This window comes from Leguminivora glycinivorella, chromosome Z (assembly GCF_023078275.1).
Source record: "Leguminivora glycinivorella isolate SPB_JAAS2020 chromosome Z, LegGlyc_1.1, whole genome shotgun sequence".
Taxonomy (NCBI): Eukaryota; Metazoa; Arthropoda; class Insecta; order Lepidoptera; family Tortricidae; genus Leguminivora; species Leguminivora glycinivorella.
The window spans coordinates 20,843,762-20,945,441 of NC_062998.1; the positions used below are offsets into that span (position 1 = coordinate 20,843,762).

Below are 101,680 nucleotides of genomic sequence, written 5' to 3' on the forward strand. Positions count from 1 at the left end.
TAAATTAGCACTAAATAGAACCTGGCTCCTGTAAGCTAAATTGCTAACATTCAGGTAATAAGAATGTGTTATATGGGTTTAATCAGTAAATTAAATCTGGATGCACTATTTTGCCATATTTAGGTTTGTACATGACCATTTTGCCATGATGATGATAAAAATAAATATCAGAACAAACATTTATTTAATTATACTGACAGCATGATACCCATATTTAATAAATATTACAAAAATAGTTTACTATTTACACTACTAAAGTGGAATGAAAATATTCCTTTTCATACTGCATGTAATATTTAATACATAATTTTGATGTATACATACATGTACTGAAATCTGTTTCATCTTTGTTCAATTAATTTAAATACCTAGGTATTTTATTTTCAATTTAATAATATACAGGATGTCCCAGAAGTACCGCGCCACAGTGACATTTCACATCAGAGGTAAGGCTAAGGCAGCTCAAGAGGACCCTAACCAACCTAAATGAGCTCAGTAAAATGTTTAGCGTTTTCGAGTAATTTCCAAAATTATTATTTTTTAGAATTGGCTTCCGACTAACATCTTTAGTTCTAGCATCCAATTTAAATTCTATAAACTTCTCTTATTGGTGTGTATCAAATCATGAATAGTTACTTTAGAAGCCAGATGTCTTATTTTGTCAGTATGTCACTAAATGGTCTCACTGTGGCGTGGTACTTCTGGGACACCTGTACATACTTTCTCATAAATGGTATCATCAATACACAACAAATTATCTTAGACATGAAAGTACCAAAAACGCCTGAGCGGCATTTCCAAGCACAGTTCGGAAAATTTTGTATGTGGGCAAATCAACTTTTTGACTGACTCAAATCTGTCCGTTGGTTTTAAATTTCATTGTAAAATTTCACCCTTAAATAATGGATTTCATACTTTTCACTTCGTGGTGTATGTTTCAAGGGCCTAACTGTTAAACCCAATAACGGTCGAGTTCTTGGTAACTCCAGAGACATTTTGAGTAACGCCAAAGGCACTCAAACTGTTGGTCAAAGTTGTCAAAAAGTTGATTTATCCATTTTCAATTGTACATACATATTTCTATGAAATACCATTCGCCGCCGTCGTCTATACCATGGTCCTGAGTCCTGACTGACATATTAGCTCGTCTTGCATTGCATGCATTTATATTAGATGGCAAGCGATTACCGTCGCACATGGACTCCTGCGAACCCGTACCTAAGTTAGTCATAAACATTGTTTGGCATAATAATCAAATTGCATTTTGTATTATGGACATAATGTTGAAAGCACACAAGGTAACTAGCGAACCTAGCTGAGAAATGAGGATTAAAATACTCAATGAGCTCACTGATTTTCCCGCCATTTCTTCCTTTGCATGCTGATTTTTATAGTATTCGGCTTCGTCAACGAGTAGAAGGGGGGCAGGGGTCCTATTTCAGCAATTCCCGTTAAGTTTGTACATTTGGATCACGTCTCCGATTTTGATAAAAATTGGTAGGCTGATAGAGTCCATGATGCTGAGCAAGATCCACTAGGTTTCCCAAAATGTCCTATGTAGTTTGTATGAAACCTTCCTTTTTTGTTACCAGATTTCTATACATTTTCGGTAACAAAAAAGGAAAGTTTCATACAATCAACTTAGGACATTTTGGGAAACCTAGTGGATCTTGCTCAGCATCATGGACTCTATCAGCCTACCAATTTTTATCCAAATCGGAGACGTGATCCAAATGTACAAACTTAACGGGAATTGCTGATTTCCGTTCTAATGGACGCGAGGTAAATGCGGACTACCAATAAAGTCATAAGGTATAATGTATCGAGTGTATTTTCGTTAGTCATAATTTGGTTTTTCTCAAAAACGCGTAACTTTTCAGGATTGCCATAAAACAAACCTAACCTAACCTATCTATAGGTGACCCTAATGAAACCGTTTCAGAATTATGACTAATGATAATCTGGCTAACAAAGGGATCCGTTTTAAATGTTATATTCATCAACTTTCTTGATTCTAAGATTATAGTATTCTATAATATGGGTTGTTAACGTTAGAACTATTAAACGTTATTCGTAACAAAGATTATGACTTATGAGGTTTATGCCTTAAAACTGTATGCAGAACAATCAGTAGGGCTTCAAAAAATATGCCTAGTAATATTTCTGGATAATTATTGTTATGCCTTTCAATTTTATACTCATCAACTTTATGACTTTTAAGGTTATGGCATCCAATATTATGGGTTGTTAATGTTAGTACCATTAAGCATTATTCGTAACAAAAATTATGACGACCCGACCCGTAGTCGATGGCAAACACTAATTGTAAGTGCGATAGGGACGAACTGAAGCGACAAGGTTTAGCGCACTAGTGTGCTACGCCCGCAGAGGTGTTTTAATGCCGACCGAATTTGGTTAGCAGGTCTTGACATTGACAACATCTTTTAAGAAATGCCACCTGCTGCCTATAAATCTGATTGATTATTTTTTTTATACCAACAATTATTACAAAGAGAGTTAACATTTTATATGTATATTTAAAAAAAAAAATTGAAAACAAAAAAAAAAAGTTTTTCTCAAAGAATATTATATGTATAGTAGCAAATATTTAGCACTGCTGTTTATGGCTCTTTAAGTAGAATTCATATGACCTTTGTATTTAAAAATGCAAAATTTGATAGGGGTCTATCAATAGGTGTTTTGGATACAACTACTTATACAGATTTTAGACTGCATAAATGCATTCCTTTGGATAAATGGTTTTTAGAACAACTTCATTTTGGTACCTACATAAATGCCATGCACAGGAACAGAGCTCATATAGAGAATAAATAAATAGTCTGGTCAGAGTGCATGTTACATAACTAGACAATGACCAGCAATGTCATTAGATACTCTCATGCTTATATTTCGACTTAGTCTTACGGAGTCTAGCTAGAACAATAAGATGATGGTCTAATTGGCCACCTAACACTTAACTCTAAGCAACACACCAGTAAGCCAAGTCTGATTAGTTTAAAAAAAGTGAGATCATTTGACAACAAAACTCTTCAAGAACTTTACCGCTGTTCTTTCTGCAGTTGTTCGCGTCGTTGTTTAGCAAATCGAGCTCTAAGTTTCGCTATAGTAGAGTTTGACAAAGTACCAGGTACTTTGAATATAGCCTGCAACAAAAATATGTAAGTTAGTATATTTGTATAGGTTAATTCACAAGAGCTGGAGTGAATGGAACAAATGATTGAATGAAAATACATAAATTTTGTATGTGTGGCAGATTAACCAATAAAATGGTGGCTCTTGACAGTTACGACTGTATACCAAAACAGGTGTCACTCAAACAAATAGAGGTGAATAGTGAAACATCGATGTTCGCAAAGGAATATCGTTTACGACACGCCGCCACGTATTCCTAAACCAACCTGGTGGCTTAGACATCTTCAGCAGAAGCTGCTATTTTGGCCGAAAATAAACAAATGTAATTATGAAAATTAATAAATAAAAGATTATTTATTAGAGAAAGAGCATGACTACTTGCACCAACCTGCATGAATTCGTGGCAGTGCAAAGCACTAGCGTTTTTTACAATTGCTTTAAAACATTCAGCTAGAGATGTGAAGTCATTACATGACATTATTGCTGCCCGGTTGGATTTTATTAGTGTGAGGCAAACTCGGAACAAAATCTTAGAGCCTTCATAAAATAGACAATCCCATATCCTAAGTACTGTCTCTATGGGAAGAACTTCAGCAAACAGACAAACAAACCACTTGGTGGTTATGACAGCCCACGGAAGTCCTGAAATGGAAAAAAAAATTAAGATTCAAATCAAAAGGTAATTGTTAAAATCAGTAGTTATAGAATAGAATAGAATAACATTTATTCGTGAACACAGGCAAGACAAAATACACATAATAACAATAAGACAGAAAATAATGAAGTGCTACGAAATGGCCTCATCTCAGCGTGTTGCTGGGGACTTCCAGCGCTGATCTTCCGATGAGACCATCAAGTGAGAAAGATTCACGGAGGGTAACAGACAGAAGAAATGCAAAACACATACAAGAAAAGTGGTCAAACAGTTAAAAAGAATAAAAGTGAAAATGTTACAAGAAAAATAACAACAGACTGTACAATAGAATTCATGTTTTTTCATTTTGTTATTTACGGTGCCTAAAATAGGGGTGTGTAATGATTGGTATAACTTTTTTTGGTATAATAACACTTGATATAACATTTCGTATATATTTATAGGATATAATCACTCATTTGACATAATTAACTTTTGGTATAACCACAAAATATCTACTTTTATTTTGTATAATCATTATTTCGTATAACACTTATTTACAATAACCGTTATATGGTATAACTATCTATTGATATACGACTAGTATAATATAACTAGCAAACAGTATAAAACATTTCATGAATTAATTTTATTATTTTTTGAAGGGATCACAGTTCTAACCTAACCTACTTTTCTGATAGCAGTACATATGTTTAAGGGTCACAGTTCTAACCTAACCTATTTTTGTGGTAGCAGCGCGTTGTGTGTAGGGGTCACAGTTTTAACCTAATCTACTTTTCTGGTAAATGATGGATCTAATTTATTGTACAATTGTTTTTTATTCTAACTGTGCTTTAGAAAGAATTTGTGTTATACAATGTATTTATTATCGAAAATAAGCATTATACTCAGGAAAATACCGTCCCATCAGCCTAGTTTCCCATCTTTACAAAATACTCCTTAAAATAATAGAAAACCGTATATCAGGAACCCTCGATCGTCACCAACCCCCCGAACAAGCTGGATTCCGCCCAGGCCTCTCTACCACCGACCACTTACAGGCGCTTAACCAGATAATTGAGAAATGCCAAGAGTACAATATTCCAGTCTACATTGCATTCGTCGATTATTCCAAGGCGTTTGACAGTCTTCACCATGATTCCATTTTCACAGCTTTGCGTAGTCAAGAGATAGACCCTAGTTATATCCAGCTTTTAACCGCCATATATCAAAATAGTACAGCCGCCATCAAACTACAATCCACCGGTCCGTCCTTCAACATTCAAAAGGGAGTCAAACAAGGAGATCCGTTGTCGCCGAAACTATTTACCAGCACACTGGAACAAGTCTTCCGGAAGCTTGTGCCAAGTTGGGGAGGGAGGGGCCTTGTCGTCGGAGATAGAAGACTAACCAATCTTCGATTCGCTGACGACATCGTTTTATTCTCCTCAACTGCTTCCGAGCTACAATCAATGCTACAAGATCTATGCGACGCGAGCCTCGAGGTTGGACTTGAGATGAATATGTCGAAGACCAAGCTAATGACCAATTGTAGCACCCCGTGTAGGATTCAGAATCAGATAAACGGAGAATCTGTTGTACATGTCCAGGAGTACATTTACTTGGGCCAACTAGTTTCCTTCCAGGCGCGACAAGAGAAGGAAGTCGAACGACGGACTGGAAACGCCTGGAGGAGCTATTGGTCCATGAAACATCTGATGAAAGGTGATCTCCCATTGTCACTCAAGCGGAGACTCATGGACATGTGCATACTTCCAATTCTCACCTACGGTGCACAAACTTGGTCTTTAACAGCGTCTCAGAGGTCCAAACTCGGGGTTTGTCAGCGAGCTATGGAGCGCAGCATATTAGGCGTAAAATTAATGGATCGTATCCGGAACACTGCGCTGCGCTCCAAGACAAAAATTGTCGATGTGGCTCGGAAAGCGGCCAAGCTAAAGTGGGACTGGGCTGGACACGTCCACCGCATGCCGAGTGAGCTGTGGGCTAAGATTGCCACAGAATGGCAACCCGGCCTAACGCGAGGATCCGGCAGACCCCGCCGGCGATGGCGGGACGACTTGGATTGCTTCCTTAATGTTATGTATGGACAATGAGGGTAGGGTTTGACATTTGTGTACAAAGTGAGGTAGTTGTGAAAACCAGTCTGTCAACGCGAACCTGGACCAGTACATGTGCTTGGACCCCGAAACTGTGAGTTATAATAGTGGCGACGAGAAAAAGTAGGAAAATAGTGTGCATTTACAGTGTAAAGTGTGTGATTTGAGTGAAAAACGCATAACTTTAGGTATCAGTGCGCAAAATGGGCATTAAGTTTGGGGAGTTTGATGTGGCACATGGTTGCTGGCAAAATTACATAGAGAGGTTTAGTTTCTGTCTGCAGGCAGGTGATATTGAAGATGATAGTAAAAAGAAGGCTAATTTACTCGCTGTGTGTGGATCTGACTTGTATGATCTGATTATATCACTGATAGCACCAACTAAAGTAAGTGAGGTTACTTTTACAACAATTGTTACCAAGTTGAACAATCGTTTCCACCCAACACCAAATGAAATTGTGCAATCATATAAATTTCATTTCAACTGGCCCGAAACTGCCCGAGATCGGGAAGATTGGAAAAAGAGGGGGGAGGCCTTTGCCCAGCAGTGGGACATAACAGGCTCCTAATAATAATAATAATAAGGCGGCACCCTAGGTTAGGTTTTTTATAATGTGTTTATATGTTTTTTATATTGTTTTGTATGTGTTTTTGTATTTTACTTTTATCCATATTATAAACAGCCTAGCCTAAGATAGAAAATAAATACTGGGAATAATAATAATAAAAAAAGCATTATACTCAAACTATGTTATAATAAATGTTATTCGAAAAAATGATCATTATATTAAATAAGAATTATACAATTTGTTAGTATATTATTTGTTGTTATATGATTCAATAATTATATCAAATGATCATTATAACGACTAAAAATATATCAAAAAAGTTATATCGATCGATACGCACCCCTAAAATAGGCCTACAGTTTTATGAAAGTATCACAATTTGATCAACTAATATTAAGGTGTTGGAAGTTGTAAGTTCTATTCAGAGTTAAATCTGAAATATTCTTGATATCCTTATCTTTTAGCTGTACAATATTAAAGTATTGACAAATGAAGATTATCATGTATATGTTATCAGTTAGCTGATAAGTGCAAAATCTGATGAAGCATACCTAAGTTTATCACATGTTGATGAACATCTGGTACTTTAGCCTTCACAAGCTCTGATAAAACTTCTATATCCACAATCAATCCATCCATAGTCTTGGTGTAATAGTCAGGAAGAATCTTTTCTACAAGTACTTTCAGCAACCAAAATGATACTTCTTCACTTTTTGTTGCAAGCAGCAATAAACCTGAAAGTAGTTTATATACAATACACATTATTTTTAGTTAGGATCACATTAATACTGACAGCCGAATTGGCAACTAGATGGCTACACCTTATTATCTCTTGGCTCTATCTATTTGATGCACACAGGGAAACTCTTGCCTTCTGCCACTTCATGTTGAAAATTTCACCAGACATTAGCTCTACATTATTTAAAATGAAAAAAAAAAACAATACTTTGTCAACACTATTAATTCCAACATTAAAGTTACCTGCAATATAGTTGAGTCCCTGGCAGTAGCCAACCACACGATTGTTGTGTGCATATGCTATAAGTATGTGGAACAGATGTGTCTGATGGTTTGCTTCTTTTGTGAAATAAATATTATCTGGGAATGTACGAGGTAAATCTGTTTTCACTAAATCTACCAATTCTTTTTCAAAAGGTCTGTCTAAGATTTTATGATAAAGATCAGGACTTTGATCTTTCAGTTTTTCTGCTTCCGATACTGCCATCCATACCGCAGGCCTGTGTTCACCTATAAATAATAACAAAGATTTTGAACTACAAGCATGACTGGTTTTTGGTTCTTGTTATGTCAGATGGAGAGTAAATAAAATACATTATTTAATTTAACAGTCACAGCTTTGTTGCTTTAAAAGAGACAGAACATTATTCCTCAGGAAATACAAATGATGTTATCACTTTTCATTCTTTAGCCTCTCATGTCAAAACGACTTTTTAATAAGAATGCTCTAGAGCCATTAATAATTGTTATTTAGTTATTTTGTACAGGAGACATACAGATAGCAGTTTTTAAGTATTAAAATTAAAAATTACTTGGAATTCCCTTCCTAACGTATCTTTTGACGGTATTAGTGCGCTTGACCGACTTTCCTTCGCCGAGGAGTGAGGCCCATTTCTGAGCTCTAGTCGCGAGGACTCGTAGGTATACTGACATGAATTGTTCATAGCTCTCGAAATCGAAATCTTCGTGCCTCTCAAATCCATATTCATCGACTTTACTGAAATCAAGCAGAGATGTGAGTCAGTAGGTCGACGCGGGTTGTAAATATAAACATTTAAAACAAACTATTAAATTACCTGAAGTTTGACTCTGCCATTTCCGTGTATTGCTATGTCAATATATCATTTTTAAACAGTACTGAATAATATATGTTCACTGAAATTTCTTATAACGCCCCCAAAATAACTAAAATTCTACACAGAGTCTTTTTAATTGGCACATAACCCACAATGACATTCGCACACTGTATCTGTCAATAATGTCAAATGTGTCTTAAAGGCTTCTACAGACTTGGCAGAACATAACATAGGGATAATTACATCGTTACGGTCACATATAATAAAGATCGTACCGATCGTAAATATCGTACCTAAGTACTATGGCCAAGTCAGGAAAGCAGATTTGAAATGAAAACGCGAGCGCTGCGAGTGCGGAATTTTTCATAAGTTAACGTTCTAAAAGAGGACGGAAATTATATAGTAAGCGCGAGCGAAGCGAGCGCGATTTTTTTCCTTTTGCCGCAATTTATTAAGACTCAACCCGCTGGCGGGGAAGCAGCGAGCTTCCAAGCTTTGATCAACTGCAGAGCTGCGATCTTTGGCATATTTTGGGGTATTTTGACTTCACAGGGCGCCTAAGTTCCAGACTTTTAGGCTTTATATTTCGCCATCACTATTATTTTTATATGTAATACTAAGAGTTATAATTAAGATATTAACTGCAAACTCGATCGTCACCGTCGGGATGCATATTTCGGTATTTTGCCACAAGGTGCCCTTCGGGATCTTAGTCCTTTGAAGTTCGCTCATCATCTTCTGTGACTTACAAAATTGCGAATCCGGCCCTGGTTACGGTCAATGTGCGTCCCAAAGAGCATCACCCTAAGTATTTATGTTTGTAAAAAAAAAATGTTCTGACGTTTGTTTGACATGTCATATCATGTCATTCAATAAAAATTTACTAAATTAGTTACTGTAGTTGCTTTGAAAATTGTTTCATGATTTCCTTTAAAATAGATGTACACTAAAAGTATTTTCCATTGAAATTTTGGATTAAGAGTTATTCTTTTGTACAAAAATTAGAGTCGACTGCGGTTACATGTTTATACACACTCACTAAAATTGTTGGGGTCGAAGGAAAAACAGCAATGGGTCCTCCGCCCGTCGTCACAGGAATCTCCCCTAAAGAAGGACCCCCTGGCACCAGAGTAACTATTCGGGGTGAATTTCTAGGAACTAGCGCAACAGACTTAATAGGCAAGTAAAGGCTATTTATACCTTATTAACATACTATGTGTAATTCAGGGGCGTTTTTGATATTTGACTGTCTAGATCTCTAAGAGTCTAATAGACTCATTTTGGTTTTTGTGGTGATTGTATGGTCACGCAATCAAGTGTTGGTGTCTGCTAAAATCAATACAATAGGGTATTTTACTGATTAGATGTTACATACAATAGGCTATTCAGAAATTTTAATAAACATTATGTTTGTAATAAAGTCATTTGTGTTAAGTATGTGTGAATTTGAATAATTTGATTTAATCTTTAATTTTATTGTGATTATTATAGAGGTTTAAACTCTCTTTGATTTAGTAGAACAGTTTGAAAGGCATTCTGCCCATAGTATATTATAGGCCCTAATTTATATTATTATATGTATATAATAATCATCAGGATGCAAAAACAGCTGTGCTTTGACTCTAGGAAAAACTGCTGCCGCGAAGGAGTTGCTTATTTAATGCTTAGCTTGCTATGCAATGCAATGTTTAGATAGAAAACGAGAACTGAAGAAACTTTGATGAAAGTTTTCTGACGAATTCAGACAACATGTTAACTAGGACACCTATATGGACATATTAACTTTATTTTATTATTATTTATAAATGTGTGTTGACGGTTGTTAATTTCACTTTCTTATATATTCTGCAACCTTCATGTTTTTTATGCTGCTGCTATATTGCTGTTTTTAATCGGTATATATTTTTTACCCTTTATAAAGCGAAATATTTCTGATTTTGATTCAACCATTGAAGAGAGAATACAAGTTTGAATTGTGTGAGAAATGTAGCCCCCATAGCTAGGCGAAGTAATTTTTTTTGAGTTTCTGACCAAATTTCAGATCTATCTGAAATGAGATATTCAGTCACTCATGCAAAACATATTTTGTTGTACAGTCAATTGTGAAAAGTTGGTGTATGAAATGACTCAAAAATATGTCCCATTGCTATAAAAGTTAACATTGTCAGCATAAGAGGTATGGGACATATTTATAGTGACTTATTTTTGAGTAACTTTTGTTCTTACACCTATGATTTTACACTCGATAGTTCCTGGAGCTGATAGTAGTTCGAGATAGGTACAAACAGACTGCATCAAAACTGCAATTTATATGGGAACTGCAGGGCAATGTAGTAGTCAGGGGTACAGTTGCAGTTACTTAACTGAAATTAATAAATATTGACCTAAAGAATCTTTCCTTAAAGTCAACGGAATTCAATAAAAATAGGTTGTATACATAATATATGTATTTACCTATATTTAAGTTATTCATAGTTATAAATTTATTTTTCAGGTCTTCTAATATGTGGCTGCGATTGCCTCCTTTCCGCGGAGTGGAAGAGTAAAAACAAAATTGTAGCGCGTTCAGGACCATGCAAAGGGCGCGGAGACATTATTGTCACTACCAAATCTGGAGGCGAAGGGACGTCTACCGTCCAATTTAGAGGTTTTGTATGCTTTTCAAATCATGGTTGTAATAAAGATGTTTAAATATATAAATAAATATTACAGGATATTCTTACACAGATTGACTGAGCCCCACGGTAAGCTCAAGAAGGCTTGTATTGTGGGTACTCGGACAACGACATACATAATATATAAATACATTAAATACTTATATACATAGAATACATACATAACTCAGGAAGAAATATCTGTGCTCATCACACAAATAAATGCCCTCACTGGGATGTGAACCCAGGACCGCGGCTTCGCAAGCAGGGTGGCCAGACTGGTTGTTCCATGTATGAAAATTTGGTAGTAGCAAGGATTATTTATATAGGATTTACATACTTCATACTAAGAATCGTACCTCGATTTTTTAGCGCCACCTATTAAATACTATAATAACTACGCCGATGATGCCTACAATTATTTTTTTATGTGTCGTGACGTCATATCATGATTTTGAAATAAAGAAATATGTAACTTGTTCTTATAAAAAATAAACACCCGCAAAAATATTTAAAGATAGATAGATAAAGATAAAAATCATTTATTGTATAAACCATTCTACATATGGCGTCTTAACCTAGGTTACAAGAAAAACTTATTTTCTAAACACTTAAGGCAACAAACACTAGATACTGATTACACATAAAAACCAGTTACACAAAGAAAAACGCAAAAATAGATGGTGCATCAGTAGAACAAAAAAACAGGGATTGTGAAATAAACATTGGCGCCTGTGTAGTGGCAACAAAAGGACGCCACTCAGCATATGCTATGATATGAATACCACAGCGCTGGTCTTCCGTAGCGCCCCGGGTTGAGGGGTAGCTTTAGAACTATTACCTAGGTATAAAATCTATAATATTGCAGTGCACAAGAACTCAGATATCGACGGGGACAGTTGTAGTTGGAAATATGCATACCTACACAAAGATACTATTTATCGAAACAGTTAAGGGCAGGTTTAGATACATTTGTTTTTTAATCTATCTATTATGTATAAAAGACATATTAAAAGTATATTTAATAATAATTGAAACTGTATATTTTGGTGCAATAGAAAATACGTATAATATATTAATAAGAATCCACGGAACGCTGCGAGCACGGCATCTGCAGACTGAAAAGATATTTTTTAAATTTGAATTTAAAAGTGAATATAGACGTGGCATTACTTATAGGAGGAGGTATGTTGTTCCAGCATTTCGTAGCAGAGTAACGAAAACTGCCACGAAATGCTGCTGCATTGCCGTGTCTCGGACAGATTATTAGACAGATAGTCGAGTGGCTTCTCTGGTCGGGTGGGTGGAAAACTTTAATTTATTGTAAAGATACGGAGGTTGTTGATAATGGATCACACCGAAAAGCAGACAAGCAAAGTGCAAAGAACGTCGTGCACCCATTTTCAACATTCTACCACTATTGAGATAGGGAGTGACATGTGTTTGGGGAGGGATGGGGAAGCAGAAACGGGCGCAGGCGTTTTGAATGCGTTGAAGAAGAGTTTTTGGGGAAAATATGATTTTGGCCACTTCCAGGCTGCGAACAGCGCCATCTAGTTTTAAGCCTAAAAGGGCCATACATTTCAGGGGTACGCTTTTTTGTATGGGCTTTGTCAGTCCAGTATTAAATCGTTCTTGGTAGTAGATTACAAAAGGAGCTGGTACTTGGTCCCAACATTACTTATATCGTAATTACTTCTGTTGTGAAATAATTTCTTAACAATAATATTTCATTTTGTAGGCTACCACGAATCAATCGGGCCAGTGAAGGAGAGTGCGGTGTGGGTGGAGGAGGCGGCGCCACCGTCGCTGCCGTGGGGCCGGCGGCCCATGTCGCCGGCCGCCTACACGCCGCCCGACCCCCTGGGGCTCTCCACTGAGGGAGATGACTGCAAGTTTCCCGAGGAGGAACTGCTCGAACTCTTCCCTGATGGGTAACTGCTCTATTGTTTGTCTTCTTTACAAATCTTATATACGGTGCTCGTGAGCATTGCGAGAGATTTTAACCAGCTATTTCTTTGGCCAAAAGAAAGAAAAAAAAATACAAATGAGGAAATTTGCAAAAAAAAATTCTTTATATTTGATATTTTTTCTAAACACCTCAGTTTTGAAAGGTTTTGACATATATCAATGAGGAGTGAGACTATTTTCCATAATGGCATCAACGTCGTTAAAAAAGCCTTTTGTACCGAGTAACAATAAAAGAAAAGAAAAAAAAATGGTAATAACTCTGAATCTGTAACTAGGCGAAATCCAGAAAAGTATATTATGACATTTTAGTCTAAAAATGGTATCAGGAATATGCTGTTAAAATTTCTCGCAATGCTCACGAGCACCGTGTATACTAACCCTCTTATTCATAAACGTTCACTAAATCAAGTCGATAAAGTTTGTTTGTCCCTTTCTATCACACCAATACGTCGGAAAGGGACAAACGAACTTTACCGCCTTGATAACTTTTATGTACGTTTAAAAAAAGGGTGTATATGTAGATCGTACTATACAGCAGAGCCAAATATACATAGTTTGCGCTTTTCGGTATAATGATTCAAGTTTTTGTTATTGGCATTATAAGTATTTTACCACAAATGTAATCAAGAGCCTTTTTGTATCAACCACCAAAGTAAAATACTTATCTTTTTATTTTTATGTTACATACAGTTCTGGAAAACTGTCGGATGAGAACTTCCAGCCAGGTTGGTATCTACTAGAACACCACAGCAACACATCCTTTGAAGATTTGAGAGCTGGAATGGTGTTTCTACAAAGGAAGGTAATTAATGTAATACCTACTATTATATGTTATTTACTATTGTTTAAAATAATCCCTTCTTTATTTCCTGATTTTAATGTTGTTTTTTGTGAAAAGGTTGAGAGCCAAAAAGAGGGGCAACTAAGCTTTCTAAAAGCAAACACAGGGGCAGTTATGGACCAACTGGATCGCTTGGTGCTCCTAAAGAACATGTACGAAGAGGACCAAAGGAAGAGTGGGAAAGAACCCTTGCCTAGTCTGCAGGCAGCTATTGAAGGTACTTTATATTAAATATGAGCATTGCTCATCTCAGTTGCATTGCGTATTTCTTAATTCGTGTCTTTCTGTACTTCTGTATTCGTCATTCGTTCTTTACATGATAGAAGTCGGATTACATCATGACTATCGATAACTTCAAAGGGCCAGTTGCATCAACCACATTTGACAGACCCATCATCGTCACGCAGCAGAGGTCTATGGAACTTCCCATACAATAAAATTTAACAAATGCTTTAACGGTGACAGACGGTTTGGTGCAACCGGCCCTAAATCAAGCAAGAGTCTACCACGAAAGATAAACTTTGAGGAAGAAGGATAACCACCAGACGGCGGGCATTTTTATCTGTCACTCCAATCGGAATAGAGTAAAAAGACGCCATCGCGGTTACAGAAAAGTGTGTGTGTCTGTGTGTTTGTCCATCTTTCACGGCAAAACGGAGCGACTAAATGACGTGAGTTTTTAAGTGGAGATAGTTGAAGAGATGGAGAGTGACATAGGCTACTTTTTGCCTCTTTCTAACCCCCTCTGCAATTTTCGAATTTTCTGCGAGCGAAGCCGCGGGCAAAAGCTAGTCTTTCATAACATAGGAAAGTATCCTGTAAGGTGATTTGACTCGTTAGCACTTACTCCTATTCCTTGGCTAAATTGGCTAATTTTTTTTAATGCTACGTCGGTGGCAAACAAGCTACGGCCCGCCTAATGGAAAGCGGAGTATTTAATTTAGATGTGTATATTTAACAATTTTTCTGTTTGTAAATACTTATTAATCGTTTATCAAGAGCAAAGCCATGCGGCATACCAATAAGCTTGGACCTTACCCCACCTCGGACAGTGGCGATGAAATATATGAAAGAGGCGCGTTCCTACGCACACAGTCTAAGCTCGTGTAGGTGAACGCGTACCATGCTTGTATGTGTGAGATATGACAGGTCGACAGGTCGCGTCTTTGACAGGCTGTAACTGTGAAGCTGTGTACAGATTATGCGCGGCAAACACTCGAACATCTTGTACGCAGACTGAAATAGATACCATACACTAAAGAAAAAGCGATCAAGCCTACTGGTGCGAAGCCGGAAATCGAACCCGGGTCTCCAGCTATCGTGGCTGACGTGCTAAACCGCTACACCACCCCGACCGCAAATAATAATAATAATTTGATTTGTTCCCTACATAGATCTTGTACACAGGGTTTTGTACGTCTACATTGGCCGCGGCGATCCAATGTTGGAGTGATTGCCGCGCATAATCTGTACACAGCTTGAGGTGGGAGTGGTAATCTTTAGTCTACTGTGAGCTCAGGTTGTAACTGTTGTGTCACATCTCGGACACTGGCGGTCAAATACATGAAAGAGGCGCGTTCCTAGCACACATTCTAAGCTCGTGTAGGTGAACACGTACCATGCTTGTATGAGTGAGATATGACAGGTTGACTGTTCGCGTTTTTGACAGGCGGTAACTGTGAGGTGACCGAGAGGGGGTGGGCGGCGCTTTCTGCGGGGAGCGGGAGTGGCCATACTGTACGATAGTACTCTTACGGCTCAGCCACGACACTGGGCTTAGCGCGGCAGCGTTGAGCGGCGGCCATACATTGGAGCTGCCGCTCACCGCTGTCGCGGTTAGACCAATGTCGTGGCCGGGCCGTTTTATTTATAGTGTGGTTGTGTGCAGAGTCGATAGTGCTGGCAGACTCCCTGTTCTCTGAGATCCTGGCGCGCAAGGAGAACGCGGACCGCACGCGCGAGGCGCTGCTGCTGCTCACGCGGCACAAGTTCCTGTTCCAGCTGCCCGCCTCCATCGACAAGAACATACGCAAGAAGGAGTACGACCTCGTCGTCAACGACTACACGAGGGTCAACAACTTGTTCGGCAACACTGATGTTAAGGTAACTGTTCGAGTTGTGTATGCTCACCGGCATAAGTAAGTGATCATTTCTATACCTTGTCATATTAACGTCTTGTTTGAAATGTCATACGAAATTGACAAACGATTAAAAGCGACATGGTACAGAAATCATCACTTCTTTATGACGGTGACTGTATCGAATTTCAAAATCGACAAATTTCCATAAGTTTGCTCCTTTAATGTACACCTGGGCAATAATTTCGTTCTTCTGTTTAAACTAGTCTTGACACCTAGTTCCATGTCTTCATAAGTATTTCGGTGTTATTTCTTGTGATGATGGTTGATTATCATATGTACATATATTTCAACTTGTTTCTTGTTGTATTTAGTTGTTTCAGAAAATTCTCGCTGAAATAGACAAGAAAATAGAAGACCTAAAGGAAAATTTGTATAACAGAATGAAAACGATGCCTGTCAATGTCCAAGATCAAATAAAGTATATCAAGTAAGTATTTATTTATGTCGGTTAACACTATCAAAATACAATCCCAATAAGTGCAATGATTTTGTTCGAAGTTCAGACCAACTTTGACGTGTGAAGAAGGCAACAGTACTTATCTAGAGTACCCACTCTCATGCATCGAAACAATGTACGATGCAACTTATACAACGCTGTCAGCGGCTGATAGCTTCAAAAGCAAATGTTTGCATGTGAATTGTAAAATTCACATATGTAGTTAAAGTTATAGAAATACGTTAATTATTTAAGTATTTCTATTTTATATAGTTGTAAACCTATAATCCTCCGAAACAAGTTAAGATGTTTGTATAAGTTTCAACTGAAGCACAACACCGTCAAAGCGTTATTTGTATTGTATTCTTGTTTCTACAGATTGTTGATCAGTCTCAACTGGGAAGGCGACGCGGCGTGGGTGGCGATCACGAGCCGCAAGGAGTACCTGCTCAGTCTTCTGAACAAAGTGAAGGATCACTTTAAACAGATCGAGGATCAAGAAAACGCAGGTTAGTTATACACATTTAATACCAACGCCTTTGTAGTCCTTAATAACTCTTCGACAAGCTTGCTCCTATTCGGCGCACATCTTTAGTACGAATAAATACGGGTACACCTTAAAAATGGATATTTGAATTATTTGATTGGATATTGTTGTATAGTTTACAACTTACAATCGAATATTAAGCGAAGTATAGGTACAATACGGGCATGGGCAAAATTCCTATTTTATTCTCTTATATTGGCCCTCGCTTACTATTACGAATGTTTAATGTCCTACTTGTTAGTTGTTCTGTTTTAACATGGGTTTTAATTTTTATTTAACTTAGGGTAGGGGACATAATATTTACCGCCATGATTTTAGACTGTATTTGTGAAATTCGCGGAATTCAATTTTGAATAATTTTTGGCAATCTTCTGTCTTATTAAGGGCCAGTTGCATCAACCACATTTGACAGACCCGTCAGCGTCACGCAGCAGACGTCTATGGAACTTTCCATACAAAATAGCATTTAACGAACGCTTTAACGGTGACAGACGGTTTGACATCGGAAGTAGGAAAGATTACAAAGGAAAAAATCCACGATGGCGACATGTATAAATGGGATATCGACCGGATAATGTGAAAACGCACTAAGGGTTAGAATCCGTACTTCAGTAGTATCGATTGTGGTTCACAATGACATACGTTGCACACGCACAGGCAAGCGCAAGTCGCGCGAGGCGGAGGGCGAGGGCGCGTGGAGCGCGACGCGCGCGGCGTGGTGCGGCGCGGCGTGCGGCGCGCTGGCGGCCGAGCTGCACGCGCTGTGGCCGCTCGCGCGCCGCTACTTCGCGGGCGAGCTGGCCGGCGCGCCCGCCGACCCGCAGCGCCACGCCGACCTCAAGGTGAACACTCGCTCACTCGTAAGCTCGTTAGCACATGATTGGCGCGAGAGGCGTTGCGAGATAGATCACTCGTCTCCTTCTAATTGTAATAAGGACGGGTAGTCTATCTCGCGGCGACATACTCTCGAGGCAATCATGTGCTAGCCGTGCTGCACGTGCTAGTAAAACGCAGCAGTAGCCGTATGTCAAAAGATGCCATTGCTACCGATCTGCACACTATCGCGTTTGGTGCGTATACTAGGAAGAACTTACAGCCCTCTATCGAATTGCTAAATAGTGCAAATTCTTATGACATATAGGTAACGCCTGGAATCCGTTATAATGATACATTTCAACGATTTTTCCATCCAAAATGAAAACGTCAAAAATACCTCAATAATGCTATTTGTTTACTGCTGATGAAAATTAGAACACAATTTTCCATCTATTTATTATTTCTTGTTTAGTAATTTAATGTTAGCTCTTACTTCCTTATTCATAAACGTTCCCTAAAGTTATCAAGCCGATAAAGTTCGTTTGTTCCTTTCTATCACATCAATACGTCGGAAAGGGACAAACGAACTTCATCGGCTTGGTAAATTTAGTGAACGTTTATGAATAAGGGGGTATATCTTCATGGTTCCGTGACCACGTCTTCTCATGACGTATCGAATTCCTACTGCGAGTCCTCACTCCCTCGAATTGTGCCTTGTTTGTACATTGTATTGTTTTGACAGGAAATGATAATAGCGGGCGTGGAGGTGTTCGCGGTGCACATGCGCGCGTGCCTGCTGGCGGGCGGCGGCGGCGCCGTGCCCGTGGACGCGCTGCGCGCCCGCCTCGTGGCCAACCTGCGCAGCCTGCGCGACGCCTACGACTCGCTGCTCAAGCTGGACCTGCCGTCGCAGGTAACACTGCACACTTGTACTGCACACAGCGCCGCCTCGTGGCCAACCTGCGCAGCCTGCGCGACGCCTACGACTCGCTGCTCAAGCTGGACCTGCCGTCGCAGGTAACACTGCACACTTGTACTGCACACAGCGCCGCCTCGTGGCCAACCTGCGCAGCCTGCGCGACGCCTACGACTCGCTGCTCAAGCTGGACCTGCCGTCGCAGGTAACACTGCACACTTGTACTGCACACAGCGCCGCCTCGTGGCCAACCTGCGCAGCCTGCGCGACGCCTACGACTCGCTGCTCAAGCTGGACCTGCCGTCGCAGGTAACACTGCACACTTGTACTGCACACAGCGCCGCCTCGTGGCCAACCTGCGCAGCCTGCGCGACGCCTACGACTCGCTGCTCAAGCTGGACCTGCCGTCGCAGGTAACACTGCACACTTGTACTGCACACAGCGCCGCCTCGTGGCCAACCTGCGCAGCCTGCGCGACGCCTACGACTCGCTGCTCAAGCTGGACCTGCCGTCGCAGGTAACACTGCACACTTGTACTGCACACAGCGCCGCCTCGTGGCCAACCTGCGCAGCCTGCGCGACGCCTACGACTCGCTGCTCAAGCTGGACCTGCCGTCGCAGGTAACACTGCACACTTGTACTGCACACAGCGCCGCCTCGTGGCCAACCTGCGCAGCCTGCGCGACGCCTACGACTCGCTGCTCAAGCTGGACCTGCCGTCGCAGGTAACACTGCACACTTGTACTGCACACAGCGCCGCCTCGTGGCCAACCTGCGCAGCCTGCGCGACGCCTACGACTCGCTGCTCAAGCTGGACCTGCCGTCGCAGGTACGAGTAACATGCTATTATCTTCCCTTATACCTACACCTAGTTGACCTGTCACTCTGCTCAAGCTAAGTCTGCCGTATCAGGAGTGCAAATAGTAGTACGCGACACAGCAGCTTAGGTATAACACTTATAACCAAAGAGGATCGAGTATTATACAGAGTTACTGTCAAAGTAAAATATGTAATCACAGTGCATAGACTGCCATCTCTCGACACAGGCTTAAAACTTTTGAACCTCAGTTTTGACAATTTGGTCCATATTGTTAACTTGATATGTGTTAAAATGTCAAATATTAATATTAGCGCCATCTAGCCGAGCGTTCCCAAAGGTGTAACGCCATCTAGGTCACCGTACCTTTTTCTCTATGGCTTTGAGGTACGTTTTTTTCTTAGACTTTATCCGTCTATATGGAGTTACATATGTCTTTGGTTAGAACAAAACAGTCATGCCCATCGTTGAACACCATTTTGAATTCTTCGCTCGCTTATATATCCGCCGATATCGGATGTAGGAAGGATTTCAAAGGCAAAAATCAAAGATGGCGGCTTAAATATCGGATCGGATAATGTGAAAACGCACTTACTTGGGCGGGATCTTTGCTCAGGTTAACTGAATGTGTTTTAACACAACATATTTCTCCCTCGCTATGTTCATTAGTGTCGTTAAAACGATTGTTTCCCGACAGCCACTCAGCATAGTGGAGAAGGTGATCTTCGAGTACCGCGCGCACGGCATGGGCGTGTTCCTGCAGCGCGCGCTGCGCCGCGTCAAGGCGCTCGGCGACCACGAGGCGTGGCGCGTCGACCACTTCTCCGACTACGGCGCTGTTACCAACCTAGTAACTATACTTGACCTACTTCAGCTACAAGTACACGAGCTTATACTGTGTGCGTAGGAACGCGACTCTTTCATATGTATGCATGTTAATTATAAGATGTAATGTTTTGAAAAGAAGTGGCCCGCCGAGTTTCTTGCCGGTCCCGTAGTGGATACCCCCCTCCAACTGAGGGGGGACTGAAATCTTCTCGAGGCTGAGGCGTAGGGTTAGAGCCGGCGTAGCTTTATTTGACGTTCATAAGCGCATTGTAATATGCCTACTTGGAAAATAAATATTTCATTTCATATATTTGATCGCGATTGGCCGAGGTGTGACGGAGCTTTCTTATCGCGAATTAGCGAAGTAATATTTTACTTTTACAGTGAAACCTGGATAAGTGAGACTTCAAGGGACGACAAAATTTATCTCACTTAAAGAGGTATTCCACTTATTCAGGGTCTCAGTTAGACAGGCATAATAAAATGTTTGTCTCATTTACAGAGGGTATCACTAATAGAGGCCAGAATAAAGGGTATGCCAGTTATAGAGGTGATAAATAAGGTGTTTTGCATATAGTTATTATTAATTGCATACTACTTAAAAGAAAAGGTAAATAAGCCTTGTATATAAATAAAATATAAGACTAACGTCATTGTGTCTTAAAACTTTTATAGAGGTATATTATGAAATTATTTTTTTTAATATTTTTATGTAAATTATCAGATTTTAGTTTTAATTACTTAAAATAACCAAGAAAACCCTTAAACTCGTCTGAACACAAAAAGGATCAATCGCGTAATTTAAAGATAGGCTAAGAATTATAAAAAATATGGAAGTAGATTTTCAATGAAGTCCAAGTTACAGAGGTCATAGATTGACTGTGTCTCAGATACAGACGTAATAATTTATATAATTCTTAAGGTGGCTCGCTTTCCATACAAAAAACATCTACCATTTATTTAGTCACCGCACACTACAACTAAATAAAAATATGCGCATACATCTAATATATGCGAATGTTGGAGATGAATGTTGATGGATGGAGAGGGAGGGGTAAACCCAAACAACGATGGATGGATTGTGTGAAAGAGGACATGAGAAAGAAAGATGTGAGTGTTGAGATGACGAAAGATAGGGGAGAATGGAAGAGAAAGACATGTTGTACCGACCCCACATAACGTGGGATAAGGGTAGGAGGAAGAAGAGAAGACATCTACTATACATTATCCGTCGTCGCGGTAGTGAATGAAATACATTGTTTCATACAGAAATCATGGACAAATCCTTGTGAATTTTTTATTAATTTTACGTAAATGTGCGTGCCAAATTTTGTGTACAGACACAGAGCCGTCATATTTCGCGCATTTTTAGTTGACATTGTCATCAGTGACATTTGGCTCTTGACAAGTAATTATTTAAAGATATTGGTTTAGTTAACTCAAGCAGACTCAGAAATAATGACGCATTTTGTCAACAAAGATACATATCGTGCAAGAATATTATATACCATGGATTTTGCGTGCCGACCAATGAGTTGAAGCCAGGTTCATTCACCTTTACTCCTATGTTCTATCTCTTTCCGACACTGTGATGTATTGCAAGATTAGTTACTAAAAAAAACGTATAAAACATTCTTCAATCAAATTGACTTACTTTTCTTTGTATTATACGAAAAAAAACTCAATCAAAAACCTTATTTCTCCGGTATTTACCTCCTGCGTACTATGGGAACACTAATAATAAAAAAATATGCCCGATATGTCAGAATTGTCAAAAGTCATTCACCGATTCAGATATTTATTTTGCGAAATAAACGTTTTTCGACGATTTACTTAAGTTCTGCGCTATGTATTGCATAGTGAACCATTGTGGAAGTAAATGGAAACCGAAATCCGACGTAAAATTTCACAAGTAAGTACTTATTTTACCAAAATGTTCATAAACCTCGCTGGCAATAAATTATCTGCTATTTTGCTTGTAATCTTGGTTAGTTCTTATCATTATATTGTTTTCATTGTCTCAAATTATATCAAAATTCCCACGAATAGGTTTAGAACGATAAATATGACCTTTAAAGAAAAATAATGCTATGTGTGGTTTTACGACTAGGGTGACCAATCTTTTTTCTTGCATGGTATTTACTCTTATTGAATGGAGCTAAATCTATCAACTTGGTACGGTTTCTATGTTCATAGTTCATATCACAGTATAATAATACCAACTTTATTGTTTATGTCTTTACAATTAACATGAATAATATTAAACTTTCAGTGTTCCAAAAGATGAAGGAAGGAGGCAGCGTTGGCTGTCGATTGTACCGATAAAAGGAAATGTTTCAGAGCGTTCGACAATTTGCAGATTTGCACTTTAAGCCTGAAGATTATGACACAGAAAGAAATTTTAAAAATCGGTCCAGTAACGACGGAGATATCGTGGCATAAACATTAAATTGAGATACATATATATATATATACATGCGAAGAGAATTGAAATACGTACGAATTGAGAACCACCTTCCTTGAGATTTGGGGCGGCGCTTAAAAATAAAGATACTGTTTTAAAACGTCCTAGTATTTCATTATTTCCCCATTGACAAATACTTCCCTTATATTTTTGTGGCTATTCCCACTAGTTACCACCAAGTTTTTACCTGTCCTAACTACTGGGATTTTCCCCACATTGTTAATTACCACACCGGGGGTTGATAGCTACTGGGATTAGTTTTCCCAGTAGTTACTACCAAAATATTATTGTGATAGTTTAAAGTGACTGAAACATTTTTTAATAAATACAGGTGTCAGTAAAAGAAAAGTTATATTTTAAGCCTCGTGTTGCAACACTCACCACGCTCTTATTCTGGAACGGTTCTGAAAAAAAATCCCAATAGTTTACCACTGGTAAAAACTGTACCGTATTTTGTGGCGTAAGGCAAAGTAACTGCAGAGTGGTATAGAAATGGACCTTATTGGCGGTTGACAAATTAGTAAGGTGCATTAGAGTAATTCCGAATGACAGAAATGTTCAGATAATTCCGAAAGGGGAATCTTGATATGACGGAAATAATGGTGATTTCTATGCGACTTTCCTAATTAGACGACTTTCGGAATTGCCCTAATGTACCTTACTTTTTGAGTTTGTGAGGATGGATGTTCACTTTCGTGATAAAACGATTGATCGGATTTGAATTTAATAAGTTACAAAATTAATCAGTCGTATAAACGTAATACGTCAAATTCCGCGGGATATCCCTAATGTATGCTTAATCATGAACACCCTAAAGAAAGAGATGGAAGACCGGCGTGACGTAATTCAAGGTCAAATTTTCTGGCTTCAACGTAATGTTCGGCACGCAATATCCATGGTATATAATATTCTTGATATCGTGTATTTCGACACTGCTAATGTAAATCGAAATGGCGTCTCGGTCAAACGACTGACTATGATGCAGAAGATCGTGGGTTCGAATCCGAAGTTTTTTTTAATCATTTGAACTTTTATGGATTTATTAAGTATTTTTTATTTTTTTAATGGAATATTTGACTATTACTATATTGCTTTCCTATTTTTTATTTTCATACAAAAATACAATACAATCCTTTATTATGCCTTTGTTGATAAAATAAAATATTACACGTCTGGTATAATACATTATACATAGGTCATAGTGTGGGCATAGTATTAGTAAAGTATTGCATTTACTGAGCTGGTTGACCTATGTTATTGTTGTGTGAATGTTTTTCTTCAACAACTAAATGGTTATATACAAGAATATGGGTACGAGTAGCTTTTGCACATTGTAATTTTTCCTCAGTCACCCGTTGACCACGAACGCTGTAAAGTGTTTGAAACATCGGGATGAATTTTAAACTCATTACGAGTATACGCGATTTAATCCGTTTTCATAGTTTTTATTTCATGAGTAACTATCGCGGTAACTGAAGACAATATTAACTAAATGGTTACAAATAATAATTATCATCAATATAATCTGGTCCAGGCAGGCAATTATGGTCGCGCGATAAATGATAAAACATCTGGCCGTCCCTATAATCGCACTTACTAATAGTGCGACAGGGACGGCCTGATATTTTATCGTCTATCGCGCGACCATGCTACCCGTGCTGTACTAGCTTTTGCCCGCGGCTTCGCTTGCGTTAGAAAGAGACAAAAGTAGCATATGTCACTCTCCATCCCTTCAACTATCTCCACTTAAACAACATGTCAATCCGTCGCTCCGTTTGGCCGTGAAAGACGGACAAACAAACAAACACACATTATCTTTGGTGAAACAACGAATTCTTCCACTTCAGATTATAGAGTAACCAGCTTTTCCCATTTATAATAAACTAGCTTTTGACCGCGGCTTCGCTCACGTAAGAAAGAGACAAAAAGTAGCCTATGTCACTCTCCATCCCTTCAACTAAATCCCCTTAAATAATCACGTCAATTCGTCGCTCCGGTTTTGCCGTGAAAGACGGACAAACAAACAGACACACACCCTTTCCCATTTGTAATATTAGTATGGATTTGACATTATTATTTATATTTAATTAATTATATATGTATAGCCCAATTTCGTCGTGAACAGCGTGTTATGTAATGGCGTCGTTGGTGTACAGTCGTCTGTCACGCCGTGAAGGTGCGTTCGATTCCCAGGATTCTATTAACTTTTTGTATTTTTTTGGATATAAATTTTGTATTTTTAACCGACTTCAAAAAAGGAGGAGGTTCTCAATTCGACTGAATGTTTTTTTTTTTTTTTTTTTTTTTTTTTGTATGTATGTTCCTCGATATCTCCGAGAATTGTGGACCGATTTTCAAAATTTTTTTTTTGATCGAACGGGTATAACCCCGAGATGGTCCCATTGGCACCAAGTCAAGGTCTGATGATGGGATCCTGGAGAAATCGAGGGAACTCTTCAAATGTTATAGGCACATGTAATGTTTTTAGTGTATTTTTCAAAGGTAAACCAGTATTTACGCCTGATGGTAATAATTTTATGTGGCTGAGCTGATGATGGAAGGTCAACTCCTCAATGGTTAGGAGTTAAAGGATAATTCTTTCACTAGTGTACATGTATTCGGACTGATACGTATAATATCAATAGGAACCACTAAAAATCAACAAATAAATAAACTTTTTAACAAAAAATAAAACCGCCTTCAAAAATAAGCGCGTTACAAAACACGGAGAAACTAAAAAGCAAAAAATAATAAACCTTTGAATTCAGATTTCTTATCGTATTGCAATAATCTAAACATCCAAATTATAAACAAATCAATTATTTTTGGAGTCGGTGCCAGCCTGCGTATGGTTGGGTGGGGCAAACAGGCAATAGCAAGGCGACGAACAGGTCTGGTACCGACTGCAAAAATAATTGATTTGTTTATAATTTGGATGTTTAGATTATTGCAATACGATAAGAAATCTGAATTCAAAGGTTTATTATTTTTTGCTTTTTAGTTTTTTATTAACCGAGCAAGAATGGAGAGCCGAAGGTATCAATTTTATCTTAGAGAACCTATTGATATTTTTATTGTCATTTTGATTTTCTATTTATTAAGTTGAGATATAAAACACAACTTTTAATACCCTCGCTAAATATAATATTTTATCGAAATTACTCCTTAGATAAAAAAAGTCCACTTGAGTTTTTAAAGCATTACGTTACTCAGTTAACTATTGCATTTTCATTTACTAATTTAAGATTTCAAAAGCGATTTGAATACCCTTGCTCCATCGAAAATAAACAATTAGAAAAAAAAATCATTCTAAGAAATTAAAATTTATCTATACTTTTTTGGAATTTTTAAAAATATCAGATTAGGATAATTATGTTAGAAATTCTGAGTTCGACGAACCCAAAAATTATTACCATGTAAGAGAATAGGTTTTTAATCTTTTTTGTGGAAAACGCTCAGTAACTACTGTACGAGTACATATACATTTATGTATAATAATAAAACAAAAAATAGTGTCTCATAGTGTTGTGTTCCTGCCGGTGAGTAAGGCTGCCAGAGCTCAACGAGGGTGTGGGGTGCTGACGACGGGAGGACTTACGGAACTAATCTGTTCCGTCTATTGTCCTTTGAGTCGTCGGCAACCCAAACCCTCCTTTGAACTTGTACACTCCTTTTGCTGTGCACACGCAGCAAAGGGGAGTGTACAAGTTTCTAATGGGGCGGCAACGCGCATGCGACACTCTTTGAGTTGCAGGCGTCCATAGGTTACGGTGACCGCTTTCCATTAGGCGGACCGTATGCTTATTTGCCACCGACGTATTATTAAAAAAAAAAAGAGAAAAAGTCCTGGATTCGAACCCAGTACTTCCATGCAAATCATGCGATGGCACGTATTTACCGCAAGGCTATTTAAACAAGCTGTCGCCGCGTGAAATTATCGACTAGAAGGAATACAAAAACACTGTTTGTATGTGTGAGTGGTACTTAGAAATAGTGTAAAATAGTAAATTTATCTACATTAAGGGGATTAACGTTACAATGAGAAGTTGAATGTTTGTTGTAATACGTCAATTTTAATATTAAATGTTCGCGAAGCATAATTGAAAGTATATAAATGCCTGTACGACTCCACAAAAAAAATAAGACTGGTAATTTGAAGATTAACGCCATCTAACGCAGCCTGAGCTTCGGGTAACCTAAGCGAGCCACCTTAACAAACAATTAAGTTCATATACATTTCAAATATAGTCTCAGTAACAGAGGTAAAATACACACTCTGTCTCACTAATAGAGGGAAATGTGACTATAAAATCGAAAAGGCTAATCTCACTTATAGTCTGTTTTGTCTCACTAATAGAGGTAAATCGGTGCGAAAGTGTCGGGACCACACCTTGGGTCCCAAATAAAGAGGTTTCTCACTTATCCAGGTCCCACTTAACCAGGTTTGTATTAGTATGAATCTCTGCAAAGTAACACTTAATTTCATCCATCATAACATAACCAATTTGTCAGTAAGGCGAAGTACAATGGGGGCTATCGCTTATGAATTTGCCACTAGAGGCGCTGTTGCCGCGTGAGGTCCAAAAACTACTACTACTGCCGGCGTATCATGCTGCCAATTTTATCACTTATCCACGTGGATAAGACATCTGTCACTCTCACACTGACATACTTGCTAAAGCGTGACGGATGCTTTATCTACGTGGATAAGTGATAAAATTGGCAGCATGATACGCCGGCTGGTTTTGGCGGGTTTCATGACATAAATTATATTTTCTTTTATTTACCTTTTGAAAAGCGATCTCATTCGTGAAATTATCGCAAATATGGATTATTTGGCGATGAATGTGAACGGTTTGAAAGCGGAATTAAGAAAAAGAGGCGTAAAAATATGATGCTAAGTTATTTATTATGAATAATCTAGATATTATTTATAATTAATTAATGACATTCAAAACTTTGATCTTATAAGTCGCCTTTGAATTTGACAGCTATATCTCTGGACCTTAGTCAACAGTGGCGCCAACTGGTGAGCAAAAAAACGATAGTCCCCATTATTCACGCCTACTTTCTAACCCCCTTATTCATAAACGTTCACTAATGTTATCAAGCCGATAAAGTTTGTTTGTCCCTTTCTATCACACCAACGCGCCGGAAAGGGATAAACGAACTTTATCGGCTTGATAAGTTTAGTGAACGTTTATAAATAAGGGGTAAGTAAGTGTTTCTAAAATGATTTCTCATGTTCATCTGTCGACTTGAGACTAGTCTAATAATTAAGTTGTGTGCCTCAGCCGTCACTGCTGGAGAGTTACGTAAAGGAGGCGCTGCACTCGATCTCGACGTGCGTGGCGGCGGCGGGGCGGCGCGAGAGCGAGCTGCTCGCGGGCGAGCCGGCGGCGGCGCTGCAGCGGCAGGCGCGCCAGATCCTGCTCGCCTTCGTGCAGGTGCTGCACGACCTCACCAAGGAGCACGCTGACCAGGTTCGCCCGCTAGCCCTCGATACGTGACGGAGCTACACTCGATCTGACGTGTTGTACTGCACGACCTTTCGAAGAAGTATGCTGACCGACGCACTCTTAGATACACTCGCTTACTCAAGTAAACATCGCTGCCTGAAGGACTGTCTCTGAATGGCGGTCGCGAAGCAGCTACAACAGCACAACCAAAATCTACACTTCGATCTACAACGCTACTGCGCGCGAAAAGCGACGTTTACAGACCTTAGTTCTAGTCTTTCTGTATCAAGTATTAGTATAGACTAATGACATGATTGATTGATGTGTACAGGACTTGAACAACACGTGCTTGTCGGTGGCGCTAGAGGCGCGGCTAGAAGCTGAGCCTCGCGGCGGCGCGCCGAGCTGGCAACAACGCCTGCTCATGGCGGGCGCCAACGCGCAGTACACGCGCCGCGTCACGCTCGACAACATCGCGCAAGCCTTCCAGAGGTACGTGCACTGTTCACCGAGCTGGCAACAGCGCCTGCTCATGGCTGGCGCCAACGCGCAGTACACGCGCCGCGTCACGCTCAACAACATCGCGCAAGCCTTCCAGAGACGCTTTGACAGAATGTTTGCCAACTCGTTTCCATGCCACGCTAGATACACATACACCTACTTTCTTAAGTGCAGTACCTAATTAGTAAGAAGAAGTTAGTAATATTCGTTTCCTGGCTCGAATCAATAAATTAATTTCCACCCAATGTTACGCTTTATCGATCTTATCGGGTACTTGTTCTGAAAATATTGTCAGAAATACCTATTATGCAAATGTTTTTCCACTGCTATCCTACGGAATTATTTTCTGGGGAAATTCTGTAAATGTAGAAAGTACTTTTCTTTTACAAAAAAGATGCGTGCGCACTATATACCGTATGAGTACTGAACAATCAGTTCGGAATGTATTTAAAGATAAAAGACTACTCACTCTTACGGGTATTTGTGTTTTAGAACTTTATACTTTTGTTAAAAATAAGTTCGAATATTTCGCTAAAAAATCGTCATTAAGAGACAATCTAAGAGAAAAGTACAAGTATAATTTAGTGTGTCCAAAGGCTAAAAATACTTTGTTCTACAAAAGCGCCTACTTTACTTCTATTAGAGTATTTAATGCCTTGCCTAATTAGTAATTATATTTAATGTTAGATGGTAAGAAATTTAAATTTAAGTTGAAAAAGTTTCTTACGGATAATGTTTTTTATAGCCTCAAAGAATTTTTCGAAGTGCTGGAGGCAGATAGTGAAATGTATTAGATTCTAAGACGTTACAATGTATATAGTTGTTATTTATTTTTTAAGATTCTACATTGTACGCTCGTCGAGCAACTGTTGATACTTTGTTTTTGAAATATTGAACACCTTTATATACACAGCTTACAATAAATAAATTACTTACTTACTTACTAATGCTGAAATAATATTTTTTTACAGTTTAAATGATAATCGACCTAGATTGCCACATTCATTTGTCTTCCCGAAAATAGTCCTGGTTCCGATAATGGGTCACACGCATTAACTGGAAACTTACATTACAGTTACGGCATGCCAGAGCCGACGGACGCCATCCAAGACACGAAGGACGCGCTGAGTACCCTCGAGAGCAACATCGCCGAGACGTACCTGGAGCACAAGGGCGACCCGCTGGTGGGCACCATCGAGCCCAGCATGTTCCTGGGCCGGCACCGCACGGCCGGCGCGCTGCCCGACGACGCCAGGCCCTACGTCTACGAGATCATTAACAACCTCATTGCTGTGCACGCTGAGGTTAGTCCTATCCTTTTCTTCTAATGACTTGGGGTAGGCTCTCCTAGTTATGTTTCGCCACTCGCCAGGCTTCTCGGTCTCAGGTGGGATTTTCCATATCTCTCTTCACTGTAGTCATGCCAGTTAGTGTCTACGAGGTCAACAACCTCATTGCTGAGCTCCCTCGAGAGCAACATCGCGGAGACCCTGGAGCATAAGAGGGCACCATCGAGCCCAGCATGTTCCTGGGCCGGCACCGCACGGCCGGCGCGCTGCCCGACGACGCAAGACCCTACGTCTATGAGATCATTAACAACCTCATTGCTGTGCACGCTGAGGTTAGTCCTATCCTCTTCTTCTAATGAGTTGGGTTCGGCTCTCCTAGTTGTGTTTCGCCACTGTATCACAGTATAATAAAGGGTACTATCGTACATTATGGCCACTCCCGCTCCCCGCTGATAGTGCCGCCCACCCCCTCTCGGGTACCTCACGCGGTTACCGTCTGTCAAAAACAGTCGACCAGTCATATTTCACTCATACAAGCATAGTACGCGTTCACCTACACGAGCTTAGACTGTGTGCTAGAAACGCGCCTCTTTATATATTTGATCGTCAGTGTCCGAGGTGTGCTGTAGTCATATCAGTTAGTGTCTACCTACGACAACGAGATCATCAACCTCATTGCTCAGCAGTCAGCACCCTCGAGAGCAACATCGCGGAGACTATGATTATTAATAACAGCGAGTTGAAACGGGCACCGAATAAAACCGTTATTATTACTTGGCAAATAAAGTTTCTCGGCGACCCTTTAGTTTTCTTCAAGTTCAATCAGAGAGAGCAAACAGTTTGTGGCCCGGAATGTGAAGGGTGCATGACTCACGTGGGGTTAAAAATCAATAAGTCGGCCGGCTCGACTGGGCTGCGAATTATCCAATTGACACCCTGATTGCTATGTACGCTGAGGCACAACTCACGTAAGCCTATAATGGGTTGTATCACTGCCGATTTTATTTAGTTAGTAGAATAATATTAATGTAGACTGCGATTTTTCCAAATCTGTAAACGTCAGTCTTGTCTGAACATGATGTATGCCGTGCCGTCCTCAAAGTGAAAAGCCGCGATACAAAGTTGTGTCATTCGCAGGTAGACAGCGTGTGCGGCGCGGCGTCCGCGCGCTACGTGCGGGACATCTGCGAGACGGTGTGCGAGGAGCTGGCCCGACTGGCGGCGTGCGGCGCGCTCTCCCCCGCCCCCGCTGCCGCCTCCGCGCCCGCTGCTCGCGCCGCGGCCTTCCAGGCGCGCCTCGAGTACACGCTGCTGCGCATCGCCTGCCAGCACTACCTCACGAGGAAAGCGGAGTAAGTTCTGATCAAGGACGATATATACAGGGACTGACAAAGCCCATACAAAAATGTGTACCCCTGAAATGTATGGGCCTTTGAGGGATAAAACTAGATGGCGCTGTTTAAGTGGCAACAATCATATTTTCCCCAAATATTTTTGCGTGTTTTTATTTTTTCTAAGAACAAATGTCATATTTCTTTATTTTAGTATCATGATATATCACGTCAATACACATTTTGAAAAAAAAAAAATTTGTAGGCATCATCACTTGATCAGTGTAGTTGTGATAGTATTTAATAGGTGGCGCTAAAAAAATGAGGTTCGATTCTTAGTATGTATCATCCGTGGTCTAATGTTATGACGCCCAAGCAGCTGGCCTGATTGGCGACGAGCGGCGCCCTCGCTTGACAAACAGCGGCAAACAGCGAACACTACAAATACTAACGAGCGGCGTTTTGGCCTGTTATTTTTTGTTGTTTGACAGTTATCGGCAACGGTGTCGGTTTCATACACAAATCAAAGGAGTGGGTGCCCTCTATTTCGCCTATCATTAATTCGCATATTTTGAATTCGCATAACAGATTTGGCATAACATAATTGTTCATAACATTGAATAAGCATAATATTAAAAATGCATAATTCTTATTTCGCATAACAATGAATCTGCATAATTGAAATTTGCATACTATCATTTCGTATAACTTTAATTATCCTAAAATGAATTGCCATACTTACTAACTGTATGGAGCAAGCGATTCGATCAATCAGGGGCTGATTTTCCAATTTCGAGCGCTCGATTTTGAGTGTTTAATTTTGTACTGTCTCACTTATTAAGCATGAAAAAAATAGGGGTAAGTAAGGTACAGCAGGGCAAATCTCGAGTGGGGGGCAAATGTAACTGTGGTCAATTTATTCCATGTTTTACAATGTTTGCATTATTAAAAAAAACTGTTTATTTTTAAGAAACAAACATGCATTAATGAACTTATCTGCTAATCTTAAATTAATTAAAATACGGTTGTACTCACGTTATTATATCGCTATTGCTGCGACATGTTTCGGGCCAATTCGGAGGCCCCTCTTCAGGCATATAGGAGTTCACGCGACGGTTAAACTCCGCAGACATAATAACGTGAGTACAACCGTATTTTAATTAATTATTTGAATATGTCTCACGAAAGTTTAACGTGTATAATCTTAAATTAAAAAGATTATTTGAGTTAAGGAGTCTTTATTTTATTTATACATTACTTATTAAGTTTTTTCGTTTTTCATAAGTGTTTTTCAGAAAATAGAGTGTCTACCAGTTATGTAGTAGGCGTGTTCAGTGGATACATGGAATAATGGAAATAGTGTAATAATGGAAAAAATGGATTAATTACAATTGCCTTTTAGCCTAGATTTGCCCCGCTGTACCTTACTAAAGAAATTGAAAATGGATAGTATCTAAATAATATTATTTCATCGTTCAGATTTTCGCAGATCGCACGTGCATTGATACCCGAGCAAGCGGAAGATTCCAATATTGAACCGCGAACGTAGCGAGTGGTTCAAAAGTGGAATCTTGAGCGTTGCGAGGGTTTCAAGGCACATTAACCTTCGTACGTCACGTTAAACATTGCCACCGAGTTTGAAACACAAAATTTTTCACCACCCCAACACGAACAAAATACTGACTATAAAACATCAAACTAAATTAAATCCATCGATTTCTTCAATATTTATGATTCAAAATCATCATTTATAGGTAAAATTCTATCACCTAGCTTAAGACATCAAGTTAAAATTTGTATGAAATTACTTTGCACTCTTGTGGATAAAATGCAATTTTGCTATGTGTTTTCGAACAGAAAAGTAAGCCGTTACCCGTTAGTGTGGTGAAAATATAATTTTCTTGTATGCCATTTAAACATTCTACGAAACAAAGTTATGCTTATTATACTTATACCAATTCATCGTTATAACAATTTACATTATGCGCATTAGCATTATACGAAATCTGTTATGCGAAATAATGATATGCGTATTAAACGTTATGCGTAATAAACGGTATGCCAATTCATATTAGGAGTATTCAGTTATGCGAATTAATATAGACCCCAAAGGAGTATTCGACAAACTGTTACGTTAGTGAGGTTCGCTTAACGTGGGGATGCCGTATGTCTGTTCGCTGTGTCGTTTTGTGAATATTAAGGATCGTGATATCTAAAAGAGATAGTGCGAGTATTAATATGTAATTAGACGGTGCCGTAAAAATGAAAATTTGTATATTTCAGGAATTATTTGATGGAGGTTTTAGCTGGAATCCCACCTTTAGAGTCAGACGAAGATAAACAGTGAGTATCTTAACTCTGTTTTTAGCGGATATTTTGCAATAACTTATACAACAGGTTGACGAATCACGTTTGCTATGGGTAGTTTTCCTTGGAAGTCTTTACTAAGCTTGACTTACACGATTTTTATGTATTATTAGGCATATGATTCAAAAGTTAAGGGACATGAACTGGTTCCATATTGTTATCCATACTAATATTATAAATGGGAAAGTGTGTGTGTCTGTTTGTTTGTCCGTCTTTCACGGCAAAACGGAGCAACGAATTGACGTGATTTTTTAAGTGGAGATAGTTGAAGGGATGGAGAGTGACATAGGCTACTTTTTGTCTCTTTCTAACGCGAGCGAAGCCGCGGGCAAAAGCTAGTACGTTATAAACATGATTATGGAAAACCCATACCTACTTATTAAAAAACGCAAAACAGCATCCAAAGCTTAAAATTTGTCCAATATTCCATAATTCTTCCCGTAATTTCCATAATTTGCTTTTTCCCGTCGTCATCTTCTTCCACACACATCAAGTTTTTAGGTGGGGACATTTCGAAAACATTTTACATTCCTTTATGAGATACCTACGTATTTTTTTGTTGTTGGCTTAAAATATAGATAAAAAACCAACCAAAGAACTGAAATCGGGTTACCAAACGGGCTATGTAACTAACCACGCAATAAATTTCTAAATAACAGTCTCGGTTTCGCCGAGAATCTCGGCCCATTTAGGCCGAGAACCGAGACCGAGATCTCGGCCCGAATTTCGGCCGAGAATGCCTAGACCGAGACCGAGATCTCGGTCGGACCTTAGTAATTAACAAAGATAAATGTGTTTCAGGCGATTAGACACACTAGTGGCAGAGTTCAAGAAGAGGATGGAACTGCAACTGACGTGCCTGAGCTGCAACGTGGAGACTGTGTAGCCCCGCCCGGTAAGCCCGCGCCACACCACACACCACGCCACTCCTGTACATACATTACAAGCTTTAAACCAACACTACGCTATTTATAAGCATAATCAATTATTTCCCCTATAAAATAATAATTTTAATCAAACAATATTTGAAATGTAACTAAGTTGATATAATAGTATATTATTATATTTATTATAAATAATGTTTTAAATATATATTTTAAAGGAAGATGAGGTTTCATTCATTCTTGCGTCTTCTTGTAAGCCTGAAATTAAATTATAGATATAAAAGTTTATATACCATTAAGTATCTACTGCTAAGAACAAGAAACAGCGATGAACATTTGTGCATTCGTTTTGCAATTTTAACACCTAACAATATTGATGTAGACAGATTGAGAGCCTCCGTATACAAATGTGTTAATTAATAACACCCAATTTAAATAGTATTTCGGCGCCCTAACCTATCCAGGTTATTCGAATTAAAGGGGTGACATGGTGGGGAGGATTGCTTTACGGCGCCCCGGCGCGGCGCACACGTCGGGAACCCCTGAGTTTTAAGGGCCCATTTAGACGGTACGAGGCGGTATGCGAGTGCATACGAGTTTTATTACATTGCGGTATTTGATGGCTGTACAAAATTGTATGTAACCTTAACAGCCCGCAATGTAACTAAAATCGCATGCGAGTTCGCACGCCGTCTAAATCCGGCCTAAAGCATACAAATGTGTTATATGTGAGTAGTACCTCCCGTGCCGCCTTGCGCAGCGCCGCGGCCATGGCGCCGCCGGTCTGCTCCACCATGCGGCTGAAGGCGCCCTTCGCGTTCTGCAGCAGCAGGTGCGGCGCCGCGAACTCCACCAGCCGCCCGGCGTCCAACACCAATATCTGACAATCAAATATACTAAATACCTATGGACTTCAAAAAGGTCTGCATAATGTTGCGGGAAAGTGAAGAAGTCCACAACAAAAGATGCGCGAATGCTGCTGCAAATCTGTATCGGAACAAAACACGAAGACACACGTACACCTGCTTGACACGGACGTAAATCCATACTGTTAAGAGGGAAAACACCAGACAATCAAATACAGGTTTTAATATATAAAACTTAGAAAACAGAGCGTAGCTTGGGACAATTCACAACACGACGCGGTAATGGCGGACGATCTTCTCTGACAGCTCCACTCGAGCCAACTAGTGACGCGACACCGACCGTAGGGCTTGACACAGCAAGCACCACAACCGGTTATCAATACTAATATTATAAATGGGAAAGTGTGCATGTCTGTTTGTTTATCCGTCTTTCACGCCACAACGGAGCGATGAATTGACGTGATTTTTTAAGTGGTGATATTGGAAGGGATGCAGAGTGACAAAGGCTACTTTTTGTCTCTTACTAACCACCCATTTTCTTAAAATAGGGAGTGGAAGTTTATATGGAGCATTCCGCAATGAATAACGCGAGCGAAGCCGCAGGGAGAAGCTAGTTCTATAATTTCAAAAATGCATAATTTTACGGGAAAGTGGAGAAGTGTACAACATTCAAATGATTCGGTACCTGCGCAAACGTGCAAGAAAGATTTGTGTCGAAATAAAATACGAAGACACTGTTTTCTATGGCCGTAAATAATATAAAAAAATACAGATGTAGTGCGAAAAGATTTACCTTCGTATTGTTACGGAAACGTACGAACGTGTCATGCTATTTCAGTCAGTGTCAGTACAAGATGTACTTATAGGAAAAATATGAAAGAAACCGTTTTCGCACTACATCTGTAATCTGTAACAGTGTTCCCATCCCACGAATACCTTGTCGGAGTCGATGACAGTGTTGAGCCGGTGCGCGATGGTGAGCACGGTGCAGCGGCGGAAGTGCGTGCGGATGGCGGCCTGCACGAGCGCGTCGGTGGCCGGGTCCACGTTGGCCGTGGCCTCGTCCAGCATCAGCACGCGGTTGGCGCGCACGATGGCGCGCGCGAGGCACACCAGCTGCCGCGACCCCACGCTCATGTTGCAACCGCCTTCCGCTACTATCTTGTCCAGCGCATCTGGTGCATGCACTGATCATATGTAGCGCTTATAGCATCCTTTGCCTTAGGCCGAAACTACACTATCATATGTTTATCATTTATCATAGATCTGTATGCCGTCCTTTTTCTCCAAAGTGAAAAAATAGGACGGCATGTTGCCTATGATCATATTTCTATGATAAACATATGATAGTGGACTTTCGGCATTAATACACAGTTCGGACTAACCACAATAATAATAATAATGTTTATCGACGACGGGTTATCACCCGGGCTTTGAGTCATACTATCTCATTTGTTTTAAAGCACTACAAATTGCTAGTCCGGGCTGTCTTATTATTGTATGTCATTTATTAGACAACTAGAGGTTTGAGAACTACCACACTAAAAACAATCTAAATTATAATCTTCCTAATGTTTAGTATCCCTTAGCTTAGTAGAGTTTATAAATATATAGGTATACATATACTCCTAGTACGTAACATGACTAATATGTAGAATCGTAGATACCAAACGGAGTAGCAATATCCTACCTGGGTCCTCGCCTTCAGAAATAAGCTCCACTTTGCTCAACGCGCTCATCAAGGTATCGTCAGTGTATTCGCCAAACGGATCCAAGTTTTTTCGCATGGTACCACTGAACAATACTGGCTCCTAATGATTAAATTAAAAGAAAATGTTCTTTTCAAAACTATAAATTATGTTCAAAATTAATAAGAAAGCTTGAATCAATGCATGAAGCACATATTATTATGTTATGATTCTAGTTTTCTGAAAATCACTATTTCACCAAGTGCCTAACTGAATTCCTAAACGTAAATTACTTGCGGAATGATGGATATTTTTTCCCTCAAATCGTGGAGGCCGATAGAAGATATGTTGACACCATCGATGCTGATCACTCCTTCTAAATACGCGAGCCGGAACAGGGCCTGGATGATGGATGACTTCCCGGCGCCAGTTCTGCCCACGATCCCGATCTAATACGTACAACAGGATTTGATTAAATAGTATATACATCAACGGCGAAACGGCCGATACCTATAGGTATGACTAGAGGTCAATTATGAGTATTATGACGTACGAGCAGATTTCGAGAAGTTACAGATGACTTCATAAGAGCTGGCACGAATGGAAGTAATACACAAATGAATGAGAACTTCTTAACCGTTACACGGTTTCGCTCATTTAAATTACTCACTTAAATTTGGTACTCGCACAAACGTACTATGAGAGTGACACAAGAATTAACCTTTTCGTGCGGTTCTACGTTGAAGTCCAGTTTATGCAGCACGTAATGGCCCTCCGGCGTGTACCTCAGGCTCAGCTGGTCGAAGTGAATGGCGCCCTCGGGTGGCCAGTCGGGAAGAGGTTTAGCGTTTTCTTCCTGTGAGTAACAAGTTCCTGTGAGTGGGAGAGTTAGGTAAAAACTATGCAAAGATTTTTTTCCATTGTTGAGGCATATAGGTCATAATTTAAAGACGTCGCCTTACTTATGTAGGCACCACAGTTGTACTTAAATATTTACGCTCTTGAGTAAGCTCAGTGCACTAGCTCACCGCTGATCTTTTGCTGCAGATTGGAATTTTGGAATACATCTATACCTACTTACATGGTGTAGAGAGTGTAGAGACATAGACTTACGGCTCTCAAAGCGGATTCCTGTGTGAGGTTAGTGTACTCCAGCACTCGCTCACGCTGGTCATCTGGTTCTCCATCTCGGCGGACTGGCGCATGCCCCACTGGAAGATGCCAGTCAGAGATATCGACTGCGTGATCGCCAGTCCCACCGCACTTGCATCTATGTCTAAATAAACCACAAGTACAATATCTTCATTATTATGATGATATGGCGGACAGAGTTTAGAAAAGTTTTAAATCTACACAGCGTTTTACAACAACAACAGTTAGAAACAGCAATTTGCTTCGGATTATAAGATATAACAACACTGCAGTTACGTCCTGCTCGCACAGCTAAACCTTGAAATGAACTGTTGCCCGCGGTGTTTCCAAACCAATACAATCTTCAAACTTCAAGAAAAGAACGTACTCCCATTTTAAAGGCCGGCACCACGCTTCTGACACCAGGAGTTGCAGTCGTTTACCAGGCGACTTATCTGATCTTTCGCCTTCTTTATTATAAATACCAAAAATCACAATTAGCCAGGTGCTTACCAGTTTTCATGATACAACCGAAAGTGACACAAACGATGAAGAGCAGACAGATGATATCGAGGAAGTATCCGAAAGCGCGGCTGCAGGTGATGAAGAGGTACCAGGCGGCGCTGTGCAGGTCCTGGTGGCGGTCGAACTCGGCCGCCAGCAGCGCCTCCGCGCCAAACGCGCGCACCGTGCTCAGCCCCTGCACCGTGGCCGTCAGGTGCCCGAACACGGGGCTGCGCGCTGCGCACACAACACAACCCACGCTTCAGGGACTGCCGAACCCTTGGAGACTGTGGCCTAGTCGAAATCAACTGCTATTGGAGGGCTATTGGTATCACTGACAAAGAACAGAGTTTCGGAAGAGCTATGCTTTCAATTTCCTACATATTTATGGAGTACCATTTTAAAGATTAATTCCATATTGAGTTTGTATGGCTGGCAAACATTATTTGAATGACAAATTGACAATACATACTGATGCCTTCGAGGCGCTTTACTGCGCCGCTCGTTCGGATGTAAATTACTCTTAATATATAAAATATCATGATGGCAGCTGTTATTGGAATCAGTAGAGTGATGTCAGTCACGAGGATGACGACGATGACACCGATCAAATTTAAGATTATCTGTAACAAATCGATATGAATAGTACATTGCTTAATATGCAGCAGATTCAGCTACACGCAACTTTTTTGCTTACTTGAAAGCAATCAATCATAGCTTGTGGTAGTAATTCGTCCACCGCCCCCAAATCTTTGCTGAATCTGTTTAGAATTCTTCCTGATGGATTCGCGTGGAAAAAACTCATAGGTGACCGGGAAATACATTCGAACATTTTATCATGCAGTCTGAAAACAAAGTTTTATATCTTATATGCAATTAAATGTAAGTTGCGATCACAACGACAAAAAGCAAAACAGATGAAAATCAAGAAAAACAAATATCATTTGCGCCAATACTCAAGTATAAATAGATTTCAGTTTATCACCTTATAGACGACATCATGCACAGCGAAAAAAACATGCACGCTCTTAGCAAAGCGACAATCACAGTAGCCAAAGTGAGGATTCCAAATATCAACACAAAGAACTGACGGCTCAAGCCGATCTCTGACCAAATAATGTTGTCAACGGTGGTATCACCAGTCAAGCGGTCTTCAGCGTTGCTCCTGCGACAAGGCAATGTTTATTACTTTAGACGAATACTATACCTTGTCGATTTTAATACTAGAAAGGCTGTTTTTTTGTGTCACGATACTCACGATAACCACCGGAGCTGACATGCTAATATGGATGTTGAGGGAGCGTTTTAGAATAACACTGAGAGGTGAGCGCTTATGATTGGTGCTGATTGCCGATGGTCAGCGTGACATGACACTAAAATCTGCATCAGTTGTCGTACCATTGGCTGAGCCAGAAGTCGCTAGCGCTGGCACAGAGTTGCGCAAACAGGAACATGAACGCGACAGCTGACGCGTACGGGCACGCCGCGCCGGCCAAGAAGTACTCTTTGTATACGGAACCTTTCACTCTCCCTTGTGTTTGAGCTTCTACTTCTGGCTTTTGATCCTGTGTGAGAGATGAAATCAGATAGCAGATAGGGGGTGAGTACGTTGTTAATAGATGGAGACTTCCAAGTTGGTATGTTTCATGTAAAGTTGTGGTGCATACCGCTTGCTTGTCGTCCAGCAGCAGGGACCAGTGCTTGCGGAAGGCGCTGAAGGCGCTGGGCTGCGCGACCGAGGGCACCGCGCCGGCGCCCGGCTCCTCCTCGTGCACCTCCCGCACCTTGTCCGTCATCACGCGGATCAGGCTCAATTCCTGCTTCTGTAACATTTCTCTTTTATACGGAAACTGCCTTTCAGATATTTGTTGTTATTAATTAAATAGATTATCAGTCATAGTAGTTATTCAGATACCCGGGCGAGAATTCAGCAAAATACGGACGACTCGGTCTATGTCTTTCTGTCTTGCGCATGATGATAGATACCACGTCCACATGCACGGTAATATAAAAGATCACTGACCTTAAAACGTGGCGTCTTTTACGTTACGTCTACATACGCCGGACTAGTGTTGGGTAATTATAGGTCGAGCAATTTTTTGGAAAAATAATACAGTTGGGATGTATGGAATACGTTACGTTCAAATTTTTGAGAGCCCCTTCTACGAGTATCTTGCTTTTGTCCATTATTACTATTTTGTCCACAGACTTGATAAATTGAATTTGATGAGTTACTAAAACGACGGTTTTATTTGCCAAGTACCTGTGAAATTAACTAAATTAGCGTTCCCCGTCTGGTTGAGAAGCTGAAATGGCAGGCACTCCTTTTTATACTTAGTAGACCGGGAAAGTTCTAGGATGAGGAGGATTTTGTGAAATCAAATATGTCAAGTTAGTGCTAATCTAAGTAGTAAGTTGTAAGCCTAACAATTCTAATGTACCTTTTTATACATTTCTCAAATATGTGTTTAGCAACTTGAGTATCCACCGCTGAAAGTGGGTCATCCAATAAGTATATATCCGCCTGAAAGATGATAAATGTCATTACATTGACTATAAATACAAACAAATGAAGGTTCTTGGAAACAATTAATTGAAGCTCACGTCTTTATAAATGGCTCTGGCCAAGTTGATCCTCGCGCGCTGCCCGCCGCTCAGGGACACGCCGCGCTCGCCAACAATAGTCTTGTCTCCGTGGGGGAACAGCGAGATGTCCCTCTCGAGCGCGCACACTTTGCACACCTCCATGTAGCGGGTCTTTACAAACGGCTGGCCAAATAAAATATTCTGGCGCACCGATCCTACGAACATGTATCTTTTGTTTACGAAGAAGGAAACGTGACTAGCAGAAAAACTGAATATAAAACGTTTACATTGGTTTCTCTATTTTTTTCAACTTTCAAAACGCTGCAGTACAAACTGACCAAGCCATCCAGGGCTTGAGGTGAGAATAGATCCAGTGGTGTTGAGCTTACGCGGATATGTCTTAACCATAGACCTGCAGCTACACACATGGAAGAACCCTTTCCAACTTCTCGTAAAGGTTTACCTCGTGTAGATAGCAGGCAGGCATGGCTACTCGCAGAGTATCGTGCAGCTGCATAGACGTGCCCGACCCCACTGCGCCGGTTATCGTCGTCAGCGAGCGAGAAGGGTGATCCAGGATGAAGCGGCATACTGAACTACTGACCGACGAACATCCAGGGCTCCTGGCTGGCGTAGCTGACGGAGCCGGCAATAGTCAGCGAGCCGGCGCGGCATGGCAGCTCCCCCAGGATCATGTGTAGCAGCGTCGACTTGCCCGACCCCACTGCGCCGATTATCGTCGTCAACGAACAAGGAAAGATCTGTACGTAATATTTCATTTGAACACTGAAGTCCATAGACTGTATTTCTCGCTAGAGCTCTTACGAATCGTATAGAGTCAGAGACCAATTAACCTAAGTTGGCAGCGATTTTGATGGGGCAGACTTTGCACGTGTTGGACGTTTGAAAATGGCTATAATAACTAAGTAGTAAGTAAGTAGGCAGGTATATGCAACAGGAAAGTACGTATACCTGAAGATTAATGTCTTCTGCATCATACTGGTCGCTCGACTTTATCCAGCTGCTTGAGGCGCCCTCGAAGTTTACCATCACCTTGTCTTTATCCAATGCTACAACATTTATTAATATTACTGAAATCATAGTACTAGTAGCATTTGATAATTATATTCATTAAGTAATTGGATAAACGAAATCAGTCCTTAATGACGAAATAAAACTTAATAAAATCTCCATCAACAAAATCTTGGTAACAAAATAGGGCTAAACTAACTATATATTCATTAAGTAATTGGATAAACGAAATCAGTCGGGCTAAACTAACTATCTATCCTTAAATTTATAGTAGGTAATGTATTGGCTTCACTGCATTGAGACTTGGGACCAGCAGCGGCTGATCCATACAAGCCGATTCCCACAGGCTTGCCTAAAATTGATTACCTACTAGTAAAGTACGTAATGTAAAGGTAGATTGATTATGATAGATTTTCTCAGTGTTGCCTAGCAGAAATTTTCACCAGCCGCCACTGCTTGGGACAGACGCTCGATGCAATTTTAGTGTGTTTATTCAACTTCTTATTTTCAACATCTTCAAGTCTTGATTTGATTCGTGTCAGTCTATATTATAACTAAACATCATATTAAGTACGTTAACATACATTGATGTTTATCGTTAGCTTCAATGTTTGAGGTGCTAGCCTGGTTGACGGGTGGCGCTGGCGTGCGAGCAGGTACTTTCGGATCGACTGCATACAACAATTCGTAAGTTTTTATTGGATAAATATACCGGGTCACTAATTCACTATCAAGTTTACCTTATCGCTAAACGACTATTTCGGCTAGATGTCAGAAAATTTAAATATACAGTCAGTATAAAGTCAATTCAGCTGGGATGACATGAAAGTAGAATACTCAATCAGCAAAAAGTAAATTTAACTGGATGGCTAAGACTTAGAATGAATGAGTAGCCAAACGTCTGGAAATATACATAGTCCGTATGATTACTTGATTAGCATATCTAAAAAGCCAAAAGTGTAGTTAGTTAATTGACGTCAACACAGAACTATTCAGTAGCAAAACGTCCGGAAATATAATGTCATCGCCATGGTTTATATAGTATTTTATGCAACAGGCGTTTAAAGGAGGTCAAAAAAGACGAGTGGCGTGGGTAACAATTTGAGGCGAAGCCGAAAATTGTTATTAAGACGCCACGAGTATTTTTTGACTCGGTTAAACACCGTTGCATACAATACTTTTTCTACGACCATGCACTTACTTTTGAATAGTTTTTAACCGTCGCCTCATATCTCAAGAAGGACGGTTATCAAGTCGTCTGTATGTTTTTTTTTTTTTTTTTATGTTTGTTCCTCGATATCTCCGTCGTTACTGGACCGATTTTGAAAAATTTTTTTTTGATTGAATGTATATGCATACAGATTGGTCCCATTTTTCTCAGAACCCAGTTCTGATGATGGGATCCTGGAGAAATCGAGGGAACTCCTCAAATCTGAAAGGCATAAATATGGTGATTTTTGTGTTTTTAAAAGAACAGCATGCATTTAGGTACGGAACAGTGACATTTGGTGCAGTGGAACTGCTGATGATGGCCAGAACGGAACTCTTCAAATCTGAACGGCACGCTTATAGTGACTTTGGTATTTTTATACGAACAGCATGCACTTTCGTCCAGAACAGTGACATTTGGTGCAGTGGAATTTCTGATGATGGTCAGAACCGAACTCCTCAAATCTGAACGGCACGCTTATAGTGACTTTGGTATTTTTATAAGAACAGCATGCACTTTCGTCCAGAACAGTGACATTTGGTGCAGTGGAACTGCTGATGATGGCCAGAACCAAACTCCTCAAATCTGAACGGCACGCTTATAGTGACTTTGCCATTTTTATAAGAACAGCATGCACTTTCGTCCAGAACAGTGACATTTGGTGCAGTGGAATTTCTGATGATGGTCAGAACCGAACTCCTCAAATCTGAACGGCACGCTTATAGTGACTTTGGTATTTTTATAAGAACAGCATGCACTTTCGTCCAGAACAGTGACATTTGGTGCAGTGGAACTGCTGATGATGGCCAGAACCAAACTCCTCAAATCTGAACGGCACGCTTATAGTGACTTTGCCATTTTTATAAGAACAGCATGCACTTTCGTCCAGAACAGTGACATTTGGTGCAGTGGAATTTCTGATGATGGTCAGAACCGAACTCTTCAAATCTGAACGGCACGTTTATAGTGACTTTGGTATTTTTATAAGAACAGCATGCACTTTCGTCCAGAACAGTCACATTTGGTGCAGTGGAACTGCTGATGATGGCCAGAACCAAACTCCTCAAACCTGAACGGCACACTCATAGTGACTTTGGTATTTTTGTAAGAAAAGCATGCATTTAAGTTCAGAACAGTGACATTTATTTAGTTATGTTTGTTAAGCATAAGTTTGAAGTCAAAGTTTGTCAAGCTTCGATTTCTTATAATATAATCGGATTCATGAGGAATTGAGGAAACTCCTCAAACCTTAACGTTATACGTATATTCATTTGTGTTGCCATCTAATAATTAAAGCATTAAAAGCAGTTTTAAAAAATACTTACACATTTCTACATAATCCAACATTCGCAAGTAGCTTTCACCAGAACCCGAAAGACGACGGTTTTTTTTTCTTAAAAATTATCTAGAATAACTTTCGTGAAAATCGCACTGTTTCCTATAAGTATTTTGACTTGTCCTCTGCAATGTTTCTGCACTCACCCTGTCGCTCGCACTCCCCCGCGCCGCCGCCGCCGCCCGCTATATCCCTTAACGGCTACCTAACAAACAACGCTTTAAGAGCTAAGTATGTATATCGTATGCGTGAGTGCGCGGGGCGCCGGCCGGTACTGGGGACGCTATTGCTATGTCTTGTATGGGAACCCTGCATTTTATGATTAAGCACTGAGACTTGGCACAGTTGTTCATTGGGTGGCCCTGAGTAGATAAAGATCGGGAGGCATCGAGAGCCCCCCTTAATTTAGGAGGGAGGAGGGGGGGAAGGCTGGCGCCTCCGCGCTTCCTTTGAAACCATATTTCTCTAAAACTATACAAAATAGGGCATGCGATATATCATTTTCGGATAAATGAAGGACGAGGAATTTATTTTTGGAACAAAAAAAATGTATTTTAGAACAAAAATACAAAATAAAATGGGAAAATCTACAAACGAGATTTTTTTTTATACATATTATTGCACATTTTATGAAAACTGTAATGGTTTTTTTTTAAATAAAAAATATTATTTAATAGCTACATTAATGTAGTTTTAGAAAATGTATAATTTGTTATATAAATATATTATAGGACGAGTGATAAAAAATATTTTACATCGCCCGATAGGGTGATTTGAATGCTCATTTTAATAAGTTTTGTCAATGATTTCAGGTATCACTATTTTTAACACACGAAAGCCATAATCATTGTAGTTTATGGCTATTTTAGTGATTAATGTACTTAAAATAAAAAAAATACAAAAATTAAAAAAAAAATTAAAATGTGATAACTATTTTATAACATTATCCTATTTTGTTCTTTCTATACAATATATATCTAAAAGCAATAAATATGAATGAAAAGCCACATTTATGTAGTTTATAAAAATATATAGTTTGTTATATAAATATATTACGAAACGCGAGATAAAAAATAATGAAAGTGACGTGGCAGGTTGATCTTGATGTACGGTACGGGTCAGCATTTATGATTCGATGAGGTGAGGTAAAGGTACTCAAAGCTCTCAAAAAGTGTAGTTATTTAGAGTACTTCAAATTAAACAACATACTCCTATATAGTCTGAATTTAACTATTTATATCACATGAAATGATCGATTGATATGATAGGTCAGATATATACATCTGATCCTAATACATCTTGTGAAATAGTAGTTATCTATATGATTTGCATAATATATGGATAGTTCTCACTTGACATATTTATTATTCCAGATCTGCGTTCGACCAGACTTTGGTTAACGAGTGCCGAAAATAGTTATTAACCAAAAAAGACCGCCAAATTAACAGCATTTCACCGACAAAAGCTGCCTTGCACCATTTTTGTAAGGGTTATAGGTATATCAAGGTGTCCATGTATGGGGTCAACTAAACCCAATTCAAAATTTGCCATTATTTGCTACTTGTGGCTGGACGAAAGTCTGTAACAATTGGGATTTGGGAGCCTACTTGCCCGCAACGTTGCCTGTTGCTGCAGAAACATGCCTCGAAATTGTCGGATGCAGGTGTAAAAAACAGTGCCGCGTAAGGTGCAACCGTAAAAAAAGACTTTTTAAATTAAATGTTCGGAGCTGATGTGCTTATGCAGTGGATGTTGTGATATATACATAATTAAATTCAGACTATTCATGTTGTTTTATTTGAATAACTCAAAATAGCTACACTTTTTGAGAGCCTTGTAGCCCCGATACACATGTTTTCGTCTAGTCAGACCAGTTTTTGATGTTCTCCTTTGTACAAAAGCAATGTCTTAGTTCAAAAATCATTAATGTTTAATGCTTTTAGGAATCTAGTTTATTTTTTATGGCACTATTGCGCAATAACTAACTATCATTGATACTGAAAGGAAGAATATGACTATTTTTATTTTATCTTTTATGGATGGGTAAAACCGATTTAAGGGGGCCCAAAGGAAGTAACTAAGTTCTCTAAAAAATCTTCAAGCCTATGTATGCAGAACTGCTTTAGCAGAGGAGAACGTGATTAAGACATTTTTTTTTTTTTTTTTACAATATAAGTCACATGCAATTTTATTTTACAATCAAAATAAACTATATTATAGGACTTTTACAATTTTCTGTACTGGGTCGTGATATACCTATATGTGTAAACGTTATTAGAATAAGTATTTATTTCTGTATTACTAGACGAACTCCACTGCATAGCGGGTAGTACCTTTACCTCGCCTCATCGAATAATGCAAGCTGACCCGTACATTAAAATTTTCATTTTCATTATTTTTTATCTCGCGTTTCGTAACATATTTATATAACAAACTATATATTTTTATAAACTGCATAAATGTGACTTTTTATCGATATTTATTGCTTTTAGATATATATTGTGTAGAAAGAACAAAATAGGATAATGTTAAAAAAAATTATCACATTTTTAATATTTTTTAAAATTTTTGTATTTTTTTTTATTTTAAGTACAATAATCACTAAAATAGCCATAAACTACAATGATTACGGCTTTCGTGTGTTAAAAATAGTGATTATACCTGAAATCATTGCAAAACTTATTGAAATGAGCATTCAAATCACCCTATCGGGCGATGTAAATTATTTTTTATCACTCGTCCTATAATATATTTCTATAACAAATTATACATTTTCTAAAACTAGATAAATGTAGCTATTAAATAATATTTTTTATTTTAAAATAACTATTACGGTTTTTATAAAAAGTGCAATAGTATGTATAAAAAAAAATCTCGTTTTAAGATTTTCCCATTATTTTTGTATTTTTGTTCTAAAGTACATTTTTTTTGTTCCAAAAATGAATTCCTCGTCCTTCATTTATCCGGAAAAGATATATCGCATGCCCTATTTTGTATAGTTTTAGAGAAATATGGTTTCAAAGGAAGCGCGGTGGCGCCAGCCTTCCCCCCCTCTTCCCTCCTAAATTAAGGGGGGCTCTCGATGCCTCCCGATCTTTATCTACTCAGGGCCACCCAAGGAACAACCTGTGCCAAGTCTCAGTGCTTAATCATAAAATGCAGGGTGTTGTGCAATAGCGTCCCAGCTACGGGGGCGGTCATCTTTTATGTAGGGTTTTAACGATCTATGTACGGCACGGTAAATGACGAATAACAACACGGGAGTAGAAAAAATATGTAACAGAACAGTTCTTCAAACCTTCTCGCACTGTTAATAACGGTGTCCTGCCGTTTCGCCAAAAAACGTTTCGTCAAATTTCATTTCCCAATAATCATATCGCAATAGTTTCATTTCCCAAAGTATTGTTTGGCAAAGGTATGTTTCGCAATGAATTTGTTTGGTCAAATTATCATTTGGCACAATTTTACTTAGTCAAATTTTATTTAGACAAAACTTTATTTCGCAAACGTTTTTAATGGCAAAACTTATATCCCAAAAACATGTTTGGTCAAAATTTCATATCGCAAATTTCGAAAATACTTAGGCATTTGCATTTTCATTTCTACGGGATTAATTTAATTTACCGAAGATTTTTTTGCCAAATTTAACTTAAAATTGTCAAATGACAATTTCAGTTTTATTCCCAAGGCTTCAGTTGGACAAGAAAAGTTTGCTCAACTTTATTTTTGTCAAATTAGTTACTGGACAAAATTATTTTGTCAACTATTTTTTTGTTAAAAAATGTTTCTACAAATTATAGCCTGACAAGATTTTATTTGACCCTGAAAGAGTGTCGCTACAAACCGCTTTCATATGGCAATAATGTGCCGACGTCATACGTATTGGGGACAGCGTGTACTGGTTACCCGTTAATATTTGTAGAAAATTAAAACATGGTTTTAGAGAATCAAAATTTAAAAAGCAAGGTTTTAAGACTCGCTACTTCTTTCCGCACAGCCTAAAATCCATGAATCTTGTGCCTTAATCGAAGTCATCGATGTTTATTTTCTTTTTTCGTGGGACCTTGTTCTGTACTGGTGGCAGTTATGGAACGGCCTCCTTATTTCTATACATATTTTTCACGGCAGAGCTACAGACACCTTAAATTAGAACAAAAAATATATTAGGCTAAACGCGAAACCAACAAATTAATACAGGAGAACCGCACTATAAACTGTCAGTCCCGGACTTGTCAATAACCAATTTCAGAACATTGGTATCGAAATGCCGTCGAATCCTTCATCCTTTTTTGTTGTAAGTAATTTATCACGTTTAGTATAATTATTTTCACTTTTAATCATATTATTTTTGACAAAATTGCGATGAAACCGTTAGAAAATTTAAAATATTTGCTTCACGTTTACATCACTGACATTCGATGACTTTCGACAACGGGTGTCAAATAGTAATCCTTGCCAGTAAAAGAAATTAGTTCAGCTGAAAATCCGCAACGCGGCGAGGGTCAAATAAAAACTTGTCAGGCTATACACCATGCAAAACCACGTTTGACAATAAATATTACAAGGCATAAATGTAATGTAATAATTTTATTAGTATTGTAACAGAAAACTCGTGTGCGACAGGGTCAGTTTAGGTGCGACGACGAGCGAAGCGAGGAGGAGCGTGTTAGGTTGACAGTGAGCAAACTGGAAATGGCTTTTTAAAGTAATTAAAAATTAATAGAACATAATGGTCTTGAAAACATAAGGTTTCTTTTTAATAAAATGTATCCGGACATGTAAGTGAAAATGTCATCCTTGACATTTGCAGCAGGAGGAAAAAAAGTACGACATACACATTATTTCACACAAATCTTGGACACAAAGTATAAAATCAACAAACAAATTTCTAGTGCGCCATTTAATTACAATATATTGGGAAATGGAAATTTTGCCTAACAATACCTTTGACTAAATAATATTTGGTAAAATGAAATTTGACCAAGTAAATATTTTGGGAAACAAATACTTGCCAAGTTGCCAAAAAAAGTTTTGCTAAATGTCAATTTGCGATAAGTTGTTTTGCCAAACGTTTATTTGGGAAATGATAATTTGGGAATAATAGTTTGGGATGTGAAACTTTGGGAAACGTTTTTTGGCGAATCGTCAGTAAACCGCCACAAAGACAACACAATCCAGACGTGTCAGATAGTCTTTTAGCGATAAGGTAAATTTGATAGTGACCCAATATACCTATGTAAGTACGGAAGTTCTTAAACAGCATTGTTATTATATAAGCGTTATTATAGTTTAGTTTCATTCACGAAGAAGCTTAGAGTTGAAAAATCTGTTATCAAGTGAGACGACGACCAAGTAAGTTGTGTAACGTTCCGGATACCGTGAGATAAGTAGGTAAGTACCTATACCAAATTTAATATACCATACTCCTAAGGTAAAATAAAGAGTAAGTAAACATGACGTAATGAATGATATATATTTACCAACGATTGTCACACGTTTTTTGCTAGTTTCGGGAGCTCCTCCACTCGGCTGAAACGTTTTTGGAGGGAAATGGCATTCTTCACTTATCAAGTAGTCTCGTATCCTCTGTACGGCAACGTTCATTTCCGCTATCTTTTAATCCGAAGAATAAATCAGGTTAACTTATATTATTTTTCCTGCTCAGGACTGCTTCGTCCACAGTCACAAATTACCATGACTGTGACTGTACTGTACGCCTTATATAGGAATGTGAATGAGTTAGCACTGCTGATCACATACAGAGGTGGACGATATATATATGTCGGTAGGTACCTAAGTGACGATATTGTAATGTTGACCAATCAGAACAGTGGATAAAAATTATTTTCCCCTCACTAACTCGGAAACACGTATTTTGTCCTTTAATACCAGCGGGTAATTACGCATTTTATCCACTAGTGGATAAAGTAATTTGACCTTGAATATAGTCATTTTTTCTGCTTTAAAATTGATAAAAGTGAGTGAATCTAGTGATGACGATGATTTACCACCTTGTGGAACTACTGAATTCAGTAGTTCCACAAGGTGGTAAATCATCGTCATCACATCGCCAACAGTCAGCAGTGATAAACGCGTTTTTTGCGTTGTACTTTCCTCGCTATAGTGAGGAGAAAAGTTTTGTGTTACACTCGGGTACAAATGTATTTTACTTCTCGTGTGTTAAAAAACTCGCAAGTTCAGGATTCTATACTCGAACTATAGAATCCTTTCACTTGCTCGTTTTGCAATTCCACACTCGGCGTTAAAATACAACTTTGCACCCTTGTATAAACAAATAACTATTTATTAGTGATAGAGCAGCGTGTTACGTTAACGTGTGTGTTAATGTTGAAGTACATATAAGTACGTACCTGTCCAACGCCCTGTGGAAAGAACAGCGTCATGGTTTGCTTGATGATGTTGTAGTAGCAGGTGATAAAGAAGACAGTCTCGACGGTGACGCGCGGCGCCGTGCCGGCGAACACCAGCGCCGTCACGAAGATGGCGAACCGGGACGTAAACATTATGAACGACATTATCACGCCGCGGATATACGACGTCATCTTGATGTTGTGGATTTCTTGCCTGCGGCCATTTTTAGGTTTATGTGTAGTCGCCATCAGATATCAGAGCGCCATATATTCAAAATAATTATCTAAATACGCACTCTCGCGCCTTTTGGCTAGGTACTACATAAACGCCCCAACCATATTTAAAGAACCTGTGTGTGTGAATGGGATCTTACCTCCTAACATCATCTATTAGCCTCCGAAACGGTTCCTCCCAAGTATACATCTTGATCACTTCTATTCCCATGACGATCTCCTTCGTCAGCCTGACTCGTTCGTCCGATTTCAGCGCCGTCTTTAGTCTGAAGTACGCCGTTTGTGTTCCCAGAAAAACTAATAAAGCAACAGGATTTAAGCAGCCACTTTTTCAAGGTCAATCATTTTATACTGTATCCAAAAAATTCGAAGCTATGACGAAGCTAATATCATGACGAAGGATGACTCATACATCCTTTAACATTTTTTTAAGTGCATATTATATAAAAATAGCTATCGCGAAATATTGTTTTATTGCATTCCATTTCGTTTTCATTGAGTTTTTTGGACACGATGTAATATTAAGAAATCAGTGAATTACTTTGGAATGGAATTACTGCTACAATTGTAAGGATTCCGTATACGGCTGCCATACCCAGCTCTCGATACAAGAACATAGTCATGATCTGAAATACATAGATTGCTTAAACTTATAGTTTTAAGAAACGCTGGACTGTATAGGGAAAAAGTCAAATTCATCGGAGTCTTTATTTCGATAGGAATTAGCAGGTCTACTCTACGAGCTAAGATTCTACTTTATAATAGGTTCAAATGGAGTAGTCGAGACATATGAAGAAAATGTAAGGCAAAGAGTGGTGTCGTTATATATTGTTATCAAAAGCATTTAGTGTTTTTAGGGTTCCGTAGTCAACTAGGAACCCTTATAGTTTCGCCATGTCTGTCTGTCCGTCCGTCCGTCCGTCCGTCCGTCCGCGGATAATCTCAGTAACCGTTAGCACTAGAAAGCTGAAATTTGGTACCAATATGTATATCAATCACGCCAACAAAGTGCAAAAATAAAAAATGGAAAAAAATATTTTATTAGGGTACCCCCCCTACATGTAAAGTGGGGGCTGATATTTTTTTTCATTCCAACCCCAACGTGTGATATATTGTTGGATAGGTATTTAAAAATGAATAAGGGTTTACTAAGATCGTTTTTTGATAATATTAATATTTTCGGAAATAATCGCTCCTAAAGGAAAAAAAGTGCGTCCCCCCCCCTCTAACTTTTGAACCATAAGTTTAAAAAATATGAAAAAAATCACAAAAGTAGAACTTTATAAAGACTTTCTAGGAAAATTGTTTTGAACTTGATAGGTTCAGTAGTTTTTGAGAAAAATACGGAAAACTACGGAACCCTACACTGAGCGTGGCCCGACACGCTCTTGGCCGGTTTTTTTTTAAGTTGTTCCGTTGTTCCTCCCAGTCCACCTGAGCCCATCAGTCTCACCAAGGTCTCAAGGGGCCCGATCCATAGGTAGTGTGCGAATAAAGGTCCCGTGTCGAATCTATTGACGTCGTTTGCCATCAGGTTGACCACTAGCCCCGCGCCGTTGTCGGCCATCGTCTGCAGACTCACTCTCAGAGCCTGAAAACAATACCAACATCACGCACGCACGACTTATTCTTGTGTTCCTGCCGGTGAGTAAGGTTGCCAGAGTTCAACGAGTGCGGAGTGTAAGGGTCGGCAACGGGCATGTCAACACCTCGGGAGTCGGGATGAGTTACAAAAACTGATTGAGATTACCATCAGGCGGGCCGTGTGCTTGTTTGCCACTTCCGTAGTATAAAAAAAAACATGTAAAGTATAATGGGATAAGATAAACACTGGGAGAAGACAGACTTCTAGATACATATTAGTGAGTACTTTGTGTAATTTTATTATCTAATTCATTTGTAGCTAAAAGTAGCACCTTCGGACTTTATTAAGTATAAGTACTTACTAGATATTATATTACTTAGGTATGTACCTACTACCTATATTTTTTTGAATACTTTATGTGCTCACTCGTAACCAATTTAGGTATGCGACCAAAGTTCGCGTGAAGGAACCCGCGTGTCATCGGCCCTACTTACTACGAACACTTACCTGTCGATCTTAGGAATGAGCCATATGACGAAGCACTTAAGCGCAAATTGAGAAACCTTTTGTTAGATAACCCTCTGTACTCTGTAAATGAGTACATGGAATTGAATTTGTGATAGCATGCATTTGATTACACTGACTTCGAATTTTATTTTATTTCTAATTTTATTGTGTTTTGTGTATTTCTATTTATAAATGACGATCCTTATTGGGAGAAAATATTCATTTTATTATTTTCAATTTATAATGTAATTTTCGATCATTCGAAATTCGATTTCGATTTTTTCATCATGATGAGAAGATAAACATAACTTTGGCATGTAACAAATTTATAGTGTAATTTTTATCATGAAATAAAGAAATCTAAATCTAAATCAGTAGTAGTCTACTAGAAAAAAACAGTTTGAGCTTATTAACCTTTCTATAAATCAAGCTGCAAACGCCAACTCTCATCTTCATGCCGATGTGCATAGCGGCCATCATGAAGGGGTGCTGCACGAGCACGTTGACCACGCTGGTGAGCACCACGCCCAGCGCGAACAACACCGCCTCGCCCCAGCTCACCGCGCCCGCCGCCTCGTAGTAGTGGAACAGTCGCGACACATAGCGGTTCCTGCGAGTAGAATCCACGAAGCTCGAATTATCATTGTTCCGAACTGTTGTGTCTAACATATGTACAATAGTTTGAATAGCCCCAGGTCACCGCGCCCGCCGCCTCGTAGTAGTGGAACAGACGCGACACATAGCGGTTCCTGCGAGTAGAATCCACGAAGCTCGAATTATCATTGTTCCGAACTGTTGTGTCTAACATATGTACAATAGTTTGTATAGCCCCAGCTCACCGCGCCCGCCGCCTCGTAGTAGTGGAACAGAAGCGACACATAGCGGTTCCTGCGAGTAGAATCAACGAAGCTCGAATTATCATTGTTACGAACTTTTGTGTCTAACATATGTACAATAGTTTGTATAGCCCCAGGTCACCGCGCCCGCCGCCTCGTAGTAGTGGAACAGTCGCGACACATAGCGGTTCCTGCGAGTAGAATCAACGAAGCTCGAATTATCATTGTTACGAATTTTGTGTCTAACATATGTACAATAGTTTGTATAGCCCCAGGTCACCGCGCCCGCCGCCTCGTAGTAGTGGAACAGTCGCGACACATAGCGGTTCCTGCGAGTAGAATCAACGAAGCTCGAATTATCATTGTTACGAACTTTTGTGTCTAACATATGTACAATAGTTTGTATAGCCCCAGGTCACCGCGCCCGCCGCCTCGTAGTAGTGGAACAGTCGCGACACATAGCGGTTCCTGCGGGTAGGATCCACGAAGCTCGAATTATCATTGTTCCTAACTCTTGTGTCTAACATATGTACAATAGTTTGTATAGCCCCAGGTCACCGCGCCCGCCGCCTCGTAGTAGTGGAACAGACGCGACACATAGCGGTTCCTGCGAGTAGAATCAACGAAGCTCGAATTATCATTGTTACGAACTTTTGTGTCTAACATATGTACAATAGTTTGTATAGCCCCAGGTCACCGCGCCCGCCGCCTCGTAGTAGTGGAACAGTCGCGACACATAGCGGTTCCTGCGAGTAGAATCAACGAAGCTCGAATTATCATTGTTACGAATTTTGTGTCTAACATATGTACAATAGTTTGTATAGCCCCAGGTCACCGCGCCCGCCGCCTCGTAGTAGTGGAACAGTCGCGACACATAGCGGTTCCTGCGAGTAGAATCAACGAAGCTCGAATTATCATTGTTACGAACTTTTGTGTCTAACATATGTACAATAGTTTGTATAGCCCCAGGTCACCGCGCCCGCCGCCTCGTAGTAGTGGAACAGTCGCGACACATAGCGGTTCCTGCGGGTAGGATCCACGAAGCTCGAATTATCATTGTTCCTAACTCTTGTGTCTAACATATGTACAATAGTTTGTATAGCCCCAGGTCACCGCGCCCGCCGCCTCGTAGTAGTGGAACAGACGCGACACATAGCGGTTCCTGCGGGTAGGATCCACGAAGCTCGAATTATCATTGTTCCTAACTGTTGTGTCTAACATATGTACAATAGTTTGTATAGCCCCAGCTCACCGCGCCCGCCGCCTCGTAGTAGTGGAACAGTCGCGACACATAGCGGTTCCTGCGAGTAGGATACACGAAGCTCGAGTTATCATTGTTCCGAACTGTTGTGCCTAACATATGTACAATAGTTTGTATAGCCCCAGCTCACCGCGCCCGCCGCCTCTTAGTAGTGGAAGAGTCGCGACACATAGCGGTTCCTGCGAGTAGAGTCCACGAGAATATGGCTCGAATTATGACGACCGGTTTGGCCTAGCGCGTAGTGACCCTGCCTGCTACGCCGCGGTCCCGGATTCGAATCCCGGTAAGGACATTTATTTGTGTGATGGGCACATATATTTGTTCCCGAGTCATGGATGTTTTCTATGTATATAAGTATTTGTATATTATATATATCGTGGTCTGAGTACCTGCAACACAAGCCTTCTTGAGCTTACCGTGGGACTCGGTCAATCTGTGTAAGAATGTTCTATAATAATTATCATTGTCCCGAACTGTTATGTCTAACATATGTCACACAATAGATCACTATATATTTAGATAAGTGTATTTACCTATGGAAGCAATGAAGATACTGATTAGCCTCAGCTCACCGCGCCCGCCGCCTCATAATAAGTATTGAATTGAAGGGAACAACCAGTCGGGACACATAACTGTTTTTGCTATTATTAGGGCCACGAAGAATAAAGTTTGAATTTTTTCTGTATCGAATTTGGCTCATAACGGCAGAGGAGTGAAGGAGTGGTGGAGGATGACGAAGAAGGTTGCAGTTTTAAAAGGGTTTGTCTTGTCAGGTTGTCACACACAGGAGTCGGGCGGGCGGCGGCGTCCAAGCATGGCCCACGACAGGTCGGTAGGTAGTTAGTTTTGTTGGGCATTTTCCGCAAGTCGACAACTATTGTGCCTATTTTGCGTGAATTTGACGAGGTAGCACTACTCTAGTCACCCCAGCTCCTCTACAAATCCTAGCAGTGTTTTCAGGTGGCTAAATACCTCTTTTAGTGTGTTCGGCGTACCTAGGTACTTGTTCCTATATACTTCTACCTGTTTATACTCCAGAATAAAGTGTTTGATGGTCTCTTCTGCTTCCATGCACGCCCTGCACATGGGGCTATCGGTTATACCTATGTTATTGAGGTCGGTATTAGGTAAGTAATTAATGGGACATAAATTCATAATACTGCTGGACTACTTAACTGAACCAAATTGGCACGTTTATGAAAACCATAAATAGCTTACGTGTTGTTGTGGGAATCTTGGATTGGGTTGTAGTAACGGAGCACTAGACCCAAGAACAGTGGTTGCTGCAGCCTGTGCGGAAACATTATGAGTTATGAGAGATAAATTGATAGCTAACTTTACCTACTTATGAAATTTTCTATTTGGTTATTACGTAAATTAAAGCAAGTATGCGAAGTTGATGAGCCTTTAATCAAAGTACTGAAAATGATGATGGTAGGTAAATACAGCGTCATGAGACTTGACCGAGATAAATTGTATGAAACTATAATACCTACTACATACCGTATGATGAACTCCATGGCTGCGAGGATCAGTCCATAGAGCATGAACTCGGCTCCGAAGACTTTAATCAACGCCCTCCATAAACTAGGCTTCGAGTCTCGTGAGCGATTGGAGCTCGTGCGCACTTCATGTTCCCAGGCCCTCTGCAGAGCATCACCTACGAACTGACAATAGTTAGCCCAACCTCCCCAACCACCTGCGGCCATTCCCTGCCTGCCTGCCTGCGACCCCTGAATTTGCCATTGATTAACCTATATCACATCTCGGACACTGGCGATCAAATATATGAAAGAGGCGCGTTCCTAGCACACATTCTAAGCTCGTGTAGGTGAACGCGTACCATGCTTGTATGAGTAAGATATGACAGGTCGATTGTTCGCGTTTTTGACAGGCGGTAACTGTCAGGTAACCGAGAGGGGGTGGGCGGCACTTTCAGAGGGGAGCGGGAGTGGCCATACTGTACGATAGTACTCTTTATTATACTGTGCCTATATGCTTATACATTAAGTACCTACTTAGATATTTCACTGGTTCAGCGACCCAAAAAGGATCTTGGCCTCCGACTCGACACTTCACGTCATACAGGCGCGTGTTTTTTTTTTTTTTAATTATGATAAAAGAAGTAAGGTACAGCGGGGCAAATCTCGACTGGTGGGCAATTGTAAATAGTCCATTTTTTCCATTATTACACTATGCTGTTGAGTTCTACATGTAGGTATCCACTGAACACGCCTACCATATATAACCGATGGGCACTCTATTTAATAATGTAAACATTGTAAAACATGGAAAAAATTTACCAGTTACATTTGTCACGCTGTACCTTATGTTAAAAAACATAATATATGGAATCTAATCTATACAACCTAAAACATCCGACCGGTGTTCTGGTAGAGGTGCATATAAATCACTGCTGGCGATATCGCGATTGTAACCTAGTTTGAACGTCTCCAATGTCCACCTGAAGAAAACAGAAGAATATAATGCACTTATGCGGTTGCGATCCAGTGAGGATAGGTAGTTAATAAGAAAGATAAGTGCTTCATGGAATTCTCGTTCTACTCCAATGTTGTCCTATATCCGATGTTTGGCGCTGCACGAAGGTTTATACAATATAACAGTGATTTATATTTAATCGTTAGATGTAAGCGCTTAATGATACATATTTCCGTGTATATATTAAGTATACAGCGCATACTTTTAACACGTTCATTGCCAAGTCAAATCCAAGTTCATTGCTGGATGCCGGCGTAAAAACAAACATCTTTACATATAAGACTCTCCCGTGGAATCCAACCAAACGCGCACTCTTGTTTTTATTATGTATCTCTATGCCAAATAAATATTTTCTATTCTATTCTATTCACTCTACGAATAAACAACACCGCACGCCAGGAACTCCGCTGCGGAGATCATTTCTTTGCCGTATGCCGTCGACTCCCTTGGGGAGACCAAGTCCAGGGCTGTCAGAAAGGCCAAAATTGCCAACTCCACACAGGGCTAAAAGTATTTAGCTAGACTTTTTCATTTCTTTTCTTCGTTATCTATAAGGTACAACGGGGCATTTCCGACTGGGGGCCAATGCAACCGATCCATTTTTTTCCATGTTTTACAATGTTTGCATTATTAATTAGTGTCCACTGGTTATGTATGGCACGCGTGTTCAGTGGATACATGTGGAACTCAACTTGATAGTGTAATAAGTGCGTTTTCACATTATCTGGTCCGATATCGGATTATCCCATCCCATACATTTAAGCCGCCATCTTTGATCGATCGATAAAATGGATCAGTTACAATGCACCCCCCCCCCCAGTCGGGATTTGCAGCTTTCATAAAATTAGACATTTTTTAAGTGTCATCACAATTCATATTTCCCAAATGATCACAAACTGCCCAAGTGATGCCCACCCTATATACTAATACTTATTCTTAAGTACTTCGTTTTTTAAAGAATAAATAAATAACGGTCGATTTTATCTATGTTTCATTTCGAAAACGAGGTATAGTGACAACCCTGAAAAATCGTGAGTTAACTCCCTAGTGGAGTCGGTTGGCGTGGCGTTAGTCATCTATTAACTTAATAGCGCTCTCCTCACTCGCGCGCGTGGAGGGCGCTTTCAGTACGTGCTCCCCTCGGGAGTCGCGTGGCATGTGAACAGTTATTGAGAACTCCCTAGCGGAAGTAGCGGAGTCCATGGCACTGAATGTGTTTAGTTCACTAGCTCGAAAATACGAATTTACCCAAATGTCAGAATAGAAAAGATGTTCGCCGTATAACGTGGATTTATCTGGCGCCTCTGTTTTGGTCCTGTGTCCATTATTATATTTATTATCTATTAGCTATCATTACTGTCATTAGATATCGTAGGCTTAATCAACGTGGTCATGGCACTTGGTCTCAATGGCCATAACGTTAAAAATTTGTTAAGAATCATGAGAACCAATCAAAGATTTCATAAGTAAGGATAAAACTATTCATATAATATTGACTGAACATTCCCGTTTGATGCGCCTTGGTGGAACGTTACTCCGCGATTGCTTATATAGATTGCACGCCTAGCGAGCCTTCGAACGTGCTTTGAACATAACAGTGTTACTGTCCCCGAAGTTGACACCGACAAAACAGTTAAAATCAAATGTGTCGCTTAACTTCAAAAGTGGGTAAATACATTCTGTTATAAGGTTGATACCTGCACCGATACGCTGGCAGCGTCCTACATTTCAGCCACCACTAAAAATGCCGGGGCGGCGGCTGACGCCCGAGAGCGTTTTAAAAGAAATAAATATAGCTGTCCCGGCACCAATTACGAATTTGTAGCTTTTGGTGTCGAGACACTCGGTCCGTGGGGTGGCGGTGCGCGCGGGCTCTGCAGAGAACTGGGCAGGCGGTTGAGGGAGTTAGTAGAGGAGTTGTACGAGCATTTGTATGGGAGGGGTCATAATAATTCCCACAGAACCGAAGTTTGGGTTTTTTAGTTCTTTGTGTGTGTCTATTTGACATACTGAAAATATAGTAAAATATATTTATGCAAAATGCGTTTTTTCGACCGCCAAAATTTGTATGAAAAATTACTATGAAAAAAAAATCATAAAATTTATAAATCGTCTCTGGTATCAACTTATGGGGAATTAGGAGGCAAAAAAATTTATAGCGTTGATGTTTAGCAAAAATATAACAATTTTTCACTATTTTGATAAATTAAAAACTGATAAAAATCATCAATTTTATGAAGGGAAGTGATTGAAACATAAATTTGAGCAATGTAATTTTTTTCATAGGTACCAACACCGTGGTAAATACGGGTACGATCCGCCTGGTGATAAGCAGTCACGGTAGCCTATGACGCCTGCCACTCTAGAGTCTCCACATGCGCGTTGCTGGCCCTTTAGGGTACCTTTCCACCAGAGAGGCGCTACGTGGATGCTTGATCCACCAATCATGTTCACTGTTCCATAAAGCATAGCTCTAATGGGAACGGGTTCGACTATGCTGATTGTGGATATCAGGCGCGTCAATAACACATCTCTGGTGGAAAGGCACCCTTAACAGTCTTCAGCTAGCTCGCAGAAGAAGGAGAGAAAAATCCTCCTTTTGCGGTAAATGTATTTACTATAAAATTGTATTTTGGTGGGGTTGGGGTTCAATGTAAGTACATAATTTGTCGCATCCCAAACAAAAACTCTCGATAAAGCATTATATCGAACACGAGAGAAAACCCAAACCTAATAATCATCGGTTTTTCTAGACATAAATCTGCGCACCCTCACACCCTGGACCCGTATATGGTCGCACACTGCGGCTTCTTCTTCTTCAACCTAGCGTTTTCCCGGCCTAGTGCCAGGGTCCACTTTTCTGCTCAGTCTTCTCCACTTCGCCCGGTCTTCGGCATCCTTAAGCGTGAGATTGTTCTCTTATGTCCGCTCCCACGACGTCTAGCCAGCGCTTCTTTGGCCTACCGGGGCCGCGTGACTTAGGGCCTTGGACAGTGAGATTAAGGCATCTGTTTCCGATGTAGGTTTAGGAGGATTTTTCTCCCGCGGCCGCTTCTTATCCTGCGAGCTAGCTGAGGACTGTTAAGGGTGCCTTTCCACCAGATATGTGTTATGTATGCGTCTGATATCCACAATCAGCTTAGTCGAACCCGTTCCCACTAGAGCTATACTTTGTGGAACAATGAACATGATTGGTGGATATCAAACACATCCACGTAGCGCATCTCTGGTGGAAAGGTACCCTAAAAGGCCAGCAACGCGCATGTGAAGGCTCTAGAGTGGCAGGCGTCATAGGATACCGTGACTGCTTGTCACCAGGCGGATCGTACCCGTATTTACCATGGTGTGGTACCTATGAATAAAATTACATTGCTGAAATTTATGTTTCAATCACTTCCCTTCATCAAATATATGATTTTTTATTAGTTTTTATTTTATCAAAATAGTGGAAAATTGTTATATTTTTGCTAATAATCAACGCTATAAATTTTTTTGCCGCCTAATTCCCCATAAGTTGATACCAGAGACGATTTTTAAATTTTAGGATTTTTTTTTCATAGTAATTTTTCATACAAATGTTGGCGGTCGAAAAAACGCATTTTGCATAAATATATTTTACTATATTTTTAGTATGTCAAATAGACCCACACAAAGAACTAAAAAAACCAAACTTCGGTTCTGTGGGAATTATTATGACCCCAAACGCTACATCTCCTCTACTAATTAAGTTCATAAACGATTGTTATTTTTTAAGTATTAATTAATTGAATAAAGTATAAAGAATATTCTAGTTAACATTATTGTATCATTATTACATTAGTTATAATAATGCAACTGTTTATTGTGAAACATAATCACACGTGCTTGTTTATTGCGTACCTAACTTGTAATATTTTTAAGATAGTATTTATAAGTTGTCTTGTAAGTGAAATTTCTGTAATTTCTTAGACAATAAAGTTTCTTTAAACCAAATAAAGTATGAAGGTTGATTATACAAAAAATATAATATGATCTGAAAAATAATCAACCTTATAGCAGAATGGATTTACCTACTTTTGAAGTTAAGCGACACAAATATTGTCTTCGGTTAGCGCGATAAATGGAATAAAATAAGGAAACGGATAATATTCCGACGAATCGTTGGGAATTAATTATACGTTTTATTTTATTTATTATGTTTAAATAGTTTCAAGTAATTCAAGTTGCACTTGGGTACAGTCACCGCGATAAATAAGTGATGATGATGATTTCTGTACCTTGTTGCTTTTTCGTTTGACAATTTCGTATGACATTCAAACACGACGTTAAAGTGACAAGGTACGGAAATCATCACTTATTTATGCCGGTGACTGTACCTACTTTGATAATTTAGTAAATCCTCCAAGCATTATATAATTAGCATGTATAATATGTATATCGAGGGTTTACTGGTGAAACCCGATAAATCGAGATAATTTGTCCTTGAAATAACAACATTGTGGAAATTGCACATAGTTCGAATTTCAAAAACCAGCTCAACTTATCGGGTTTCACCGTAAACCCTCGATATAGCAGTGAGAGCGAGAGAGAGCTAGTTACTCTCATCGAGAAAATAGATGGCGCCGCCATCTACGTGAATGTGCTCGTACGTGGCCCGTACCTGCCCGTACTGCTTTTCCCTTTGGCTTTTCCCCTTTTGGTAATCTGTGGCAGTGGTTTTTGTAAGTTCGTTTAGTCGTTGACGTAAGCTGTTCATGTTCAAAAATTTGTTTGTTCATATTGGAGTCGGAAGTATTTGTGCCTTGTTGACAATTTATAGTAGAATAAAACAACAAACTCTTTACTGCAATCATATGTCAATATGACTTCGAAGAGTGATTCACAGGAAACAAGTGAATTTCTTCGTCGTCGTCAGTTACGACTCCAGCAGGTTTGAATTGAATCATTGTCTAGTAGAAATATATACCATATCCATATAAAAATTATGTCTAGTGCAATTAAGTTGTAAGCGAAGTTATAAAGGAAACCGCTTTGTTAATTTAAGGTTAGAGAACAGTCTAAAGATATCGCGAAGAAGATAAGGCAACGCGCGAAAGTTGAGAAACTACGTCAAGTGGTTGTACTTGATGAGAGGAAAGAAAGGGATTACAAGCAAAATCAAGAGAAAGTGGTTAAAAAACTAGAAGAGCTATATTCCAGAGGTTTGAGCAATGTAGGCAGTAGCCACAAGCGGGCTCGTGGGCTGGTACAACCAGGTTAGTAACCTTTTGACTTGACTTATTCTATTATAAAAATAAAAGCATATTAGAAGGCACAGAAGTTTATTTATGAATACCTATACTGTTTTAATAATGTTATTTTTGTTGGTTCATGTCTGAATATTCCACAGAGTTACTTTGTTGTTAACCTAAGATGCTTATATGTATATATTTTAATAACTCTGTGTGTATTTATTATATAATTTCAGATAATCTTGTTGAGAAAGTAGATTTATCACATCTAAGAGGAAAAGAAGCAGTGGCAGAAGTTAAAAGGCAAAAGCAACAAAAATTAGATGAATTGAAAAAGGCTTTAGACAGAAAGTTGCATGCAAGGTAAATAACTCTGCAGAATGTATTGTCCTATTACAATAGTTACGATATGCAATTTTAATGCTTTTAACTGGGGTATGTCAATTAAAGTGTAGTTAACGTTTATGTGGTGACATCTATAGACATACCTCGCTTAAAAGGGTTGAATATAGCATCAATACCACATTTTTGATATATATTTGACAACTATCTACATAAACTTTAATTGCTGTCTGTGCTTTTATTTTAGGATACTCATCAAGATTAAAAACCCCAATATACAATTAGGTTCAACATTACCACGATTAGATGTTATTTATTTATTTTATATTGTAGAGTAGGGATTGACAAACTTTTGAGCAGAGCTCACAGTAGAACAATTGCCAGTGTAAGAATGTTGTTTTCGTGGTACTTTTGACAAGTCACAATTATACCTCTTAAAACTGTATGTTGCTATTGCGCTGCTATTTTACTGACCCCAGTTATGAACTCTCAGATTTGGATTTTCATAAAACAGCAATTCCTGAAAAGTTTGTTCATTTGGCGATTTTGATTTTACTGACCCCAGTTATGAACTCTCAGATTTGGATCTTCATAAAAAGCAACCCTTTTGGTGCAGCTCTATCTTATACTGTTGATTTGAAATACATCCACAGATTTAAACTTACTAAGAGTAAATTAATTGCAAGTGTAAAATGCCAATACTAACATTTTACACCTTGCAGTATAAAGTTTTTTTAAAATTTTTAAATATTTAACTGAGATAATTGAATGTTTGTAGGGTAATAACCAAATTAGCTTATTTTCGGATTTGACAGCTACCAATTGCCTTGCCATTGTAATGAAACTTGATGAGTAGAAAACATATTAAAATCCATACTTTTAAATTATTAAGAGTCAAATATCATAATATTTTATAACATTTCTGCTCATGCGAAGACATAACACTCGCCTGTTTCTGCTTTGTTGCACCTGTGTTGAGATAATAGCCTGTAGCGAATTGTATTATGTAAGCCTTGCAACACTGCAGTTTTTAATACATTTTACAGTACAGTGCAAAGTAGTTTATGTGCCTATGTTGAAACTTGCAAGGCAAGAGCCATAATTATGTACTGCAAAACTTCGTATGATACATCTGCGAAAAGGAAACTCGTGTGTTGTAATGAATTATTACGTATTCCTTTTTTTATTTATTATTATATGTATATAATATTGTCTTCCGTTACCGCGATAGTTACTCATGAAATAAAACTATGGAAACGGATTAAATCGCGTATTTAATTTGTTTCCATATTCTAAATTATGCAAAAAAATATTTTTGTTATATTAATTTTAGTTTTCAATAGTACCTATGCATTGCTTTGTTAGATCTAAATGTTAGTAATAGTAAATGCTTTCAGCTCTAATGTATTCTAATGCTAACCCCTTAAAGGAGTAGATGCATAAAATTAAATGAATTTCTTTAAAATTTTGTTTTTAATTACTTGACTTTCAAATATATTTTTATTTTCTTAATTTGTTCAACTATTCTATAACAGTACCAAGGCAGGATAACTGGGTAGTAGATTTGATAATGCAATGTTAGTTTAGTGTCTGGCATATAAAACAGAACATCAGAAGATATAATCATATTTTTTTAGGGAAGCTGCAAATGAACTGAGCCGTGAAAAATCAGCCAGTGCAGCAAATAAACTGTCCAAACTCTCCAGTAAAGTCAATATTGTTAACGAAGAAAGCAAATCTACCTCTGAAAATGCTAATGGAGATGTAAATTTGAATGACAAGGACATACCTGAAGGGGTGTCAAGAGCAGATATGGGCACCCAGTGGGATATTGATTTACTTTCTCCTGAATGGGAGGCGAATGTTCCAGCACTAGCTCTGCCACAGGAGGATGACATAAAAGAGTCCACTGACGACAAAGGCAATGCGATTGACAAACAAAAGAAAAGTGATTTATTTGCGGTCAGTGATGAGATGCCGTCGAGCTTGCGGGGAGGAGTTGTTAAACCTTGCAACTCTGGACCTTCAAAACTTTCTTCAACATTAGTTTCAGAATACATTCAAAATCGAGTACTTCGACTACGTGAACCTGAAGTAAACACAAGTAAACAAAAATCTGATGATTTAAAGAACTTAAGGCAGACCATTACTCAGAGCAGACCTCTAAGGCCTGAAGGTAGTGCTTTTAGACACATTTGCCACGTAGTTGAAGGTCAAGCTTTTCCGGTGGCCATGTGGCGTCCCGAAATCAGTTGTCAGTGTCAGTCCGTTACACCCAACCAACAAAAGTTTGAAAGAAAGCACATTCCAAGTTATGTAACTCACTCGAACAAATGTGTTAGTTCCATTGCTCCCGTGAAACTAAACTCGGTTCCTAGTCCTGTTGTGAGAAGGGCAAGACCCTTGATACCACTTAAGTGTTGCGACTATAAAGAGCTAGCAGGTGATAAGTCCTAAACGATGTCTGAAATCATGGCTTAGCTTTCCATTTGACTGTAACTTAAGATAAGCCCATTGAATTTTAACCACGCATCACTTATAACACTAACCATGCATTACTTTATAATCCCTAATTTTTTTTTCATTATTTTAGAGTACTTACAACGCCAATGTGATGCCTTCACCTTCATGCTTTTAAGTAAAATTTGTATTGGCTAAATGGTTCAGATGTTTAAGCACCTTAGTCCACATATTTATTGGTGACTACCCGTTGCGATTTGGTCACATGTAAGACTATAGAAAAGCAGCTCATTACTGAATAGTTCAATACTTTTGGCACGTATTTTTTTTATAATGATATCATGATATGTAACGGATATTTGGTTTATTAATAGAATTAAGGTACAACATATGATACTGTAACTCATTTCGGCAGATTTGTATTTAATTTACTGGTTTAATAAAGGAGCAAGTGACATACATATATGTTTCTGTACACTCAGCTACAAAGATATTCTCGTAGACATTGCTCGATGTGGATGAGAAATGCCGCAAACATAAACTGCAATGTTAGAAACTTGAAGAGGCATTTGAAAATTTTGGATACATATTTACTTGATATTTTGATCGGTGTTACTATTTAATATAATTCCTAGATCGAAAACGAATTATCCGTTACATGTCTGAAAATTACATACAAATCACTGACACTGTTCATCATCATTATAATATCTTCCGAGTTTTTCTTAACTTACAACCACGAGGCAATGCTTATAGTCGTGAACTCATATTGGATATCATGCTTGTACATGTTGCTATTTAGTGTAGTTTGGTTTACAAATGAAGAAATTATAATGAGCTAAATAAGCTAACATAAATGTCGTTTAATTATGTTTCAGGTCGTGCCAATGAAGTGCTAAGGAGTAAGGAGTCTGACAATGCGTTGAGCAAGAAAAAGTCGGTGACGACGTACAACCACTCCACTCGAGATAGTCGGGACGTGCCGTGCGCCGAGGAGCGCGTGGTGCACCGCGACCGCAGCCTCGAGCAGGACGCCTACTCGCAGGCGCTCAGCGAGTCCCTGGCCGCATCCAACTACGCCAAACAGAGGAAAAGCCAAGATGCCGTCAATAAGATTGCTGTCAAGAGACAAAACGTTGAAAAAGAATATAACGATACAATAGCATTCTTAAATAGCCTCCCCAAAAATAAAAACAATAGACCAATCGTAAGTACGCACTTAATTCATAAATTCTATGACCAGATGATTATTTTCGGCTTGTGCCCAAAAAGAGAAACAGCCCATCTTTATTTAATTATTATTTATTTAAATTAAAAACAACTGTTTCTTTTTCATCTTCTGGGCGTGCCATCCGCCAAAGTCGTTTAAATAGCAACTTTCGTGATAGTATTAAGGTTCGAGGTAACGTTGTATATAGCAAACTTCTACCAGTTTCTTCACGTATTAAACGTCGGCTAGCGGGGTTGAAGTCCACTTTAACGAGCTGCCTCCAGATAAACTGCCATAACTCATACATATATTAAACGACTAATTCTACCTCTTTCAGAACAATGCTTTCAAAGCTGATCATCGTCTACAAGCACAGAGAGATAATCGTCAAAAAATATTGCAAGAAGAGTTCAGAAACATAGAAGAAGAAAATAGAAGGCTTGATACACAGGTACCTAACGTATTACATATAATAGAGCAAGAGCTCAGAGCCGCCAGACCTTCCTAATTTTCTCAAGGATGAAACTTTGGGATAATGTAGAGTTCGTATCAATATCTACATATTAGCTAGTTGGCCCGACGGCCATTTTTTGCTACGAGGTTTAAAAAAAAACACAAACTTTCCCTTAATTCTAAAGGCATTTTTTTTTTCAAATATACGCTAGATTAGATGAAGCAAATAACCCGATTTGTATTGAAACCAAGCGTGCCGACTTTTTTTCACTACTCACTGTGACATCAGCATCACGGTGGAGATTTAGCACGATGCAACTCTAGCGCCTATAGGGGGGTTACCATGACGTGCTAAAGCCGTTCAGTTTAGGTTGAGAGAGAGGGACGGAGCTATGTAACTGCTATAGCTGTGTCCCTTTCTCTCAACCTAAACTGAACGTCTTTAGTACGTCATGGTAACACCCCAGATAGATTTTATATCTCGCTCAGTACCCGCTCCCCTGTAAACTACCCCAATAATCGAATAGTACGCCGAGTTGAATCAGTAAGGAACGTCACGCAGATTCTGACAGACGATATGATGATATTGAACAGAATTGTGGAATAATCTCTCTTAATCTTTGTTCCCGCCTCCGCTTCTACTCTCGCTCTCGATGTAAGTTATTTTGCATTAAATATAATAGGCGAGACGACTAAAAAAACGAATTAGTCCGTCAGTTAGATTATCAAAGAATTTTAGACACGTATTTTTAATTTTTCTCGTAAACCAAAAATTACGATGGTACAGTGCGTTGAAGTTTCGCGTGACCAGGGTGTCCACTTTCTGGAAAGTCAGGGAAAAGTCAGGGAAGCTCATAGTGGTCATGGAAAGTCAGGGAAATGACTTTTCATGACAAGTATAGTACCTGGCCTCCATCCCAGTGATTGTTAACGAGATATATCTTCATGCTCTAGCTGACCTTAATTTATCCGGCCCAAAATTGTGTTTCAGTTATTGTGAATTCAGTTATTGTGATTCAGATTAATTAGAAAGTTGCACCACAATGTCACCATGTACAACATTCATAAGTCAGGTGCTTCTGTTAGGGCGATGTGAAAACGACAAAGACAAAGTTACGTCGCTGTCCAAGTATCTATCCGACAATTCAAAGCGGAGTTCCTCATAAAGCTAATGGCGCAAAACGTCACATAGAGGCGCAATTTGTATGAGTCAAAGGAGCATAGGAGGATAATAAGCGTGACGATGAGAGAACTTCAAACACTTGGAAACCTAAAGGCATCATGTAGTGGCAAAACACCTAAATGGGCATCCCGACGCTGACAACAAAGAAAAAATTTCGCGCTCGCTTCGCTCGCGTTTACTATTATTCATTTCATAACTTTAAATTCCCTTTATTTTTCGTGAAAGTTTCGTGAATTTTTCATGAAATTTAAGATTTTTTTGGAATCATTCCACAACTTGCACGTAACTACTCTGCTCTGATAGACTAGGTACCAGTGGCGGGGCGTGAAAATTTTCGTTGGTAAAGCCGGAGGGGTTTTGGCATCTGTTTTGTATGGACTTCTACAGATACAAGAGCATTTTAGGGAACCCGTTGGGAATTGAGTTGTATCGAAGCTCCGCCACTGCTAGGTACTCCATTTTGTTTCCTATGTTATGTACATAATAATTACTACCAGTCCCAGGGACGTAAAAAAGGGGGAAAAAATTCGCGCTCGCTGCGCTCGCGAGATATTTTTTTCTAGTGTAGGATATCTAAGGGCGCCGAAACCCAAACTCGCTCTACCATGATGCACGGGCCGGCACTGGTATAGCCAAAAGTAAAGCTTGACAAGTTTCTATTTGACCCTGAAAGAGTGTCGCTACAAATCGTTTTCATATGGCAATGATGTGCCGACGTCATGTATAATGGGGACAGCGTGTACTGGTTTCGCGTTCATATTTGTAAAAAATTAAAACATGGTTTTAGAGAATCAAAATTTAGCAAGCTAGGTTTTGAGACTTGCTACTTCTTTCCTCACAGCCTAAAATCCATGAATATATCTATCCATACCTTTATCGAAGTCGTCGAGGTTTGTTTTCTTTTTACGTGGGACATTGTTTTGTACTGGTGGCAATGATGGAACGGCCTCCTTATTTTTTAAATATTTTTCACGGCAGAGCTACAGACACTATCAATAAGAACAAAAAATATATTAAGCTAAATCGAAACCAATTAATCAATACAGGAGAACCGCACTACAAACCGTCAGTACCGGACATGTAACAACCGATCTCGGAACATTGTCCATCCTTTTTTGTTGTTAGTAATTTATCACGTTCTGTATAATTATTTTCACTTTTTTAAATATTATTTTGGGCATATTTGCGATGAAACCGTTAGAAATTTTAAAATATTTACTTCTAGTTTACATCACTGACATTCGATGACTTTCGATGACGGGTGTCAAAAAAATCCTTGCCAGTATAAGAAATTAGTTCAGCTTAAAATCCGATAATCCGAAATTAAAATCAAATAAAAACTTGTCAGGCTATAAATGGCGATAACTACCAACTACAGATTTCGTTTACGTTAGTTTTATAAAACCAGAAATTAAAGTTTAATAGTTAACCTTAGGTACAAAAGTATGAACTGCCTTGCAAATTTTAATATTTCGTACTTTAGAAAACAAACATATTCCGGAAAAAAAATTGGATTGACAGACGGACAGACAGACTCACGAGTGATCCTTAAAAACGGTAAATTTGAAAATTTGGTTTTTTTCAAGACAGAGTCAAAAAACTTTGTTTAGTAGAGGACACCCTGGTGACGTCACGCCTTTTTTATTAATTAGAAAAAGCGAAAAAGATGTGTTCAGTATTTTTGGACGATCTAACTGACGGACTAAACAGAATGCCATTTTTTTATTTTGTCGTCATCCCTATTATATGTGATTGTTATATATTTTTGAAAGCTGAGTGCACATATATAATTTTTTGATTTTTTTTTTAATGTGTGGACCCCACTCAAAGTAGTCAAACACGTTTATTCAATTACATCTGTAGTAGTTTATGCGATTGTGCATAATGAAAGGCATTACAACACAGTGTGGGTTTATGAAACGAGTCTGCGAGTTTTATAATAGCATCACACGAGTGTTGTAATGCCTAATTATGTATAGTTGCATATATTACTTTATCTACCCAAATATCATAAGGGCTCTATGATGGGTTCAGGAACCATAGCAAAATGACAATGGCGGCGTTTCCAATATCTGACAATCTAACAAAGTCCCTATTCTTATGTCACTCGAGATCAAAATGTCGTGCGATTTATAGTAAAAAATATACTGAATTGGGACTTCGTATCGATATCTGTTTTAATATCTATAGATACTAGAATAGCACACTCACTTGAAATTGACAGCTGTTCCAAATTTAAACTCATAGCCTACTGTTTTTATCAGTAGCTAATGTTAACATTACAGTTCCATTTTTTTCTGCTGATTGGTAATGCTGGTTTTGAACGCATTATACACCGTGTTTCACTTAACACTAAAAACCTGAAAACCGTTTGTTCAGAATCGAGAGTAGAATCGATTGAGCTATTTATTTATTTATTTATTTATTTATTTATTTAATCAAAAAGTAACACAGCATTACAGTTTACACCAAGGCACTGTGAAACTACAAAAATACAAAACAAGACTTACAAAAAAAAAATACAAAAGAAATACAAAAAATAAACAAATTAAACATTAGATTTGGGCGACGACGTAACAGCGTGGCTCCGTTGCGTCGTTTGACTCGGCGTAGGATTCGGCAGGTTGCCCCGGAACCGCCGAAATACCACACCCTTCGGCCAGAAGTCTGCGCACGCGATGGTGTCCTGCAGCGTGCGCGGCACGCGCACAACAAATGAAGTGAAGTGCACGTAATGGCGCGACTGCAGCTGTTGCACCCTCAGCGTGTAGCCAGTCTTCCGGCGAACGTACTCCACCACCTCTTGATCAGCTATATCTTGATGGGGGTAATATTTTTGGTTTTAATTTGTATTATTAGTTATTGTTTATGTGCCCATTCTACAAATTCGTAATAGAACATTGTGCATTGTGCATATCATATTGCTAGAGGTTGTATACCTTTTTCAGTATTTAGGGTATTAATACTGGCTGGTTACTTGGACGATTATTTTTTCCGCTACGAGTTTCACGTTGTGCGTCACTTTAATTTTAAAGTTTATCATAAGTCATAACAAATTGAACTCTTACCTAATTACAACCTTGTCATTTTGAATGTTAGGTTTAAATTTGCTTACTGCGTCACCTGTCCAATTTGAAGTTTACTGTGACACAGTTTAACGTGCTTTACAGTGACATAGCTGTCTATTGGTAAACCTTATGTCGTTGCAGTAACGTACACAATTAATCAGTTTTAAGGTTTACGATGGTAGCTAGCAATTATTTTATTGAGTGTCGGGTAGAGCTGCACAGAAAAATATTTAAAAAAAAAATAATCATCAAATTAAAAAATGAATATTCTAGATACGTTTAAAAAAATAAAAATCAGTTGGGGTGTCTGAGGTTTTGAGTGATACCGGAAACACGGTGTAGAGGGTGTATGATATTTGGGTAGATAAAAATATTATACTAAACCTTTTCTAGTTTACTCCTTCTTGACAATGAAGGTTGTAAGATATACCACATTATATCTAGGTATGACCAATTGACCACATATTGTATTTTATTTTGTGAAGTACCAATGAGTGTAGGTATCAGTGGCAGCTGGTGAAAATTTCTGATAGGCAACACTGAGCACAAAGAAGCCTACCTTAACATTAGGTACTTTACTAGTTATCAATTTTAGGCAAGCCGGTGGGAATCGGCTTGTATGGACCAGCCGCTGCTGGTAGGTATATCAGATTTTCTTTTTTAACCTGTTATGTAAACTGTTTTTTTATAATAGTGTATATCATTCGTTTGTTCGATTATCGATTATTGATATAATATATTTTGTAGAACGAACAACACTAGTCGCTAAATTTGACAGACGAATGAGAAATGGACTGTACTACGAAGTCAAAGCGATACGTGAGACTATCGCTAGTTCCAATATTCACCGTCTCTTTAATACACAAGGTCAGATCAAACGCTTAAAGCAAACGCGCCATTGTAATGTAAACGTAGTTTCTTAAAGTAAATCTATAGTTACTTAGGTAGGTACATTATTGGACGCACAAATTGGAATACATACCTACATTGAAATTGTTTTAAATGTATGTACAAATTGTACAATATATGTTTAAAATTACTTATGTGCAATCAGGGTGCTGTCAAAGCAACTGTCAGGGTGAGACCTTGCTCGCAACTTTAAGTGGCATATAAGTGTAAAAAGTGATAATTTTGTTTGAAACAATCACCGAACGGAAGATAACCACCTGCAAATTCACTGGAAACGTTATCTACTTGGAGAACACAACTGGTGAAGTAAAATTAAGGCTAAATAAAGTGTGATTGACATAAGATTGGCAAATTCAATATCTACCCGTCTCAAAAAATATTGACACAACAGAGACAGTGTTGCCACACACTAAAAATAATTTGTTCATCAGATCCTAGCGATTTTGCCAAGGAGTACGTTCGGAAACTAGCACAGAATGGATTTGTCTGAAGCATCATTCGAAAAAATATTTGTCAGAATGAGGTACGAGATGGACCAGCAGACTGAAACTATTCATAACAGGCTTAGAGATTCCCTAAATGAAGAGCTCATGGATATGCAAAAGAAACAAGAAGAAAGTGAGGAGAAAATCAAGCACTTGGAAAATAAAATCTCGCAAATAGAAAACAGGGAGAGACTGAAAAATATCATTTTCCATGGCATTACCGCAGAAAATTGGGAAAGGGAAGAAAAAGTTATAGAAATTGTGAATAGAGACATGGGCATTACTCTGGAAAGAAGCGAGATTCAGTTTAGCCGTAGATTAGGTAAATCCAACAAAAGCCCAATCCTGATCAGTCTATCATCCCAATGGAAAAGAATTAAAATTCTGAAAAGTAGGAAAATGCTACAACAAAAGAATCCCGAAGTATATGTTACGGAAGATTTTCCCAAGGAGGTATTAGAAGAAAGGAAAAAACTTAAAGAACAATTAGACGAAGAAAAGAAAAAAGGGAATATAGCATATATAAGATACAATAAACTAGTAGTAAAAGAGAAGAATGATAGCAAGAAGAGGGCTCTCTCACAGTCCCCGCAGCAAGATAGCAATGGGACATCAACTAGCAATCAAGGACCTGCGAAAATACAGAAGGGAGACACACTCCAAAGGGAGACGGCGAGGTCATCACCATGGAGAAAAGATATGGCATAGGGAAACGCAGACAGCATCGGCAACAAAAACAAACGCAAAGAAATTAAAAGTAACTGTACTACACCTCCAAGCCGGTTGGTCACCGTGGAGGACAAAGTTGACCAAAACCTTCCAACCCAAACCCCAACCAAACCCCAAAAAACAAACAAAAAGAAAGATATTACAAACATTTTCATATCAACTCTAAACGTTCTGACACTACGAACCACTGAAAGACTAACAGAGCTTACCTTGGCCCTAAGAGCCATCAAATGGGACATCTTAGGACTAAGCGAGATCAGAAGACTAGGAGAGGCGATAGAAGAACATGAAGACTTCATAATGTACCATATAGGAGAAACCCCAGGGCGGAACGGAGTCGGATTTCTGATTAAAAAGCATCTGAAGAGTAATATAAGGGAGATAGTCGGAGTTTCAGAAAGAATAGCAGTCCTTAATATAAAACTTCCAGACTATTCCAAGGAATGGACAATAGTCCAAGTGTACTCGCCTACTCAGAAATCAAAAAAAGAAGATATAAACGAATTCTACAACAAACTTAATAGCATAATACACAAACACTCAAATAACCACATCATGGTCATAGGTGATTTCAACGCCAAAGTAGGCTCAAGGAAAGATGGTGAAGAACATGTTCTAGGCAAGTACACAGAGGGTAAAAGGAACAGAAACGGACAAAAGCTTATCAACTTCGCTTTTGAACATGGCTTGACTATATTAAACAGTAGGTACAAAAAGAGGGCATCGAGAAAATGGACCTGGATTTCCCCAGGAGGACGCTTCAAGAATGAAATCGACTTCATCTTAACTAACCAGCCCAAACAGTTTGACGATACGGGCGTTGTGAGCAACATCAACTTTAACACAAATCACAGGATGGTACGAGCTAAGTTAAAAGTGAAACCACAAAAGAAAACAAGACCAAATCCAACTATAGAACTACTGAAGATATCTGGCAACATGTGCGAACAGATTAATAAAGCAAGCAAGGATATCTTAAATAACTTCAACTTGGAAACAAAAAATCTAAGTATCCAAGAAAAATACAACCTTTGGGAAAGGAAAATAAAACAAACAACACATAATCTCACAAAAACAAGTAACAAATTAGCAGAAGAAATAACAGATTACACAAGAAAATTAATAGAAAAAAGAGCAAATCTTATAAAGGAAACTAACAAGAGCAGACAAACAAGGAACCACATAGCGGCACTAAGTAAACTAATAAAAGCAAATTTAAGAAAAGATAGAAAAAAGTACAGGGAACGTATTATAGAAGAACATGTTAGCAAAAATGGAGGTATCAAAAAAGCATGGAAGGACTTAGACCACAAAAAAAGTTGGATTACCAAAGTAAACAACAACCACACAGATGTTTGCGAATCAAGGAGACAAAACATATTAAAAGTAGCTACAACGTTCTACAGGGATCTTTACGAAATGACTGACAGACAGAATAGAGTAAACCTGGAACAAGGCGAGGAAGAGGAAATACCACCTATATTAGAAACCGAAGTCGAAAGGGCCACCACCTCTCAAAAAAAGGAGAAATCTCCCGGACCAGATGGCATAACTAATGAGCTTATCATTGCTACCAAAGAAAGTACGATTCCAGTACTAACGTCGCTTTTCAACGAAATAATCACGAAAGAAATAATACCTACTCAATGGACTACCTCAAACATTATATTGTTATTCAAGAAAGGTGACCCTAATAACATAAACAACTATAGACCAATCAGTTTGATGTCAAATGTCTATAAAATATTTGCTAAAATAATACTAAATAGACTAACGAATGTGCTCGACGAAAACCAACCAGAGGAACAGGCCGGGTTTAGACGCGACTTTTCGGTTTTGGATCACATCTTTACTGTACGGCAACTAGTAGAAAAGTGCAACGAATTTCGAATCCCACTCTACATAGCATATGTTGACTACAGCAAAGCCTTCGACTCGCTCATACATAATAAAATTTGGGAAACTCTGAAAGAGCAAGGTGTAATGCTGAAGTACATTAGAGTAATAAGGAAAATATACGAAGCCAGCACTGCTAAAATACAGTTAGAAAGCAAGGGGGAAGAGATCAAAATAAACAAAGGAGTCCGACAAGGGGATCCCCTTTCTCCAAAAATATTCTCCGCAGTGCTCGAAGAAATATTTCGGAATCTCAATTGGGATAGCAATCCCAAATATGGACTAAAAATAAATGGTACCACTCTAACACATCTACGTTTCGCAGACGACCTAGTGTTGATAGCAAGACGAGCCGAACACCTGCAAAGCATGCTCAAAGAACTAACTCATGAGAGTGAGGAAATGGGACTGACAATGAATGCAGAAAAAACTAAAACAATGACGAACTCTATCAAGATACCAATAAGAGTAAACCAAGAAACAATTGAATATGTAGACGAATACATATACTTGGGTCAAACAATATCCATGGAGAACCAGATGGACAAAGAGGTTGCTAGAAGAACTACAAATGCATGGAGACGGTACTGGTCTATGAGAGAAGTAATGAAGAACAAAGAAATCAGTTTAGCTTCAAAGAGGAAATTGTTCAACACATGCATTCTACCGGTCTTAACTTACGGATGCCAAACGTGGACTCTAACGAAAAGAAATTTAAATAAACTACAAGTTTGTCAACGGTCCATGGAAAGAAGCATGATTGGAGTCAAACTAAAAGACAGGATAAGAAATAAGCTTATCAGATCAAAAACACGCGTGGAAGATGTGACCATTAAAGTTAAAACATTAAAATGGAGGTGGACTGGACATATGATCAGGAGCAAAGAAAAGTGGAGCAAAAGAATCATATGGTGGTTCCTAAAAGGCCGAAAAAGAAAGCAAGGACCACCAAAAATGAGATGGGAAGATGAAATAGTAAAGTTCGCGGGGAGACTCTGGACCAGATTGGCGAGAGATAGGGAAAAATGGAAAGGGATGGAAGAGGCCTTTGCCAAACGGCAAACAGACCAAACCGATGTTGTCTGAAACCAAAGTATGAATATTAAATGTAAAACTAAAATTTTATAAACTGTAAAAGAAATGTAAGTAATTTGTACAAAACAATTTGTCTGAATAAAAGGCTTATATTATTATTATTATTATTATTATTATGTGCAATCAGTGCAATATTTTGCCTAGTGCAGTTATCTATCACGCAACGAGGCATTAATATGTCATATTTTTCCTACGTGAGGCTACAACAACTGACGCGTGTGGACTGTCAATGGCGATGGCTATCATAGTCGCTTAGACTGAGTATGTGAAGTAGATACATTTGTGTCATCTAGCATATATATGTTCATATCTGTGGTAAAGCTTAGGCACTGGGTCCCACCGCGAGATAGTAAACTATGAGCTATCGACTATAAAAACGAACAAAAGATTATCACTCCTGTGTAAATAAAAACAGGGGCGGCTCACTCCGCGATTCTATCGCCGTGCTACAAGTACATGCCGGCGGCCGCGAGTTCGCGGCCTAATCAGGGGTGGCGCGCGTTCTCACGGAACGCACGTTCGCACTTTATATTGTTATTTTACGTCGCTAGTTTTTTTTTAAGGTTCATATGCGATGTCCGCGTGTGGAATGGCTAACAATGCTAAGTTAAATAGACATCATGAATAAAATATGTACCATAAGACATTCTTACACAGATCTACTATTGATTAAGTCCCACGGAAAAGTTCAATAAGGCTTGTGATGTTGGAACTTAAACCAAATTACTGTATATATACCTAGAAAGTAGGTACCCAAGACTTAAATATAATAGTTTAAAATTTTATCTGAGTAATTAATTCGTTTTAATCCATAGGCAACCCTATCATCCGACGATGCGCACGTGCGGCTGGTTTCTTTGTAAAAAAAATTGTAGGCATTTAAAAAGGCGGCATTTCGTGAACATCAAAGCAGTGGGCCTTCTGTACTTGTACTATTATATATTCTGTGATAAAAGAGACACGGCAATGTTTATAGTTACTCGCCCAGCGGTGAACTATCAATATCGCCGTGTCTCTTTTATTTGTACGGCAGTGCTCATCTTTTGTTCGTTTTTATAGCCGCTTACTAGCTCGCGGTGGGACCAGTGCCATATCATATGGTGGGCCTTTAAGAAACTTGATTATATTATCTGATATAGAAATATGCTGTACATATATTTTTATTATTTCTTCTACGTTTTTATTAACAGTGTACCGCTATGTGTTTGTTACAGGGCTACAGATCGAAATCCAGATTGTCCAGTAGGAGTCCCTCCAAGCAATCAAGGTCACCGGTAGGATCGAAAGTCGATAATCATTGGAATGAAAGAGATATCCAATACTCGTGGATGCCCGTTCCAGAGAGCGATAGCAAGCTGGCCGTGCACACGATCCCCGCAGAGGGCCGCGCCGGCCGCGCGCCGCACGCGCACGCCGTCAAGTTCGGCGTCGACACCTACCACGAGTACCGCTCGCGCCACAAGCACACCCCGCCCACCAAGGACACCGCCGGCGCCACCGCCACCGCCGCCGCCGCCGCCGCCGCACCCGACACCAACGCCGTGCGCACCGTCATCTTCCAGGACGACGACGACACCTTGTCCGACGAGTCGCTGGCCTCCGAGAATAGCTCCACTGACGGCCGACAATCAGATCCCGTACAGAACGTGAACGTCGACGACAGCCTAAAAAGAAAGCAGTTGACAGATACGGAGAGAATCATTATTTACAAGATATTGAACTACAAACACAGAAAAAAGAATAAATCAGTAAAGTAAATAGCTCTGACAATGTAGCTAAAGAAATGAAGGATCGAAAGCCACTCGAGATGAAAACAACTTGACAGAAGCATTTAATAAAAAAGACGCAGATTGCGAAGACGTTGCACGTGATGAGTGTGCTAGAGAAGATAAAGCTCTTTTCAACACTGACCAACTTACCGAAGGTAAGTGTCTATCTTTACTATAATTGCAAACTATTCTCACGATAAAGATTTACTTAATAAAGTTATAATAATAAATAAATCAATAAATAATAAAATAGCCGTTTTATTTCAAACATTGTGTTACATTTCATTCTGTTGTTAACATACATGTATCTATATATTTTGTAATTATTATTTGTATGCCTTTTGTAGGCAAAGGCCTCCCCTAACACTTTCCATTTGTCCCTACTACATTACTTACTTAAGTTAGCCTATATATTGTCATCAAGTAGTAAACACGCGTTACTAAAATGGCTGATGAGATAACCAAAGATAGATATGCATTCAATTATGTAATACGAACTGTTCAATAATACAAGGGTGCAAAGTATTTTAACGCCGAGTCTAATTTAAAAACGAGCAAGTGTAATAGGTTCGAGAATAGAACTGTTGAACGAGAAGTAATAGTTATTTGTTATACAAGGGTGCAAAGTTGTATTTCAACGCCGAGTGTGGAATTGAAAAACGAGCAAGTGAAAGGATTTTATAGTTGAACCACGAGCGAAGCGAGTGGTTCGAAAATAGAATCCTGAACTTGCGAGTTTTTTAACACATGAGAAGTAAAATACATTATTTGCACCCGAGTGTAACACAAAACTTTTCCCCTCACTATAGCGAGGAAACTACAACGCAAAAAATGCGTTTATCACTGCTTCCAGTAGTTCCACAGGTGGTAAATCATCTTTATTACTAGATTCACCTACTTTTATCAATTTTAAAGCAGTTAATTTCACTTTACTCAAGGTCAACTTACTTTACCCACTAGTGGATAAAATGCGTTTTTACCCGCTGGTATTAAATTACAAAACACTTGTTTCCGAGCTAGTGAGGGGAAAAATACATTTGCGTGTATAACACAAAACTTTTCCCCTCACAATAGCGAGGAAAGTACAACGCAAAAAATGCGTTAATCACTGCTTCCAGGAGGTAGTTCCACAGGTGGTAAATCACCTTCATCACTAGATTCACCCTCTTTTATCAATTTTAAAGTAGAATATTTGACTTTATTTTCACGGTCAAATTACTTTATCCACTAGTGGAGAAAATGACTTTTTAGTTTTACCCTCTTTTTTGTTTCAGGGGTCTATGAAGTGGCTGGGAATAACAAGTAAGTATTTGACATAAAGCAATAATAATAAGAAATAATCTAGAATGGTGTACCTTGTGCGTGCCTTATAGTATGGGCACGTCATTCCGTCAGGCCCGTTGCCAATTTGTCTGGTATGCTACGGCAGCTCGTCTTTTAGGCGCCCTCCCTACCGCTCAAGACTTGGGAACCATTTATTATTTATACGTTTTTGCTTACGTGTTTTATTATGTTTCTGCCCATTTGCGTTTCATTGATAATAGACGAGTATATGTACATTTAATAATTTATGTTAATATGATTTTGATACTTGTCTTAATAATTATATTCATTTACCAGGTTAGCTTGCAACATATTGAACTGTTACGGTACAAACGTGGACCCATGGAAATCAATAGCTCATCGTAATTATTGGTGGTAATAATTACAAAACTAGTATTATTATATGTATTTTTAGACTGTTTATGATTTAGAATTTATCAAGAACCCCTTTCGATGGGCCTTTGTCGACAATACCACCACACATGGACCTTTGTCGACAAAGTTACCGCCTGTCAAAAACGCGAACAGTGTCATGTAACCCTACTAACTAACAGTGTCAGTAACCCTTTACTATTAAGGGTCGTGGTCTGCACTAACAGAACATACAGTCTGACCAAAAAGAGTATAAATTAAAAAGTGGCAACATTGTAAATCATCCCTTTCAAATGAATATGTGTGAGGAAACGGGACGGCAATACCATGTTGCCATTTCTTAATTTCTACTCTTTTTGGTCAGACTGTACTTGAGTTTTGTGAATGGCAGGTTAATTGTTTGCTGTCACTATTTATAGCCGTTTGCCGGTCTTCCTACGTATAGATCCCTAACCTATATAAACCTAACTATTCAGTTAGACTTGCTTTCACATCTTGATGAAAGTCTTAACCTTTATCTACTAAGGGCCAGTTGCATCAACCACATTTGACAGACACATCATCGTCACGCAGTACACGTCTATGGAATCTCCCATACAATAAAATTTAACGAACGCTTTAACGGTGACATACGGTTTGATGCAACCGGCCCTTAATATTGCTTTTTTGAAAAGACTCTTCAAATTGTTCTTTTGACGGGTGCTGCCACTGCTTCCGCCCTAGTAATAGACGAGGTGCCTACGTGTGGAATTGCATCTAATAGGCTACTTGACCCTTTTTTAAAGTCTGTCTTATATGGTTATAAGTAATGTCCAATTAACGGAAATAAAATATTCCCATTATTATGACTTAAAAATAGCAAAAAATATTTTTAAAGTATATTTTTACGTAACTAATCAGGCGAAAACAACATAATCGAAAATACCTGGTCATCATACACTTTTAATACCCAAAATCTATAAATATTGTTTTTTTATGTCAAATTCAAATACTACAGAAGACAATCATTTATTGTGCCAAATTCGATATGAGTCTAGTAGCCTATACTCGTTTCTCTTGAATTTGATAGACCACCTAATAATAGCAACATATCATTTGTGAACACTATACAGTTATAACAACATTATTTGTTATCTAAAACTTGGAAAAAGATAGATGACTATATTGACTAGATATTATTTGTTACAGGAACAACCTGGAGTCTGTATATAACCTGGGGCTAGATAGGAACCCATCGAGCAGTAGTGACAACCAAAGCGACAAACGTAAAAAAGGTATGTTATCAACTTATCAATCAATCAATTATTTGTGTCGCGCTTAACTTGGGTAAATCCATTCTACTTTACATGATCTTATTTGTAGAGCCATAACAGCGTGTCACATCTTTCATCAGGTGGCTGTACGTACTGAAAATACGACCGTCTATCCTCCAACAGGATATGCAATACATATAAATCATTGTAAAATCAAAAATGAATTTAGCTTAGTATTTGTCATTGTCATTTCTCTTCAGTGTCATAAACGGATTCTACTGTATTTGTAAAGTAAAACTGAGAACTCTAGGCAAAAAAGAATTTCGTACGTTGACCTGCATGATGCATGCTTCTTAATCAAAGACATGTGTAGACGGATAAAGTCTTAAGAATAAACGTACCTCAAAGCCCTACAGAAAAAGGTACGGTGGCCTAGATGGCGTTACACCTTTGGGGAACGCTCGGCTAGATGGCGCTAATATTAATATTTGACATTTTAACACATATCAAGCTAACAATAGGGGCCAAATTGTCAAAACTGAGGTTCAAAAGTTTTAAACTTGAGTCGAGAGATGGCAGTCTGTCACTGTGATTACACATTTTACTTTGACAGTAACTCTCTATAATACTCGATCCTCTTTGTTCTTAATACACAAAATTCGTGAATGCGTCCTTACGGAGATATCACACTTTGTCCCGTTTCCATCAAGTCCAGTTATATTTGTGTTGGTTCCGCAGGTTCATGTTCCCGCCGAACTGATGCAGGGGACGGTCATCACCATTCTAGGTATTATATAAGTCTATTTTTTTTTACTTCCATCTTGTTCAATTTATGGTTTAAGAATTTTGGTATGGAAGAAAATACATTTGGGCAATTGATTTTTTCAGAAAAAAATGCTCCTCTGTTAAATGCAAAGGTCACAGTCCAAAGAATCGACCGACGGTAGACTTGTCGCAGAGCGCCGCTGCGCCACCCGCCGCCGCTGCCGCCGCCGCCGCCCGCCGCCGCCGCTGCCGGTACCACTACAGCGCAGGACGCGGGCTTTATCAGGCTCATAGACGAAGAACAAAAACAAGGTAATTTTTACATCGGAGCCACTGGCTTTCTTAAAAATGATGCTTACGAAGTTATCATTCAACTTAGGAAAAATGACACGGCCAAGGAAGGGGTGAAAAAGCAAGAAATAACCGATGAGGATATCAGAAATGAAAACTCGAAACAAAATCCTGATCTAGATGTAGCTCAATCATCGCAACACAAATACGATGTTCAGCACAAAGAGTTGAGTAATACTCCACCTCCGCCCCCGAGCCCGAGCAGGATTCCGGTGTGAACAGTACAGAAGACAATTTGAAACTATTTTCAAGTGAAGCTGTTAGTAGTGGTGTACAGTGTATAAAAATGACGCAGGACAAATGCGTCGCGACGTCTTTCAATGAGCCCATCCCCGAATATATTGCAAAAAGTGAGCCGGTTGCGAGACCAGCGACGTCTGCCTGCACCCAAACTACGCTCAGCCCGGCCAACCCGAGGCCCGTTTATATCCACATGAGCTCATCCACGTCTACTGCCTACATGAGTCCTCCGGAAGTCGTGCTGCCACATTTCTTTAAGCGTGGTGACAAGCCTTGCAGAAAACCACGACGACCTACTAGAAATATTGACAAACAGCCAGAACGAAATTATATGCATCAAAATCATCATTGCAAAAGCTACTCTAAAATATTTGAAAAAAAGTTAACTGAACCGACGATAGAACGATTAAATTTTCATGCTGATACGTACAGAGCAAATAACGTTCCAGCGTTTAATTACGTCGAGAATAATTTTTCTGAGCGCAATACTAGAGGCGTTTCAGAAATGTGCTGCAAACGCCACACTCGCAAAATGAAACCGAAACAAATCCCCACTAAACAGACTATGTCTGCGTGTAACACTAAAAACTCTGATAAGCGCAGTAAAAGGAATAGAACAAGCAAATTATCTAGCAAATCTTATCTTAGCCCTATGATTAAACAGTACATTCATAAGCTTCTTTCTTTAAATCGGGAGGGTATTAAAGCCATTCAAATAATGACTCAGGAATGCAGCTCCGTGAACACCCCAGCTAGCTCAATTATTAATGTTCCTACCAATTTTAGTTCTAATAATTGCCAACGACGTCACTTAGTTCTTGGCAATCGAGTTTGGGAAGAATTTGAGAGTATTCTGAGGCAGCAAGTCATTCTTCATAATAATGCCGCACATACAATGTTTACGCGATCACAAAACGCCACTAAAAGTAGAAACGGGAAGTTAAATAACATAAAACCAACAAGAAATGCGAAAAATAAAAAAGTGCACAAAGTTAAGTCTTTGAATATATCGAAGAAAATTATAGTAAAGACGAGAGATGAATCTACGAAGACAAAAATAGACAACTGTAAAAAAAAACTTTTGACTAACGTTGCTACAAGCGAAGAGGATTCTACTCCTTCAGATCATGGTATATACTACGGGGAACCCAGTGACAAAAGTAACGTTTTAAAAACTTGTACAACTAGAACTGAGAAAAATAAACGTCACATACATGAATCAGGCAGAGAAGTATTTTCTTCAGAACAGCCGAAGGCATCATCATCTAGCAATAGTAGTGATAATATCCCATCAAAGCCTATGAATATTTCAACACAAACAGGTTGTACTGTTGATGGTGAAATTAACTTCATAAAGCTAGCAGAAGGCAAACTTCAAAATATGGAAAAGATAGCAGATCTTACGGAAAAGTGCACTAAACGGTTGTCAAATTTAGCTAAGGTATTGGAAGAGGTTAGAAAAAATAAATCTTTAGCCTACAGCCAAGTGTCGACAGCAGATACGACATCGGATTCAGATCAAAAGTCGGACAATCTGGTTTCTGCCGAAAACAATGATTTGAAAATTCCCTTAAATATATATAGGGAAGAAATTGTAAAGAATAGTAAAGATATTGATTCCACTGATTATGAATCTCTTATATCAGGTGTACCAAATACTGGTAATATTAATATCGCAGAAGACAAAAAAACTGATTTATATGAAACCAGTAACTCTGAGTGTATTAGCCAATCAACTTCCTCCGTTTCTACAAATGGAGATTGTCGTGAAAATAACAATACGAAATGCCGGAACAGGCCTCCTCCGGCTTTGCTGCGGATGAACTTGAAACGCCCTCAGGACCACGTTGTGCCGCATGAACTCTCCACGGTCATTGAAGTAGACTCTCCTTTAAGCGCGAAATTCAAACAACAATCACCGATCAACACAAACCGTTCTACTACCAATCTTGCTGATTCAAAGAAAGACGAAAAAGGATTGTTGGATCACCCAGAAATGGGTTTAAACATTGTTAATAAATCAAGTAATGAAAAATACAAAGGGACTAATGATTCACCCGAAGACTCTAAATTGCAGATGATGGATCTAAATCAGTTTAATGAAATCATGTTAAAGCCATTTGTTAGTCTTCAAGAATATGCTCGGGATCATTATGAGATGAGTACGCATACGAACCGTCAAAATCTATCTAAAGACATCGGAATAACAGACGACATTAGCTCTCTCCATTCTGACGGTAGTTTACCAGACGTAGTGGCTGAATTACTTAAAAGAAAACTTATCACCGAACCCTTTAGATTTGATACTGCGTCTAACATGAATTCCACCACCTTATCTTCCGAATCTACATTATCTATCTTGGCTTTGTCAAAAGTTGGAAAAGACAAGAGTAAATCAAGATTAATATCAAACAAAGAAAACATGGGTGAAACATCAGACTCTTTAAGCATTTCATCGAATCCTGATTTAGAAAATGCCTTTAAAAGGCTCGGAATGGGTTGGGCTTCTTCAACTTTAAAAAAGACTAAGGAGCGATTAGCTTTATCTTCCTCTTCGAATACGTCCAGTTCCAGTTTGTCACAGATCAAGTTCAAGACAAAACAAGATGAACCGGCCGCAGATGCTGTTTGGTCTGTGTCTAACATTTCAAAAAAGCCTGCGTTGAAGCGCCGGTTAGATGTCTCGAAAAATGCAGAACAACAAACTTCACCTACCAATAATATGACAGTCAAAGAATTTTTAACTAAAGAACTGGCTAAGAAAATAACTTTTACAGATAAGTCTAATAGGAACGATACAAATCAGGAGTTTGTATCTTTATTTGAAACAAAATTACCAGAAGACTTCAAAAATTCTTCTAAAATTCTGTTAGATGACAATTCTGTCGATAGTGTACCTAGTGGCAATAACAACAGGGCGCGAACATCTACGCCCGTTAAGCTTTTTAAATCTGTGACATATCATTCTAGTTCCAGTTCCAATATGTCCAACGGACTGTTCAGTAACGCTGACGAACTGTCCTCTGTCAAACTCACCCCGGCGTCGGCGCGGCAACATTCCGCATCTGACAAGGATGAACTGACTATTCCTAATTGCAGTCTAAAAATGCGTAAAACCTTATCAGATTGTAGCAAAACGGATTCCTGCTAAATATTAATTTCCTTTATATTACCCACGTGGCAATGTTATATATAGTTTTTTTACAGAATTATTTTTAAAGAATGGTTGAATTTTGTATACATATTGCGATTTACGTACCAATTATATATGCATTTTTATGTGACAAATAAAATAAATGTACTAAGAACATCATTCATACGCATGTTTTTATTTATAAATTTAAGCCCTACATAACACTCACACTCTATTTGGTTGCGCCACACGCTACCGATGGACAAATGATTTACTGTTAACTGTGGTTCGGCTTTTTTTACTTATGTAATCAACTAGGTATGTGTCGAAAACGAATGATAAAAATTAATAGGTACGCTTGAAAATTACGTTTAACAGGTATTTTTATATTATATTATTATTCAATTATAGGCGAGCAGCTATTCAGCTGATGAGCCTATGTCACACAGTGTCTCATGATTTATAGTTAGCAGTCATGTCACTATCTTATTATTTAAAAGCCACTTGTCTAGTCTGTTTTTAAACACATTCACTGAGGGAGCAGTAACAACACTATCCGGTAAACTGTTCCAAGCCGCTACAACACGATTGGATAGGGAATGATATGCAGCTTTAGTAGTAGTAGGAGTGCGAATCAGTTTTAGGCTGTGACCTCGGATCTCGCGGCTGGTACTTCTCATAGCGACTACTTTGTGAATGTCGGGGAGGTTGTAACAGTGGGTAACAATCTTGAAACATTCGATAAGGTCTCCTCTCGCTCTCCTGTCCTTAAGCGTGGGCAGCTTCAGTATACTTAGCCTTTGCTCGTAAGGTAGGCGTCTCAGCTGGAAAGGCATCTTGGTGGCTCTTCGCTGCACACTCTCTAAAAGGTCAATGTCTTTGACAAAGTATGGATTCCAAACTTGGAATGCATACTCAAGCAAGGGTCGTACATATGTTGTATATTTTCCTAAAAACTTCCACTGATATGCATTGAAACGACCTTTTTATAACATACAGGAACGAGTTTGCCTTTTTTACTATATTGTTTATGTGCTCACCCCATTTTAAGTCGTTATTTACTTAGTTTTTTCATTACGAATGAATCAACTTTTTCTTGCCTGTTATTGCCATGATGGTTACGGTCCCCTGAGTCACGCCGGTTTTATGCAAGCATGCATGTAGTCCATGTTTGAAGGTGGCAAATTAAGGAAAGGGCTTGTTAACACCAGAAAAATGCATGTTTGCATAGTTAGAGTTGCATAATTTTGCATAAAACCAGCGTGACTCAGGGGACCGTAACTATGGTAAATACGTAACAGGCAAGAAAAAGTTGATTCACCCGTTAGTCGCTAAGTTGAATTCCATTGCAGAAATGAATGATGAGTTAGGCTTAGGACTTATTATCGCATACCGTGGTTCCAAAATCCGTGGTGTCGCCATATGAAAAATTTTCTTAGTCATAGTCCAGTGTCCGTCAGGATGGCGTGAGAGATGTCTGAATCGTCACAACATTTACACCAAATAACTGTACCTGAACTGTACCTATAGCGAAGAAAACTGTACCTCAAGCAATCACGCATTAAATAGATAGTTACATAGACACGCCGTTCTGACGTCAGGTTGGCGCGCATAGCCGTGTATCGCCCCAATGTGTTGGAACTATGTTCTGGATCATATATCAATAAACTGTACCTAAACTGTACTTCATAAAACTGCCAAAAATAATATTTAAATCACACGTGATATCGGTCAAATCAACAACAATAGTTATTTGTTATACAAGGGGGCAAAGTTGTATTTTAACGCCGAGTGTGGAATTGAAAAACGAGCAAGTGAAAGGATTCTATAGTTGAACCACGAGCGAAGCGAGAATAGAATAGAATAGAATCCTGAACTTGCGAGTTTTTTAACACACGAGAAGTAAAATACATTTGCACCCGAGTGTAACACAAAACTTTTCCCCTCACTATAGCGAGGAAACTACAACGCAAAAAAATGCGTGTATCACTGCTTCCAGTAGTTCCACAGGTGGTAAATCATCTTTATTACTAGATTCACCTACTTTTATCAATTTTAAAGCAGTTAATTTGATTATATTCAAGGTCAAATTACTTTACCCACTAGTGGATAAAATGCGTTTTTACCCGCTGGTATTAAGAGGGGGTAGAGCAGGGAGAATTTTCAGAATCTGTCAAATTACCCCATTACACACACAAACACCCTTCACTCACACTACCTCAATTTACTGTGAAAGGTCAGTGACCCTTAATTTTTTTTCAAGAGTGTTATTTTGAGTTTGTAGTCAACTACTGACCTCATTTGAGAAATTAAAACTGTAAAAAAGGTAGCATACAAGAAGACAGAGAAAAAATACGCGTCATCTAGCTTTCCTTCTCTGTTCATGTCTCATGTGAATTTAATTTACTTACCTAAATATGTAGATAACGTTCCTTACCCAGTTGATTGTTTACCTAGGTGTATTTCAAATTACTTTGCACTTCATTTTGCGTTACTTTTCTACATTTAGATAAAAAATCGTCAGCCTGCCTATCTCTGCAAAACATTAATCAAAGACGCGTGTGAAGGCCGATACCTCCAGGCAGACAATTATGGTCGCGTGATAAATGATAAAACATCAGGCTGTCCCTATCGCACTATTTGTAAGTGCGATAGGGACGGCACGATGTTTTATCATTTATCGCGCGACCATGATTGCCCTGCAGGTCTTCAGAGGCCTGTACGGGAAGCATGGTCGCGCGATAGACGATAAAATATCAGGCCGTCCCTATCGCACTTAGAAATAGTGCGATAGGGACGGCCTGCTATTTTATCACTTATCGCGCGACCATAATTGCCTGCCTGTGCTGCGCATTACGTATATACGGGTTGTATTAAAGACTATCAGATATTTTCTTTATTCTTTTTGGTCGTTAGGTTTTTTATCATTTATTTTAATACAAAAATAAAGCATGTGTATAAAATTAAACCTAATGAATAGAGTACAGAGCTAGTATCGCATATCTTATCCAATACCGATACCGCCATCGCCATCTGCATCAGACTCTTGATCTTACCCAATTTCCGAGTCTCTTCTCTTAATTTCAGTTCCTTGAGTTGAAAATGTTGAAACTCATACTTAGTATTAAATAAAACACAAATACATATAAGAATCACATTATAATTTTAAATTATGGCTTAGGCCCTGTACCAGTTGCAGTCGCCACGTCTGTAAAGCCCCTTGTAAAATACCTAGATGTCATGTCATAAACATCTGTGATGTAACTGAAAATTAAAAAACATCGCTCAAAGATAAGGTTCAAATTAGCATGGCAAAAAATACAGTGCAGTCAAAATACCATCAAAATACGAAAAAGCATATGTCAATGTCAATATCACTGCCGTATGCCGTATTTCAGGCCATAAGGGCTGTTTTCTCAAATATGAAAAAATCTCAAAAGCAGAATTTTAATAAGACTTTCTAGGAAAATTATTTTGAACTTGATATGTAGAACAATTTTTAAAAGTTGTACAAAAAAAATCTGAACTAAGTTTCTAACTATATGAAAAGCATTTTTATCTTAGATTGCATATTTTAGTATCGTAACGAACTTTCTTTCAAATAAAAAGATAATTATTAGAATAGGTTGACGGTGTCTACATTGACCGATTTGGGAATTTAAACTTCTCTAGTTTCTACATTTAATGGGTATTTTTACCCATTAAATGTAGGAGTAAGAGAACTATAAATTCCAAAATTGGTCAACGTAACGTAACTAAGAAAGAAAATGGGATCATCAACTTTTAAGTCTTTTCCTCCTAAAAATCTAAAAAGGTAACAAAATAAGTGATATCAGGATTATTGTTTTCTGTCACGATGCCTGCACGTATCAAATGTTTCTTTTTAACCCAGTGGTTGACTGGTAGAGAAGGCCTTAAGGCATTATGTCCACCATTTGTACTTAGTGTTTTATGTGCAATAAAGAATAAATAAATAAATAAAATAATGTACGCAGAAAAAAAAAAGATGTGATCAAACTTAAACTGACATTGGGGTTACTTTGATACACTATATTTTTTTTAATGATAATCGAATGTAATTCCTTACAAAAGTATTTTATCTCAAGAAAAGATAAAAAAATGGTTCGCAAAGTCAAATATTACAACTCTTTAACGCTATTTTGAGGTTACTTTGATCAAGAATAAAAATTACCATCTTCAAAAAACCAACTTTATTTGCAATTGTTTCAATATTTATCATAAGAAGAGATCCAATTATCAGCCTCAACTCAACAAGTACCGTGACATAATCAGACAATAATCAACTATGTGTCATTATGGTCAATGTTACCCCATGCAAGTGATCAAAGACACCCCACAGAGTAAATCATTAGTAGTAAATACCTAGTTTGACTTTATGATACAAAATTCAATACAATGGTATAGATAAACACATTTCTGGCAAGCTAATATTCACTGTGAACCTTTTACTTTAATACCCACTTCGTTAGTTTAGAAGTTTATTTAAACATGAAAAATAGCAACAAACTATGCTTTTATTTTGACACGTTATCCGCACTGCCCACGACCATACTTACTTATTCACCGCGTCAGAGCACCATCTAACTATAGAGGTTGGTTAAGCGTTATGATATGTGTAGATTTCATTACCGACTGCTGATAACATATTAAATCCTTATTTTTTTGGTCAAATAAATATAATATGCTCGTGACATATGACACGTGATATTTTGTTCGCAATCCGAAAGAGTCAACCCTAGCACTTTTCCCTATTCACCCCCTTCCCGACCCTATTCACCCCAACGTTAGGGTGAGCGAAAATTACTAAATAAAACGTCATATTTTCAAAGACAAACCAAAGTTCACACTGTCGGAAGATTTTTTGTGTAAAAAATTAGCATGGCACATATAAAAAAACTGCTATCGACGTTCAAAAGTCGGTTTTGGCCATATTCACTATAAATTACTTTAGTTTATACCCGTTCCGACCCCATGAACCCAAAATCTTCAGAAAACGATGTATTATGTAGCCCAATTTTAATTGGTATTTTGGAGGTAACTAGTAAAAATAATTTAGTTTTACAATTGTGCGAAAATAGATTCTCATTTGGCCGGTTTTTTTAACCTGGCCTGGTGGCCTAGTGGTAATAACGTTAGCTGCGTAAGCTGAAGGCCCGGGTTCGATTTCCGGCTCAGCCACCGTGGGCCTTGTCGTTTTTTTCTTTCGTGTATGATATCTATTTAAATATATCAAGTAAGTGATTAACATTTGATTGTATTTTTTGTTTTAAACTCAACTATTGTCGACCTTTTCATTTGTGAAAAATGTATTTAGCGCTAAAATGTTTTTTTATTATAATGCTGTGTACAATTGTAATCGTAATGTAAGTAATATGTGAGTTGCTAATGTAAGGAATAATTTACAATGTTGTTTGCCTGCATTATGTTATTGTACCTATTCATAAAAATAAAAATATGTATGTATGTATGTGGACACTTTATTGTACATAAGACAAGTTAGGACATAAAAATACAGTATAGTTATGACGTACAAAGGCGATCTTATCCCTATAAGGGATCTCATCCAACCTTTGAGCGAATTTAAAATTTATTATTTATATGAACTTGAAAAAGAACAAATCAAAAATTATTCAATAAAATAAACTTTTTAACAAAAAAAAAACCGCCTTCAAAAATAAGCGCGTTACAAAACACGGAGAAACTAAAAAGCAAAAAATAATAAACCTTTGAAATCAGATTTCTTATCGTATTGCAATAATCTAAACATCCAAATTATAAACAAATCAATTATTTTTGTAGTCGGTACCAGACCTGTTCGTCGCCTTGCTATTGCCTGTTTGCCCCACCCAACCATACACAGGCTGGTACCGACTCCAAAAATAATTGATTTGTTTATAATTTGGATGTTTAGATTATTGCAATACGATAAGAAATCTGAATTCAAAGGTTTATTATTTTTTGCTTTTTAGTTTCTACGTGTTTTGTAACGCGCTTATTTTTGAAGGCGGTTTTTTTTTTTTTTGGTAAAAAGTTTATTTATTTGTTGATTTTTAGTGGTTCCTATTGATATTATATGTATCAGTCCGAATATATGCACACTAGTGAAAGAATTATCTTTTAACTCCTAACCATTGAGGAGTTGACCTTCCATCATCAGCTCAGCCACATAAAATTATTACCATCAGGCGTACCTTTGAAAAATACACTAAAAACATTACATGTGCCTATAACATTTGAAGATTTCCCTCGATTTCTCCAGGATCCCATCATCAGACCCCGACTTGGTGCCAATGGGACCAATTATACCCGTACGATCAAAAAAAAAAATTTTGCAAATCGGTCCACAATTCTCGGAGATATCGAGTAACATACATACAAAAAAAAAACATTCAGTCGAATTGAGAACCTCCTCCTTTTTTGAAGTCGGTTAAAAATAATTTTATTTCTTCCCTAGTTGTATAGTTTCATACTTATGATTTTTATTTTAAAGTAATCCGTTTATATTATAGCAACCATGGGTGATTTTTGCGGACTTAAGGTAACGGACCCAATCATGGACAGTTTAAGAAAATTTTTCGCCTGTTTTTGATATTTCACTTATAAATGTGAAAATTCTACCGCTAAGCGTGTTAAATCTTGAATGTCCTATCCTTCTTTTACATTTCAAGCGTATTGCAGAATGGATACTGCTATTAGTTTCTTCATACTTAACAAATTAAAACTAGGTGTTTTTTCTCCAATTATGGACGGCAGTTCTCCAGTAATGGATCCCCCATTATGGACAGTGAAAAAAGTTTAAAATTTTACTTTTAAAGCCAACTAATACTCAATGAGTCAATTTTATACACCATAAATACAATTAGTTTGAGTTATTTTAACATAGGATTGTTTCTTGTAAATTTTGGTTTTATAAATTGTTCCTTGTCCATCATAGGGGGTGGGCAGTTTTTCGGTTCCAGTAATGGACACTCGCAAAATAACGCTATTTCTTTATATCTTTGGAGCAACTAACTAGTATGTTTTATACCTTATCTCATGCTTAATGCAGTAAGTAAAACGCATTCAAGTTTACACCGAGTATTATTTTTTATTATTTTATACATGAACTCAACTCTCTTAGCAACATTACTAAGAATTCGTCTTGATATTTTTTTCAGTAAACTGATGAATTTTATCTTGTCGCCAAATCCTTCAGAAATAACCGAATTAACTGAAACTTCAAAATGAAACAGCTCTACAACTCTAGTTTATGGTACATAGCCGTCAGTTTTTAGAAACTAATTTTAGATACTTATTTTTAAGGATTTGTGTTTTTTTGTCCATAATGGCATCACCGTCCATTATGGGGTATTTCATCTTAAGTAGAAACGTAGAGGTTGACAGAAGTGTGATTAATATTTCTAAGTGTTAATTTATTGTATCTAGTCTAACTACGAAGCAATACATTGACGTATAAATTGCGTCCATATACAGAGAGGTCATTCATAAAAATATCACTTTAGGTAACAAATTATATATCTTTTATACAATGTGACAAGCATTGACCATACCATACATCCCAATTCACCCCTCATCCGACCCTAATCCCCCCCTTCGTAAACCTATTCACCCCCTTTGCGACCCGATTCCCCCCATTCCTGATCCCATTCACCCCTCAGGCCGCGGATATTTATTCATCCCGTAAAAATTCCCCAACACAGTTGCATCGCTTTCTTCATGAAAACCATTATAAAAATGAAAATATGTCTTATGATTTTCTGTTATACATAAACTTTAGAAGTGTATACACATTCAAAAGGATAATGAACGATTAAAATAAGTAAAAATCCAATAAATTTGAACGTCAACTTTGACAGACATGAAACTGTAAATATATTATTTTCCTACTTTGATTGCGGAAAATAGAAGGAATATGTAACATTATATACATTAGAAATATAATAATATTATATACCCCGGAACCCTTTTCACCCCAAATTACGGTATTTATTAAATTGTCATTATGTAAAATGTCGGAAACTACGGAACCCTACACTGACGCGCTCTTGATCGGTTTTTCTTCTTAATGCTATTTAAGAGATAATAAAAAATTACACCTCCCAATTTATAATAAGTTTTTTTTTTGCAAAAATTTCATTTTTGGCACAAGCTATTATCGCCGACTGTACCTTTCATTCAACAATCATCTATTGCTCTCCGAGACATTTCTAAAAAACCCTGACTCAATGGGGATACGACGTTTCATAACAGAGTTCCTATGATCACCTTTCTGCTCCATCATCAGATTAGCTCCATGATACCATAATATTGCATTGTCACTTGATTTACATATGTGTGCAAAATTTCAGCTCAATCGGAAACCGGAAAGTGGGTCAAATTTAGCTTCTACGTTTTGACTCAAACTAACATACCTACTAACAAGGCACGTTGAATAAAAACTTGTATAAAGGCTTCTGATACTAGATTTGCAATATAGTCATACTAGTTATGAAAAAAAAAGCTGCACTTTTAGATGGAAGCAAGCCGCTTTGCATGGTGATAGTAGACGTCGTAGTAAACGATATTTTCCGAGGAAATCGAAATTTCATTCCTTAGGAAGCCGAGCGTAGCGAGGTGTTTTATTAAAATGAAAAAAATTCTATCTTTTTATTGTATCGTCCGATTTTGACAAAACGTGTCTTAAATGAAAGGTAATGTAATTGCTTGGCTTTATGTAATTAAAAAAAAAATAAAAAAATAAAATTATAAAAAGTAAGAAAAAAAATAAAAAAAGTAAATTTACGTCTCGCACTGAATAACTTCAAAGAATGACAGACGAAATGTACAATGTCGATATATGAGTTTTCTTAAATCAAAGACAGATAAATTCGTAGTTAGAAACTCGCACAAAAAAATTAGATTTTTTTTTCGGTTTTCGTAACAGACCTCGCTACGCTCGTCGTCCTAAGGGATGAAATTATGATATCCTCGGAATTTTTTACATTATTTAGAGTTCTACTATCACTATGTACTTTTCTGTGTAAGAAAAATATATTATTTCTGACTTTCTGGCAAAGGAATTTCAAAGTGGCCATATAAAGCAAATTTTCCCAACTTTGGCAACTTGTATCTTAAGAAATGCTAATCCGATTTCGATGTGGTCTTTAGTTTTCAACTATGAATTTATCTGTCTTTGATTTAAAAAAACTCATATATCGACATTGTACATTTTGTCTGTCATTATTTGAAGTTATTCAGTGCGAGACGTAAATTTACTTTTTTTAATTTTTTTCTTACTTTTTTAAAATAATTTTTGTTTAATTTTTTTTTAATTATATAAAGCAATATATTTCATTTGAGATACGTTTTGTCAAAATCGGACGATACAATAAAAAAATAGATTTTTTTTTATTTTCATAAAACACCTCACTACGCTCGGTTTCCAAAGGGATGAAATTTCGATATCCTCGGAAAAAATCGTTTACTATGATGTCTACTATCACCATGCAAAGCGGCTTGCTTCCATCCAAAAGTGCAGCTTTTGGCCAAAAATTCTCCATAACAAGTATGACTAATATAATAAGTTTACTTGTCATAATTTAAAAACAGATGAGACAGACATATCCAATGACAATAAGTCTACACCGATTTCATGAACTGTCAAATCACCTCATACAACTTACGGCTGTAAGGCAACTAAGTAGGGTTTGTTATTGCAAATTAATTACATATTAATGATTTCTAGCCCGTAAGATATATATTTGCTTTAACAATGGATAGATATTTATGCGGATGAGAGTGTAATTTAGGTTTTTATAAGGAATCAAATCAAAAAATTTTAAGCGACCCGATCAGATATTTATCCGGATAAGGACCCTCTCACATCTACCGTCTTGCGATCGTAGCGTCGGGCCAGCTGTATGACTAAGCCGGGCTGACGCGGCGGCTTTTTCCATACAGTTGGCCCGACGCTACGCTCGCGAGACGCTAGAAAGAGAGACGATGTTTTTGACGGTTGTCTATTGTTTGCCCGACAGTCATTTAACATAATATTCATTTGCCCGAATCTAACTTGCCTGAATTTCATTTGCCCGAATGATTTGTTTACCATAAAAATCATATGACATACTCGTTGTTTATCCGAATATTACCTTCCATAATCATACAATGCCATACTATTTGTTAGCCATATTATTAAGTGCAATAATATGGTTTCATAGAATATTCAAACGCCATAAGCAATTATTGCCATATTAATTGTTGCCCATATTATTACCTAACCTAACCTACTTTCTGATAGCAGTTTCATTTTCCAGGGGTCACAGTTCTAACCTAACCTAACCTACTTTTCCAGCAGTTTCATTCTCCAGGGGTCACAGTTCTAACCTAACCTAATACTTTCTGATAGCAGTTTCATTTTCCAGGGGTCGCAGTTCTAACCTAACCTAACCTACTGTCTGATAGTATTTTCATTTTCCGGGGGTCACAGTTCTAACCTAACCTAACCTACTTTTCAAGCAGTTTCCTTTTCCAGAGGTTCACAGTTCTAACCTAACCTAACCTACTTTCTGATAGCAGTTTCATTTTCCAGGGGGTCACAGTTCTAACCTAACCTAACCTACTTTCTGATAGCAGTTTCATTCTCTAGTCTTTCTAGTACCTATTATAGTAGTTTTCGATTCTGCCAAAGCACATTATGGAAATTGACTTTTCTGGACGCTAATTTGTATGACAAATGATGGTATGGAATGTGGTAATTACGGATTTCGATGATTCTGACAAATGACATTATGGAAACTGACTTTATGGGAAACAAAGTTTCTGGCACTAGATTAATATAGTAAACAATGATTATGGCATAAGATGTTATGAGAAACAATATTATGATTGTTGAATAGGATGGCAAATAAAATTATGGCAAATGAAATTCTGGCAAATGGGGGTATCCCGTTTTTGACGGTCACGGAGCATCACCAATTTTTGCCGGGAACATGTCGTCATATACTTATGGCCCCCTATAGAAAATCAGATATTTTTGCACGGCCGTTCATAGTCATTTTATGCTGGTCACCAGCTGGTATTCCATGAATATTTGGTCTAGTTGAGTGGAGAAGTGCCATTCAAAACAAGCGCTTTCTAAACAACGATGTATTTAGGTACTTTATAATTTATTATTGTTTTCAACTTACGGTTACGTGTTCGCGGTATGCACAGAGTAAATCTTTAATGAAATTGAGACATATTTTATATTAAATTTGAACCAGAAGCACTATACCTATACCCGCTCGCATTCCCTTTTTTTCTATTCTAAGTAAGAATCGATTAATAAGTATCTAAATATGTATGGATAAATTAAATTGTAATTGTTTACATACAACCTGTGAAGTTTGGTTGACAAAATTTGACGTAGGTGCTGTCATATATATTTTTAAAATGACGTACTGTTAATACCAGCGTAATGAAAATGTATTCCAATGAGTAAAAGAAAACATGAAACTTTTTTCAATTTAACCGAACTAGAATGAAATAATTTATACGCATTCGGTTGTGTTCGTTATTTTCTTTAATAATGTGATATATTTTTATTTATTTTTTATGCACAAGCCATGCACCTTTAAACTTTAAATGAGATTGGATCTCCACCTGACATATTTGATTTACCCTATTTATTTTGAGCACAGTTTTACACTGGTATGGTTTTTCGTGTACGTACACTATTTTCTGTCAAAATATTTGTCAAATTTAATTGTCAACACGGAGCGACCGGCGACACGTCTGCCTCCGATGAGCCGCTCACGGCGTCTAATCGAAAGGAGAATTCTGACAGCAATGGCGAATGTATGGAAATTTTACGATAGTTTAAATTTAAGGTAAAACTTCTGTGTTGCCTTTGAGAGGAAAAATATAAAAAACCTCAAAACTTCAAAGGACAAAACACGTGTTTCCGAGCTAGTGAGGGGAAAAAAATTTTACTGCTCATTTGTATGTTTTGCCTATCAATTTGCAACAGGCGCTTGTTTTCTCGTAATACATGTAATAAATGCACATAAATTATTCATTACTTCTGCCTTAGTGCGTTTTCACATTATCCGATCCGATATCGGATGTCAGAAGGATTTCAATAGAAAAAATCCAAGATGGCGCCTGTAACGTATGGGATAACGGTCCGACATCCGATATCGGATCGATTATTACATATATTACGAGAAAACAAGCGCCTGTTCCAAATTGGTAGGCAAAACATACAAATGAGCACTAAAATTTTTCGTTGTTGATTTGACCGATATCACGTGTGATTTAAATTATTATTGGCAGTTTTATGAAGTACAGTTTATTGATATATGATCCAGAACATATACACGATACACGGCTATGCGCGCCAACCTGACGTCAGAACGGCGTGTCTATGTCACTATCTATTTAATGCGTGATTGCTTGAGGTACAGTTTTCTTCGCTATAGGTACAGTTTAGGTACAGTTATTTGGTGCAAATGTTGTGACGATTCAGACATCTCTCACGCCATCCTGACGGACACAAAGTACAACAGTGTGATGTCGTATTATATATTTATACATACTGTCACATCATTATCATTATTTAAATTATAATATATTATTATTATAACCGAACATAATAATCAGGGCCCGTAACTTTCATGCTGATGATATAAATTTGACGTCACGCAGGCAGCGTATTACACCGGTCAAATCTTACATGAAAATCGGCTAAAAAAACAAAGTGTGATGTAAAGCTGGATTTTTGGTATGTTATTTGGAGTCCTTGGGGGAATGTAAGACTATATTTTGCAAGCAAAAAAAAAGTGTGCTAACTTCGTAATTTAAAAAAAAAAGTAAAAAAATCGGACTTTTTTTGGTTTTTATTTTTTTATTAAAAAACTATGCGTTTTTGGTCAAAAGTTGCTTTGTAATGTTGAAAGCGCATTAAATTCCAAACAGTTTGACATCTTCATTATCAATGTCCGTCAAATAGTTTTCGAGATATGAAACGTCAAAAAAGGTTAATTTTTGACGCATTTATAAAATGTAGCGTTTTGCCAATATTTTTAGACAAATATCTGCAAAATACTTCATGATATGATATATATTGCAATATAACATTGTATAAAATTTATTTTGCTTTAGTTTTAGTACAAATAAAGGTCAGTAAGACGAATAGTTACTTTGGTAAACAAAAAAAATCTATAAATAGAGAAGCCAAGAGTCTGGTAGATTGGTTAAGGTAAAATAGTTTACGCTAAAAGTTTTAGGTTGAAAGTGCTATCTATTCGATCTCACTTTCTTTGATATACGTTTATCTGAAAAAATTGTCTAAGCTAACTTTGCATCGATTTGACTATTACTAATGAAGAAATAAATACAGTAAAATTTTGAAGTTTAGTAAATTAGAAAAATAAAACAGAATTAGTTACATTTTACTTTTTCCTTTTTGAGGGTCCTGCATGGTTCTGCATCTTGATGGCACAACTCCTGTAGTGATAGAAAGTCCACTTGAGTTGTATTTGACCACCAATTGCTGTGGAATAAACTACGGGAACGGAAAGCGCCCACGCCAATTATTAAGATACTGGAGAAGTGGTATTCCCAGCAGAAGAACGTAATAAGATGGAAGTCAACTCTGTCCACAGCCAGCGGGCTAAATTGTGGCGTGAGACAAAGAGGCAGTATGTCTCCGGCTTTCTTCAGCGTGTACATGGATGGGCTGTCGCAGGCTTTGACCAGTACCGAGGTTGGCTGCTCCATCAATGGGCAAATGATAAATCACATCGCATATGCAGACGATATGGTCCTACTAGCACCATCTGTGGGAGCTATGCGTAAGTTACTTGCAGAATGCGAGAGATACGCCAGCCAGCATAACATGAGATACAATCCGGAGAAGTCTGAATTTATACTCATGGAGGCAGCACATATGCCCACACATGTACCACCTCTTTTGCTTGATGGAGTTCAATTGCGGAGAGTACACGAAGTCAAATATCTTGGCCACATCTTGTTGTCCAGTTTAAAAGACCAGGAGGACATAGAAAGGCAGAGGCGAGCCACCGCAGTAAGGGCAAACATGTTGGCTAGAAGATTCGCCAAATGTAGTGACAGCGTAAAAAGACAGCTGTTCCTCAGTTTTTGTACAAGCGTGTATACTGCCGAGTTATGGTCCGACTACACCTGCGCGGCGGTGAGAGACCTGCGCGTGCAATACAACACATACTATGTACTGATATTTCGTTAAACGGAGAATACTATGATTCAGGCACGTCCACGACAACGCTCGTGAGATTGCATCGATGTTATTGACCCTCAGTGGTATGCTTTAAAAACCAGTCCGTACAAGAACAATTTCGGAACAATCTGATTCCTCAATCTGAAAACCCTCAGTTGAATCTCACTCATTGTGAGATTCAACTGAAGGTTTTCTACTCGTAATATATTTTTTTCCGCCAAGCGGCGATCCTGAGGTCTTTCTGACCGTAAACTTAACTTACTAAATAAATGTTGATTTGATATACGCAAATATGTGTCTGAGTAATACTTGAACAGCCCCCAAATAATAATAATTCGTTCTCCGCTACGCCTCCTGTAAATATATGTAAACTATCCCATTTGGCCATTACCATCCACCGATTATTTCTGATCCAGTTATACTAGACTTATGATATAATCCTATTTTTTTAAATAACTCGCACTCTTTTGGTCTTAAATGAGAGCTAGTGAAATTTTCTACATTTTTATTTTACAATTTATGTAATAGCCTGAGTTGTTTTGCTGATATCTGTCTCAAAATATTAGCAAAACGAATATTTTCATAAAAAGGGGAAAAATGCTCTTTTTTGACGCTTCATATCTCAAAAAATATTTGACGGACATTGATAAAAAAGATGTCAAACTGTTTGGAATTTAATGCGCTTTTAACATTACAAAGCAACTTTTGACCAAAAATGCATAGTTTTTTAATAAAACGGCAAAAACCAAAAAAAGACTGATTTTTTTACTTTTTTTTTTAAATTACGAAGTTAGCACACCATTTTTTTGCTTGCAAAATATAGTCCTACATTCCCCCAAGGACCCCAAATAACATACCAAAAATGCAGCTTTACATCACACTTTGTTTTTTTATTTCTCTTTTTGACCAGTGTATATAGGTGATTCAAGAGTTTTATTTAATAATTAATTATTTTTCATCAATCATTTTAATCATGACTTCAATACTAATCTATTCA

The 101,680-nt window shown here is 38.4% G+C and overlaps 4 protein-coding genes across 9 annotated transcripts; 2 read left to right on the forward strand and 2 right to left on the reverse strand.

Annotated features, from left to right (window-relative positions):
* Window positions 1–2,298: 2,298 nt before the first annotated feature.
* On the reverse strand, window positions 2,299–8,449 carry LOC125241301 (growth hormone-regulated TBC protein 1-A). Its single transcript, XM_048149707.1, has 6 exons — window positions 8,291–8,449; window positions 8,027–8,211; window positions 7,458–7,724; window positions 7,028–7,210; window positions 3,542–3,795; window positions 2,299–3,164 (listed from the first exon to the last, which is right to left on the reverse strand). The coding sequence occupies exons 1-6, from the start codon at window positions 8,308–8,310 to the stop codon at window positions 3,060–3,062; spliced, it is 1,014 nt and encodes a 337-aa protein (XP_048005664.1). The 5' UTR covers window positions 8,311–8,449; the 3' UTR covers window positions 2,299–3,059.
* A 691-nt stretch (window positions 8,450–9,140) lies between these two features.
* Window positions 9,141–34,773, forward strand: LOC125241300 (exocyst complex component 2). Its single transcript, XM_048149706.1, has 17 exons — window positions 9,141–9,469; window positions 10,785–10,937; window positions 12,686–12,878; window positions 13,606–13,717; window positions 13,814–13,973; window positions 15,645–15,859; window positions 16,209–16,324; window positions 16,712–16,842; window positions 17,538–17,722; window positions 18,439–18,609; window positions 20,127–20,279; window positions 28,016–28,204; window positions 28,512–28,672; window positions 29,757–29,985; window positions 31,108–31,322; window positions 33,585–33,644; window positions 34,470–34,773. The coding sequence occupies exons 1-17, from the start codon at window positions 9,361–9,363 to the stop codon at window positions 34,552–34,554; spliced, it is 2,637 nt and encodes an 878-aa protein (XP_048005663.1). The 5' UTR covers window positions 9,141–9,360; the 3' UTR covers window positions 34,555–34,773.
* Window positions 34,694–59,664, reverse strand: LOC125241297 (ATP-binding cassette sub-family C member 4-like). Its single transcript, XM_048149698.1, is given in 30 exon segments — window positions 34,694–34,810; window positions 35,292–35,432; window positions 36,355–36,605; window positions 37,109–37,229; window positions 37,400–37,555; window positions 37,828–37,962; window positions 38,220–38,272; window positions 38,275–38,382; window positions 38,751–38,978; window positions 39,214–39,364; window positions 39,439–39,586; window positions 39,727–39,906; window positions 40,140–40,306; window positions 40,409–40,564; window positions 40,881–41,004; window positions 41,183–41,265; window positions 41,346–41,542; window positions 41,932–42,088; window positions 42,300–42,397; window positions 42,944–43,030; window positions 50,386–50,518; window positions 51,277–51,490; window positions 51,651–51,807; window positions 52,052–52,136; window positions 52,964–53,101; window positions 54,017–54,212; window positions 56,918–56,989; window positions 57,203–57,359; window positions 58,069–58,163; window positions 59,447–59,664. Coding segments are annotated over 30 exon segments (4,089 nt in total). The 5' UTR covers window positions 59,524–59,664; the 3' UTR covers window positions 34,694–34,786.
* Window positions 59,665–62,898: 3,234 nt separating this feature from the next.
* Window positions 62,899–86,626, forward strand: LOC125241298 (cingulin). Of its 6 annotated transcripts, none has more exons than XM_048149702.1 (11): window positions 62,899–63,107; window positions 63,222–63,432; window positions 63,645–63,771; window positions 65,388–66,193; window positions 67,089–67,417; window positions 67,758–67,871; window positions 78,453–79,162; window positions 80,282–80,309; window positions 81,891–81,976; window positions 82,694–82,742; window positions 82,844–86,626. In XM_048149702.1, the coding sequence occupies exons 1-7, from the start codon at window positions 63,039–63,041 to the stop codon at window positions 78,993–78,995; spliced, it is 2,199 nt and encodes a 732-aa protein (XP_048005659.1). In that variant the 5' UTR covers window positions 62,899–63,038; the 3' UTR covers window positions 78,996–79,162; window positions 80,282–80,309; window positions 81,891–81,976; window positions 82,694–82,742; window positions 82,844–86,626. The 6 variants fall into 6 exon arrangements, with proteins under 6 accessions (XP_048005659.1, XP_048005660.1, XP_048005662.1 ...); XM_048149703.1 differs by having other exon boundaries at window positions 65,388–65,926; XM_048149705.1 differs by having other exon boundaries at window positions 65,388–65,854.
* The last annotated feature ends 15,054 nt before the right edge of the window (window positions 86,627–101,680 follow it).

Excerpts from the sequence above, each read along its gene's own strand:
- LOC125241300 (XM_048149706.1), top strand. The coding sequence starts at position 9,361 with ATGGGTCCTCCGCCCGTCGTCACAGGAATCTCCCCTAAAGAAGGACCC. Across the intron at positions 18,610-20,126 it reads AGCTGGACCTGCCGTCGCAG|CCACTCAGCATAGTGGAGAA; the intron begins GTAACACTGCAC and ends GTTTCCCGACAG. Across the intron at positions 33,645-34,469 it reads GAGTCAGACGAAGATAAACA|GCGATTAGACACACTAGTGG; the intron begins GTGAGTATCTTA and ends AATGTGTTTCAG.
- LOC125241298 (XM_048149700.1), top strand. The coding sequence starts at position 83,358 with ATGACGCAGGACAAATGCGTCGCGACGTCTTTCAATGAGCCCATCCCC.
- LOC125241301 (XM_048149707.1), bottom strand. The coding sequence starts at position 8,310 with ATGGCAGAGTCAAACTTCAG. Across the intron at positions 8,212-8,290 it reads ATGGCAGAGTCAAACTTCAG|TAAAGTCGATGAATATGGAT; the intron begins GTAATTTAATAG and ends GCTTGATTTCAG. Across the intron at positions 3,165-3,541 it reads ACTGCCACGAATTCATGCAG|GCTATATTCAAAGTACCTGG; the intron begins GTTGGTGCAAGT and ends TTTTTGTTGCAG.